Source organism: Podarcis tiliguerta (assembly GCF_965153285.1).
Source record: "Podarcis tiliguerta genome assembly, chromosome: 16".
Lineage (NCBI taxonomy): Eukaryota > Metazoa > Chordata > Lepidosauria > Squamata > Lacertidae > Podarcis > Podarcis tiliguerta.
In genome coordinates this window covers 3,464,718-3,586,613 of record NC_139549.1, presented here as the reverse complement: position 1 = coordinate 3,586,613, position 121,896 = coordinate 3,464,718, and the positions used below count along the sequence as shown (strand labels likewise).

The following is a 121,896-nucleotide window of genomic DNA, read 5'->3' as shown; positions in this document are numbered from 1 at the left end:
AAACACTGTAAATAATCTGGGCAGAATGAACTGGGGTGGAGGTTGTTTTATATATATATATATATATATAAAATTCTTGGTGGTTTTTCTTTTTTCTTTCCAAATCAAGAAATCCAAGTCTCTCAGAATCTATATATCTGTGTTTGAACTTTTGGATGAAAAGAAGAAGAAAATATGATTAATGCAGAAGGCATCAGAGGAGGACCTCGGTGATATTTCTCTGCAAGAAAAATCTGCCCACGCTGGCAATTTTCGTCCCTAAGTGCTCTTTTTATAGGAGAACTGCGGTCTCTCTCTCTCTCGCTCTCTAAATGTATGCAAAATCTATTTAATGGAAATCTTCCTCCCCGCCCCCCCCACTCCAAAAAAAGAAAATAAAGAAAAAACAGTTTACATTTTCAAGGTATAGAGAGATACAAGTTTATAAGCACCAGGTCGATTAAAAAGCAACTCCTCACTAATACGCCTCCCTTCCAAATTCAGGATCCATCAGTTTACACAAAAACAGCCGGTCAATACTGGCTTACTCGAGAGCAAGCCCCGCCACCCGGTGGCTCCACGCCCAGGATCGGGAGCCTGCTTTTTAAAAAGGCTGCTGTCCTGATTTACGCTCTTACCTTGGGAGTAAGCCTCCCTTTGGACCGCAATGGATCTTTTTACTCGTGAGTAGGCGAGCTAAAGGATTGCCCTCTTAGGGCTCAGATCCCAGGCCCCTTTGCCTCCCCTTCCACTGAATTCAGTAGGGTTACTTCTGAGTAATGAGGGTCCCGTGCAGAGGATTCTGTCGCACCTGGATGGGGGCGATATTGAATTTAAAGCCATAGCTTTGTTCTAATGGGGTTGTATCCGAGGGAGTTTATTCATGGAAGTGAATGGTCAGCCATGTCTGTTAATTACTCTGAGCACGGCCAGAAATGGGTGTCGGGATTCTTATTCTTATTACTATTCTTACATTAATAGAAGCGACCAAGACTGGGGAAAAGCCAGACACGGTTATTCAGACGGGCTTAATGGGTGTTTACAGGCTTAAAGTGTTTGTGTGCATGTATATACAACCATCCTTACACGCTGTTGTTGTATTTCAGAGTTGATCGAGGCCACGAAAGGAGAATTCGAACCCACGACTTTCCCATGCCAATAACTTGCCGAGGAACTATGCCCTATTAAAAAAATTAAATGGCAATGAAAATTCCCCCCAAAGGTCCTTGCTGGATCAGATCCTTGCTGGATCAGTCCCTAAACAGTCACAGGTGTATAAGACATTGGCGGTGGGGGGGGGGGGGGAGTCGGTGGAGTTTACTTCAGAGTAATCCTGCTTTAGGCTCGCAACTGGAGGGGCCCTGAAACGGCGTTGGAGCCGCGGTTGCCATTTTTTCTCCGCTCCCATGCCCTTTTCGCAGGGCCTCGATCCGTAGCAGTTCGTGTCGGACTTTCCCCCCTGTAGAGAGGCTTCCTTGCTACGGACCGAGCTGCCAGTTATAAAGGTACACAAGAGCCGGCCAGGGCGTTTTGCCCTGGTCAGTTGGCAACCTTGAAGGCAGTCCGGGCGTCATATTCAGGGGAGAACCCTATTTTTTAAGCGCACTCCCATCGCCTGGAAGGTAGCTCCTACTCACGAGGCAATGGGGGGAAAGATCACCATCTTAGAGGTATTATTATTATTATTATTATTATTATTATTTCATGGCAGCGGATTCCTGCGCCTTTCCCATCTGTCTAGCAGGCAGAAATCCAACAGGTTGCAGCTGCCCTCATCCCCCTTCGGGGCGGGGATGCTCACCTGTTGAATTTGCCTGTTAGGAGGCTGTGAGGCGCACAGAGCCGACACAACGCAGTCACTCTAAATCAGATTTCCGGGGTTATTTTTGACCCCAGCAGTAGAGTCCAAAATCTATTTATTTTAATTTTTAGAAGCCCCCCACCCCATTAAAGAGAGTCAATTGTTCATAAGCGTTCTGCTTTTGAACCTATCTAGTTTTTGGAATTTATTTTTTAAAAAGATATTTTAACATTATTTCGAGGTCCCGATTTTAGGGACCCACATAGAACTCTTCTGATTCATTCATTTCTATAGCTCCCCCTTCACTTTCACGGTATCTTAGTCCTACTCAGAGTAAACCCACTGTAATAAATGGATTTAAGTAACCCGGTTGATTTCAGAAGCACTACTCTGGAAGGTGGTTGACAAAAAAAACCCCAAAACATTAAAATGAGCGGACGTGACCAGCTGGAGTCCATTCATTTCCAAGGGCCTGCTCTGTCTATTAGATACAAGTAGGTCTCTGCCTCTAGCCGCTTACAATCTCAACATTCCTCCCAGGGGAGTCCGCGCGGGTCTCCTTTATTTACAAGACTCGTGGTCGAGATTTGCTTATCTCTGCATTATATACGGCAGTTTAAACACATCAGTTACTTGAACACCCTCCAATCCTGACTAGTCAATAAAAGCAGGGATCGATAACGCCTGGGTTTTATTACGGAGAGAGGCCCCCGATCCACCCGTGCATGTTCTCACTCGGAAACAAACCCAGCCAGGTGGGTTTCAAACAGCCACCTCGAGGTACATCTTTCCCTCGACAGATCCGCCAAGGGGGAAAGGCCTAATTTCTCCCCACAGGGGGCAAGCCTGTCCAATGGGGTCTACTCGGGAGTAAGCCCCCTGGGCGACGGTCCAAGGGCTTACTCCCGAGTAAGGGTGCGCTCAGGACTTCGGCTCGGGTGCTGCCAGGGCCCCCTTAAGGGAGACCCATGGGAACGGATTCGGATTTACTCCCGAGTAAACAACCGCAAGGACCTTGGGGCATATTTAAGCGCGCAAGGGTTTGAGTTGGGCAGCGGGGAACTCTGTTCAGCGCCATCCTAGGAAGGTCGATGTACTGAGATCCGTGGGGGTTACTCCCAAGAAAGGCAGCCTAAGGTGGAAGCCGCGGTCTCTGCCCCGCTGCCCTACACAGTAAGAAGGCAATTTGCTCTTGGGTTTGCAGGGCGGGAGACATATATTTCAGACACATTGTGCTATGGCGTAATCTCTTACACTAACCCATTAGGATTCCCCTTGCAAATATCAAACCAAGCACAATATATTTTTATTAATAGGTTGTGCAGGTGTCAGGATTGGACCTGGGAGAAAGCAGCGTCAGCCGTGAAGCTCCCTGCCTGCGACCTGGGCTCAGCCGCTTTTCCTCTCCTACCTCACAGGGCTGTTGTGGAGATCAGCTGAGGAGGAGCAAAAGATGGGATAGGAATGCAATAAATAGATAAATCCAGCGGCTGTCCTGCTCCTCAGAGGAGACCCGTTGCAATCAATGGACACGATCCGCTTAGGCCCAGTCATTTCAAAGGGCCCTCTCTTAGGAAGAACTCGCTTGGCTACAACTCAGTATATTGACTGACAAACGCAGCGCCGGTTTACGGAGCGACGTGGATGGTGCAGCAAAGGTCCTCGCCCCGCAACGCCTACAGTCGTTTGAAACAGCAGGGGGAGAACTCGGAGGGGAGGCGATCAGCCTAAGCCAATGCACTTACATTGTAGGACTTGGCAGAGGGAGGGGGGGTCGCTGCGTTGGTTGCGGCAGAAGCAACGAAGAGCCATGTGTTAACCCTAAGGCTGGCGCATTTTATGAGGCTATTACGTTTCCAGGACTTCCTCGGACGCATGGAGCGTCAACTTGGTTTGAGAGAGAGAGAGAGAGAGAGGGAGGTGGCTGAGGCTTTTGTGTAAACCGCGCGGTCAGAATGAAACAAAACTCAGGAAAAAAATGGCATTTATTAACATGGCCTTTCCCCGTCTCCCAAAGAGTTTTGGATATCACCAACACCTCGAGTAAGAGAGAGATTTCTGAACCGGGGTCTGGGAGAAATCCACTCCTAAACAATTCGGGTGGTGGGTAGGGGGGCTGGCTTGCTGGCTGGCTTTTATAGGCCTGCGTTGCTTAATTTGCGAACTGAATCCCACCTGAGAAAGAGCTTTGTGCGTCCCGGAAGCTTGCTTACTCTTCCCTGCCAACAATGCGCATCCGCGGAGACACGACTGTCTTTGCTTGGCGCTGATTCCAACTAGCTGGATGTTTTTAAAATACTGCATGTACTCCGAAAGAACGGGTGAGCCCGTTTTATTGTTTATCTCAAGTTCCAAGCACGCCATAGATCCGGTAAGAACCTAAGCGTTGCAAGGTAGACCCCTTTTTAACAACAACAATAATTCGTTTCCATTGCGGAGCAGAGAAAGACGATGAAACAGAGTCTGGCCTCGGGTCATTGATCTGAGCTTGTCCTTTATCCTAATATTACCTTTTTTTGTAAATATTTTTAATTTCATTTCACATTGTATAGAAATATCTTAATGCTACCGATCAAATTCCCCGACACTCCTCATAACTAGAATAATTTGCCCATCTCCTTTAAATCTATGGGGGATTTGTGGGGCGTCGTGGCAGTTTTGCCAGCCGAGGTGCTTCCCAGTACAAATATACGGGGAGAGAATTTGGTGGGAATTCTGAGTTTGCATGCATAGGATCGCCACGTAGCGCAGCACGATTCTATGTATACTTGCTTGCAGGTTGCTACTGCAGGCCTTGGAGACCTCCTCCCTTATTTAACGTGCTTAGGATCGCAGCCTGGCGCCGTGATTTACCATCTAGAATTACCAAGTCCGGAAATAGCAACGCCCATTTTCCTTTTTAAGAAGCCTTAATCAAATAAGGGAATAAATTATCTCCAAGCCCGGGAGAAAATTTTTCACAGCTCCTAAACCTTCGGAGAACGACGGATGTGGCTGGTCTGTGTCTCTATGTGTGCGTGCGTGCGCGGGCGCGCGCGTTTCTAAAGAGGGAGAAAATAATAATAATAATAATATCTAAACCTGATTAAACCTAATCAACATTATTCAACCTATTCCCAGAAGTATCTCCTCCATGAAGTTTCCCTCGCAGAGAAAAGGAAACGGAAGAAAGGGAGATTGAATTAAAATCCCTGGGTTTGCCAACGCCTTGACAGGCGGAAAGGAGAGAGAGAGAGAGAGAGAGAGAGAAGCGGCTGTGAATCATTTTGCATTTAAAAACCGCGAGCGCCTTTTGCAAAGGGGGACGGATTTTTGCAGAGAGTCGGCTTGGTCCCTCCGCAGCCGCCGTAGGCGCTCTCCGAGGTGCTGAATAAGCGGTGAAATTAACAATCTCCCTTTAGCAAAAGAGCGAAGGAGAAATGAACAAGGAAGATGAGTCCGAGGTACTCCACTGGGCTGGTGTATTTCCACACACACACACTCGCGAGATCCACGATTCTTATGGGAGTTTAAAAGTTGACTCTTTTTAAAAAAGGAGCGTCCTCATCTGTCCCCCCCCCCCTTAAGTATAAGGGGAGGGGGTTAATTCACAAGATGGGCTTCTCTGGTGAATCTCTCTCACACACAAACACATATTAAAGCACAAAACCTTCACATCTCAAGGACTTTACGCTTCTAATTTTGTCTGTGGATATATTTTTTTAATTAAAAAATAAAAGAGATGAATATGTTTGGGAAGAAGAACTAGGCTTGCAGCCTGTAACTGAAAGCAGGGAGGAAATTCTCCTGGGCTTCTAACTGAATTTGCTCAGGGTTTTCTTCCAAGTAAATCTGCAATAGGTCTTTCTGCTTTGCTATGATTTTAAATTTTGGTTGGAGGTTTTTTGTAAGAATCTCCCCTTCTCTTACCTGGGAGCAAGCGCCACAAAAATCAGTGAGCCTTACTTCTGAGTAGACTATATTCATGTCATGTTGCAACCTAAAGCGCAGGATTCTGAACCACAGCATCACACCTCGTTCTCTATCTAAAGCCCTGAATAACTGGAACAGGTGTGCTTTTAATAGGTGTCTTAAGGGGAAAAGAGGATCTGAGTAGGTTCCGTAGCTCATATCCACCTTTCTTTTTTCCACCCCAAACTGGCAGGTCAGAAACCTGTTCAGTACCTTTTTGTTTTCCTGCATTTATCTCCTTCGTTTCTTATTGATTGCAATGTGTGCATAACACACACACACACACACACACTGGGCAGAGGAGAAAAAAAGATAATTTGATTAAAAGCGTTTGAGATCTCCCCAATTAGGAGACAGGAAGGAGGTGTCTGCTAAGGCAGCATGAAGTTACATATTGGAAGAGGCTCTGGGAGATATTTCCAAAGTAGTAGCAAAGGGGCCCTGTCTCTCCTCAAGAAGTAATTTTAGAAGGGTGTGTGTATGATGTCTATAATTTCTGACTCACATACACAAAGTATTTTCCTTTCCGCAAGTTTCTGCATGCAAGAGAGAAATGAACGACACTCCCTTTTCAATATCAGGAGCAGTTTAAAGGGAGATTGTATAACTCTCATCCACAAACACACAACTTTCCCTTTCAATGTAAGTGTGTGTTTGTGTTTGAGAGAGACACAATTCTCCCTTTCTAAATCAAGAGTCACTTGAAAGGAGTGTATATATGAATCTGTGTTACGCACAGATTAAAAAACCCGCAAACCTCACCTTTCTGAAGCCCCGTTTTTAAACCAACGTTTTAAAAATGCCAGCTTTGTTTATTTACAGATCAGTCAGAAGGTATTATTCAGCCACAGCGCTGTAAAACGCTTGCTAGCCTTGTCTCCACCCATAAAACGCTGTTAGGTGAGCTTGGCTGGCTCTCTAGTCATCCATCCATTTGCACACTCATTATAAACGCCAAATCACAACTAGCACTAGTGATTCCCCACGAGCTAATTCACAGATTCTGCAGAAAGGGAGGAGGCACATTATACTAATAAAATATGGCCTTGTTTTAGAAAACCAATTTGGGTGGGTGGGCAGAAGTAACAGAATGAGCTTTGAAACAGGTAGAATTTCTTGGAAGAGATCACCTTGTTGATTAGGGATGAGCTGGGAGGAAAGTGTGTGTGTGTGTGTGTGTGTGTGTGAGTGAGAGAGAGAGAGAGAGAGAGAGAGAGAGAGATTGTATCTCCCTTTCTTTGTTCGCTTTCTCTAAAGGAGACCTACAAGATAATGAAACAAATTAAAGGGATGCTATCTTAAGAGTTGGATCCGGTGCTAACCCTACTCAAAGTAGACCCATGAACACAACTCATTTTCCATGGGTCTGCTATATGGGTAGAATTCATTTGTATACAGTTCTGGAACAATCGGCTTGGGGACCCAGCCCAGTCTGTGTTCTGTATTGTAAGACACGCTGACCAATTTTAAAGGAGTTTATTGCTGTTGCAGAAGGATGGGAGAGATGCTCGATTCTTCACCCTCAAACCAGATTAGGTCAGCCCCAATGTATCGATGGCTGAATATAAAATATGACAATTTTCCTCCAATGCTTCAGTTCTCAATAGCAGGGAGATTTTTCCTGCCTCTTGCAAGTCAATCTGTTTGTCTATCAATGATCTCCCTCTCCGAAGATTTTATTAATGCAAAAAGAAAAAAAGAAAAAAAAGAAAAGAAAACCCTGCCTGGAAATTAATTTAATTGTATTTGAATGCTCTATGACTGGCACCGTGTAATCCGAAGCCTGATTGGCTGGGGAAATTTCATCAAACACACACACAATCGTGTCGAAATGGATCATCAAGGGAAATCAATAGGACCAAAAAAACACACACACAACATTTATGAGTGCCGAATTAGATTTTTGGACACTTCCCAATCCTGAGAAAAGCCCAGGATTTTCTTCAGTGTGAGAGAGGTTTGCAAAGCCCCTGAAGAAGCACAGACACAACCAGTAGTGTGGAAGACTGAATTTCCTCCCATTCAGGTCTCTGCTTTTCGTTTGGTGAGATATATGGTCGACACCTGTCCTGTCGCGAGAAGCAGTCAGATATTGTACGCAAAGTCCCTTGAACTGTGGCTTTGCCAAAGGGGATTATTTGTTCTCTTGCTGGAAAAACGCAACCAGCCTCCAGCCATGTTGTAGAGTGATGGGTCTTCTTGACCCATTGTGAGAGAGAGACTGGGGAAGAGGAATGGAAGCAGGTTTATAATCAACCCTAGGAACCAGTCCAAATCCAGAAAGTGGATTTGCGTGTCAAGGGAGCAAATCTGAGTGGAATGACTCGAGTGATGAGTGAAAGGAGCTTTTGACATGCTCAGAGACCCTTCCACTATCAAGCTCCACGGATGCTGAATTCAGTAGGTGTTTTAACTGTGTCTCATTTGTGGTCCAATGATTTAAAGCGGGGAAAGGGGAATGTGTGCAAGCCTCCAGATAAGAGCATAAGAAAAGCCCGCTGGATCAGGTATATTGCCCATTTAGTCCAGCATCCCATTCTCACAGTGGCCAAACAGATAATAATAATAATAATAATAATAATAATAATAATAATAATAATAATAATAAATTTTATTTATACCCCGCCCTTCCCGGCCAGAGCCAGGCTCAGGGCAGCTAACACCAGTAAAATTACAGTAAAAACATAACAAACAAAAACCAACTTAAAATACAGGTTAAAATGCAATTTAAAATGCAGCCTCATTTTAAAAGTAGCCCATAGATCAAAACCATAAAGGGGAGGGAAACATAAGGGTCAGACTGAGTCCAAACCAAAGGCCTGGTGGAACAGCTCTGTCTTGCAGGCCCTGCGGAAAGATGTCAAGTCCTGCAGGGCCCTGGTCTCTTGGGACAGAGCGTTCCACCAAGTCAGGGCCAGTACTGAAAAGGCCCTGGCCCTAGTTGAGACCAATCTAACCACTTTGTGACCCTGGACCTCCAAAGCGTTGTCATTTGTGGACCTTAAGGTCCTCCGCGGGGTATACAGGGAGAGGCGGTCCTGTAGGTACGTGGGTCCTAGGCCTTGTAGGGCTTTAAAGGTCAAAACCAGCACCTTAAACCTGATCCTGTACTCCACCGGGAGCCAGTGCAGCTGGTAAAGCACCGGGTGAATGTGATCCCATGGCAGGGACCCCATAAGGAGCTTCGCTGCGGCATTCTGCACCCGCTGGAGTTTCTGGGTCAGCTTCAAGGGCAGCCCTGCATAGAGCAAGTTGCAATAATCAAGCCTGGAGGTGACCGTCGCGTGGATCACTGTGGCGAGGTCAGGGCGAGAGAGGTAAGGGCCCAACTGCTTAATATGGTGGAGATGGAAAAATGCCACCTTTGCTGTGGCTGCAACCTGCACCTCCGTGGAGAGGGAGGTGTTGAAGGTCACACCCAAGCTCTTGCCCCAAAGAGAAAACCACAACAAGACCTGATCACAAGGTCCTGCAGTTTCCAGCAACTGATATGGACTCAGAGAACAGCCATTGTGGCTGGTAGCCACCGATAACCCTCTCCTCTTCCATGAATTTGTCCAATCCTCTTTCAAAGCCATATAGGTTGCTGGGCCATCCCTTCCTCCTGTGGCAGGGAGTTCCACTGTTTAACGATGTGCTGCGCTAGCATCGTCCCTGACCATTGGCCCACGCTGCCTGCTGGGAGTCCAACAACATGCGAAGAGCCACAGGTCGCCCAATCCCTGCCTTGGGCTGGAGAGGCAGACGATGAACCTGTGTGGTTTCTGCCCAGCTCCACGGTTACTATACATCACTGGAGCGAAATGCATTTTAAAAATAATAGCAGTGCAATTAACAGGGGGGGGGGGGAAATGAACCCCAGTCTGTCCTGATAAATCCAGATCACTAGCAAACCCCACAGTCTGTGAAGCTCCCTGCTTTCTACACACACACACACACACACACACACACACTACAATGCACTTCACTTCCAATCATTTCTGGCTCATCAGCATGTTAATGAGAAGCTGTCCTAATTAATAGTTTCCATCAGGAAAGCAAGTAGATATGATGCTTGCTGTCTATCATTTCCCCTCTCCTCCCCCCACCCTCAAAGCCCCCCCCCTCCGCTCACTCCATTGCGAGCAGCTAATGAAAACAAATACTCTTGATGGGTTCATTTGACAAGGCAATTTAATTATTCCCTAAACCAGATATGAGCATTTCCAGAGTGGAAACGCCGGGAGATTCATTCCTCTCACCCTTCTCCTTCTGCTCCTCCTCCTCCTCTGCCTTGGCGAGGAGAAAGGTGAGTTTTGTTTCCTGTTAGTTTGGGGATGTGGTCATGCAGGTGTTTCCAGGCATCACAAATACAGGTAGGCAGGTAGACACAACTTGCGTACGCAGGTGATCGCCTGCATTTTGCTCAGAAGTGTGCTGGTGTCAGGCAACGTCAACATGGGGGCAAAAGCCTTAGCTTAGTGGCAAAGCATGCAGAAGGCCCCAGATTCAAATCGTGGCCTCACAGAATTGTAGAGTTGGGAGGGATCTACCCCATGCAACAAAGGACCCACAGGTAAAATCCTTAAGGCTGAGGGTAGAAGCCGCACCGAATGACAGATCTGCACCGCAGCCCCACTGGCACAAACGGGAGCTGTGCAAGATTGAACAGGTAGATCTCCAAGGAAAGGGACGTGTACCTGTTGGATTTCTGCCTGTCCAATGGCTACCAACAGCAACTCTGCCTGTGTGCTGCTTTTATTGACTCTGTGTAGATCTAGACTGCTATTGGGCTTTGCATTTCTTTTAACCTAGCGCTGGCTCCTGTTTGTACTTGATATTTTGGTTAGCCGGACATTAGCTAGCTTTCAAATTCCAAAAGCATTCTTATTTCAGGGGAAGGGGGAGTTTGCCGTAAAATGGCAAGGCAATGAAACGTGCACCACGGCATCCAACACTTAATCTGAAACTCAGATTTTGAAGTGTCTGCCAAAATGGAGAGTGCTTTGCTCCTTATTGAGAAAACCTGGCTTGCGATTCTTTGGTTAAGAACCAAGCACCCAAATGTTCATCTACCTGTCAAGAACGCACCTGAAGGCTTTTATCCAGGTGGCAGACCTAGCTGGATGGAGTGATGTTGTAAGAAGAGCTCTGCGGCTGGATCAGGTCAAAACCCCATCATAACCCAGCAACCTGTTTCCGCAGTGGCCAGCAATATTCCTCTCCACTTGTGCTGCCCACCCTCCGGTATTCAGATAGACTGCCCTGAGCATGGAAGTTCCATACAGCACAACGGCCTCCGAGGTGAATAACCGCCTAATTCCCTTTTTGAAAGCAATTTGAGCCTGCATCTTGTGTCTGGGAGTTCCACAAACGCACTACATTTCGGGAAGAAGCCTGCCCTGGGTTTTATTTTTATTTACTTCTGATCATTTATATACCGCTTTGCTGAAAACAAACAAACAAACTTCAAAGCAAACCAACCCAACCTCAAAGTGGTCTACAAAAAGAATAAAACGATGGAATTATCCATTTAAAATAAAAAAGGCCAGTTAAAAGCAACCATTTAATACATTCCAGAATGAGTTAAAATCAAAGATAAGCTGGAAAACCAGATTAAAACGCGTGACCTCACCCTGCGGATGCAGTTAGGCTTGCCTAAAGAAGGTTTTTAGCAGGGGCCGAAAAGAGTTCAGTGAAGGCACTTGCCTGGCGTCAAGAGGCGGGGAGTTCCAAAGGGAATCAACCATGAATCAGCCTCACCAGCTGAGTATTCTCAACACAGACCAGCAGCACTTCTCCAGGTCTCCAGGCGGGAGACTCTCCCGGACTGTCCTACCTGGGGATGCTGGGGTTTGAACAAGTGGCCTACAGCATGCAGAATGCTTGTTGCTGACCTAGGTTTCTAGTCCTCATGGTTCTGAATAAAGGGCTGGTTTTAAATAGGAACACGGGGAGCTGCCCTACCTGGACTGGTTACCCATCACCCCGCCACACCTGTGGCCCCAGTTCTCAGAGAGCCTCGGGTGGGGGCGGCATGCCCACAGAATCCCAGGCAATGCATGGGGGTCCTTTGGTGTGGTGGGTTGACAGATCCCTGTAGCTCTAGGGACCCCCCCCCTTCCCATCTGTTTGCTTCCGCCTCCAGGATTCCTCCAGCTCTCCTGGCCTGGGGGTCCAGAGTTCAAGAGGACGGGTCAAGCCAAGGGGCTTTAATAGCCCCCGCCAGATGCTGCCCACTGAAACCTGTGCTTCCACCACCACAGCCCCACCTGGCCTCTGCCTCTCTCCCCACACCACCCAAATCCCAGTGGCAGTGACCTCTGGGTCTCCCGCCTGCCCGCCCAATCGGCTGCCCCTCCATCCTCGATGCAGCGGTCGCCTAGGCAACCGTATCTGACCCCGGCCGGCTCCAAGGACCGCCCTATCGATTGCCAAGATAATAAATGGACAGCCAGCAACGTGCCCCTTTCCAAACAGCCAGGCTACCTCTGATCCATTTTTTACTCTTTTTCTGGTGAATCTCTTTGATGGAGTCTCCGGGAGGTGTTTTTTTTCTCCATCCTCTGTGTAGGGAGGAGAGGTAATTGGGTTAACTCTTTATGAGCTCGAGGGAGGGAGAGGTTTCGGGTAGGCCGAGGTCTCAAGGAGATGCCAGAGGTCATCCAGAGGGTCTGCAAGATGCTTGGGAACCGGAGCACGGAGGCTGCGGAAGGCGTTAAAAATGCCTTGCCGGATTTGGACCAGAGGCGTGTCCTGCTTCTCACAGTGGCCAAATGCCTCTAGGAATCTAGGTAGACTGCCTCCGGACCTGGAGGCTCCATAAGAGCATCAAAAGAGCCTTGGAGCTGGATCAGGGCCCATCTAGTCCAGCCAACCATATGCCCCAATTGGAAGGCCACAAGCAAGACCCAATCAACTCTCCCACTCGGGCTTCCCAGCACCTGAAATGATTTACTGCAACAGTGGAGGGAAAGCATAGACCAGCAGTCTGCAACCTTTAAGACAAAAAGAGCCACTTGGACCCATTTCCGAAGAAAAAAAAACTGGGAGCCGCAAAACTCGTCATTATAAAAATAACTTTTTTGTCACTTTTTAAAATTATTTCTTTGTTTGACCCCTCAGAATTACTCCTCCTCATAGAAATAAACATTAAATTAACAAGTTACCTTTTTGTGTGTGTGTTCTTCACTCCCCTTCAAAACAGTGACCAGCGTACATGCCCCCTTTCAATGCAGTGACCAGCGTACATGCCCCTTACAGTGTAGCGGGCGGGCAGGAAGGTGACGTCGGGACGGTGCATGACTAACGCACGCACCGCCCGCATGCGATGTCACAGCCAGTACAGCGCCCGCCACAGTGCCACCTGCTCCCCTCGCTAGTATCCGCCCCGGAGCCGCGGCAAAGGTGTAAAAGAGCCACATGCGGCTCCGGAGCCACGGGTTGCAGACCCCTGGTATAGAACTATTGGCCATTATTGATGGAGAACGGCCCTGGAGAATCCAGATCCACTGGGATGGCTGTGTTTTGGTATTATATATTGCTTCAGAAAGTGTGAGGTAAGATTGCCTTTAAATGCAGAATAAATCAGATTTCTCCCCATCTCAAGTGGGCTCCTATGGGCCCAGTTACAGTGGTACCTCGGGTTACAGACGCTTCAGGTTACAGACTCAGAAAGCTAACCCAGAAATAGTACCTCAGGTTAAGAACTTTGCTTCGGGATGAGAACAGAAATTGCGCAGCGGCGGCAGCAGCGGGAGGCCCCATTAGCTAAAGTGGTGCTTCAGGTTAAGAACAGTTTCAAGTTAAGAATGGACCTCCAGAACGAATTAAGTTCTTAACCTGAGGTACCACTGTACTAGAGCAGGGACAGAGAACAGGTGGCTTTTAAAGGTTTCGGTGGACGTGATTGCTGGCAGCATCAACCCTGCTGTGTGGGAATCCCTCACAGATGACCGCAGTGCCTGGAAACAGACCGGTCGTGCATCCATAGCAGTGACCAGAGGAGGAATGACCGCTGGGAGGAGGGCAGAGAGAATAAACGCCATGGGACATCTGTAGCAGCAGAACCGGACACCTTCATCTGCCCCGGCTGCAACAAAACATGTCTCTCCTGTATCGGTCTCTACAGCCACAGCAGGCGCTGTAACTCCAATGGTTTGACTTCACCTCTGAAGGCGCATTCCTCTGTTCTCTCCCAAGACAGACGGGTGCCAGCGACTACAACTCCCATTGGCAGGTGGAGCAGTTTGGCGACTTTGGACCCTGGTCTTGATAGTCTTTACAGATCACCCCTCCCTCTTTAGAAACCTAAGAGAGAGCAGCCTCCTTGGCAGGACACTAATAATAATAATAATGATGATGATGATGATGATGATGATGATGATATTTATTATTTATACTCCGCCCATCTGACTGGGCTTCCCCAGCCACTCTGGGCGGCTTCCAAAAAAATATTAAAATACTGTAATACATCAAACATTAAGAGCTTCCCCAAACAGGGCTGCCATCAGATGTCTTCTAAAAGTCTGGGAGGTGTTGTTCTCTTTGACATCTGGTGGGAGGGCGTTCCACAGGGCGGGCGCCACCACCAAGAAGGCCCTCTGCCTGGTTCCCTGTAACTTGGCACATCATTTATATGGGAGAGCGGCCCCCCAAAATCAGGATGACCGGGGATAAATCTTGGAAGAAATGTTTGACGGGGCCGTGGCACAAATGTTTGCCGCTCTGGTCTCTCCTTGAAGCCGGTTCTCTCCCCTTCTCCTGATGAGCAGGCTGCCTCCCAGAGCTGTTGAACTAGTGGCCCTGTCGCTTCTCGCCCCGAAAGTGGGGGAAATGGCTGCTACACGATCCATTAAGGAAGAAAAGGACCGTGCTAAGCACTTAATTTGCCATGTGGGGATGAGCAGCCCTCGTCCATTTGGGGGGGGGGGTGTCGGAGCCCCGGAGTGGGGTGATATGGGGAGGAAGGGGCCCCCAAGCAAATGCCCAGAGTGGCACTCTGGAGATGAAAGGGGCGGCCAGAAAGGTAAGCTAATGGACGGCTCAGGAGAAAAAAGACAGGGTGCCCCCCCTCGCCTGCAGGGAAATGGCACGAGGCCCACTTCAAGGCCCCACTTCAGCCGGCTCCGAAGGCGAAGCGAACATCAAAACTTGCCCTTGGAGAACAAAGCCCTCTCAGAGGCCTTTTTGTGGCTGTTCTGAAGAGCTTTCCAGAGAGGCCACCCAATCAGACGCTCTCTCTTCCGCCTGCTCTCTCCAGGTCTCTTTCTGTCTCCTTTGCTGCCTCCCTGCAGTTTTTTTCATCCCTTCTCAGCGCCTGCTCTTCACGGACACCCCCTGCCCCCTTGCGATAGTGGCAAGAGTGTCGGGACTGATGCTTGCTTGTTCCCTCGCCACCAAAGCATCCTGTTCACTCCAGGCGAAGGATTTTGGGTGCTTCAGCTGGCCCAGGATGCTGCAGCCTGATTGCTGGCTTAGGACCATGAAGGGCAAGGGTAGGCAAACTAAGGCCCGGGGGCCGGATCCGTCCCAATCGCCTTCTCAATCCGGCCCACAGACGGTCTGGGAATCAGTGTGTTTTTACATGAGTAGAATGAGTGCTTTTATTTCAAATGCATCTCTGGGTTATTTGTGGGGCATAGGAATTGGTTCATATTTCCCCCCAAAATATAGTCCAGCCCACCACATGGTCTGAGGGACGGTGGACCGGCCCACGGCTCAAAAAGGTTGCTGGCCCCTGGTTAAGCGGAACATGTTGCTTGCCTTGTTAAAACAGCATCGCTGGCTGTGGGGCCATTTCCAGACACTATTCAAAGTGCAGGTTATGAACTGCCAAGCCCTGTGTGGCTTGGGTCCAGGATACCTGAAAGATCGTATCCAGCAATGTCCAAAGTCCACTTCGGGGGCCTAATCCCGCCTGTCAGTTTAGGGTTTAATTTGACCCCTGTGGCAGTTTATTTCCTGGAGTGAAATCCTAAAAAAAACCCTCAACAACCCCAACCCTAAAAAATGCTCAACAAAAGGTCAACAACTTGGGTTGGCCCAATGGCCCTTCACTTCATCAAATCTGGCCCTCTTTGAAAAAAGTTTGGGGGCCTCAACAAACCTGCCCAGGTGCTAAGATCCTCAGGTGAACACCTTCTTTCAGTCCCATAAGCACCAGAAGCACAGTTTGGGGTGACAAGAGTGGGACAGCCTTTTCTGGGGCTGCTCCCGAATGAAATTCCCTCCCAAGAGAGTTTTGCCTGATTCCCTCCTTGTGCTCCTTCCACCTGCAGGCCCAGACCTTCCTATTCAAACAGGCCTTTGGAAACTGAGGTGCAGGCAACGCTGTGAGGGCAAACTGTAGTTTAATTGCTGACTTTAAATGTGTTTTAATGTACAGTGGTGCCTCGCAAGACGGAATTAATTCATTCTGCGAGTTTTTTCGTCTAGTGAATTTTTCGTCTTGCGAAGCATGGTTTCCCATAGGAACGCATTGACGATTTTAAGAAAAAAGCGCAAGACGTTTTTGTCTTGCGAAGCAAGCCCATAGGGAAATTCGTCTTGCGAAGCAACTCAAAAAACAAAAAACTCTTTCGCCTTGCGAGTTTTTCGTCTTGCGAGGCATTCGTCTTGCGAGGCACCACTGTATTTTAACTAGTTTTTTTTTGTTTTGCTTTGCATTTAAAAATGTGTTTCTCAATGTTGTAAGCCCCCTTGAATCCCAACTTGGGAGAAAGGCAGGAAATATATATATATATATATATATATATATATATATATATATATAATCGCCATTGTCTTAGGTTCTGCATCCACAGTTGGAGGCAGGATGCCGCTGAATGCTAGTTGCTAGAATCTCCTCTGCACATGCTCAGGGGCAAGTTTGCATGCTGGTATGGGAGCGGCTGAGGGCACTGCTCGTTTCCACCCTTTCTATGAAAATGTTTAATGGCACCATTACTCCCCTTTTAAAAAATAATAGTAATGAAAGTGTTTAATTGCTCAAAGCGGTTTCCAGCCCGCTGCTCAGAGTTTCCCACTTTGGCTCCCCAGTCTACTGTCTCCGTTAACAAGGGACAGCCATGGGACCAATGAAGGCGGAGCCAATGCAGAGCCTGGAAGATTCTGGTTGGCCGGGGGGAGGAGCTGGCTGTATTGGCTTGGAGAAGACCGAGACGCGATCTGGTGAGGAGGTGGTGGATACGGTGACAAAATTTGGGAGCGTTGTGGGTGGAGCCTGGAGGACTTTGTGGGCGGAGCTTTGTAGAATCTGATGAATTTCAGACACACACAACGGTGGTACTAACTGGGCACAGTTTTGCTGGTGTACAATCCCCGTTTCAAAAAAAAAGTCTCCTGATTTTGCCATTTAAAAGCAAACAAGCATATTGAAAACCTGTGACTTTAAGAAGCTGCGGCTGCCCAATCGATCAGCAGCCAAAGGGATTGTGACCTCTGAGTAGCTGTGAGGTTAAAGATCAGTGGTCCCTTCTGTTGCTGTAAGGGCCCCAAAGCCCCCACCAGATGAGCTAATTAGAGGCACGCTTTTGCTCAGAGGGAGGGGGAATAACGAGGAGGTGACACGTTTGTGTGTGTGTGAAAGAGAGAGACAATGTTCAAAAAGTTTTAAAACATCTGTGCTTTTCCTGCATAGCAAAGCTGACTTGAGACACCAGCATCCAGAGGATATCAGAGCCACAGATGTGCATTATGTAAGGACAGGGGAAGGAATTAAGTTCAGCTTGCACTGAGAGGCAAACTTCGCCCAAGTCATACTTTTCAAAGCAAGACATAGGCAGCATCCTTCAAAATCTGCACCCCTCCAGATTTTGCAATGTAGTTCTCTGGCCGAGATGTAAAAGAGCACATCTGAAGTTTGCATATAAATGCCTAAATCGGTGGAAAATGTTGCATATAAATGCTTTACATTAGAACAAATTGTTTTGCAAAGGAAAGGTATGTTTTGGGGGGAATGCATACAAAAATGAGTATGTTAGGAGAAATTCACACCGAAGTGCTGATTGTTATCATCGTCATCATCAATGATTTATTCGTTGCTTTCCAAACCACTGTCTCCAGGAGATTTGCAATAAGATAATTTTTAAAAGCAGGTAAAATCACAAAAACAAATACATTTAAAGCAAGACTAAAAGCCTAACAACTGGACCCTCGTGGTAAAAACCCAACTTTCACGAGGACGTTAAAAATATATATAAATCACAAATTGATGTAGAAATGTGGAGAGCTGAGTTTAAGAGTGGAAAAACAAGAAACTGAAATGGATTGATTCTCTCGTTCCCAACTCCAAGGTGAAAATAATCCTGACTCTTCTGACTCTCTAAAACTTGCAGACAGAAAAATCAGTTCTACGTGCGCCCGTGTACACATGGATTTTTAATAATAACAAAAAGCCTCTTTCGCTTAAGAGGGAACAAGCCAGCCTGTGTAAATATAGCTATACTCTGCATAAGAGGAAACTAAATTCAGCGCTGGGCAATGTCTATGTCAGCGCTCTGAGGTATCCGTAATTGGCATCACTGCAATAGATATCCTTGATTTCCCTGGTTTGTTCTAGGCCTGGGTTGGAAAGGGCTGTGAGCTCAGCACAGCGCCGAAATGTTGCGTGAGCTCAGCACAGCATCAAAATCGCTGACGTGGAGACTCGCCCCTTCGCTCACCTGGGGCAGTCCAGATGTTTAGAACTACAAGACCCATCAGCCAGCACGGCTGGCTCAGCACTAGGTTGGCAAAGGGCGGCTTACAGATTTGTTTTGTTTTTCCTCGCAAAAAAATAATAATTCCACCATGAGGACTGGAGACTTACATTTCACTTGCGGGGGGAAAGAAAAAAAAGACAGGAAGAGTTTCGGGGAGGGAGGTATGGCCTAGTCTACACATGTAGCAGAACAAGGTAGCAGAATCAGGGACCGTTGCTCAGTTAGTAGAAAATCTGCCTAGCATTCAAAGTTCGCGGGTTCAATCCCCAGCTAGGGCTGGGAAAGATTCTGTGCCTGAAACCCTGGAATGCTGCTGGCAGTCAGCACAGACAAGCTGAGCTACTTGGACAAATTTAGCTTGCTCTTATATTACACCCCAGGGACACGGGTGGCACTGTGGGTTAAACCACAGAGCCTAGGACTTGCCGATCAGAAGGTCGGTGGTTCGAATCCCCGCCACGGGGTGAGCTCCCGTTGCTCAGTCCCTGCTCCTGCCAACCTAGCAATTCGAAAGCACGTCAAAGTGCAAGTAGATAAATAGGTACCGCTCTGGCGGGAAGGTAAGCGGCGTTTCCGTGTGCTGCTCTGGTTCGCTAGAAGCAGCTTAGTCCTGCTGGCCACATGACCCGGAAGCTGTACGCCGGCTCCCTCGGCCAATAAAGCGAGATGAGCGCCACAACCCCAGAGTCGGCCACAACTGGACCTACCGGTCAGGGGTCCCTTTTACCTTTATATTACACCCCATTCTATCGTCTCGCGATTTGAGCCCCTACTTCCTCCTACATCTGTGTTGACCAGCAGGCCTCACTTTTGCAGCCCAAATATCCGTGCTCATAGGGACTAGAAACTTGAATGACAGGTACTCCCTGCAGACTCCTGCGCTGCAGCAGAGGAACTGCAGAAGCGTTACAGGCGCACCGTCTCTTTGCAGCCCCGCAGCGCCGCGGCTGATCCTGAAATATGCATATAGGATCACGAGAGACCCCCTTATGGCTAACCTCACCCTGTGGCGGGCGAGGTTGTCTGAACGAAAGCCTGAAGCTCTGTAGAGTTAAAGGGGGGGGGGGAGAAGGTTGTAGGGTAGAAAATACATGATGAAAAGAGGGGAATGAACCAGCGAGAGAAGGAATACTCATCCGGAATAAACAGTGTCTGATATTGATTTAGGCCTATGGTTAGGAGGAAGAATGTGAAATTGCCGCGGAGTCCTGAGTGGACAGCAGGCTTTGGCTGAGCTGATCAATAGCCCAATACATCAGTCGTAACCATGGAAACCCAGGGCTGGAGATGGGGTGTGGGTAATGGAGGTGTGGGGAGAGGAAAGGCCGCGGGGTGGGGGGGTGGGGGAGGAGGCAGAGAAGAGAAGCTTCATCCAAGCATCTCAAAGAACCCTATTCCTTAAGGACAGGTGTTTGTATGAACGGCAAGAAGCAGGCTATAGGGAGAAAGAGTGGGAGGGGGTGAATGATTTTTGGGGTGGGTTCTGCTCCCCATTCCTAAACTGAATTTTTAAAATATATTTTGGTTCTGCTTCATGTGATATAGGTCAAAGAATATATAAGCATTTCAGATTGGGGGCTCAAAGGACATCAGCTTCTGGGTTTCACAGAACTCCTCGTCACGACCTGCAACAAGCATCCTGGGAGGCCCAGAGTCTTGCCCATTTGTATCCCGAGCTAGACATAATGCTGGCTGGTGCCTGAGCTTCTAAAAAAGGGAGACACTTTTCAAGCGGGATGCAAGCTTGTCTAGGAGGTGTGCTCCCCTGGCCTTGAAAGCTGCTACCCCACCTCACGTGATTGGAGCACCTAAGTTGGGGGAGACTCTATAGGCAAGTGCAAAATCCAAACTCTGCAGCCACGTACAAAAGCGATCGGGGCGGCTGCTCCTCAACTTTGAGGCATGGATTGAAAGAGGACTGGGCAGCTAGGATTGCTCTGTCCATGACTGTCACCTCAGGAACAGGCAAATCTCTAGTGGGTGGTCAATTTCATCTCAGGGGTGGTCAGTTTCACTTGGTTTCCATTTCTCACCTTTCCAAGCTTAACTGAAGCTTGGAAAGGCGAGAAATGGAAAGCGAGTGAAACTTGCTTCTCCACATTTCTGCATCAGTTTGTTTTATTCATTTCCTTCAATTTAGGTGAAGGTGACCCGGAAACTACAACTAATCCAGAATGCGGCAGCTAGACTGGTGACTGGGGGCACCCGCTGAGAACACATAACATCGGTCCTGAGAGATCTGCATTGGCTCCCAGTACGTTTCCAAGCACAATTCAAAGTGTTGGTGCTGACCTTGAAAACCCTAAATGGCCTCAGCCCAGTATCCCCGAAGGAGCGTCTCCACCCCCATCATTCTACCAGGACACTGGGGTCCAGCGCCGAGGGCCTTCTGGCGGTTCCCTCATTGTGAGAAGTGAGGTTACAGGGAACCAGGCAGAGGGCCTTCTCGGTAGTGGCCCCTGCCCTGTGGAACGCCCTCCCATCAGATGTCAAAGAGAACAACAACTACCTGACATTCAGAAGACATCTTAAAGCAGCCCTGTTCAGGGAAGTGTGTTCGCGGCTGAGTCGGTGTGGCCATCCATCAACAGATAGAGCTGAGTGTCATCAGCATATTGGTGACAACCCAGCCCAAAGCTCCGGATAATCTGGGCAAGGGGGCGCATAAAGATGTTAAAAAGCATCGGGGAGAGGATTGCGCCCTGCGGCACTCCACACACCAAGGAGTGGCGCAACAACATTTCCCTCCCTAGTGCCACCCTCTGTCCCCGACCAGAGATAAAAGAGCACAACCAGTTAAGGGCTATGCCCTGTATCCCCACGTCTGTGAGGCGGTGGTCCAGAAGATCATGATCGACCGTGTCAAGGGCTGCTGACAAATCTAAAAGGATCAGCAGTCCTGACCCGCCTCAATCCAGTTGTCTACGGAGATCATCTGTGAGGGCAACCAGAGCCGTCTCGGTCCCAAAACCAGGACGGAAACCGGACTGAAATGGATCTAAAGCCGATGTTTCCTCCAGAAACCTACCAAGCTGTTCAGCAACCGCTCTCTCAATTACCTTACGCAGATATGGAAGATTTGAAACTGGGCGGTAATTGGATAGGTCTAAGGGATCTAATGAAGTTTTCTTTAAGAGTGGACACACTACTGCTTCCTTCAGTTCCCCTGGGAATGTCCCCGTGTCAAGGGACAAATTGATAATCTCAACCAGGGGGGTCCGCGCAACATCTGGACACTCCCGAATCAGCCAAGACGGGCACGGATCAAGGAGGCAGGTGGTGGGCCTACCAACTTGGAGGAATCTATCCACATCAGTAGGGAGTATCTGATCGAAATGGTCTAACACTGGACCTGAAGTCAGTCGAGGGGCCTCCAATTCAGTCACTGTATCTAAATTGGCAGGGAGGTCACGGCGGAGCAACAGGACTTTCTCTGCAAAAAAGCTCGCAAATGCCTCACAGCTGTGGGTCGAATTTGTGCTTAAATTTGGTTGTCCTCCTAAGGACGTTATTGACCTAATTATTCTAAAATGTTGTGCCGGGCGAGAGCTAGCGGATGCAATGGAAGCTGCAAAGTAAGATTTCTTAGCAGCTTTCATAGCCATCTCATAGGCTTCCATAAGCGTCCTATAAGATGTTCTTGAGGCTCCGTCACAAGTCCGTCGCCATACTCGCTCTAGCCGTCTGAGATCCCGCTTCATTTTCCGGAGCTCCTCAGTAAACCAAGGTGCCCGGTTTCGACGGGGTCGCAGAGGGCGCTTAGGCGCGATCTCATCAATGGCTGCCAAGAGCCGGTTATTCCAGTCCTCAACAAGGTCATCTAATGAGTCGCCAGGAGGAGCAGGGTCCCGCAAGGCTTGTCGGAATCTATCAGGATCCATCTGTTTTCGCAGACGAGCCCAAGTAGGTTCGCTACCCGAGCAGGAACTCATTTTTCTCCCCCATTCCCACCGGTCGTGCTTCCTGCATAGAACCTCCATGCTCAGGAGCAGTATAGCAGCGAAGACCAGATGCTTGGGGACAACCAAGAGGGAGGGGCTGCTTCCCTTCTGGTCCACTTCCTGAAGGCATCCGGTTGGGCACTTTTGGGGGGGTGGGCTGTAGGGGAGGCTCCAGGATGCGATAGACCTGGGCTCTTTTTAGAGTAGGAGAATGAGTCACTGCTAGGAGCAATCTGAGATGGTCAGTATTTAGGGAACTGTTTTGGTCACGGTGGTTCTTTAAAAGCTTAATGGATGTTAATGGGGAGGGATCTGCATCACCAGCAAGATTTGGGCTTTTTTTAAGTTAGCGGGAGGTGAGGGGATGACTTGCAGCGGGGCCTCCCCACCTAAGATCCTCATAACGCTCCCCTGCCCACTCTGTGATTCATCTCAGGGAGAAAGCTGTTGGTTACAATGGGAATTTTCAAAAAGGTAATTGCAAGATTTTGGGGGTGAGATTTTCATGGGGGTCACAATCTGGGGGGCGGAGTTTAAACTCCCCCCCATTGCACTTAAGGGGGCGGGACTTGCACTTATTTATGTATTTATTTTAACACTGCCAGCCTTGCACACATTCCTCATAATGTGCACTTAGGCCCTGAGCATCTCCCGTTAATAGGAATCAACAGTAATCCGTAACAACTGTACTCCTATTTAGAAATGCCACAACTTGAGATTGCACCCGCTTAAATAAGCTTCAGTCTATCAACCGCATGTGGCGCAGTCTGCAGAACTGCACAGGGGGGTGAAAGGCGAGGCTTTGAAGGAAAGAGATTGGTTTTGTTGCTCTTTTATCATGCATGCATCTGTTGCAAAAGAAAAAGGAGAATAAACCCACCATCGTTGTGGAAGAGGCATTGTCCCCTTTGTGAGAGAGAAAGCAGGGAAAGAAATACCTCTTTTTAAAAAATCAAAGGTATTCTACCTGCGTGGCAGAGTAGAGGCGTATACCCCTTCTAAAATGGTATTGGAAGAGGCATTCTCATGCCTGTGGGAAGAAGGGATCTTTCTGCCCTTTTTTTGTTTTGTTTCTGTTTACCGCTTCCTTTTTTAAAACAATATTGATTTGTTGACCACATTAAAAATTGCAAACATGGCAAAAAAGAAAGAAAACAAAGAATAAAAAATGTAAAGCATCACGGAAGGACAAAAGTACAAAGACATGGGGCGCAGCTCTGCAGGGATAATCAAGTATTAACTTGTGGAAATATTCCCTTTACAAATAATAAGGATATATATACAAAAATTAAAGTATTCTTCACCTGTGAGTTCCATCGTTATTGAGAACAAAGGTTCTATAAAGTCTTAAGAGAGCCAGACGTTTGCATATACTTCCATAAATATAAGATGGTATCAGAAGAGGCCTTCCTGCTGGTCGTGGGGGAAGGTGTGGTGCCTCTTCCAAGGTGGTGTTATAAAAGGCACACCTGGGTCGCAGGGAGTACCTGTTCCCATACATTGCTTAAAAAAATACAGTTTAAAAAGAAAAATGTGTACTTTGTTTTTTCAGACCCACCACCTACTTAATCTCAAGCAGCTTTCAATTTTGTTGAAAGAGTTTTAACTTTTTGCTATTTATTCGCAAATCACCTCTGTATCACACTTCACACCTTGAAGCAGGTGTGTTTGTGTCTGTGTACACACACATATTTATTTTCCTCCATTTTATGTTCCACCTCTTTTTCTCCAAGGAACTCAAGGTGACGGACAAAATCCCCCCCCCCCCATTTTATCCTTACAGCAACCCTGTGAGGCAGGTTTGGCTGACATACGCACATACCTAATATATCGTTTACTCTGACTGATTAAGCGTCGTAGCCTTGCATTGCGATAGGCCTTGAGCCTCTGTGATAATAATGCCATCGAAATTTCAAAATAAGACAACGTACTAGTGATCTACCCCAGTTGCTGGGTGCAGATACCCACCCAGGACTACTCAGCACCCCTGAAAGTATGTATTTGAGGTGCTGAATCACATATAGGTTTGCCAAAGTGTGTGCTGAGGAAATAAGTAGCTTTGCTCCCCAATAATATGTCCCCACAAAAATGTAGGAAAGACAGAGAGATGTATAAGTAAATATACCAGATGCCATAGAAGCCTCATGTTGCTACCATTTCCCCCCCTTACCCTGCACTTCAAATCTTAAAAATGGCCTGAAATTTCACAGCTGAAGCATTACCTTCCCCCATAGGCACGATGTCAAGGAAATAAACAACTTTCTGACTTTTAGAAGACATCTGAAGGTAAGGGAAGTTTTTAATGTTTGATGTTTTATTTTATTTTTAATATTTTGTTGGAAGCCACCAATATATAAATATTATATTATGATGATGATGATGATGATGATGATGATGATGATGATGTTCCTCTGATGGATTTTTGCAGATTGAGTGTCTCCCTCAGTCAACAACTTTCTATCCCAACCAGGCCTTGCAGGACAATTGTTTCTGGGCAACCTGGCTTGACGCAACCCCTGCAAAGTTTTAGGGGGCTCTCGCTTGCAAACAGATCAGCGGCTCTTGCAGCAGGAAGAAGGATGCCCCCTGCCGACGGCCACAGGCAAAACCTCTCTCACCACAAGGCCTACCACAGCAGCACTTGTGAATGCAATCCCAGGAGCCGTGAAGCCACACATACCAAGAGAAAATAAGAAGAGGGCGTGCATCATCTGAACTATGCAAGGATGCTGACACGGCGCAGTTTAATTCACGTGGCTCAGCCAGCCCCCCTTCCCCTCCTGTCACCCCGGCAAAACCACCCACCTACCTGGGCCTGGGATGAACCTGGAAGGAGACTCAGCAGCGTGGGACTGGCTGGCGGAAGACAATGCGCAGAGGATCCAGGTGGAGAAGAAGGCTACAAGGCCGAGGACCGACAGAATCCGGCTTATATACGGCAACGAGGCTAGGCTGCCGGTTCATCTCCACTCATAAAAAAACAAAAAAACCAACCCTAATGTTTAAACACACGCAGACAAATGAACACACACTCACTCACTTGGTCCTCCCGGCAAATTAAAACAGCTCCGGCGTGGGGCGTGCGTGCGAGCGAGTGAATCTTCGAGACCCAGAAACATATTGCAGGGTTGGTTATTGATTTTCATTCTGCCCCCCCCCTCCACCCCATCCCCTTCTAGCAGATCAATGCAGCCCCAATCAATAAGCCGAGCAGGAGATTCACCCATGTGGTACACACTGGAACACGCTCGCTCTCGTTCTTTCTCTCTCTCTCTCTCTCTCTCTCTCTCTCTCACACACACACACACACACACACACTCACTCCATATGCACGCTGAGAGAGAGAGAGAGAGAGAGAGAGAGAGAGAGAGAGAGCTGGAGCTCCGGATGACAAGGGCACACTTTGGTTTTTGGAGACGTGCCGGTCCCACGTGGAAGAAATAATAACAATCCACGCTTCCACAATTCCCAGACAAACAGGAGTCTGCTTAATTGACACAAATGTGAGCAGTGTAGGCCCTTCTATCCCAGTGAGGGCTGTATCCCCACACTGCACAGTGGATCTGGGGCACCATGAAAACAGCATATTATTTTATACCCTGGCTCTCCTCCCTAAGGAGACCATCAAGGTGGCATCGTTCTCTCTGTGCCCGTCCCATTTTATTCCTAACAACAATCCTGAAAGGTAGTTTAGACAGAGAGTAACCAAACTGAGGTCACCCAATAAACTTTATTGGGGGTTTGAACTTGGGTCTCCCCAGACTTTGCCCAATACTCAAGTGTCCAGCTGTCGTGCTCCCCAGATATTGTTTGACGCCAGTTTTTTTCCTTCTTCAAGGCATACAGTGGCTGGATACATGATCTTTGAAGGTTTTAGGGAAATGGAATGGGGGGACAGAGGCAGCGTACAACCCACAGACCACCTTGTGAGTTGTTTTTAAATGTTGGCAATGTGTGCTTCTAAACAGACTTTTAAAAAGGGGGGAGGTTCCCCTTTAAACACCCACTGGGAAAACAAGACGGACTTAGTCCCATCTCTTCTGAAAACTGAGATGGGCCAAGCTTTGGTGGCTCTATCTGTTCCTACCAGAGAATCAGCCAATGTCCTCTGACCCGTCCATTGTTAAGTCAAGGTGTCAAGGAAGGCCTGATTGAGGTTGCACCATCACGGATGGCTCCAAGGACTCCGCTTCCTCTCGTTTGCCCTGGAAAGTCAGTTGAGGCCTTCAGCACCTCTTCTGCAAGCACCACGGACAGCTCCGAGAGAGAGACACTTTCTCCCTGGAGGGTCTGCCAGCCTGCCCTTTCCCAAGCTCCACCCTCATGGCCCCAAGACTGTGGACCTTAAGGAACCAAGCCCTTCTTTATAATAATAATAATAATAATAATAATAATAATAATAATAATAATAATTTATACCCTGCCCATCTGGCTGGGCTTCCCCAGCCACTCTGGGCGGCTTCCAACAAAATATTAAAATATAATAATGCATCAAACATTAAAAGCTTCCCTATAACAGGGCTGCCTTCAGATGTCTTCTAAAACTCTGGTAGTTCTCTTTGACATCTGGTGGGAGGGCATTCCACAGGGAGGGCGCCACTACTGAGAAGGCCTTCTGCCTGGTTCCCTGTAACTTGGCTTCTTGCAGTGAGGGAACCGCCAGAAGGCCCTCGGCGCTGGATCTCAGTGTCCAGGCAGAACGATGGGGGTGGAGACGCTCCTTCAGGTATACTGGGCCGAGGCCGTTTAGGGCTTTAAAGGTCAGCAGCAGCACTTTGAATTGTGCTCGGAAACGTACTGGGAACCAATGCAGATCTCTCAGGACCGATGTTATGTGGTCTCAGCGGCTGCTCCCAGTCACTAGTCTAGCTGCCACATTCTGGATTAGCTGTAGTTTTTCAGTTTTGTCTTTCAGTTGGAGGAGAATGAGGAGCAGGGTAAGTATCACTCAGCCTGGAAGGAGTCTAAGACAGGAACCCTGAAAGATCCCACCTCCCCCAGCTTAAGCTTGCTGGATTCAAGTACTGCCTGTGTGACGGCCACGTCTGCCCAAGAGCGCAGGGAGCCTGTTCAGCAGGAGACCCTGTAGAAATCTCTGGGATCCCCAAGTGGGAGAATAATGTGATCCACTCCACATTTTCCTGCCACACTTAACCTAATTCACACTTTCGAAAACAAGAGTGTTTGTATGAACTTAACAGTGCTTAGTTTATCTTTTGGTTGCTATTTGGTTAATGCCATTAATATTGTTTTATATATTATAAATGCTGTCTTGATTTGTTAATCATATTATGTGACATTTCCTTTAATTGTGATGTTTAGCTTACGTTTTATTTGTTGCTTTGTTTATAGTATTTTATAGGTTGTAATTGTTTTACTGGTGATTTGTTCATTATTCTATATGATTTGTATTGTATTTGGGATGTTCTATGTATGTTCTACCATGTTATTCTTATTTGTTGTTTGTAAGCCGCTTTGGGATTCATTTGAGTGAAAAGCAACGTGTAATAAATCAGATCAATACAGGGGCCAAAATACAGCCGTCCTTTGAAATTCACGCTTCTCCGAATTTTGCCATGCCAGTGCTCCAGAGAAGCAACATGTACGAAAAGTCCAAATACAGGGGTGTGCATATAAATGTGTAGATTAAAAAAAATAAAATTACAGAAATGCATTGCGTTGAGGAAACAGCTTTCCAAAGGTATGTCTCGCAGGCTATATTGACAAGGAGGGAGGGAATGTACATCGTGATAAATCTTCACTGAAATGCTGGTTTTGAGAATTAAAAAAACAAATAAATTCCAAACTGATGTGGAAATGCCGAGAGCTGAACTTTAAAAGAGTGAAAAATTGAGAGAAGCTAAAATTGAGAGAAATTGACAGAAATTTGTCTCCCACAAAAAAATCAGAATGAATTATTATGCAATAGTTGGCGACGTCCGATCTCCCAGCAAACAAGCACACAATTAATAATAATAATAATAATAATAATAATAATAATAATAAATTATTTATACCCCGCCCCTCTGGCTGGGCTTCCCCAGCCACTCTGGGCGGCTTCCAAAAAAATATTTAAATGCTGTAATAACAGGTCGTTTATTGTTCTTTGTGAAATGGGGCCTTTTGCTGTCCTGACCACCACAGTGATAGATTTGGCTCACACATCTCACCTGCCTTGTGGGGTGTCGGGCGGAGGATTTCAGCAGAAAACTCCTCCGAGATGATAGATAGATTTCCCACCCACCCCAATTGTATTGATTTAAAGAGCCATTCCAAGCAAGTCTTCCAAACCATCTCACCCCCAAGGATCTTAAAATGCCTGATAGTTTTTATTTGGGCCCTCAATCTCTTTTAAAACGTGTAGTCGTCCGCAGCGCTTGCGTGTTTGCAAAGCAGAGAAACAAACGACCGGATTAGATTCCGCCGAAGGTCTCCTGGTGAGTCTGTCTCTCGGTCTCACTTCTCATCTGTTTCAAAACTCATGCTACGATTTCCTACAAGGAAGGAAGCACACTCCCGTGTCGGAAACAACACACAAACTCCCACGTATACAAGTAAGGATGGATAAATCTGTCATGTTCTGTTTACTAAGTTTTTCATTTCTCCAGTCTTAAACTCAGCTCTCCACATTTCTGCAGCAATTCTCAGAGGAAAAGAATTCTTCTGAAAATTTGCCACTGTTTTGGTGCAAATTTCTCCTAACAAACAAATTTTTGACTGAGATACACATTATTGCAATTTCCCCAATAGACTGGATCCTTGTACATTATTCCCATTAGCATATTCTTTTTCGTTCATGTTTCCCACTAATATATACATTTTGCACCTAGTGTTTTGTTGGCTAAGTGCATTACAAAATTCAGAAAAGTTTGGATTTCAAAGGATAAGTGTGTTCTGGGTTGAGAAGTGCAAATGAGGTAGTTTCTCATTACGATGCAAACAAATCAGATTTCACCTCCGTCACTATGTACAAACCTCACGCAAAACATTCTGTATGTGAGGCGGGTACGTATTGGAACAAAGAACTTGCTCTTTGCTCATAAGAATAGAATTAATGTTATGAAAGCTGGAAGCTTCACGACAGATAAAAGAAAATCTTTTGTTTTTCCAAGCTAGATTTTTATTCACATATAAAACACATACATATACATTTACACAATACATGTACACAACACACTACCTTATTTTCATAACATAAAACATACCTACATTACTCTATATAATACCTACCTATACTATACATATCAACACACCTACCCCACACGGACACCCACCAAGCGACTTGACTTCCAGCCGTTCTTGTTATGCTACTTTATTTTTCCAACTAGCTTAAACACATTTCATTATTTCCTTTATCTCTTCTTCTATCTTGACTTTACTCTCCTTTCAATCTAACAGTTTTCTGGATTCACTCAGTATCTGTCAGAAATTCTACTTTTTCCACATAAATTTTGATGTGTTCCTTAAAGATAGTCCGCTCCTTATTCACTTTTTGTACCATTTCTCCTCTTATCCTCCCAGTTAGTTCGGCAATATGGAAGTAAGGCAAAGGTAAAGGGACCCCTGACCATTAGGTCCAGTCGTGGCTGACTCTGGGGTTGCGGCGCTCACCTCGCTTTATTGGCCGAGGGAGCCGGCGTACAACTTCCGGGCCATGTGGTCAGCAGGACTAAGCCACTTCTGGAGAACCAGAGCAGCGCACGGAAACGCCGTTTACCTTCCCGCCAGAGCGGTACCTATTTATCTACTTGCACTCTGACGTGCTTTCGAACTGCTAGGTTGGCAGGAGCAGGGACCGAGCCACGGGAGCTCACCCCATCGCGGGGATTCGAACCGCTGACCTTCAGATCGGCAAGTCCTAGGCTCTGTGGTTTAACCCACAGCACCACCCGCATCCCAATATGGAAGTATTCCATCATTTTAGATAACCAGTCTGTTTTAGTTGGAACGCTGCTGCTTTTCCAATTACACACAGTACACAGTTAAACTATGGCACCCACTCCCATTGGAGACAGTGACGGCCACCAACCTAGACACCTTTAAAAGAGGGTTGGACAAATTCATGGAGGAGGCGGCTATTGACGGCTACAAGCCATGTAGGCAATGTTTTGCCTCCATGTTCAGAGGCAGCAATGGTCCTGGGCACTAGTTGCTGGGAAGAGTGTGCAGAAGGGGAGAGTGCTCTTCTGTTTGGGTCCTCCTTGCTCCTTTTGCACAGGCATCTGGTTGGCCATTGTGAGAACAAAATGCTGGACTGGAGGAGACATTGGCTTGATCCAGCAGAGCTCTGTTCTTATGGAACCTCCAGGTCCAGAGGCAGTCTATCTAGATTCCTAGGCTCTATGGGGCACATGAGCGCTAGAACAACAGGGTGCCTGATCCATTGCCCTGATCCAGCAGGCTTTTCTTGTGTTGTTGTTGTTTAGTCGTGTCTGCCTCTTCGTGACCCCCTGGACCAGAGTACGCCAGGCCCCCCTGTCTTCCACTGCCTCCTGCAGTTTAGTCAAACTCATGCTGGTCTCTTCGAGAACACTGTCCCACCATCTCGTCCTCTGCCATCCCCTTCTCCTTGAGCCCTCCATCTTTCCCAACATCAGGGTCTTTTCCAGGGGGTCTTCTCTTCTCATGAGGTGGCCAAAGTCTTGGAGCCTCAGCTTCAGGATCTGTCCTTCCAGTGAGCACTCAGGGCTGATTTCCTTTAGAATGGAGAGGTTTGATCTTCTTGCAGTCCATGGGACTCTCCAGAGTCTCCTCCAGCACCAGAATTCAAAAGCATCCATTCTTCGGCGATCAGCCTTCTTGATGGTCCAGCTCTCACTTCCATACCTCACTACTGGGAAAACCATAGCTTTAACTATACGGACCTTTGACGGCAAGGTGATGTCTCTGCTTTTTAAGATGCTGTCTAGGTTTGTCATTGCTTTTCTCCCAAGAAGCAGGCGTCTTTGAATTTCGTGATTGCTGTCACCAAAGATTTATGCCATTTCTTATGTTAGAAACGGCATAAATCTTAGCGGTGGTATGGAATGGTTCTATTAAGTCAGGGGTGGGGGAGCCTTTCTCAGACTGGGGGGGCCCACATTCCTTTCTGGGCAAGCTTTTCGGGGCCACATACCTATGGGGACAGAGCCAGAGGCAAACACCTGCGCACCGCAGTCTCTGCCCTCCACCCGGGCAAGCAAGAGGCATTCAGAGAGCTCAAGGACACATCTCTGCCCTGCAAAAACAAGGAAGGGCCGGAGCAAGGTCCATAAGGGGTGTGGCCTGAGAAGAGTCGGGGCTTGGGGACAGTTTCAAAGGCCGAACAGAGAGACTTGGAGGGTCGTATTGTGGCTCTGATCTGCGTGGGGTTGTTGCCATCGGACTCACTCTTTACTCCTATGTGGGGTGGGGAGCTGCTCATTGGTGAGGAAAAAATACTCTGGACATGCTCAGAGGACTTGTAAGTGAGTAGAACCACAGATGAGAGAGGGTGGTTCTACACATGCAATATGAATTTTCTAAAATGCGGAAGCATCAGGCGGCGGCAGCGGACACTTCTGTGGCGGACACACAACTGTGCAGAGAAATTTCGTCCCTTATGACCACCCCATCTTAACAGCGTCCTTAATTTTGGCTTAGAAGCGCTGAAACTCCCTGCAGAAAAAGGAATGGGTTCTCTTTGAGACATGGGAAGGTTAGAAAAACAAAAGGCACCCTATTTCATCTGGGGAGATCTCTCTGTCTTTTTCTGTGTCTTCTACCTTGCTGGATTTTTTTCTTCCAAAGGAAAAAAATTATATACACACACACACATATATATATATTGAGCGCTCCCCAGCAGCCAAGAACTTTGGAGCCATCTAGCAAACAGCCCTAATTCTTGTCTTTCCCGTTGCCATAGCTGCAGAGCAATTCCGGGTGTATTGATGTCCCCCCATTGATCTGTGCGATGGTGCGGTGTCTGGACAAGCAGCACAGCCATTGTGCCCGGGAAGCTGACAGACACCAATCAATACCGCCCGATCTCTCTCCTGCCACCCCTCCCCGCCATTACCATCCCGACCCCTCTCTCTCCCCCCCACCCCCAGAATCCTCTTTTGTGTTGCTATCACCTTAGGTAAGGAAGTGAGGCAGATCCCACACCTGCGATTTGGGCCTGGCGGTAGAGAGATTTGGGGGGCGGGGGTGTCGTTTTAGAAGCGTTCTGTGGAAGGGGTGTGTAGTTCGATGGTGGGACGCCTGCTGTGCCTGCAGACGGCCCTGGGTTCAACTGCGGGTAGGGCTGACAGAGATCCACATGTCAGAATCGTGTTTTCAGGGTCATGAGGACTGGAATCTTGCTTTGTTTTCTAGGGGAGGGTTGCACTGGTGGAGCACAGGCTCTGCATGAATAATAATAATAATAATAATAATAATAATAATAATAATTTATTATTTATACCCCGCCCATCTGGCCGTGCTTCCCCAGCCACTTTGGGCGGCTTCCCCAAAAATATTAAAATACTGTAATACATCAAACATTAAAAGCTTCCCTAAACAGGGCTGCCTTCAGATGTCTTCTAAAAGTCTGGTAGTTGTTGTTCTCTTTGACATCTGATGGAAGGGCGTTCCACAGGGCGGGTGCCACCACCGAGAAGGCCCTCTGCCTGGTTCCCTTAACTTGGCTTCTCACAGTGAGGGAACCACCAGAAGGCCCTCGGCGCTGGACCTCAGCATCCGGGCAGAATGATGGGGCCAGATTCGATTCTCAGCATCTTCAAGAGAAACCCTGTGGAGCCACTGCCAATCAGTGAAGACAACCTAACTCCTCTGTGGGAGGAGCGTCCTCTGTTTCTGTTTAAATCAGCCCTTTCTTCAGAACTTCATGAGGACTGGAACCTTAAGGGAAGGGCCATAGCTCGATGGTGGAGCTTAGGTAGGGGGCTTAAAAGAACCAGCACCTTAAATCAGGGGTGGTTAAGCACTCCGCCTAGGGGACGCCTCAGAGGGTCCCAAAATACGCCGAACCTTTCCCTGTCCTTTGCCCGCTGATTTCCCTGCAAAGGTTTTCTCTTTTTTGCTGCTGCCTCTGCCAAAAACCCTGCGCTTTGCCTCCACCGCCTTCCCTCCCAGCGACCACGCAGCTGCTAACGATGTTGCTAATAATAACGAGCTGCACATTAAAAGCCCATCCTCAGCTTTGGAGTGGCTGGCAGCAGCCGGAGAGAGCCTCCTCCCCCGCCACACTTTCCCAAGAGCCATCCAGAGAGGGGCCTTCAACGTCAGCCGGGAGGCGAGGCGGCGGAGAAGCTGGAGGTGTTCAAAGGATGAGATTAGGCCAATTATGCAAGGCTTTCGCCCACACACAGAGATCAGATTCTGCGCCGATTAATCCCAAATAAATGCCTCTCCCCGTTCCCGTTGCTTAGAGCACCTGCTTTGCATGCAGACGGTCCTGGGTTCAATCCCCCGAAACTCCAGGTAATCCTGGAAGGACCCGTGCCTGAAACCCTGCAGAGCCTCTGCCAGTCATGGGATCGTAGCGTTGGAAGGAGCCTCGAGCGTCATCCAGTCCAACCCCGAATCTCTTGCCCAACGTTGGGCTCGAACCCACAACCCTGTGACTTAACATGCTCTAAGTTAGATTATCCTCGACCAGGGCCAGGGCCTTCTCAGTGGTGGCTCCGAGCTGGTGGAATGCTCTGTTCCTGGAGACCAGGGCCCTGCAGGATTTGACCTCTTTCCACAGGGCCTGTAAGACAGAGCTATTCCACCTGGCTTTCAATTTGAACTCAGCATGATCTTTTATTTCCCTTCTCTTCCCCCCTTTTTATGAAGATTACCTGCTCTGAGACCCCACAGCTAATTCTCCCCTGGTCTCCTCGCTGGCCCAAATAGGACTAATTTAGCCAGCTAGCCCTGGTGATCATCTGATGTTTATTGGATGGATTTCCTCTCTAAATTGATTTTATTTAATTGTTACAGTGGTACCTCGGGTTAAGTACTTAACTCGTTCCGGAGGTCCGTTCTTAACCTGAAACTGTTCTTAACCTGAAGCACCACTTTAACTAATGGGGCCTCCCACTGCTGCTGCGCTGCCAGAGCACGATTTCTGTTCTCACCCTGAAGCAAAGTTCTTAACTCAAGGTACTATTTCTGGGTTAGCGGAGTCTGTAACCTGAAGCATATGTAACCCGAGGTACCACTGTATTAATGTTTTATACCATATTTTATGCTGTTTTTTGTAGCATCAATTAAGTGTTTTAAATTTGTTGTTAGCCGCCCTGAGCCCGGTTTTCTGAACCGGGAAGGGCGGGGTATAAATAAGAATTTATTATTATTATTATTATTATTATTATTATTATGCTTTACCCACTGAGCCATCCCGACCAGTCAGTGTAGAAGATGGACAAATAGTCTAAGGGCAGATCCACACGGTGAGTTCAAAGAGCGTCCAATGTGTGCTTAAAACACAATTCCCAGGATTCTTGGGGGGGGGGAATCATGTGCTTTTAATATGTGGCGACAATAACGGATCGGCATAACAAGCTACAAGAATTTGCTGAAATGGCGCAGTTGACAAATAGCCTGAGAGGCAATTTGAAACAAAAAATTATGGGGAAATGGGATAGGTATAAGATATATGCTCAAAAATACAGTAAAGGTTCGCTATCTACGCTAGCGTTCGATTGACGTTGGAGAGAGACTGAGCTGAGAAATAAGACCAAGGGTACGTATTGATATAGGAATGTATTAGATAAAACGTTAAAAAATATACAATAATAAGAGTACATTCATTTGTAAAAAGAAGCAATATACAACAGGGCAGACAGGAAGTCCAAAGTGTTGGTATATATATGATTTTGGAATAGTTTTTTGCCCTTGGTTTTCCCCCCCTTTCTTTTTTTCTTTTAGTATACAGGGGTACCTCGGGTGAAGAACTTAATTCGTTCTGGAGGTCTGTTCTCAACCTGAAACTGTTCTTAACCTGAAGCACCACTTTAGCTAATGGGCCTCCTGCTGCTGCTGCGCCGCCGGAGCATGATTTCTGTTCTCATCCTGAAGCAAAGTTCTTAACCCGAGGTAATATGTCTGGGTTAGCGGAGTCTGTAACCTGAAGCATATGTAACCCGAGGTACCACTGTATAAACTTTGTATACATGTTGAAAATCATAGTATAATAAGCCTTGTGATATAATATGATAATGTTTACCGATGTAACAGAAGAACTTCAATAAATAAATAAAATTATAAAATAATAATAATGTGTGGTGAGGATCTGAGAGCGATAGGCACGTCTAGTTCAGCGTTCCAGTTTCCCCAAATATTTCCCTTGGTTTGGACCCCCCCCCCCCACAGCTGCGCATGGAGGCAAGCCCCGTCCTCCTCTTAACCCCGTAGGCACGTAGTGGCCCCCTGCTTCGCAACCAGAAACTTTGCCTGGCCTGCATGCCCCCCCCAATTCAACTCCGAAGACTTGCTTCCCTGGAGGGGGGATACAGAGGGGTGTATCTAGAAACCAGGCTGTTGCTCAGAGGTAGTATTTACCGTATTTTTTGCTCTATAAGACTCACTTTTTCCCTCCTAAAAAGTAAGGGGAAATGTGTGTGTGTGTTATGGAGCGAATGCAGGCTGCGCAGCTATCCCAGAAGCCAGAACAGCAAGAGGGATTGCTGCTTTCACTGCGCAGCGATCCCTCTTGCTGTTCTGGCTTCTGAGATTCAGAATATTATTTTTTCTTGTTTTCCTCCTCCAAAAACTAGGTGCGTCTTGTGGTCTGGTGCGTCTTATAGAGCGAAAAATACGGTACATCCATTGCCCTGGGCCCCGGCCACCACTGAGATGTGGCCCCCAGCAGGTTCCTTGGGAGGTAATGCGGCCCTCCGGCTGGAAAAGATTCCCTGCCCCTGAGACAGAGGGAGGCTGACCTCAGGCTTGGGGAGTGAAGGACTCCCTTTCTATCTCTCTGTCTCTGTCTCTCTCTCTCTCTCTCTCCACTTACAGATCGAGCTAAAGCGAAAAGCCCAGGCAGAGATCCCTGCCTGCTTCGAATTATTGAAGGAGTCTAAATTTAGGAGCTCGGCAGAGCCGCTGTTTAGCCGCTTGACTCAACGTTGCCCTGAATTATTAACTCCACTTTCTATCTGCCTGGTTGGGCTTGCCTGGTAGCCCACTAATAGATGCCTTTTAATTTGTGTCTGTCTCGACTCCGGGAGGATGAAGTTTCTCATTTTGGACAACGGGAAACCCTGGCTTTCCAAAAGGATGCTAGCCCCCTCTTGTGGAGGCTCTTCCAGCTGCAGCCCTGAAGAGGAAAAGGGCTGCGCGGCAAACATTGAAAGCTGCCTCATAACACAACTCAGATGGTACTTCAGTATTGTCTACACGGACTGGCAGCAGCTCTGTAGGGTTTTAGGCAGGAGTTTCTCCCAGCCTCATGTTGGGATGCCAGGGACCGGGCTTGGGATGTTCTGCGTGCAAAGCAGATGTTGTTGTTCAGTCGTGTCCGACTCTTCGTGACCCCCTGGACCAGAGCATGCCAGGCCCTCCTGTCTTCCACTGCCTCCCGCAGTTTGGTCAAACTCATGCTGGTAGCTTTGAGAACACTGTCCCATCATCTCGTCCTCTGTCGTCCCCTTCTCCTTGGGCCCTCCATCTTTCCCAACATCAGGGTCTTTTCCAGGGAGTCTTCTCTTCTCATGAGGTGGCCAAAGTCTTGGAGCCTCAGCTTCAGGATCTGTCCTTCCAGTGAGTACTCAGGGCTGATTTCCTTCAGAATGGAGAGGTTGGATCTTCTTGCAGTCCATGGGACTCTCAAGAGTCTCCTCCAGCATTCAAAAGCATCCAGAATTCAAAAGCATCAATTCTTTGGCGATCAGCCTTCTTTATGGTCCAGCTCTCACTTCCATACATCACTACTGGGAAAACCAGAGCTTTAACTAAACGGACCTTTGTTGGCAAGGTGATGCCAAGATGCTCTGTCGGTAAGTGGTGGGCCTTCCCCCTAAAACAACGCAAGATTCCAGTCCTCATGTGTAATGGTTCTAGGGGTTGCTCGTGCGTAAGCCGGTGCAAACACCTGGCTGGATTGCCTGAGTGAACCTTTTCTGTCTGGACAGCCACTCACCCGTGGCTGTCTCAATAGCTGGCAGAATCCGTCAGTGGGTGTTTCTTAAACTTCTTCCAGCAAAGAAGCTTTTTGACGCCTAGTCTTCTCCTACTCTCTCTGCGCAAAAGCCTTCTGCGCAAGGAGGGCGTAGGCAGCGGAGGACCCTTCCTCTCCCCGCTGGTCCCCGGCAAGGAGTCATGGGACCGCCTCGCCGTTTCCCCCATCTGCCCCCCTTCTCCACTGGTGCTACGCTGATTCTCTTCCCCAGAAGATGGGCTGCCTCTCCCAATCCCGGGACGCTCTCCGGAATCCCTCTGGATTTTGCTCTCTCCCTCCGGCACTGATGGCAGTTCCCTGACATCATGGTTCCAGACAAAGGGCTGGTTTAAATAAGTTGCCTTCTACTGAGTCAGGCCATAGATCCATCGATCTCAGAATTGCCTACACTCACTAGCAGTTGTTCCCCGGGGTTTCAGGCAGCTCTACCTAGAGACGCCAGCTTTTGAACCTGGGACCAACAGCTACGGCTGTTCCTTTGATGAAATTTCATTGAACCTTTTAAATTAAAAAATAAAATAAAATTGGGAGCACACTTCCTGGTTACACAAGGCAAAATCAGTAAACATCAGGCAAATTTCGCTAGGTGGATGTTTAGCTACACACGCCTGCTGTATCGTAAAGAGGACTTGTGTTTTTATGTTTGCCGGTTGACGTTGTTATACTGGGCAAACCTCCCTCAAATAGCAAACTCGGCTGTTCAGCACTGACAGAACTGGAGGCAAAATAGGGCCAGTGGGGAACTAGAGGAAAGTACAGTGGTGCCTTGGGTTACACACGCTTCAGGTTACATATGCTTCAGGTTACAGACTCTGCTAACCCAGAAATAGTGTTTCAGGTTAAGAACTTTGCTTCAGGATGAGAAAGTGATCTGTGCAGGAGGCACGTTCGCAGTTTGGACAAAACGCAACCTGAAGCGTCTGTAACCCGAGATATGACTGTATTCTGAAAGAGGGAGGAAAACGTCTCTCTGCCCACGGTCACTATACCATGTACAGTGGTACCTCGGGTTACAGACGCTTCAGGTTACAGACTCCGCTAACCCAGAAATAGTGCTTCAGGTTAAGAACTTTGCTTCAAGATGAGAACAGAAATCGTGCTCCAGCAGCACGGCAGCAGCGGGAGGCCCCATTACCTAAAGTGGTGCTTCAGGTTAAGAACAGTTTCAGGTTAAGAACGGACCTCCGGAACGAATTAAGTACTTAACCCGAGGTACCACTGTATTGGCGGTTGGGGCACTGCCCCACCAACTTCATTCTGTCCTCAGCCCCTGCGTGCCTTCCTGCTTACACCCAGCCCAGGGGGTGTCCTTGCCTGCCAGCTTCCTCCACCTGAGTCTCATTGTTGTCCTTGTAGAACTCAGCAGGGAGGACCGGCACAGAAGTAGAATTAGTTGGCTCTGCCTGTTGTTGGCTCTGGCGCCCCCTGCAGTTGGTCTCCTGGCCATCTCCCCTACCAGTTGCAACAAACACAAACCAATACTTATGCATTGTTGTCTCATCTCCGCGGCACAGGCAGCTCACTACTTGTAACATTTCCCCAGCCTCTAGAGAATAGTGACTCGTGCTGAGAGGCAACCAGTACCCTCCTCTGAGGGCCACTAAACGCAGCATCTCTGAATCAGAACGGACATAAGCAGATGGATGTATCCAGTCTGGGAGGGAGCAAGGCTAGAATGAGAAAATCACACAGAGACACAGCAAGCAGCCTCCTATCTCTCTCAGAAGCTGCTTTGATCCTGAACTGCTTTGGGGTGGGGTTCTGTACTAATCATTTATTTCAGGGTTCTTGAATCATCCCAAATCAAGATCCGCGATGTAAAGATGCTTGAATGGTTTCTTTTGGGGCGTTCTTTGGGGGTGTATATTAATGGATTATGCCAGGGGTCAGCAACCTTTTTCAGCCGTGGGCCAGTCCACCGTCCCTCAGACCATGTGGTGGGCCAGACTATTTTTTTTTGGGGGGGGGAGGATGAACGAATTCCTATGCCCCACAAATAACCCAGAGATGCATTTTAAATAAAAGCACACATTCTGCTCATGTGAAAACAGGCTGATTCCCGGACTGTCCATGGGCCGGATTGAGAAGGCGATTGGGCCGGATCCAGCCCCCAGGCCTTAGTTTGCCTACCCCTGGATTATGCTTTATGTACATATTCTTATATTTCATTCTTCCCTGAATAACTGAAGGCTTGAGAAATCTTGAGCTTGGCTGTGGGTAGTGGCGTAATTTCTGGTCTCCCTTTTGCCCTGAACAATAATAGGTAAGTGTTGCATGGAGGATGGATCATTAAGCTTGGAGTGATGTCTCTCTTCTCATTCCCCACCTGGCTGAAATGCTTGAACAGGATGGCAAAGCGGCCCCTGTGCCGGCGAGAAAGTGTCCCTCGTTTTACTTTGTAGAGTAAAATGCAGCCGGAGTATGTTCCAAGGCCGCTTCTTCATGGGGCTGTCAGTCTGAAGATATTGACAAAAACTTATTTCTTTTCTAAGACAAATCAAAGGCAGCAGAGCCAGCGATTAAATGCAGAAATATGGGGGAGATAAAGATGGCAAAGTGGGTGTCTCTCTGAGGAGGGAGTTATGCTCAGAGGATAAGCACTCTGCATACATGCTCAGAGGCATTTTGGCCTAAGGTCAGGGGGATGGAGACTAGTCTGATGGGCACTCTGCACATGCATCAGAGGCATCTTGACGTCTAATAATAATAATAATAATAATAATAATTTATTTATACCCCGCCCATCTGGCTGTGTTTCCCCAGCCACTCTGGGCGGCTTCCAACAGAATATTAAAATACAATAACCTATTAAACATTAAAAGCTTCCCTAAGCAGGGCTGCCTTCAGATGTCTTCTAAAAGTCTGGTAGTTGTTGTTCTCTTTGACATCTGATGGGATTGCGTTCCACAGGGCAGGTGCCACTACTGAGAAGGCCCTCGGCGCTGGACCGCAGTGTCCAGGCAGAATGATGGGGGTGGAGACGCTCCTTCAGGTATACTGGGCCGAGGCCGTTTCGGGCTTTCAAGGTCAGCACCAACACTTTGAATTGTGCTCCGAAACGTCCTGGGAGCCAATGTAGGTCTTTCAAGACCGGTGTTATGTGGTCCTGGCGGCTGCTCCCAGTCACCAGTCTAGCTGCCACATTCTGGATTAGTTGCAGTTTCCGGGTCACCTTCAAAGGTAGCCCCACATAGAGTGCATTGCAGTAGTCCAAGCAGGAGATAACCAGAGCATGCACCACTCTGGCGAGACAGTCTGTGGGCAGGGAGGGTCTCATCCTGCGTACCAGATGGAGCTGGTAGCTAGCCGCCCTGGACACATTTACTTTTAGCACATTTATATACATTCAACAGCATTGGGGGGGGGGGGGGGGATCCTGCCCTATAGCAGCTGCCAAGCGGCAGAGGAACATTTGCCCAGTACTAGTCTTGTACTCAATACTCAAACCAGTATTGAGGCATGAAACCACTGCAAAACATTGTCCCCAACCCACAGGATACCACGGTCAAGCATAGCAAAAGATGCTGAGGAACAAAGGGATCCTACAAGGCTGTACTCCCCTTGTCCTTCTCCCAATAAAAGTAATCTATAAGGGAAACCAAAGGAGATAATATCCTAAAACTGGACCTTGTCAGGCTAGAACGGGCCAAGATAATCGGTCTCATTGAAGGGTGTCTGCAGCTGAACTGCCACCACCTGCTTTAAGCAAAACAAATCACAATTCCTGGTTTGGACCGAACACTAAACTAAGGATTGTGGCTTGTTTGGTCTGTGCATTTAGCTCGGAGGTCATTGTTAAATCTCCTTCTGATGGGAACATGATCTCTAGATGCTCACAGAGGCACCTGGAGTCCTGAGGTTATTCCAACAAACTCGACCTACTCAGAGGACAAGCCCTCTGCACACCCTCAGATCCACTTTGGCCTGAGCTCTTTTTATTTTTTAAACCACTAATTCTGCTGCCTGGAAAAGAACACTCTGCACGGGCTCAGAGGCACCTTGACCCGATGTAAGGCACTCTGTAAATTCTAAGTAGCGTTTGGCCAAGAAGTATTTTTTTAACTAGCACTCTGCACATGCACAGAGAGATTTTGTCAGGGGGGGAAAATCTCGTCCTTCGGTGCAGGCGAATAAACACTCTGCGCATGCTCAGGCACCTCTTTCCTCAGGCGCCCGTTGGTTTTCCAATCCACTCTTACGATTTGATTGGCTCGCTTGCCAATTGATCCCTCCCGAGGTCATAACTGGCTGCTCCCTCATTGGCCCTACGAGCCCCTTCGCTTATTTCTATTGGCTACAGAAGATGCCCGTCTAATTCGAACGTCTCGCCTCCCGCTCGTTTCCCCCCCTCCCTTTTCTTTCGGCTGTCCTGTCACTCGTCGGACAAAGCCGCACCCGATTGGTCGGCTGAGACGCCGCCCGCCACCTGGGACTCGGCTCCTGATTGGGCCGGTGGTCCGCCGCTCACGTAAGAGCGGGGGATGGGGCGGGGCCAATCTTTAGAAAGGGGGCGGTGGAGGCGGCGGCCATTTTGGCTCTGCTGTGGAAGAGACGGGAGAGAGCGGCGAAGAGGGCGCCGGAGCAGGAGCGCCGGCCTCGCCTGGCCCCAGCGCCTCACCGTCTCGCCCGCCTGCCTCTAAGCCCAAGGCCCCGTCATGTCTGACACGCTTGGCGGCGGCGGCGACGCCCGTTCTGACGAGACGGGCGAGGAGAAACAGGTGAGGTCGGGGAGGGGGAGCGAGGGAGAGCTCTGTCTCTGGTGTGTGGGTCTGAGTCCTGATTGGTCCGCTGGCTCTCGAAGCGGCTTCCGATTGGTCTTTCCCGAGCAGTGCTCGGCGCTCATTGGTTGGCGCCTTCCAGGCAGGTGCCCTTTCCGGTATTGGAGGCCGTTGGAACCATAGAGATTCATTCTGAACTTCCGGCTTTTTTCAGCAACACCCCCCACCACCTGGATTCTCTCTCGTTTTGGCATCTCGGGGGTTAAAAAGCCACTATTTTTAATTATGCATTAAAAAAGGCATAGTTGACATTGGAAAGGGAAGAGGGGATTTGTCCGTTGCTGGGAGCGCGTTCCCGTTAAGTCGACCAAAATGTCACAAAACTGTGCAAGCTTTTGGGTTTCCCAGAGCTCTTCGTGAGCGTGCAAGCTTTTGTGAATTGCAGGACTCTTCCTATGGCTCTCCCGCTGAGATTTGAGGGGCTTCGCTTGCACGCTATTTTGTAACATTTTGGCTGGCCTTGTTGTTTAGTCGTTTAGTCGTGTCCGCCTCTTTGTGACCCCCTGGACCAGAGCACGCCAGGCCCTCCTGTCTTCCACTGCCTCCAGCAGTTTGGTCAAACTCATGCTGGTAGCTTCGAGAACACTGTCCCACCATCTCGTCCTCTGTCATCCCCTTCTCCTTGCGCCCTCCATCTTTCCCAACATCAGGGTCTTTTCCAGGGAGTCTTCTCTTCTTGGCTGGCCTACTAAAAGTAAATGGAGACACGGGTGGCGCTGTGGGTTAAACCACAAAGCCTAGGACTTGCCAATCAGAAGGTCGGCGATTCAAATCCGCGCGACGGGGTGAGCTCCCTTTGCTCAGTCCCTGCTCCTGCCAACCTAGCAGTTTGAAAGCACGAAGTGCGAGTAGATAAACAGGTACCACTCCGGCGGGAAGGTAAAGGGCGTTTCCGTGCGCTGCTCTGGTTCGCCAGAAGCGGCTTAGTCATGCTGGCCACATGACCCAGAAGCTGTACACCGGCTCCCTCAGCCAGTAAAGCGAGATGAGCGCTGCAACCCCAGAGTCGGCCACGACTGTACATAATGGTCAGGGGTCCCTTTACCTTTACTAAAAGTAATGTTCACATGTGAGTAAGGAGCTCAGGAAAACTTTTGATGCTCTGTTTAGCTTGGCATTGCCCTAAATATGCATTTTGACTGATTTTACATTTGAGTGGAAATCTAGTTCCATTTGAAACCAGAAGAACATAAGGGGAACCTTGCTGCATCAGGCTGAGGACCCATCTAGTCCAGCATCCCCTTCCTACATTGGTTAACCAAATGCCTGTTACGGGATACCCACAAGCAGGGCTTGGGCACAAGAGCAGCTCTCTCTCCTCTCCCATGGTTCCCAGGAACTCGTCTTCATAAGCATTGCTGCATCTGAGTGAAGGCAGACCCTTGCCATCATGGCTAGTAGCCACTAATATAGCCTTATCTTCCATAAGTTTCACTAAGGACCAGGATGGTGAGTGACCAGAAGAAATTCTTAGCTCTACATCTTGAAAAACGGGAATTGGTCCAGCTCTTAAAGTAGAGAATCATGGGGTACAGATTCCATGCTCTTGAACTTGGATTATTGAGGGGGGACATATTTGAGCTAGGAACTGAAGAAGCGGAACAACTATAAAGTCGGTTTTCAACCTTAGATCCTAGGAAACTGTGCGATACCCATTGGCAGACATGCTTCCTGTGAATTTCTGTTACAACTGACCAATCTTACTAGGACTGTGTTGCACGGCTACTGTGCCAATGCACATGGAATGGCGAGGCTTGTGGGACCTGTCACTCATCATAGAACAGGAGTGGGAAACATCCAGGTATTCTCAGAACACAGCCCCCATCATCCCTGCCAATTGACCATGTTGGCTGCTGGGAGTTGGAGTTCAAAACATCTGCAAGATGTCAGGTTGAGAGAGGCTGCCCCATATGCTTTTAAGACTGGGGCCTGGACAATTCAAAATCCCATTCAGCCTTGAAGCTCACTGAGTGACCTTGGACCAGTCCCTTTCTTTCAGCCTAACTTAGTTCACAGGTCTGTTTAGGATGAAATGGGGAGAGGAGGACCATGTAGACACCTTGTACGCCTTGGAGGAGAAAGGGTGGCATAGAAGTACAGTCAATAAATAAATAGCTGGTGGAGCTCAGATAAAATCAGCCCTTCATATTTCCAGACAAGATTTCTCTCCTCCCCTTGCTCAAAATAATGTGGTTTCAAAATTAGCAAAGAGAACATAAAAGTTCTGGGTATATCAGGAAGTAGGGCCACTACACATCTGGATTTTCCCCGCCATTACTGGGATTTCATAGGCGGAATTTCCAATCGGGAACAATAATAAGATCAAATCCTTTGTGGTTCCAAGACAGTACATTTTCTGATATTTTACAGAGGATATTTACATGCAGGAACATGTCAGGGGAAGGGTAACAAAGTTGGCATGGGACTTGGAGATCAAAATCCTATGAGGACATGTAGAGGTGGAGTGGTTGGCCACGTTTAGCCTGGAGAATGCACCATTGAGAAACGCTACGGTAGCCATTTTCAAGCATTTAAAGGGACAAGTCCTAGAAGGTGCAGCAAATTCATGTTCTGTTGCTCCAGGAAGTTGGTATCCCAGCAGGTTGAGAAAGGGGTTTTGAATGAACAAAGTACTTCCTGGTGGAATAAGCTGTTCGATGGCAGATCAGTTTGCTTCAGACATTGGTAGGCTCTTACTCATTGGTGACTTATTTAGATGCTGGGTGACCATCTATTAGGGCTATTACTGAGGGCTGCTTCCAATACAGCTGCATCATTCAGAGTCCAAGACCATTGATCTGGGATGGCCTGCAATGTCTAATGTGCCTGGCCGTCACCCACCAAGGTCTGTGGCAGAAATTTTTAACTAACAGCCCTGTGAGCTGGAGATTCAACCTGGGCTCTAGGTCCCTCTTTCTGCTTGTCACAGTTGGAGGTAGGATGCTGGGGCTCAGACAAGCAGCTTGTCTGAGAGTATGCAAAGGAGTCTCTTGACAAAGCTGGAACAAGTCACCCATTTGAACCTGGCCCCTCTCATTTTCAGCCGAGGACCCCTTTTCATCCTTATGCAGTTAATTGGGATTTCTGCCTCCAAAGCCAGCCAGCCAGAGCTGAAGGGTGTGTGTGATCTCCCACCTGATGGGGCACATCAAGCTTGGGTTACTGGTTGCCCCAAATAAACGGCTCAGGACTGGTGTCTCTGCCAAGCTCAGATTGGCATGGGGGAAAGCCTTAGCAGAGCGACAGAATTTTAGGAAGCAAGAATCACCGGTGGGGCATCCAGTTTGGCATCACCCAGATAAGTGATGTCTGTTGATCTCTGTTGACATGACTTTGCAGGGCACTGCAAACATAATTGGGTTGGCTTGGGTGAGATCTAGGTTGTGTCACACTTGGTTTGTGTGTTGCTGCTTTTTGAAGAAGAACAATATTTATCAAGCTGAGGGTCTTGATGCTGTAAAGGTAAAGGACCCCCGACAGTTAAGTCCAGTCGTGAATGACTCTGGGGTTGCGGCACTCATCTCACTTTACTGGCCGAGGGAGCCGACGTTTGTCCACAGTTTTTCCAGGTCGTGTGGCCAGCATGACTACGCCACTTCTGGCAAAACCAGAGCAGCACATGGAAACGCCATTTGCCTTCCCCCCGGAGTGGTACCTATTTATCTACTTGCACGTTTTGGGGTGCTTTCAAACTGCTAGGTTGGCAGGAGCAGGGACAGAGCAACAGGAGCTCACCTTGTTGCAGGGATTTGAACCGCTGACCTTCCGTTCAGCAAGCCCTAGGCTCTGTGGTTTAGACCACAGCGCCACCCTTGTCCCCTTGATCCTGTACCTTCCTCTTAATTGTGATGGGATTTTTGAGTTCGTGGAGAAGCTTGAAAAAGTCCCAAGTTCTTCTCCTGAAGACATCCCACAAGGCAGTGGAGGTTTAGGATCAGAGTTTTCCTTCTAGATGGACTCCCTCCCCAGGCTGATGAGCCGCACCTGCCCCTCACTTCCCTCTACAGCGCAAGCAGAAACCGGCTTCTTGGCATTCGGACCCACTATTGGTCTTGCTGGCTAAGTCTTTCAGAGCCTGTCTTCACATGCAGGGGAAGCCCGAACTCACAGAGGGTTTGAGACCCATCGGCTCCCCTCACCTCACCTGGTTTAGCTGGGCAGTTGAAGTTGCTTCCTGGGGTGTGGCCTCTGTCACATGCCGACAGCTTTTTGGAGCCATAGGTGAGCTGAGTGCAGGGTGGGGACCGCCAAAGGTGAACAACCTACCCCAGAAGGAACATGTGTCCCCCAGCCAGAGGTACTGCCCCTCCCCTAGCACAACTGTTCTTGTACTGTCTTTTATGTTATTATTATTGTTATTACAGTGGATGCTCAGGCTGCGAACGTGATCTGTGTGGGATGCGCGTTCTCAACCTGCAGCGTTTGCAACGCGTGGGTTGCAATTCGGTACTTCTGCGCATGTGCAAAGCTCAGTTTAGCGCTTCTGCGCATGTGCGACTGCCGAAATCCGGAAGTAACCCGTTCCGGTACTTCCGGGTTTTGGCAGTCTGCAACCCGAAAAAACGCAACCTGAAGCGGACGCAACATGAGGTATGACTGTACTACTGTATTAATTTATTTTTCTATTTACACAATAACATCATTACCAACTCTCCCTGCAGCACACAGACAGCATTAAAGAAAAGTGCATTGGAAACAGGACTTGGAGTGATACTGTGTTCTTATGTTTTTTAAAAAAGAGAATCTTTTGTCAGCTTGAATCTGAGTCACAGAAGCTGCAATCCAAAGAGCAGAATTAGCTGCAGATTTATTTATAATGCATCTATACAAGCCGCTACACCCAGTTCAAAAGTGGGAAAGGCAGCAGCCCTGCCCTGGAGGCTTAATACTGAATGCTGCGCTGACGCACATCGCCCCCCCCCCCCCGAGCGGAGGATCGCGCTTGCTGCGCTGACATAACAGTACCAAAAGCCATTCTCCCTCATCCCACATAATTCCTCCACACAAGTATTATTTTCACCCCTTGTTTTGCCTTTCCTGAGTCATCCACTTATTGTGAACGCTGCCCACAGAATCTGCTCTTAGCTACCGCCTGGCAATTTAACCATTCAAGCGTTCTGTCTTTCCCAGATACGGAGTGTTTGCTTCCTCCTAATGCACAAGATAAAGAGGCTTTTTTTTAAAAAAAAAAAACCCCATAGTACAGAGCATTCATAGAATCATAAAACTGTAGAGTTGGAAGCAGCCCCCATGTGGAGAAATTATAGTTAATAATCCCTGATGGATGGTCATCTAGCCTCTGCTTAAAAACCTCCAATGAAGGTAAGTTTTTCATCTTCCCAGGCAGTCCACTCTGCTGTCAAGCAGCTCTGTCAGAAAATGATTCCTGCAGAGAGATAATTCACATATTTCATGATGGGCTTAAAAAAACAACAACAAATAGCTGTGAAGGCCCATCACTATTGGCTGAAATGCTGTGATGTCATGGAGTGCATCTGTCAGGCACAGGATATTGACATGCCATGAGGAGAGCAAAATGTCATTTTGCTGAGGCCGGGTGGGCGCAGTGGAGAAATAGGAGTTCCTTAAAAGCTAGGAGGAACAAAGTAAATAAAAGAAAGGTGTGCAGCTGTTGACTTGAGAGAGGAAGGTTAAGTAAGGCAGGTGCCTGAGGAAAAGAGTGAGAGCAAGGCATGTAAAGGTAGGGTGGAGGAAGAGCCAAGCACAGGCCCCAGACCCAGGAGGAGCTGTTGGTGGAAAGCTGTATAAACAGGGAAATGGGTGTGTTGAACTTACATATGCATTAGTCTTGAGGGATAGACCTCTTGGCTGTGAGTTTTCTTGTTCGGACATTAAAATGATGAACTAAAACCTTGCCAACAAAGGTCCGTATAGTTAAAGCTCTGGTTTTCCTAGTAGTGATGTATGGAAGTGAAAGCTGGACCATAAAGAAGGCTGATCACAGAAGAATTGCTTTTGAATTCTGGTGCTGGAGGAGACTCTGGAGAGTCCCATGGACTGCAAGAAGATCAAACCGATCCATTCTGAAGGAAATCAGCCCTGAGTGCTCACTGGAAGGACAGATCCTGAAGCTGAGGCTCCAAGACTTTGGCCACCTCCTGAGAAGAGAAGACTCCCTGGAAAAGACCCTGATGTTGGGAAAGATGGAGGGCACAAGGAGAAGGGGATGGCAGAGGACGAGATGTTGGGACAGTGTTCTCAAAGCTGCCAGCATGAGTTTGACCAAACTGCGGGAGGCAGTGGAAGACAGGAGCGCCTGGCGTGCTCTGGTCCAGGGGGTCACGAAGAGTCAGACACAACTAAACGACTAAACAACAACAAAGCACCACAAAAGCAGGACTTCTGACCCTGCCTGCTCAGTGAGGGTTTAATGGCCGGTGATGGGATCTGAACTCTGATCCAGTGCTCCTTCCAGTGATCTCTGCTAGGAAGTGTGTGTCAGGAGAGCCTGAGGTGTCCTTCCAAAGTTTTGCTGAGCTCTGACATTCAAGTGTGGTTTTCCAACTTGGCGGCAGAGGCCCTAGAGCTGAGCTCAGCAGCTTCCAGCGCCGGGTGTGGAGGCTCCCAGCAAAGAGAGAAGGGAACTCTGCCTGCAGACTTCTTCCCATGAGGATGAGCAAGAAAATGACTGGGATGAAAGCATGGGACCTCTCAGAAATGCTTCTTAAGCAGTAAATAACAAGTGAGCACCTTGAGGACTAGAAACTTGGGTTGATTTGTTTTTCAACAGGTTCTTCTTCCCTCAAAAAACCACACACCTGGCCTTGTTGTGTTGCAGTGATGTAATATCTGTTGCCAAGGTTTGTGGATCCCACCTCCCTTGCATCAGTCATTCGGGAGGTTGGTCTAGAATCATAGAATAGTAGAGTTGGAAGGGACCCCAAGGGTCATCTAGTCCAACCCCCTGCAATGCAGGAATCTCAGCGAAAGCATCCATGACAGGTGGCCATTCAACCTCTGCTTAAAAACCTCCAAGGAAGATCTAGATGTGTCTCTCCCAGTTCTGCGTTTCAGTGGTCGTGGAAGGCGCGGGGAGCCCTCATCTCACACCTTCCAGCCCAAATCTATGGGGAAATTGATATTTAGCCGCACTGCAATTGCCGGCTTGCCTCACACATCTCTAGCTTAGCAGTTATGGCTGGCTTCTTTCCAAGCGGAACGGCTTTTAGCCTGCTGGCCAAGAAACCTGGGTCTCCCCGACCCCAGTGTGGTGTAGTGGTTAAGAGTGATGGACTCGTAATCTGGTGAACCGGGTTCGCGTCTCCGCTCCTCCACCTGCAGCTGCTGGGTGACCTTGGGCCAGTCACACTTCTCTCAGCCCCACTCACCTCTCAGAGTGCTTGTTGTGGGGGAGGAAGGGAAAGGAGAATGTGAGCCGCTTTGAGACTCCTGAAGGGGAGTGAAAGGTGGGATATCAAATCCAAACTCTTCTTCTTCTTCTTCCTTGGTTTACAGACCTGGCTTGTACCGTCTCCTCCTTGGGTCAATAAGAGAGCTGGGGTGTAACTTCTCTTTTTCCCTTTTAGACCGTGCAGTTGTGATTTATTTCCATCCCAAAGCCTCCTGACAGGTAGCAGCAGATTTCCCAAAAGTGTTCCCTCCCTTCCCCCTCCCCCTCCCAATTAAAACTGAGGCTCAGTGGCGTGTCTTTTCCTAAAGGTGTTAGAACGAGCTGGGTTTACGGGACAAGGGCAGCGGCATTCGGGAGCATGGCTGCCCTCTGGCACATGCTGGTCTGAAAATAGTCGGATGTTCCAGATGGTGCCCGTGACTCAACAAAGGGCATCCTGGCCTGGAGGTTTATAATGGAACAGGGACTCAGCAGAAGTCAATAAAAGCTGAACCTGCCTCTCGCCCCATCTCTCTTTCGTGCTTGCTCATATCCCCGGCACACACAGTCTCCCTCTCTCTCTCTCTCTCTCTCTCTCTCTCTCTCTCTTCCTTTAATGGAGCAAAGCAAAAACTAGCATTGCCCCAATGTTACTCCTTTATATCCTGGCATTGTTACTGTCAATCAGATTTCTTACCTGCATGAGATCCCAGGTCGAGTCGTAACCATTTAAATATATATTAAAACAATTAAAATTAAATGTATGCCCCACTTTCCTTGAAAGGCGGTCAGGGTTACATGACAATTTTGACAATGTAGATGCCACTTGGATTAAAGCAAAACTCTTAAGGGGTCCACAGCACAGATTAATACACCTTAGCTAAACTACAAATACTGTTGTTGCTATTGTAGTAATAATAGTAAGGGTGTTCTATATATGCTGTTGTTTTGTGTTGTTTTGTTATGTCATTGTGAAATCGTTTTTGCGCTGTTTGCTTTTTGAAATGCATTCGTTTTCTTGTGGTAAGCCACTTTGAACATGACTTTTTGTTTGTGTGAGAAATAAAATGAATGAATGAAGGAGGTGGGGGTTAAGTTAACTTAACTCAAAGGAAGAAAATCTCAGCCACTTAGAAGAGCCACATTTTTCCTTGCAATGACCCTGTTAGCTAGGTTAGGCTGAAAGGGCGTGACTGGCCCCAAGGTGAACTTCAAGGCAGGGCAAGGATTTGGAACAAGCTCTATATAAGCCCCAGGGCCCTGCTCTCCTGCTGCAACTGGCCCCAGGATGATTCCTATCCTTGGCAAGCGTTGGGGGGCACCCATCTTTGGGACCAGCTGGACTCCCAAATCAAATGTAACTGCTCTGAGAAATGATTCGGCATTGAGACAAGGGGAGTTATGCATCTTTATGCAAATAATCAGCAGGAGAAACATGCATTCTCTTCCCCGTCTGCAAGAGAAGCTGGTTTGCCGATTGGAAACGTCTGCTCTTCCCAGCGCACACCTCTCCTTGCCCAAGCAAATAGTCCCCTTTCCCTTGTTCACCTTTCACAGGCACAGGTGTGAATGGTGGTTCGTCCCAACCTGGAGTCCCCACTTCAAAAGCGCACTTTTTGCTTTCTAGGGAAGCGCTGCTCACAGTCAGAATGGAGCCAAATCAGTTCTGTTTGCTCAAACGGCCGGGTTTCATTTCTTGCGGGTTTTTCTTTCTTTCAGGACTCGCAGGAGAAGGAAGCGGTCATCCCCGAGAGAGCGGAGGAGGCGAAACTCAAAGCCAAATACCCCAGTTTAGGACTCCAGAAACCCGGCGGCTCCGACTTCCTAATGAAAAGACTCCAGAAGGGGGTATGTGTGCCGAGAGGGAGAGAGTTCAATTCTGACAGCTTACAGCAGGGCTGCAAAGGGGCAGTGGGCTAATAATAATAATAATAATAATAATTTATTTATACCCCACCCTCCCCAGCCAAGATCAGGCTCATGATGGCTAACAACCAATAATAAAACCAAGTTGATTAAAATACAATTTAAAAAACAAGATTAAAATAAAACATTAGGATGCAGCCTCTTCACAGGAGTAGAAAACAAAAAGAAAGAGGGGGAGGGAATCAAACTGATTCCAAGCCAAAGGCCAGGCAGAAAACTCTGCCTGCGGAAAGAAATCAGATCCCGCAGGGCCCTGGTCTCATGAGACAGAGCATTCCACCAGGCCGGAGCCAGTGTTGAGAAGGCCCTGGCTCTGGTTGAGGCTAATCTAACTTTCTTTGGGCCCGGAACCTCTAGGGTGTTGCTATTTATGGATCTTGAGGCTCTCTGGGGCAGACCGGGAGAGGCGGTCCCTTAGGTACGAAGGTCCTTTTGTGGGAAGCCTCATGATAAAGTCCTTCACGCGGTGCATATTTAGACTGTGGAACTCTCTCCCACAGGAGATAGCGGAAGCCACCAGCTTGGGTGCCTTTAAAAGGAAATTGAACAGGTGCTTGGAGGATAAGGCTATCAATGGCCATTAGCCACAGTGGCTCTGCTTCCACTCTTTGAAGGCCTTAGGACTTTTGAACACCAGTTGCTGGAAACCGCTGGAAGGGGAGAGGGCTCTTTTGGTCGGGTCCTGCTTGGAGGCTTCCCATGGGGGTGGTGCTCTCCAGGGTTGTAAAGACTGCAGAGAGAATAATTGGGTGCACTCTTCCCACCTTGGATCAAATCTATGCTTCCAGGTGCCATAAGAAAGTGGCAGAGATAGCGCAGGATAGTGCGCACCCCGGAAATGATCTCTTTCAGCTTCTGCCTTCTGGAAGAAGGTCCAGGGTTATAAAGACCAGGACTAGCCGCCTGAGAAACATTTTCTATCCAAATGCACTTTATGTGGGTATATTGTATTCCGTAAGGGACGTGGGTGGCGCTGTGGGTAAAAGCCTCAGCGCCTAGGGCTTGCCGATCGAAAGGTCGGCGGTTCGAATCCCCGCAGCGGGGTGCGCTCCCGCTGTTCGGTCCCAGCGCCTGCCAACCTAGCAGTTCGAAAGCACCCCTGGGTGCAAGTAGATAAATAGGGACCGCTTACTAGTGGGAAGGTAAACGGCGTTTCCGTGTGCGGCTCTGGCTCGCCAGAGCAGCGATGTCACGCTGGCCACGTGACCCGGAAGTGTCTTCGGACAGCGCTGGCCCTTGGCCTCTTTGAGTGAGATGGGCGCACAACCCTAGAGTCTGTCAAGACTGGCCCGTACGGGCAGGGGTACCTTTACCTTTACCTTATTGTATTCCGTTATGGGGTATCAGAGTTTTTAGGGGCTGACCAGGCGGGGATAGCAGGCTAGTGGGTTTTTGAATGTCTGGTGTAGATTTTTTCAATTTCGTTGTTCTGTATGGGACAATGACAATAAAGATTATCGTATTGTATCTGGTTGGCCGCTTGGAGAAGAGGATGCTCAGCTAGATGGGCCATTGACCAGGTCCAGCAGAACCTCTTCTTAGGTTTGGCTCAGTCCTGAACTCTCAGCATATTGCTGACCTCTCCTCTCAGTAATAATAATGATAATAATGATAAATTATTTATACCCCGCCCATCTGTCTGGGTTTCCCCAGCCACTCTGGGTGGCTCCCAACAGAATATTAGTAATAACAATAGCGATAATAGATCAAACATTAAAAGCTTCCCTAAACAGGGCTGCCTTCAGATGCCTTCTAAAAGTCAGATAGTTGTTTATTTCCTTGACATCTGATGGGAGGGCGTTCCACAGGGCAGGCGCCACCACCGAGAAGGCCCTCTGCCTGGTTCCCTGTAACTCCGCTTCTTGCAATGAGGGAACCGCCAGAAGGCCCTCGGTGCTGGACCTCAATGTCCGGGCAGAATGATGGGGTGGAGACGCTCCTTCAGATATACAGGACCGAGGCTGTTTAGGGCTTTAAAGGTCAGCACCAGAACTTTGAATTGTGCTCGGAAACGTACTGGGAGCCAATGTAGGTCTTTCAGGACTGGTGTTATATGGTCTTGGTGGCCGCCCCCAGTCACCAGTCTAGCTGCCGCATTCTGGATTAGTTGTAGTTTCCGGGTCACCTTCAAAGGTAGCCCCAGATTCTAAACATGCACATTTGTCTCTCCCGCCTTTCAGCAAAAGTACTTTGACTCGGGGGATTACAACATGGCGAAGGCCAAGATCAAGAACAAGCAGCTGCCAACCGCAGGGACCGACAAGAACTTGGTGACGGGAGACCACATCCCAACGCCGCAAGATCTCCCGCAGAGGAAATCCTCCCTCGTGACCAGCAAGCTGGCAGGGTAACCTGCGCTCCTCCGCCTCCCGATGAGTTTTCTTCTTTTTTTTTTTCCTTTTGGGGTTTTTTTGATTTATTTTTATTATGTATATTTTTTTTTGGTCAGATGGATTGAACTTTGCTGTATCATAAGGCTGGGATAATGCAGGACTCGTTTTAGCCGTCAGAAATATTTATACAAATCCCAAACCAGGAGCCTGGCACGTGGACGCGGTTTATTCTTTGCAGTTCTGATCTGATGTCCTTTCCTCCCCGCCCTCCTTTCTCTTGATGGGCACTGAAAACAGGTTCTTAAATTTCGCTCACCCGCCAGATGAGTTGAGAACCTAACTTTCAAGTGGGGTGTGTCCTGCCGGGCCAAAGCTAGATTTTTCTATAGCTGCTGTTGTTTGTTCCTGCGACGCTGCGGAAGGCCAGTGGAATAGCAGCAGCCCCACCTGTGAGTTTCCCCCCGCTGTGAACTCTGAAAGCGAGATCCGGAACTGCCAGTGGCGTCGGAGAAAGCCTAAGAGCAGGATCATTATTAAGAATAACACTAAGCGTTTTTATATAACATGCCCGGGTGCACACAGCCATTGTGGCAACAGCCCTATGAAGGTAGTCCAGGATGCTTGCCCTTGCGGCCGAGAGAGACAAGTTTGCTTTAGGTCACTTTGGGAGCTCTTTACAGGGGTGAGATTAGAAATGGGGGCTGCTTGAGACAGGGCCCAGGTTCTTGAACCTCATCGCTATGCCAGCTCTCGTAAGAAGAGCCCTGCTGATTTTTAGATCAAGGATTCAGCTAGTTCCGCATGTTGTTTCCCTCTGGGGTCTAAAGCATCATGGCTCCAGTGTTCTGAGCCCAACACCTGGCACGTCCGAGGGTTCCATTCATCATCCCTCCTAGCAGGGGCTGATGGGAATTGTAGTCCAAGACATCTAGAGAGGGCTCTAGGTTGGGGAAGGGCTGGTTTCATTTTTTGTTTCATTTCAATATCTTCTAAGCTAAGATGGCAAAAGCTTGATGGACTTTGGTCCGTGACCTTGTGGGTGAGCTAGGCTGCTCAAAGTGTCCATGCAGAGGGTTTTGGTGGACGCTGTGTCTCTTTGGCAAACTGAGGAGGGGCAGGAAGCAGGCCTCTGCTCACAGAGCTCCATATCCCACCCCAAAGGCCGCCTGAGCCGACTTTTGGCCCAATGTGGCTTTTAAGGGGTAGACGGTCCGTTATCAACTTACAGAGGATTCGGGGTGCTGTGTTCGTTTCAAAGCAGAGTTTTGAAAAGTGTTTTTGTCAGACCAACTTTAGGCAGGTGTAAAGACTGTGGAGAGTTTTAAGTTTCACACGGCTCTTCAGCAAACAGGCAGGCTGCCACTGTCGCACCGGCCGGCATCTAGCTTTTCCTCGAGGGCCCTTTGACAGAGTGGCCGCGGGTGGCTCAAAGTCCCAGCACCCCACTCCCCAAATGGCTGTGTTTCCCTCGTGGATTTTTTAAAAACCACAACATGAAATTCTGTGCCAATGGAAGCAGAGGGTCGGTTATCTGAATCAGTTGAGGACATTGTAGGGGCCACAGAGATGTTTGCTGCTTCTCAGTCCTGATTATTGAGAAGGAGAGATCTCAGCCGATCCGGCAGCGCTCAACTTCTGACATTGGAGCAAAATATATTGCCCATGTCCTTTGGAGGCTTAAAGACTAGGACCTTGGCTTAGTTTGTAAACGGGTGCTGAAATCCTTGACCTACAGAGATTCCCTCTCCATCGCTGCCCTCTACCAAACTGCAAGGTATTCTGTTCACAGGGTGTGATGCTGCCTTGTTTGGAAGTGACCTTGATTCCAGTGTTGTTCTTGACAACTTTTAACTCTTCCCCCCCCAAAAAAAGCGTTTAGAAAATGGACACAAATCCATCCCCAATGCAGTCGGTGAGCATAAATAAAATAACTTTTATGTCTAAGGAAAGCAGGTCGGATTTCTATTTGAGAAAAGAGAATTGGTAAGAGAATCATGATCACTATAACAGAAATCTTTTAGCTTTGAATTCAAGCATCTGGGTCTGGGGTGACAAATCTGAGGGTTTTATTTGGCAGTGGCCATTTGGTTCCACAGACATCAATATACCTCGATGCTCAGCTCTGTTTGAACCTCCCAGGGTCTCGTTGTGTGAAAAACCTTTTCCTTAAAAAATATTGAGCTGAGTTCTGCCATTCAGCACCTCCAATCCCTTGACTCCCCCCCCCAAAAAATTAATTGGATTTTCAAATTAACAAAATTCAGTGCCTTAAGTGGGATGAGCTACGGCCAAGTTAGCTTGACCTTAAGAGTTGGCTCAGCTTCTGGCGGATTTCGAAATGAAATATCTCATCCGTTAGTTGATTTCCCACTGTCGCCCACTCTAAATCTCTGGTTTCCCACCCCCTCAAAAAATTAGGATTTTATTGCCTCTTCATGTTTAGGACATCCTTTGCCAAATAGGCCTTCCAGATGCGTCAGACTGCAAATCCCATCAGCCCCAGCCAGCACAGCCTCATGGGAGTTGTAGTCCAAAACTGCCAGAGGGCAGCAGGTTGAGGACAGCTGGGTCAGGGAAAGCAATCCTGTAGCAAGGAGCAAGTTTTTCCCGATGGCTGCCCTTGAGGCTTCTGGAAAAATACTGCACACAGCAACTGGCAGAGCTGATCCTCTAAAAGAAAAAAAAAGCACAAAAGATTAATTTGCTGCTGCTGGAAAGATTTAAAAACAAAATCTAGCATCTTGCCTCTGCCCCACCCATCCGTGTGGGTCCTCGCAGCCTACAACAGAGTTTGTAATAATTAATTTGGCTCCATTTGTTACAGGGCTGTGAGGGCGAATGAGAAAGTAAAAAATGGCGGCAGGGGGAATCTCTGTCCTGGCTACTGTCCTGGGCTCTTTGCCTTTTGATGACACCCGAGAAAGTTTTCTGCAGTTTGCATAGAACGAGACCCCCACCTGTTAAATGTACTGCCTTCTCGAGTTGACAGCGCTTTGGTGGGGCAAGAAAAACGCAGCAGAGTGTTTTTGTGAAGCCTCTTCCCCCTGTGACCTCTGGCAATCTCGTCCTGCCTCATTTCTGGGCTTGAGGGATTTCACCAAGCATTCCTTGCTAGCAATGCTGATCCTGTGGTCTTAGAAGGCTAGAAACTTCGGGAAAGCTGGAAGTCCCCGGAAGCCCTGCTCTGCTGCCAACGCCTGAAATCCACGCTGCTCTGCATGTTGAGCTGCCTGGTCCTCTGCTTCACCGCCGAACTGGCGACGAGATCCCAGAACCTCTGCAAGCCTGCATTTAAAAACATTTTTTTACCATGGTGCATCTCCTGGAGAAAACACATCCCACTACCCTGTCTCTGCTCCCAGGAGTTTTCTCCCTGCACTTCTGACACAGGAATGTGCCACTACTCCCATCTTTTGTCGTCCTCTGCCTCTGTCATTCTGGGCTGAGAAGAGAATTTGGGGCCGTCAGATGGGTTGGAGTAAAGACAATAGGAGGAAGGGGCAATGTAAAAATTAAAATGGATGGCTTCACGTATTATTATTTTAAAAAATTGAGCGGTGGCCATCTGAGTGTCTCTCTCTGTGTGTCTTTTCCAAGAGGAGCTGGCAGACCGAGGCGGCAGAGACTGGGCAAAATACCTGACGAATGATCTGACCGGTTGGACCTCCGACTTCCGCTCACTGTCCCGCCAGTTGATGCTTCGGGGTTACAGGCCCAGCGGGGGAAACAAAGCCCACCTTGATTTGAGTCGGCACCAGCTCAAAATTGTCACAGTTGTCAGATGAGTGCAGAAAAAGGTGTCATCGCCAAGGCTTCGCTGGCTAGAAAGCCTGTGGGGTGTGCCTACCTTGGCACAAGCTGGTCAGTGAGGACGGAGGACACTCAGGAGTGAGTTAGGCTCGTTTCCTCCGTGTTCAGGTATCTGTGAAGCCGCTGCCCCTTCCTTTCTGCTGCCCGCTATGCCCACTCCCTGGGTGGTGGGACTGAAACGGCAGGGCTTTTCAGAGCGGCTTGTGTTTGGCGGTGGGCTGTATTTGGAGGCAGACTCTGTTTCCTTCCCTTGTGCCCTTTCAAAAGACTTCTCCCCTCAAAGTTCGCTTCCGTTTCCCCCAGATGAACTACCGTACAGCAGGGGTGACTTAACACCCTCTTTTGGGGCTCGAGGGCCATTTGAGAGCCGTCGGGGGGCCGCAGGCCGGTGGCGATGGAAGGGCGTGCGGCCACTACACACCCTAGAGCATGCTTGCAAACGGGCAGCGGTGGTAAATTGAGCTGGGGGCTGACTGTCCAAATCTGGCTCTTGGGCCATATCTGGCCTACAGGCTGACAGTTCACAACATGGATATATTTCTAGCCTCCGGTTCCTATACTCCCCCCCCCCCTCCCGCCTCCCAGCCATACTGTAAATAGATGTGAATCATATATATATAAATATATATATATATACATACATATATATATATAATTTTTTTACATCATCTTCATCTCTATCTTCTGGTGTTTGCTTTTTTTCTAAAAAAATAAAAATAGTCAAAAAGACGCATTCTAAAAAACACGCAAGAAGCGCACCACCCCACATCTGTCGCACATCACTGGCCTGCCTGTCTGCCGTTCCACTGAGGCCTCGGGTGCAGCCAGGATTTTGGAGTTTTGAAGCTGCCGCTTCTTGTAGTGGTGGGTGGGGGAGGTGATGGGGAGGGGGTGTTGGCGCCCTCCTTTCGTCCGGATCCTGTTGGGCAATTGCAGATGACTGTGTTGTTGTTGATGATGATGTAGAAAGAGGAAGGAAGGGAGAGTTGGGTGCGAAAGAATTAAAGAGAAATAAAGTAACCCTTGTCTCGACCCGTAGGTTTGAAGTTTGTGCTCTCTTAAAAGTACCTAAAAAGGACTTTGAAATGCCGTCCGGCTCGTGTCGACGTGGACTTTTTGATTTCTGGTTCTTTCCTGCGATGGCTGCAGCATTCGCTTCCATGGCATCCCAAACTTCGTTCTGTTAAGTTACTTAGGTTTCCCTGCTCACAGTTCACAGTTTTAGGCAGCTAAGTTTCCGACAGGTAGTCTCTCTGGTCCCTACCTGGAGATTGAACTGGGACCTTCTGCTTTGTCCCTGAGCCACAGCTCTTCCTTTAAAGGGGGAGTATTTCTTTATTTGGGACGTGGGTGGCGCTGTGGGTTAAACCACTGAGCCTCTTGGGCTTGCCGATCAGAAGGTCGGCGGTTCGAATCCCCGAGACGGAGTGAGCTTCCGTTGCTCAGTCCCTGGTCCTGCCAACCTAGCAGTTCGAAAGCACGTCAAAGTGCGAGTAGATAAATAGGTACCACTCTGGCAGGAAGGTAAACGGCGTTTCCGTGCGCTGCTCTGGTTCGCCAGAAGCGGCTTAGTCCTGCTGGCCACATGACCCGGAAGCTGTATGCCGGTTCCCTCGGCCAATAAAGCGAGATGAGCGCCGCAACCCCAGAGTCGGTCACGACTGGACCTAATGGTCAGGGGTCCCTTTACCTTTACCTTTTTATTTCCTTTTTAAATTTCTGCACCACCCTTTCTTCGAAGATCACAGGGCAGTTAAAAATTAAAAACGCTAGTCCTCATGTTCTGAAGAAAGCTGTTGACTTAAGATAGGAACATAGGAAGCAGTTGCGGATTGCAATTGCAATGGATTAGTTATCAGCTCCCTCCTACTGAGTTGGGGGCATTGGTCCATCTAGCTGGTCTACGCTGACTGGCAGCAGTGGCCTTCCAGGGTTTTGGCTGGCGGTCTCTCCCAGCCCTATCGGGAGGACAGAAGAAGGATCTAAGAAACCTTGGTGGATCAGGCCAAAGGAGACTTGCCCTCTTCTCACCAAGGCCAAATTTCTTTAAGAACCTAGAGATTTAGATAGACTGCCTCTGGACCTGGAGGTTCCATATGTACAGCAGAAGAGACCCATAGCTGGATCAGGCAAAAGCTAAGGACACACACACCCCAGCCATTCTAAAGTATGGATTATATTCTAAACCTACCGAATCTTTTTTTTAAAAATATCCTAAACGACCACAAATGTAGTCCCTTGTGACATGCCAGTAACAATCGGGCCAACCGTCCAAAGGCCCCTTTCCCCACCAAAATACCAGTTTAAAAATAAGATCCGATAGAAGGTCAGATGGGAGGGCTGCTGCAGTTCTTCTTTGGGTCAGCAGAGGCTGAAAGAGACTTTCGGATGAAGCCGGATAAATGCGAATCGCTCCCAAATAAGGGAAGGAGAGGCCAGAGTTTTGCCTTGCATTTTCAAAGGTTTAGGTCATTCGCCTCCGGGAAGTGTGGGAAGAAATGATCAGCGACCCGGGGGGGGGGGGTTAAGCCCAGCAAGCCATGGGAACCAACTCCTTAGAATTTCCTGTTTATTTGCAATTTGAGGAGAAAGCCCCGGTTTGGAAGCATCTTCAGGCTTCTTCAAGTCTGCCTACTCCCCCTGCCGAAACAAATACACCCCGTCAGGCTCTTCACTTGGAAATAAATAAATCAGGATCTTTTTCCGTTGGCCTGTTTTGCTGGTGGTGCAACAGAGAGTCGTCGAAGACCAACTGTTGCTTCTAGAACTGAAGTGGGAAACCTCAGGCCGAGTGTGGCTCTGTAGGCGCTTCTGTTTGGCCCCTGGACACCCCCTCAATAGGCCTGCTTTGCACCCTCCTGGAGTGCTTTTGGCCTGGTCAGAATGCATCCCTGAACTCCCAACTGTGGTTGGAAAAGGGGATATGTGAGTGGCTGTAGAAACCTTGCTACTCTACACAGATTATGTTCGCAGTTGTTGCTCCGCCCACTTTTCCCTCTGGCCCTGCCCACCACTGGCACGCGGCCCCTAAAAAACTTCCCAGAGGGAAATGTGGCCCTCGAGATGAAAAAGGTCCCCAGTCCTGATCTGGAAGTTGGAGGAAACCTATGCAGTTTTTGGCTTGATATTTGTTCCTATTTCCAATGGTCTGGACTTATAGCAGTCAGCGTGACTGGGCCGGGCGAGCAACCTTCCTTCGTCTGTGTTTAAAAATAAACCTCTCCTGTTTGCTTTCAAAGATATAATCGCTGTTTTCTTTTTCCCCAGGTGCATACCTGCACCCTATGATTAACTTGGGAGTGTGTCATGCAAGGGATAACATCACTTGCCTGGTGCAAAAGGGGGAGACTGCAGCGGGGAGGGAGCGAAGGTTTGCTGGTAAAGTTCTGGATCTGAACCACAGGAGACCCCTTCAAAAAGGATCAGTCTTTAGCCAACGGGCCACTGGTCTGATTTCAGGAGGGTTGCAGCAACAGCACTATCAACGCTGCAAAAATAAAGTAGACCCAACGCTGTGTGGGTGGGGAAAAATTGTACCACCCGACATTCCGATTTATTTATTTCTTATTTCAGTACAGTGGTGCCTTGCAAGACGAAAAGAATCCGTTCCGCGAGTCTTTTCGTCTTGCGGTTTTTTCGTCTTGCGAAGCAAGCCCATTGACGGAGTAGCGTTATTAGCGCTATTGACATTTTAAGGGCTAAAAACGGCTTTTTAAGGCTTGGGGGATTAGCGGTTTTGCTGCTAAAATGCTTTTAGCAGCTTAGCGATTCAGAAAAAGGGGTTTTGGAGCGGAAAACCCCCCCGAAAATTTTCGTCTTGCGGGTTTTCCGTCTTGCGAGGCATTCGTCTTGCGGGGCACCACTGTATATATAAACTCTGCTTTCATATAAATGTATTGCCAAATGAAAAGCACAGTTAAAAAACGAAAATTGCAAGCCCCCAAAAGAGCTGGCTGGCAAAGCAATCTCTGTGATAATAATCCTTGCGCTATCTAAAAGATGCAGCACAAAAGGAAAAAGTGATGGGGAAATAGGAGGGGGAGAGCAAAGCAAAATTGGGCACCAGTTCTTCACTGCAAGGTTCTCGTGACAACTGGCTGGAGTGGAGCAAGCTTGAAGGAGAGGAAAAAGCTGGAACTTGCTGATCTCTCAGCTGAGCCGATAAGGAAGCCCCACGGTCCCTTTTCTCTCCTCCTGTCGCCTGACGGAATGGCTGCTTCTAGGCTGGTCGGCGAAAGCAGAGCCTGATGGAATCAGTTGAAAGTAAATTAGATTTTTGTTGAACCCCGGATGTGGAGACACGTTTGAATTTGGCTTGGGGTAGCAAAGCGTGTCCCCAAAATTCCCAAGCTGCCACTTGCAGTTTCCATTCAGTATCGTCATGCTGTGAAACGAAACAACAACCAAAGTCCCATGTGAGTTCCCAAGCAGAAACTGGTCCAGGGAAACGGACGAAAGCGCTCTTCTTCGATGCAACATTCTTCTTTGGTTCTGCTGGCATGATGCAGTTATGAGTAAGTAGGGGCTGCCAACCTTTCCTCCTGTTTTGCCCTTCGCCCACATCTGACCAGCTCCCATCTCCTTTACACCTCATCCATCCCTCGCCAGTCCACCCGCAGCTCACCCAAGCCCCTCCCACTATGCCCCAAGCTCCACCCCCTTTTAAAGGGGGAGGAGCTTCACAGCAGCTTGCTAAACCACTGTGTATAGTGCCTCCGCCCTGCGTTAAACAGCTTGCCTGCTCTTCCTCCCAAAGTTGACCCGGGAGGTAAAGCTGGTAAAACAATACATTTAAAAAATAAAAGTTTGAAACATTAACGCCATCAAAAAAACATTTAAAAACAGTCACCTTCGCAGCTAATAATTCCAAGGTTGCCATCAAAAGGCCTGAAGTGAGCAGGAATGTTTTTAAGTTATTCCCGAAAGTCAATAAAGAGGGAGGGTGTTCCGCAAGGAGGGAGCAGCCACCAAAAAGGTCCTGCCACGTGGCTTTCTTTGGGCTGCCTCAGGTTGCAGAGGAATTCCACTCGGGGCTTGAAAAATTCACCCTAAAAACGGCGTATGTCAATTTCCGTCTGTGAGGGTTAAATCTGTGGTGAAAGTGTTTATTTGAATGACGTTGCTCTTCCACTGCAGAACCCTCACAAAGCTGCTTACAGCAAAATTAGTTGCTGGGTGTTTTTATAGCCATCGCGTCATGAAAACAATAATTTTAAAATGGTTTGGTTAATCCTAATATAGCTCTACCAAAAACAAGCAGCACAGTAAAAAAGGAACCCAAATCGACCCGGAAAGCCCCATGGGTCAGGTTTCGTCAAATTTTGAATAATTCCAGCGCAGTCTCCAAAGGAGAAAACTCAGAAGTTGTCTACCATAGGTGAGGGGAAACGAGAATAGAGGCAGAACATGGCCAGTCAGATGGGTGGAGTATAATTATTATTATTATTATTATTATTATTATTAGCTCCTAGCCTTTGATAGCCACCTCCTCCTCCATGATTCCGTCTAATCGTTCCATGCTGAGAATCATGAGGCCCAGAGTATTTTTAAGGGACAGCACTCTCCACACAGAAGCGTCCACCTTCAATCTCTGGCCTCTACAGCTAGGGACGAGGGGGACTGCAATGTGAAACCTTGGCGAGATGCTGCCAGCCAGTGTACACAGCACTGAGTCAGTTGCACCAAGGGTCTGGCTCACTACAAGGCAGCTTACTGGGTTCCTCTTGGAACCAGCCCTTTATATCAGAGCCATGGGGATGTGGGCATTTGCTTTTGTTTTATTGGAAGCGCCCTAACTTGGTGCAGAGTACAGGCTCTGCCTGCAGAAAGTCCCTGTTTCAGTCCCCACTGGCATTTCCTGGTAGGGCTGGGAGAGACTCCCTGCTTGAAGCCCCCAGAGAGCTGCTGCTGCCAGCCAGTGCAGACAGCACTGAGTCAGATGGAGCAATGGTAAAGCCAGCTTCCTCTGTTCTGTGAATCGCGCCGTCTGTTTCTACCACAAGATCAGATCTCGGGAGCCTTCGAATTCTGAAAGATTCTGCTTTTGGCATTGGGAGGCAGCCAGCCAGGGGACAGGAAAGGCGCTGGTTGCAAGTTCCCTCTTTATTGTCCCAGGAAAAGGAAACTTCTTTCTCTGATTTGCTGACTCCTAATCCCAAAATAACTTGATTGCAATGCATTGTCCAAAGTCAGGCGCTTTTGGCTCCAGGCTCTTGTCCGTAAATCACAGCGCAAAAAGCAACACTTGAGTCAACTCTCAGATTAAGCAGAAAAATAACTTAATAGTATTAAGGTTTTTATTAGATTTTCGTAACTTCCTATAGTCATCCCTTTTATATACTGCATAAAGGTACCCCTGCCCGTACGGGCCAGTCTTGACAGACTCTAGGATTGTGCGCCCATCTCACTCAAAGAGGCCAAGGGCCAGCGCTGTCCGAAGACACTTCCGGGTCACGTGGCCAGCGTGACATCGCTGCTCTGGCAAGCCAGAGCCGCACACGGAAACGCCGTTTACCTTCCCGCTAGTAAGCGGTCCCTATTTATCTACTTGCACCCGGGAGTGCTTTCGAACTGCTAGGTTGGCAGGCGCTGGGACCGAAAGACGGGAGCGCACCCCGCCGCGGGGATTTGAACCGCCGACCTTTCGATCGGCAAGCCCTAGGCACTGAGGCTTTAACCCACAGCGCCACCCGCGTCCCAATACTGCATACTACCAAACTTATCACCGAATTCATATTCCTCGATTACGTCATGCATTTCATCTAACGTATATTCCTCTATTTCATATACTGTATTTTTTGCTCTATGGGACGCACTTTTTCCCCTCCAAAAATTAAGGGGAAATGTGTGTGCGTCCTATGGGGCGAATGCAGGCTCCCTGGCTTCAGAGATAGCAACGCGAATCCTCCGAAGCCTATGCTCCGGAGGCTTCGCGTTGCTTTCGCTGAAGCCAGGAGAGTCTGGTCTTTGAGGCTGGTGGTTGGGGAAAGCAGCGCCAGCCCCACAGGCTTGGTCAAAAAGCCCGCAGGAGCTGTGCACTCTTTTAAAGGGTGCGTGGCTCCTGTGGGCTTTTGTGGGAGATGGGGGAATTCCCCCACCTCCCGCAAAAGCCGCATGCTCTTTAAAGGCTGCACAACTTCTGCGGGCTTTTCTACGAGGTGGGGGAATTCCCCCACCTCCTAGAAAAGCCCGCAGGAGCCGTGCAGCCTTTAAAGAGTGAGCCGCTCTTGGGGGCTTTTCCCTAAGGAGGGAGAAGGGACTGACTGGCCGGGTCCGTCCCTTCTCCCTCCTGTGGGCTTTTGTGGGAGATGGGGGAATCCCCCCACCTCCCGCAAAAGCAAGGAGCAGGTCTAGGAGAAATGCACAGTATATTATTTCTTCAGCAGAAAAATACTGTATTTTTCGCACCATAGGACGCACACACATTTCCCCTTCATTTTTGAAGGGGAAAAAGTGCGTCCTATAGAGCGAAAAATACAGTAACTTGACACTCCTGGAAAACCTCAAGCCCATCTTTATAGAATAATACTGCATATAAAAAGCCAAAACAAACCAATTGGGTTCAAAAATCCTATTGGGTTAATTTTTAATAGATGGGGGGGGGGGGAGAAATTGCAAGTAAATATCTCAGAAAGGCAAATGGAGGCAAATACCTGAAGCAAATACGTGAAGCAGTTTACGCAAATGTTGCTGTCTGTCTAAAAAAGTGGGGGAGAGGCGCATTTGGAATACTGTGGAGGGTTTTGGGCACCTCGCCTCAAAAAGGATATGGAAAAGGTTCAGAAAAGAGTGGCCGAAACGATCAAGGGGAGGGAACGACTCCCCTACGAAGGAAGGTTGCAGCATTTGAGACTTAACAGTTTGGAGAAAAGGCGAGTAAGAAGAGCATGATGGAAGTTTATAAAATAATGAAGGGGGTGAAGAAAGTGGGCGTCCCTCTCTTATGGCCGTTCAATGAAGCCGAATGGTGGAAGATTCGAGACAGAGAGATCCTAACCTGTGAGGTAGGTCAGGCTGCATGGTGGTGACTGGCCCAAGGTCACTCAGGGAGCTTCATGACCAGTGGGAATTTGAACCCTGGTCTCCCAGGTACAGTCATACCTCGGGTTACAGCCGCTTCAGGTTGAGGTTTTTCGGGTTACGCACCCGCCGAAACCGGAAGTACCGGAACGGGTTACTTCCAGGTTTCGGCAGTCGCACATATGCAGAAGCGCTAAATCGCACTTTGCGCATGTGCAGAAGCGCTGAATTGCAACCCATGCGTGCACAAAAGCGCCGCTGAGGGTTGCGAACGTGCATCCCGCACGGATCATGTTCACAACCCGAGCGTCCACTGTATTAGTCAAGTGCGCTAACCACTATGCCACACTGTCATGTTTGGGAAACTTCAGGTTCTTCGAAGGCCAGATATGTCGCGAGTGTGTTTCATTTTCACTTCCTTGTTTTCCTTTCTATTTCCCATACACACACACACACACACACACACAGTACTTTCCCATCTATAAGATGCCCCCATGTATAAGACCCCCCCCCCAAAAAAATTGGGAACTCGGTTTTAAGAAAATGAGGGGAGACGGCCCAAAGTTTTTGAGCTTTCCCCCCCCCCCGCTCCACCTGCGGGCAGGAAACACTCCCTAGATCATTTCCCGCGCACAGCAGCATCGGGGGAAGTTGCGCTCCTGCCAACCGGCTGGCTGGTGGGGGCGCCGCTTCTCTCCCCCCGCCATGCCACTATCCGTGTATTGGACAACCCCAGTTTTTCGACACTATTTTTGAGTCAAAAAACCTCTAATACACGGAAAAATATGGTACATTACAGAACTGGGTAATTCCATGAAAACGTCAGCCTACAGATTCATTTTTCATTTCAGAGTTAACATGCTCTGTTATCATTTTAAAGATGATTTAGTTTCATTACCAGGTAGCAGGTTCTTTTTCTTCTTCCCAAAACGGCATGTTATGTCAGTATGGAATGACCCAAATTTTGGATGAAAATATTTTTTTTAAAAAAAACTTAACTTAAAACGTGTCCTTGACCTGTGATTGTGCCTCTTGCTTGTCCTTACAAAGGTAAGACTCACCTGATTGGCCCCGCCTACTTTTGCCTCTGGCCCCGCCTATACCAGAGGAGGTTACCCAGGGAGAGAATTTGACCCTGTGGCGAAGGAAGGGGGCATGTCAAGGACTGCGTCAAATGAGGCTGGCCCAAAGCACCAGGTCAGTGTTTTCTGCAATCAGGTGTTGCTCTGCGTTCAAGGTTAAACCCACCCTTCAAGGTAGCAAAGTACAGCCACTCCTGTTTCTGCCCACTCAGCCTGAGTCAGGAGATTCTTGGGCTGTGCTCTGGATATGATGATGACGATTATTACATTTATTACCACCCTTCACCCAAAGATCACAAGTAAAAAATGTTACATTCGCAGGAATAGGGAGGGTTCTGGAACAACACAGCTCAGGTATCAAAGGTGTGTGCCTTCAGCATGTGTCTTCAGCATGGGTAGGCAAACGAAGGCCCGGGGGGCCGGATCCAGCCCAATCACCTTCTAAATCCGGCCTGCAGACGGTCCGGGAATCAGCGTGTTTTTACATGAGCAGAATGCATCCTTTTATTTAAAATGCATCTCTGGATTATTTGTGGGGCCTGCCTGGTGTTTTTACATGAGAAAAATATGTTCTTTTATTGAAAATGCATCTCTGGGTTATTTGTGGGGCATAGGAATTCGTTCACCCCCCCCAAAAAAAATATAGTCCGGCCCACCACAAGGTTTGAGGGACAGTGGACCCTGCTGAAAAAGTTTGCTGACCCCTGGTCTTCAGCGTTCACCCAAAGCCATATAGTGAAGACACCAGCTATATGCCAGAGAGCAAGAGTTTAAAAGATTTTAGAAGTCACAGCCGTTCCCCGAAGAGATTTGCAGCGGTGCACCTCAGCTTCCACTGTTCTTGTGATTCCCCCCAAAATATTCAAAGAATGTTTGAATCGCTCCATTGTTTTCGAGTTAAGAGATAGGGAAAATTAGCTCAGCCTTCACCCGATCTCCAGTCAGCTCTGAGTCCTCTCCCTACTTTCAGTTTTACAATTGTAAGCCCCGCAGGACAAGGGGGGGAAATACCATGGGCAACAGGGAAAGTGGGCATGCCAGATGCCACAACTGGCAGGGAGTTTCTTAAAACTGGGCCCACAAAACAGATGACTTTCGGGATAGCTCAGTCGGTAGAGCATGAGACTGGGCAAAAGATTCCTACATTGCAAGGGGTTGGGCTATAGCTGTCAACTTTCAGATTTGAAAATAAGGAATCAGCAGCCTCAAAAATAAGGGATCAGCAGCCTCACCTGTCCCGGGAACAGTCTACGGGATATCTAACAATCTGAGATAGCAGCGGGAAGCAGCAGGAAATGGTGCTGGAATAAGGGAATTTCCCGCAAAAAAGGGAAGGTTGACAGCTATGGGTTGGGCTGGTTTACCCTTGCTGCCCCTTCCAATTCTACAATCTATGGGTGATCAGAACCGTGTGCCTGAGTAATAACATTAACTCCCAAAAAACCTCAGGGATGGGGCAGGGATTTAAGGGCTCAGGCAGTCTTTGGGGTATCCTGGACTCAGGCTGTTAAGGGCCTTGTAAATTACAACAAGGACTTGAACCCGGCTCGGTCACGTAGGGGCAACCAGTGGGGGCTTTAGAACACTGGAGTTATGCGCTGGAGATATTCTAGCCACAGAGCTTTGTACCAGCTGGAGACTCTGGCCCAGGGTCTAGGGTAGCCCCACATAAGAGTCGTGGTGCAAAATGTCTCATGGGCACCATGTTGGGGAAGGTTGAGCTAGGTTTATCCTGACTTCCTGCAATCTGCTCCATCGCAGTGTGGTTTCTGTGTGGAGTTTGGGTCCCTCCCCGCCCAAGGCAGGGTGCAGATTCCCGCAGGATATCTCCGCGGTCGAAGGTCTCCTCTTATCTCCTAGAAACGTTATTGCTAGAGACTTTGCCCTCTTTTTTATGTGTAGGACTTTGAGGCTGGTCTGATGATTAAGTTTATGGGGAGTCAAACATGAGAATTCTGTTATCTCAGGGCCAAAGTCTCAGGCGGATGTCATTCGTCCAGCAAGATCCGGGATGTCCCAGGGGCTTCTTCAGTGCATGACTCAGCCAAGAAAAGAGCAGGGAGACTTTTGCAGGCTGAGGGCCGCATTCTTTTCTGAGCAACCTCCCAGGGGCCAGAGGCAAAAGTTTGTGGAACAACACACTTTGTGAATTTTGTAAATGTTGCCCTCGTACCATAGCTGTCAAGCGTCCCTTATTTGGCGGCACAGTCCCTTATCCCAGCGCCATGTCCTGCTGCTGACCCTTATTGATGATGTCCCTTAAATAAGCTACTGAAGGTAATGGGGCCCTTTCTATGTCCAGCAGTCCTTTGTCAACAACAAATTGTTGCTGTTTTTTTGTGTTGAATATGTGCTATATGGTAATTTATAGACCTAATAGGTATCTAAAGCCATTTGCACGCAACAAAATATGTATTTCATCAAAGTAACTGTTGATCCCTTATTTTGGCTGCTGATCCCTTATTCTCGAGGCTGCTGGTCCCTTATTTTCAAATCTGTAAGTTGACAGCTATACCTTGTACAGAAGACTACTTTCTACAGATTCTCGTCCACGTCCCTCACTATATTCCACCCTTTGCCCATGCTTGCTGAGGCTTTTGGGAGTTGTACCTGCCCTTCACTGGCGTCAAGTGTTTTCCTGCCACAATGAGGGCTAGAAACTTGCTCCCCACCCTGTATTGATGAAGCTCAGATCCATGAGCAATTGTTGCTGTTTAATAGAGAGGTGAGTTTTTCTGGTTTTCCCAGGAGGCGGAGGAAGACTCTGTCTTTTGCTAATCTATTTGCACCTTGCTCAAAATAGAAAAGAAAAAAAGACGATTGGCAGTCCCTAAGCGCAACTCAGGACAGGTTTGGGCTTGTCATACGTCATTTTTGTGACATCTGAATACGGCATGTACTTTTTAAAAATAGCTGTGCGCTGGTGTTTATTTTATTTCCCCAGGTATGTTCCCACAAAAGGGTTGCGGTGATGCAATCTCCAGCGACCTGTTAAATCTGCTTACATAAGAGCGGGCATGTATTTCAAAGACAGTCTTCGGAGCCCGCAGAGCGAATGGTTTCGTCTCTGTGTCACCTCTGCTGGTTTCAGTCGCAACTGAAATTCAGGGTGGGTTGCCCAGGGCCGGCTCTGCCGTGGGGTAGAGTGAGGTAGACGCTGGTTCTCACCTTTGCTGAGGTTTTGTTCCAACTGGCAACAAATTTTGTCCCTTTGAGAGATGGGAAGCTGAGTGCCAGCCCTAGGTTCCAGAAAAGTCCCAGGGTCATAATATTCACACATTTCCCCCTGGCCTTTGGTCTGACAACTGCCTGATCCCTTGTATCCCTACCCGATCACTGAGATCTTGGGAGGAGTCTCTGCTGATAGTCACCCATGGCTGAGATGTAACTACTAGAAGATCTGCAGTTGGTCTCATTGGCCCAAGCCTGTGGAACTCCCTTTCACATGACAGCTCCACCCCATGCTAAACTTCAGCTGCATAACAAATACTTCCTTATTCTAGCAGGTGTCTATTGGGCTTTTATGATTATTTTTTTACTTTATTCTCTGCATGGCTCATTTTTAGGCACAGCGCTTAGAAATACCAGACGACCGAGTGGTATATAAATGCCTTAAAATAAATACTAAATGTATTTTTGTTTCTAATGGCTCATCTAAGCTCAGTATTGTTGATGCTTACTGGTAGTGGCCGTCCATGGTTTCAGTCTTTCCCTTAAAAATATTATACTCCTCGTGATTCTGAATAAAGAGCTGGTTTAAATATGAACATAGGAAACTTGTACCAAGTTAGGCCATGGTTTTGGGCCTCACATGGCAGGACAGAGTCTCAGAGATGCGCTCTCCGAAGCCTACATTCTGAGCATGATCACGCTTCTGTCTCGGCGACGTCTGTGCTGGCTTGGCCATGTGCACAGATTGGAAGATGGCAGGATCGCCAAGGACGTTGAGAGACCAGCTCTGTGTCACAAAGATGTCTGAAAATGTGACACAAAGGCTGGCAGTATCGACACCGCCATGTGGGAATCCCTTGCAGATGACCACAGTGCCTAGAGACAGACAGGTCGGACATTCATAGCAGTGACCAGGGGAGGAATGACCGCTGGGAGCAGTACAGAGAGAATAAATGCCACGGGGCATCTGCAGCAGCAGAACCGGACGCTTCATCTGCCCCAGCTGCAACAAAACATGTCTCTCCTGTATCGGTCTCTACAGCCACAGCAGGTGCTGTGAGTCTCCAACGGTTTGACTTCCCCTCCAAAGGCGCACTCCTCCGTTCTCTCCCAAGACAGACGGGTGCCAGCCATCTAGCTCAATATTGTCAACACTAACTAGCAGCTGCTCTGCTGGGGCCTTCTGCATGCAGAGCAGCCGCTCTGCCCTTTTGCAAGCCCTGACGATCAGCTGAACGGCGACAACCTTGCTGGTTCCAATGACCACTTCGGAAAACCCTATGCCCTCCACGAGACACAGACGTCATCTGGGACAAACAGGCTTGTCTGGGGTGCCTCTACCTCCTGACCTATATTTCTGCAAAATCAGCTGGTGCTTTTTTTTGCAGAAGTCGGCAGTGGGGGATTGAACATCCGGTGGAAAAAAAAGCATCACTTTCCAGCGCAGACGTGACATCCTGTTATGCTCGGTGCAGAATCAGGAAAGAGGGCAGAGCGAGCTGGACTTTGGGTGGGTGGGTGGGAACGGACTTATGCTAAAATCTGGTGGGTGGGTTTCGTCAAACCCTTTTCACTGAAGCCAGCTCACATCCACCTCAGTCATAAATGAAACATTGACAAATCCCCAGAAAACTCTTTGCACCTCTGTTGTTTATGGTGACGAGGTGCCCATGGCAATGAGCAGTGGGCAAGTTCCCTTTAGATCTGCTGCTTCTTTCTTTCCTTATACCGAGGCAGACTGCGAATAATAATAATAATAATAATAATAATAATAATAATAATAATAATAATTTATTTATACCCCGCCCATCTGGCTGGGTTTCCCCAGCCACTCTGGACGGCTTCCAACAAAATAGGTAAAAGGTAAAGGTACCCCTGCCCGTACAGGCCAGTCTTGACAGACTCTAGGGTTGTGCGCCCATCTCACTCAAGAGGCCGGGGGCCAGCGCTGTCCGGAGACACTTCCGGGTCACGTGGCCAGCGTGACAAAGCTGCATCTGGCGAGCCAGCGCAGCACACAGAAACGCCGTTTACCTTCCCGCCAGTAAGCGGTCCCTATTTATCTACTTGCACCCGGGAGTGCTTTCGAACTGCTAGGTTGGCAGGCGCTGGGACCGAACAACGGGAGCGCACCCCGCCGCGGGGATTCGAACCGCCGACCTTTCGATCGGCAAGTCCTAGGTGCTGAGGCTTTAACCCACAGCGCCACCCGCGTCCCTCAATAGTCTGTTAAAACGTTAAAAGCTTCCCTAAACAGATCCACAAAGTTCAGGGCTGTCCACACTGAATGGCAGCAACTGGGCTTTCAGATGGGGGATATTCCAAGCCCTGCCTGGAGATACTGAGGATTGAACCTGCGTGCTCCCAGCTTGCTCTAATCTGCAGTGAGCTGCAGCCCTTGGCCTAAAGATAAGGGTCTAGTCCTCATGGTTCTAGAGATAGAGAGAGCCGGTTTAAACAGGGGGAAAGGAAGGGGCCAGCCACTGCGTCAGATCATGGGTCCATCTGCCTCTGTAATGCCTGCACAGGCTGGCAGCTGCTCTCCAGGGAGATGCCGGCACACCTGTTCAAGTGGAATTAAAAGATCCCAAGCGCAATGGACAGGATGCTGGCGTATAAGGGACTGTGGGCTGTGCTCTTCTGGTGCCCTCATAGTCTTAGAGGATCTTGCATCCACCAAGACCCTATGGCACACACATTAAAGGGCGCTTTTCTTTTAAATGCATCATTTCCTTTTATCGGGTGCTGAAAATAAAGCTTTCGGGAAGCTGCTGGAAGTTTCCAATGTTTGTTCTTCTCCTCGGTCTCTAGGGGAAGTCCCCCCCCCCTTCCTCTTTTTGAGACTTGTTTCCCTTCTCCTCTCTGCCCCCCCTTGAGAAAGCGTTACATAACAAAGCATTCTGCATTCTCCACGGGTGAGTCACACACACACAGATACTTCCTATTCTCCTTCAAGATCTCTCTTCCCTTTTCCATTGATGGGAGAGGGAAAAACCCAAATCCTTCACCCATTGAGCTTTTCCCCCCAAACAGATACTCCTCCCTTTCCAGCTTGGCTCCGCCTTTCTCCATTAAGTTCCATGGAGCTGTTGATCCTTCCCATCTCTCCTGTAGCCTCTCTGCTTCAGTGTTCAACACAGATATGTTAAATTGTAGACTGAATCATTTCTTTCTTTCGGGGGGGGGGGAGGCAAAGTGAGTGCTACCCATCAAATTTTATTTATTGTTACATTTCTAACCTACCTTTCCTCCAAGGAGCCAAAGGTGATTGATAGCCGCTCTGAGCCCGGCCTTGGCTGGGGAGGGCGGGGTATATTATTATTATTGTTGTTGTTGTTGTTGTTGTAAAATAAAACTGCTCCTTTTCCCATATGGGGTACCCGAGAGCCCATATAGAGTCCTTTTGTAGGTTCTCTATCGTTAGGAGAAAATAACAGAGACCAACCAGAGAATATTGAGAAGCAAAGCAGCTCGTAAGCCTGATCTTTATTGATCTGTTGCAACAGGGTGCCCCCTTCACACGCAGGAGGAGGAGGACCCAGAACAAAGGTGTGAATGCCCTTATATAGACATTTTTAATTACCCACCCTGGAGTCCAAGACCACCCCCAGAAACATCATACATACATCACAGAAAAGGCGGTCTACAACAGAAATCTGATTGTGTTGTTTTTACCTGTCTGTCAGGTTAACTTTAAAAAAATAAAAAATTCTTTCCAGTAGCACCTTGTTGTTGTTGTTGTTGTTTAGTCGTTCAGTCGTGTCCGACTCTTTGTGACCCCATGGACCAGAGCACGCCAGGCACTTCTGTCTTCCACTGCCACCCGCAGTTTGGTCAGATTCATGTTTGTAGCTTCGAGAACACTGTCTAACCATCTCGTCCTCTGTCGTCCTCTTCTCCTTGTGCCCTCCATCTTTCCCAACATCAGGGTCTTTTCCAGTGAGTCTTCTCTTCTCATGAGGTGGCCAAAGTATTGGAGCCTCAGCTTCACGATCTGTCCTTCCAGTGAGCACTCAGGGCTGATTTCCTTAAGAATGGATGCGTTTGATCTTCTTGCAGTCCATGGGACTCTCAAGAGTCTCCTCCAGCACCATAATTCAAAAGCGTCAATTCTTCGGCGATCAGCCTTCTTTATGGTCCAGCTCTCACTTCCATACATCACTACTGGGAAAACCATAGCTTTTACTATACGGACCTTTGTTGGCAAGGTGATGTCTCTACTTTTTAAAATGCTATCTAGGTTTGCCATTGCTTTCCTCCCAAGAAGCAGGCGTCTCTTAATTTCGTGGCTGCTGTCACCATCTGCAGTGATCATGGAGCCCAAGAAAGTAAAATCTCTCACTGCCTCCATTTCCTCCCCTTCTATTTGCCAGGAGGTGATGGGACCAGTGGCCATGATCTTCGTTTTTTTGATGTTGAGCTTCAGACCATATTTTGTGCTCTCCTCTTTCACCCTCAATATAAGGTTTTTTAATTCCTCCTCACTTTCTGCCATCAAGGTTGTGTCATCTGCATATCTGAGGTTGTTGATATTTCTTCCAGCAATCTTAATTCCGGCTAGGGATTCATCCAGCCCAGCCTTTCGCATGATGAATTCTGCATATAAGTTAAATAAGCAGGGAGACAAAATACAGCCTTGTCGTACTCCTTTCCCAATTTTGAACCAATCAGTTGTTCCATATCCAGTTCTAACTGTAGCTTCTTGTCCCACATAGAGATTTCTCAGGAGACAGATGAGGTGATCAGGCACTCCCATTTCTTTAAGAACTTGCCATAGTTTGCTGTGATCGACACAGTCAAAGGCTTTTGCATAGTCAATGAAGCAGAAGTAGATGTCTTTCTGGAACTCTCTAGCTTTCTCCATAATCCAGCGCATGTTTGCAATTTGGTCTCTGGTTCCCCTGCCTCTTCTAAATCCAGCTTGCACTTCTGGGAGTTCTCGGTCCACATACTGCTTGAGCCTTCCTTGAAGAATTTTAAGCATAACCTTGCTAGCGTGTGAAATGAGTGCAATTGTGCGGTAGTTGGAGCATTCTTTAGCACTGCCCTTCTTTGGGATTGGGATGTAGACTGACCTTCTCCAATCTTCTGGCCACTGCTGAGTTTTCCAAACTTGCTGGCATATTGAGTGTAGCACCTTAACAGCATCATCTTTTAAAATTTTAAATAGTTCAGCTGGAATACCATCACTTCCACTGGCCTTGTTATTTGCAATGCTTTCTAAGGCCCATTTGACTTCACTCTCCAGGATGTCTGGCTCAAGGTCAGCAACCACACTACCTGGGGTGTACGAGACATCCATATCTTTCTGGTATAGTTCCTCTGTGTATTCTTGCCACCTCTTCTTGATGTCTTCTGCTTCTGTTAGGTCCTTACCACTTTTGTCCTTTATTATGGTAATCTTTGAATGAAATGTTCCTTTCATATCTCCAATTTTCTTGAACAGATCTCTGGTTCTTCCCATTCTGTTGTTTTCCTCTATTTCTTTGCTTTAAGTACTGAGATTATTTTAAGTACTGAGATTATTAATTTACCTAGGGTTTTAATAGGTCACAAGATTTTAACTATATTTGTAATGTATTTCTGTTGGTGTTTGTCCTTCGGTGCTATGGCCTGTTGGCTATGCAAATAAAGTTTTATTCATTCATTCTATTTCTTTGCATTGCTCATTTAAGAAGGCCTTCTTGTCTCTCCTTGCTATTTTTTGGAATTCTGCATTCAATTTCCTGTATCTTTCTCTATCTCCCTCGCATTTTGCTTGCCTTCTCTCCCCCGCTATTTGTAAGGCCTCATTGGACAGCCACTTTGCTTTCTTGCATTTCCTTTTCATTGGGATGGTTTTCGTTGCTGCCTCCTGTATAATGTTTCGAGCCTCCATCCATAGTTCTTCAGGCACTCTGTCCAGCAAATCTAAATCCTTAAACCTGTTCCTCACTTCCACTGTGTATTCATAAGGGATTTGGTTTAGATTGTATCTTACCGGCCCAGTGGTTTTTCCTACTTTCTTCAGTTTAAGCTTGAATTTTGCTATAAGAAGCTGATGATCTGAGCCACAGTCAGCTCCAGGTCTTGTTTTTGCTGACTGTATAGAGCTTCTCCATCTTTGGCTGCAGAGAATATAATCAATCTGATTTCGATGCTGCCCATCTGGTGATGTCCATGTGTAGAGTCGTCTCTTGTGTTGTTGGAAAAGAGTGTTTGTGATGACCAGCTTGTTCTCTTGACAGAACTCTATTAGCCTTTGCCCTGCTTCGTTTTGAATTCCAAGACCAAATTTGCCAGTTGTTCCTTTTATCTCTTGATTCCCTACTTTAGCATTCCAATCCCCTATAATGAGAAGAACATCCTTCTTTGGTGTCACTTCTATAAGGTGTTGTAAGTCTTCATAGAATTGGTCAATTTCAGTTTCTTCAGCACCAGTAGTTGGTGCATAAACTTGGATTACTGTGATGTTAAAAGGTCTGCCTTGGATTCGTATCGAGATCATTCTATCATTTTTGATATTGCATCCCAGTACAGCTTTCGCCACTCTTTTGTTGACTATGAGGGCCACTCCATTTCTTTTATGGGTTTCTTGCCCACAGTAGTAGATATGATAGTCATCCGAACTGAATTCGCCCATTCCCGTCCATTTTAGTTCACTGATGCCCAGGATGTCAATGTTTATTCTTGCCATCTCATTTTTGACCACATCCAACTTACCCAGGTTCATGGTTCTTACATTCCAGGTTCCTATGCAATATTTTTCTTTACAGCATTGGACTTTCCTTTCGCTTCCAGGCATATCCGCAACTGAGCGTCCTTTCGGCTTTGGCCCAGCCGCTTCATCAGCTCTGGATCTACTTGTACTTGTCCTCCGCTCTTCCCCAGTAGCATGTTGGACGCCTTCCGACCTGAGGGGCTCATCTTCCAGCGTCATATCTTTTATATGCCTGTTGTCTTTGTCCATGGAGTTTTCTTGGCAGGGATACTGGAGTGGCTTGCCGGTTCCTGCTCCAGGTGGATCACGTTTGGTCCAAACTCTCCACTATGATCTGTTCGTCTTGGGTGCCCTGCTCGGCATAGTTCATAGCTTCTCTGAGTTCTTCAAGCCCCTTCGCCACGGCAAGGCAGTGATCCATGAAGGGGAAGTAGCACCTTAGAGACCAATTAAGTTTGTTATTGGTATGAGCTTTTGTGTGCATGCACACTTCTTCAGGTTACCTGTTAATGGTCACTTGACTGGATTACCTGGGGAGCCTGGCCATTCTTTTGTAATGATAATACAGTGGTACCTCAGGTTACATATGCTTCAGGTTACAGACTCCGCTAACCCAGAAACAGTGCTTCAGGTTACGAACTTTGCTTCAGGATGAGAAAAGAAATCGTGCTCCAGTGGCGCGGCAGCAGCAGGAGGCCCCATTAGCTAAAGTGGTGCTTCAGGTTAAGAACAGTTTCAGGTTAAGTACGGACCTCCAGAACGAGGTACCACTGTACTTAATTCCTGAGCCAGGTCACAGGCTCACCCTATTCACACCTTAAATGTGCCCTTAAGGCAGGATTTGTGAGGAAAGAGACAATGGGGAGGGTTCTGCGTTTCCTTTGACCTTGCAGAGAAATATTTGACTGAAAGAGTCAAAATGGCTTTAGGACTTTTCCTATGGGTTTCAGACATGTGGTTTATATATGTGTTTGCTTGGTACATTTATGAACATTTATGATAGATATATAAGACCTAAAAATTCTTCTAACAGTGACAGTTCTCCCACTCTCTCCATTTTACCCTCACAACAATCCTGTGAGGTAGGTCAGGCTGGGAGGTGGTGACTGGCCTAAGGGCACCCACAGTGAGCTCCATGGGCAAGTCAGGATTTGAACCCAGGTTTCCCTGGTCCTAGTCTGATGCTCTTAACAACTACACCACACTGGGTAATGGGTTATAACTGCTCTGGTAGGCCAATTTTGCTTAGTGTTGGGAGGATTTTGTTAAAAAGAAGACCCAAGTCCTCCTCAGAGTAAACCCACTGAAATCACTGGTGGCCACGAGTAACTTTTGAGTCCATGGATTTATAGGAGAGTACCCAATGTTAGAGGGACGCGGGTGGCGCTGTGGGAGCCTAGGGCTTGCCAATCAGAAGGTTGGCGGTTTGAATCCCCCGTTGCTCTGTCCCTGCTCCTGCTAACCTAGCAGTTCGAAAGCACGTCAGAATGCAAGTAGATAAATAAGTACCGCTCCGGCGGGAAGGTAAACGGCGCTTCCGTGCGCTGCTCTGGTTCGCCAGAAGCGGCTTAGTCCCACTGGCCACATGACCTGGAAGCTGTACACTGGCTCCCTCAGCCAATAAAGCGAGATGAGCGCCGCAACCCCAGAGTCGGCCACAACTGGACCTAATGGTCAGGGGTCCCTTTACCTTTACCTTACCCCATGTTAGAAAGAGCTCTTCCTCTTCCTAACTTAGGTCTTAATTGTGGCATTTATCGCTCCATCCTATACCCATCTCCTCAAAATAAACAATTTCTGGACAATGGTGGTTTGATGCAGCAAAAACAACAGGATCTCGTGGAACCTTAAAAGCTAATACATTTTATGACGGCATCAGCTTTTGTGGATTGGAGAGCCCTGCAACAGGATCAGGCAAAGGGCCTTTCAAGTCTAGCATCCTGTTCTCACAGTGGCCAAATGCCGCAGAGAACCTAGGAATCTAGATACACTGCCTCTGGACCTGGGGGTTCCATAAGAAAGTCAGAAGAGTCCGGTTACTGGGGCCCATCATAGTCCAGCGTCTTCACAGTGGCCAACCAGAAGCCTATTTTGCGAAACCCTCAAGCAGGACCTCAGCACAATAGCACTCTAAGGAAGGGGGATCTGGTCCACGGAAGCTGGTGCCATAATAAAAATTGGTTAAGTCCATTAAGATGCTGTAAGCCTCTTTCCTGTTCTTACTCAGAGGTGAACACTCTTCACCTCAATAAAACTCACTCCCACACAAATGTGTATAAGGGTTACAGCCTCAATGTTGAAAACCTGTTCATATCAGCAGGTCATTGCAACCTGTCAATTTCAAAGTGAGTCAACTAAGGGTGACGTTTCTGCATGAAATCAAGCGCTGGATTTGGCCCAGGGAGGAAGACACCCCGGGGTAGTTTGAGCAGAGAAAGACTTTGCTGCAAGCTGAGGGGGTGCTTTACATGGGTGGTCTTGTCCCATAACTCCATATCCAGACCCAGATGAGCCTTACGATTTTTAAGCACTAGACTGTATTGCAGGGCTGTTGTAAGCTGCTCTCTCAGTTGCAGCAGCACAGAAAGACCCCAGTCTGCAATATGGGAGTCACAGCAATGGACAACATTGCAGGACTGTTGTAAGCTTTTCTCTCTTTCCAAGTTCTTGCAATGCTGGACTACACAGCAGGGGCGTTGTAAGCCCACCTGAAATATATGGGCAATGGGCTGCACATTTAAAAATTACACATTCCGCACAAAATAAGACAGAGGTTTTTAAAGGGTAATTGCTTGGCTATTTCCATTTGTTTTCTCTTTGCTAATGGTTTGTGGGTAAGCTCCCTGGTATCCCAAATCACAGCTGCTCTGAAATCTGGCTTTTTTCTCTCTCGGTGCCCACAGCATGGCTGGGTAGATTTCATGCTCTGGAGATTTGTTTCCACCAGATTCCCAGAATCCAGAAACCGGAGCCAAGTGTTTGCACAGTGGCTGAACGGGTCAGACGCACCCTTGGAATCGACGGAGGGTAAAGAGTACATATGGGCTCAGCCCAGGAATCTTGTTTACAGTTTCAGTTTTCTGTTTCAGAACTCAACTTTCAGCCTCAGCTTTTTTTGCTCGGACATCCGCTCCTGGTTTCTGCCCTGCCTGATCTAGAACGGCAATCCACTAATCTGGAATGGCAAACAGCCAATCTAGAACTGAAAATGCTAATCTAGAACTGCAAGCCCATAAACTAGGGCTACGAAACTCTAATCCAGAATTGCAATGCCCTAATGCAGGATTGAAATACCCTAATCTAAAATAGCAAATCTCTAATACATGTTGTTGTTGTTTAGTCGTTTAGTTGTGTCCAACTCTTCATGACCCCATGGACCAGAGCACACCAGGCACCTCTAATACAGAAACGCAAAAAAAACCAAACCACCACCTGATCTAGTATGGCAAAACCCTAATCTCAAACTGCAAAATTTTGGCCACGGGTCTCAGATGCACTCCCTGCTCTTAGGGGACCTGTCTACTGTGAGAACAGGATGCTGGACTAGATTGGCAAGGGGGCAGAAGAAAAGACCATCAGAAGGAAAGGGGCCAATCTCCTGGGAAACCACCAGGGTGCCTGCTTTGTCTTTGGTTTGGACTCAGTCTGACCCTTATGTTTCCCTCCCCTTATGGTTTTGATCTATGGGCTACTTTTAAAACGAGGCTGCATTTTAAATTGCATTTTAACCTGTATTTTAAATTGGGTCCCCCCCTCTTTCCCCCCTATTATGTTTTGTACTGTGATTTTATTGGTGTTAGCCGCCCTGAGCCTGGCTCTGGCCGGGGAATAAATAAAATTATTATTATTATTATTATTATTTATTATTATCATCACTACTACTACTACTACTACTACGGGCTACTTTTAAAATGAGGCTGCATTTTAAATTGCAGTTTAACCTGTATTTTAAATTGGGTTTCCCCCCTCTATTATGTTTTTACTGGTGTTAGCCGCCGTGAGTATAAATGAAATTTATTATTATTAATTATTATTATTATCACTACTGCTACTACTACCCGGCCCCCACCTGCCCGCCCCTGAACAATGGAGCAACCAAGAAGCGCCCTATACAAAAGGGGGCTCCTCCTTCTACCCTTTAAACGTCTATGGTGGCCTGTTTTAGCCACGCCCCCTCCCCTCCGCGTCACTGCCTCAAGCCCACGTCGTATGCCACGTCCCTTCTGACGCCAGCGCGTCAGAGCCTTTATAAGACCCTCCCCGCCGCCGCCGCTCCCCTCTCACAGCTCTGCGCGACGAGCTTCGGAGTTCGCGGAAAGCTGCGAGGAGGCCGCCATGTTTAACAAGAAGTCGGTGGTGTTGTATTGTGGGGGCGCACCGAGCATGGCGCCCGCCACGCCGGTCTCCCCGGGGGCCGGCGGAGGCGGCAGCAGCAATGGAGCCCCAGCCGCGGCGGCCGCCGTCTTCACCGCCAACGGCCGCTCTGAGGGCGCCGGCCCGTTCTCGCCTCGGATTGGGCGCGGCTGGGGGCCCAGCGTCTTCCCTGAGGGGCCCTTGGCGCGGATTGGCTCAGGGGCGCCCCTGGCGGGGCCCCTGGCGCGGATTGGGCCCTTCGAAGTAGCGCCCCGCGCGCTGATTGGCTCCCCCGCCGTGGCGGCCGTTGGCGGCGCCGCGCGGCCGTTGGCGCTGGCGCTCCCTGAGGGAGAGCTGGACGGCTGCGACGACGAGGCCGAGGCCGCGGAGGCCGGCCTGCCTTCGCCCACCCCTTCGCTGGAGTCCATCCCGTCCTCGCAGGGGGACGACGACGACGCGGCGGTGGCGGTGGCGGCGGCGGCGTCCGCCCCGGACGACCTGCGCAAAGTGACGCTGGAGTTGGTGAGCCGGTACCTACGCGAGGCCGCCTCGGGCGACGGCGACGCCAAAGGGGCGTCGGGAGGCGGCGGGAAGAAGATCCTGAAGGGCCTCCTGGGCCGCTTGGGGACCCCCGAGGAGGAGGAGGCCGCCGCCGCCTCGCCGGGCGCCACGCAGGCGCTGGAGACCCTCCGGCGGGTCGGGGACAACATCCTCGACAAGCACCAGCTGGCTTTCCAAGGTGGGTGATGGGGGCAGAGGGGGAAGGGGAACCCCGAGGTCGTCTAGCCCAACCCTCACGCGGGGCTGGAATCGCAGTTGGGCCAAGGTGGGAGGGAGGGGGCTGGGGAGATGAGGGGCAAGAGGGTTGCCTCTTCGTCGTTTAATCCTTGTGTCGAGGTTATTGCAAGCCGCCCTGTAAAGGGGCCGGGGCGGCTCACAGGAGCAGCAGGAGGTGGGCGTGGTGCCAGTTCTTTAGGCCGCGCACTGCCCTCGACAGGACCAGGTTGGCACCCTCTTTTACGGGGTTATAATTGGGGGGGGGGATGAGTAAATGGTTCCCTAAAAGAGGGCTGGGGAAGAAATGATGAATCATTTCTTATTCTAGACAGCCATAATAATGAATAGCGGGGGAAGAGTCTTTTCTGGGGGCCACGCCCCCTCCAGCCCAGATTGACACTCTACATTGGGGATGGGAAAAGGGGCAAGGGAAGAAGAAATAAGGGCTGGGGGGGGGGGATTATAACTTGCCCCCAAAGCAGCCCAAGCTAGCTTCTGTCCATAATGATGATTGGGGAGGGGGTTGTGCTTTTTCTTGAGATCACACCCCCTTTTCCCAGGCTCTGACTTTTGCACGCTTAAGTGTTCTTTGCCTGGCTGGAATGTGTCCTTGAGCTATGATGATGCCTCATTAAATAAATGAAACAGAAGTTGTTTTCAATGAAGATGATAAACATATACAAAAAAAACAGGAAGTACATGCAAGAAAGGACCTTGGGCCTAACAAACTGGTAAAGACCCATTTGTCCTGTGAGGAAAGCCTGAAGCAGAAGGCCATGGGCCACATTTGGGCAGCCTTTTTGTGGGAACTATTTACAGATACAAAATACCAGAGACAGATGCAACAACATTTATGGAAGAGATAAAAAATACAGAATAGCCATAGCAATGGATGCTTCATTTTAAGAAAATAAAAGCCTCTGCAGAATCCCATTGGCATAAAACAGTTTTTCAAGAGGATGCCTGCCTAATCTTCTGGAAGTGTACCCCACTGCCTGGGACCTATGACACCAATTGCTAGTTGAAGCCAGTCGGGCAAGCTGACAGACTGGAACACTCCCCAGCAATGTTTCCTGGGTGGCTGAAGAGAAAAGCAACATTTAAAATAAAATTATTCTAATTACATACACTGAAGTTGAGGTGTGGCTTTCTTAGAATGAGTGTGGGAAGGAAATGGGGGTGTTTGCTTGCTTGGGAGGAAACAGTGAGGAGTAATAACTGATGGGGGGCTTAAGTCGTGGGGTGTGGAGAGGAGGAAACTATCAGCATCTCACATTTACTGACATTTTAGTATCTTGCATTTCTCTTAAAGCAGCCAAGTTGGTTCACAAAAAACTAATACAATATTTATCATTATAAAAAAGCAAAAACAGGAAGCAGGAAGTGCAGCAGGGTACTGAAGTGGAAAGGGACTGGGGAAGGAGGAGGACGGGAAGCACTCACTAAGGTGTGTTTAGGAAGAGCATGAAAGGAGCTTGTGTGGGGCAAAGAAAAGTCGGGGGTGTCAGCTGTAAGGGGTGAATGGAAGTGGAGGTGAGCACCTGTAGGGCTGGTGAAGTGCTAGAGTAGGGGTTGGGAGGGGGGAGGGAGGAAAGCAGGTGGCCTGAGGGGGGGGGGGAGTGAAGGTGAGGAGCTAAACATAGTGGATCAGGGTGTCCTTGGGATGGGAATGTAGCAAAGGAAATCGATGGGTGGAAGGGGGAATGTGTTGGAGGGGCAAGTAAAGGGGAGAAATGGTGGGGCTCTTATGAAAAAGAATTGGAAGAGTGCCCAAAGTTTAAAAAGTAAACAGGGATGTTGAAGGGAAAGTTCCTGATGTGTCCGTGGGCTGAAAGGTTGCACATTTGAGTCTGGTTGGTTGACTTCAGTTCTGTGCAGTTTGGGCCAGATTCCTGATCTCCAGTAAAGTTCAGGCTTCTTGAGAGGCCACCCTGGCAGCCAGAGGTTTGTGGGTGGCCCAGCCTGCCTTCCCACCCTGTTTTTCTGCAAGGAGTCATTGTGAAAGCACCAAGCCCAGCAGAAACGAAACTGAATGACAGTGGGGGTGGGGAGAAACTCTTGCAGGCAGAAGATAATCTGGGTACAGATTAGCTCTTGCTGACATCCTGCTCCTGCCTAGCAAGTGAAATATAATTCATTGTAAACATGATGATAAAAGATTAGCTGGCTCCTGCTGTGAACAACTAACTTCCTTCGGAGTTGCTTTGGAGCAGTTTTGCTATTTACCAGCACTTTGCCATTCTCATTTGACTTTATTTTAGTATATTACATTAGCTAGGGCACTGACTATGTAGAGTTGGGAAGTAGCCTTAAAATAACCTCCAGTAATTTGAACACTCCTAGAGAGCCTCTATGGTTTGCCACCTCTAAGTCAGAGTCCTCCAGTTGTCTATCCCCTCCCAGCTACCCTTGTGGCTGAGCTGCTCAGGTTTTTGTAATGTGGATGGGCAAGAAGAGCTTTGACAGTAGCCATTTGTGAGATGTCCCGTGTAGAACATTCCTTACATCCTGCATATACAGAGGTCACAGTGGCACAGACTTCCCACAGAGGTATTGTTTGTTTTCTGGGTTAGGAGGGGTTACGACTTGGCTCACTCATCTAGTGTATAAGAACAAATTTCATTAGACTTATGTTTAATGGTTTGCTTTAAGCCTTCTGAATCATTGCCTCTCCACAGTACAATAAAGACTCTGCTTTGGGGCAACTCCTAAATGCGGATGCAAGCATCCCTGTTCCTGAGTCACTTCCTTGTTGACTTCTGGATTTCAGCTTCCTCAAGTTTCTTTTAAGTATCAGTGGCTAATAGTTGAAAGCTGCTTAACCCTTAAGGACAGAATTGTACTGCCAGGATTCAAGTCTTGAACCACTAGCTCAAAGCATGACGACTGTTGGATTCCTTGTTTTGTATTAAAAATAGTTGAGGCAGCACTTACTTAGACGCTAGAGCTGGGTTTTGGTCTAGGGCTGCAGATATCAGTGGCTGTAAGTGGGAGTTATGTTAAGTTTGTCTGAGTATTGGACTCTGAAACAGGCAGCTGCTGATCTGCAAGTCTAAAGCAGCTCTAGAACATTTTAATGTTCTTCTCAGGAAGTGCTAGAACTTATTTTTATTCAGACAATCACTTTGTATTCAAATGAATTCATAAGGTGATAGTCAAAATAAAAAAAACAGAACATCAAAATGGGAAGTGAAAACCATTTAAATGAATCTCAAAGCAATGTACAACATGGGAAGCAAATACAATGCAAAAGAATTTTAAAACAGCGCAAAATAGAAATCAAATGCAATACAGTATATTAATAATCAAATAAAAGCCTACAGTTACAAAATCCCAACCAATCACTTTGTACGACAAAGACAGCTGACCAGATAAAAACTCATATAGCTCCAGAATTAAAGTAAGTAATAATTGCTTCCCACCTAGGACAGCACATACACTCCCTGTCTCATTGGGGAAGGGGAAGCTCTTGCCAATAAGACTTCTGAGCAAGCTTATCCCATCAACATTCCATCTGTTCAGGCTCTGACCCTGAGTTTTAAACATCAGTGCCCACCCACCATCCATTGCTCATTCAACCAAGTACTACAACCTCAATCCTTCCAAAAACAAAGAGCAAAGAGTGGGGGAGGGGGAGAAAACTAAACTGCTTTGTTAATGATTTTGATTGTTAAAACTTCTTGCACACTTAAATGTGGAATTTTCAGTATTTTCACCTGTGTTCCTTGCTTCTTGCTCACCCCCTCTTCAGGAATGCTTAGGAAGCTTGAAATAAAGAAAGAGGATGACCTGAAGACTGTGTCAGAAGTTTCAAAGCACCTTTTCAGTGACGGCATAACAAACTGGGGTCGAATTGTGACTCTCATCTCTTTTGGTGCCTTTGTTGCCAAACATCTGAAGCGCATCAATCAGGAGAGTGCCATCGGTCGTTTGGCAGAGCTCATCACCGAGGTTCTGGTTACAGACAAGCGGGAATGGATCCTCAACAATAATGCCTGGGTAAGTGAGTCATGGTGGGGCTGAAGGGTAGATGTTGTTGTGCTGCCCCTTTCCCTTGTAACTCTTCACAGTCAAAATCCAAACCTGGAGACCCCAATACCTTCCTGTAGCTGATCTTTCTGGAAGTGAATGCATGCTTCATCAGATTTTAGGGCTGCCTCCCTATGTTAACTCTCCATAAATAGAGTGAATATCTGTCATGAGATGTTTAAGAGTTACGCTAAAATTGGTTTCCCACAAAGGGAACATTGTTTGTGTGTGCGTGGTTGCGGTTGTTGAAAATGGGGAGTGGATTGGACTCAGAATTGCTGGATGTTGGACTTTGCTCAGTACATGGTTTTACCTTCCATTCTTCCTGCGAATTCTCTTTGAAGCAGTCAGACATACATGGCTGCCAGTGCTTAAAAGCAATTAACAATGCAATTCTTTCTTCTAGGAGGGATTTGTTAATTTCTTCCATGTAGAGGACGTAGAAGGCAGCATCAGAAGCGTTCTGATGGCTTTTGCAGGCGTGGCTGGAATAGGAGCAGGTTTGGCTTACATGATCCGGTGAGTCAAGGAGTGCTCCCAGTGAGGAGCTAGCTTGGACTATCCTGTTCTACTGTGACTAGAAAACTGAGCCGTTCTTTGAAAGTTGACGGGAGAATTAAAACACCTCGAAATCCCACGGAAAGTTTGGTCTGAACTGTCAGTTTTAGAATGTCACCAACAAGGATGTCTTTACAAATTGGGAGTAGATCCTTCAAGCCAAGGAACACGCACTCCGCTTCCTCCAGTGGTGAAGCTAAGAGGACTGAAGCCCGCCTGAGCACAGTCTTGGGCTTGGACTATGAACCCACAGCCACATTGAGCTTATAAGAACTGTTGGATGTGCTAGGTAGTGTTCTATTTGCACAGAACTGTGACCATACGCCCACGCGGGGTATCTAAATTATCACCTTCAGAGAAGAGAGTGGCGTGTTAGGGGTGACGTGCAAGATGCTTTGTGCGGTGAGCAAAATGAAGGACCTTCAGGTGAACACTGCAAATGCCTTATCTGTTCGCTGGCACAGGTGTGTGTTGTGTCTGCTGTGGAGAGAGAAAACTCCAAAATCTGAACCCATCTCATTGCATCAAGGGCTGATCCTGTTCTATGTACTCCCTTCAGTTTTTGTTTCCTGTTCTCCTCTGCCCTCCCCTTGGAAGCGTACACTGCCATAGCTCCCAAGTTATCACAAGACATGGAGCGCAATAGTGTAAATATGTACAAACCTTCACGGGGAAGTCAGCAGAAATGTATGTACATTTGTAGCTGAAACTGTACAAAGTGTATACTCTTAAAAGAGATTTATCTTTGGGAAAGGTTGTAAAAGAGTTTTTTTTTAATGTAATTAGATTCAGGTTTTGCAGCTCTTTATTCTTTAGCCCTCTAAATGTCACATAATCTGGGCCTACCTTTCTGTGTACTTCAATAACAACTTGGTTCTGCCAGGTGACTCTACTGAACAACCATCTAAGTACAGCTGAGCGCCTTTCTTTTTGTTCTTTAAAATGTTTTACTTTCTTCATGGTTGCCAGGGGAGGCATTTTCAACAAATCTTTTTTTTACCTTCTTTATTTTGATTCTTGCTTTCTTTAAAGCCAATTATTTTAAGCTAAACTTACAAAAGAATGTCATACTTGTCTCTAAGAATAAAATTTCTCAAATGAGTTAGCAATGTAAGACATTATGGCCTATGCACGGAATAAATCTGAATCTTTGAGGGAGAATATGAGAGAGGCTTGTGGACTTGGGTTTCTTGAACCCTTTATTAGGCAGAAGGGTTCAGTATAGGAGCAAGAGGTTAAGTTGTTTTTGCAGTTTGACTAGATTGCGTTTAGTCTTCGCTGTACTGTTAGCTTTGTTTAGACCAGATTGTGGCAGATGTGAAAACCTAAAACAAAGCATAGACTCAACATGGTGCTATGGTCAGACTTTCTTGTTTACATAAACTGTCCAATAAAACAATTCACAGGTGGTTGCAGTGTGTGCCTTCTGTTAAGGCAGAAACATGGAACAATTGAAGCTATATTTGTGTGCATCCTGTCTTCTCTGTGGCCAAACTCTACTGGAAGGCCTGGCCATTTGCTGCCTCTCTTCTTTCCTTTTTGTCACTCAATCTTGCAGCTGGCTCTGGAGGGGAGCGCCCCTGGCTGGCTTGTGAAAAAGTAGCCAGTTACTGCTGGATCCTGGATTTGGCCCCTGGGGTTCCCATTTGTCCATGACTAGTATCTCTGTATCAGTGGTTGAGAAGCTTATAACCCTAGGTGCTGGTGAGAGTTGCAGTCAAACAGCATCAGGAGTGCTTCAGTTTCCCTGCTGCACTGCCTTTATCCACCGCTCTCTTAGCATATCTATGCCTATACTGCATTTTTCAACGGTAATTAAAAAAAGGTGAGAGTTATATTAGTGCAATATTGCAGTAGTCTCTTTGAAATTAAGTGCTGTATTTTACATTATTATTTTTATTATTACTACCACCACCACCACCACCCACCCTTAACTAGCAGATTTCAAGGTAGATTGCAACAATTTAAAATTCAGTCATAGGAATAGGGTGGGTCCTGAACATATATAAGAAGCCGTCTTCCCCTTCTAAGTGCTGTGACTCTTAAGACAAGAGGTATGAAACCATTTTCATGATCCTCCACACCAACTTTGTAATGCCTTTGAATGTGCTGGTGGTGCACTCTGGCCCTATGCAAAGCTTTGCCCTGGAAATATGCAAATCTGCACCTTCTGCAAAGTTCTGTTTCTAGTTAGTGGTGCAGTGTTTGTGTCAAAGGTGGATGCTTCCTGGTTAGGGTAGATCGGGCAATTTCTGAAGCAACTTATTTCACATAACAGGAAATCTCTCTGTCAAAAGTAGAGGGAGGGGTTTTTATAACCAGACCCTTCACTTAAATATTTAAACACAGTTCTAGATGTTTCATTGGACTCTGTTCTGCTAATTTGCACTTGGCAAAAGTTGACAAAAGCCAATTCCCTGTGCTCCGTTTCAAGGGAATCCTGAGGAAAATCAAGCATTTCATGCTTCTAATACCAGGGAGGGAAACCTGTGCTGGAATACAACTCATCATATCCCTGGCCATTGGCTGTGCTAGCTGGGGCTGAAGGGAGTTGTTATCATTATTATTATTATTATTTATTATTTCAGTTTATATCAAGATCCCATGGCCATGGACAACATTTTACAGAGCATAATAATAACAATACAAAGCATAATAATGCCATAATAAAATAATCTTAACAGATCCCTTTAACAGGCCATCGATTACTTAATGGCTGAAGACCTGGGTAAAGAGGCATGTAATGATGGTGCCAGGTGAGCATCTCTGGGGAGAGCATTCCACACATGGGGGGCCACTACAGAAAAGCCCTGCTCTTGTGTTGCCACCCTCTGAACTTTTAAGGAAGCAGGTACATAGAAGAGGGCCATGGATGACAAGTGCGGTCTGTTCATATAGGGAGAGGCAGTCCCAAGGTATTGAGGTCCTGAACCAGGTACGGCTTTATAGTTCAACACCAGCACTTTGAAGTGGGCTGGGAAACAAATGGCAGCTCGTGCAGTTGGGCCAGGATTGGTGTTATATGCTGAAACAGTCTTGTTCTGGTGAGCAATCTGGCCATTGAATTTTGTACTAGCTGAGGTGTCTGAGCCATCTTCAGAGGCCTACGTATATAACGCATTGCAGTAATTCAACCTAGTTCATCCCTGTCCAGATACGAGCATAGCTGGGCCACCAGCCAAAGCTGATAAAAGACCACCTGGGTTTCAAGCAACACCCATAGATCCAGGAGCACCCCAAGAGCAGGCAGTCTCCCATCCATCCGGTCTAGGGGACCACCCATCAACAGTGCCTCTATCTTATCTGGATTGAGCTTCAGTTTGTTGGCTTCCAACCAGTCCATTACCTAGGCAAGGCACCAGTCTAGTACACCTACTGCCTCCCCTGCAGATGTAAAGGTGGGTCATCAGCATACTGCTGGCAACACACTCCAAAACTGGAAGACTCCACTCGGCGGCCTCATATAGATATTAAACAACATGGGGGATAGAACTGCCCTGAGGGACCCCACATTGAAGACCCCATGGTGCCGAAAAACACCCCCCAAGCATCAGCTGATGAAGACAACCATCCAAGTAGGACTGGGACCACTGTAAAGCAGTGTTGCCCCCCACAACTCAGAAAGCCTTTCCAGGAGGATACAGTGGTTAATGGTATTGAAAGTCGCCAAGAGGTCAATTAGGATTAACGGATACATTGCCCCATCTCTCTCCCGACAGGTTATCATATATGGCGGTTTGGGCACTTTCCAGACCGAAGCCCTGATTGAAATGGATCTAGAAAATAAAGAACAGTTAGAGGGCCAGAGTTTCCCCATCCCTCAGCACAGACCCCTCTACTTGTGGTCTAGGTCAGTAATGGGGAATGTAGCCCTCCAAATGATGGAACTCCCAGCTTTCCCATCATTCCTGACCATTGACTATGCTGACATGGGGTGATAGAAGTTGGGGAGTCCAACAGCACCTGTAGGGCCACAGTATTCTTCTCAAAGCCATGCATATCCCTAACCTGATCATAAGAATGGGACAGGATCTAAAATGACCCTATTCTCTGCAGAATTCCTCTTTGGAAGGAAGCTTTGTAGTTCAGCTAACCTTGCTATGCATCCTATAGCATCACAAACATTTGCTCCGGAACCGCCCACATTTTCTTCATATGTTTCAAGCATCTCCAACCAACCAGCAGTGAATTCTTGCTCATAAGCTTACTGCTGCTGCTGCTGGGTAGTCCTGTTACCTAACAGGGTTTACCTTTGGGGTTTCTGCTAGCTTGGTATGTTCAGCCTGGAAATAATTTCCCTCTAGAAAGAGTGATTCACAATTGCTGTGTCTGCCAGAAGATCCCGCCCTACCCCACCCCCCAGAAGATCCGTTCCCTGCCATTTGGAAGGTTAATAATGTCAAGATCATTTGCTTTTAATAGGTGGGTGAACGTATTGTTTCCATGGTACTAGACTTGAAGCATAAATACACCACTGAAATGGTTACCTAATGCAGCCCGCTGGCCTATGCCCACCCACAGGAATAGTTGCCCTGCTATGAAGGTGTTAAAGTGGGAAGGGATCCATGAATCTCCTGTGAAAAAATGCAGTGAAACTACATAACAATTGGGCCTAATTGAGTTCATTTTCCTCTTAAACTATAATAACTCCTAATAATAATTTATTATTTATATCGTGCCCATCTGGCTGGGTTTCCCCAGCCACTCTGGGCCGCTTCCAACCAAATATTAAAACAATACAGCATCAGACATTAAAAACTTCTAAACAGGGTTTGTTCTTCGTAATATATGATAAAGACTAAAAAGTAGCTGTGGGTATTTTGCCAGGGAATTCCCAGTTATCAAAAAATAAACAAAGCCCAACATGTTCTGCCCTTAAGCACATAGTCATAATTTCCCAGCCTTGATTGATCCAGACTAGTTAACAGGGGAGTTCTTTTTGCACCTTTCCCCAAAAGTAGGCCTTTGTAAGTTTGAGCAAATGTTTTTTTTCCCAGTTTTGCAATACACACAGGTGGCTGTTTTGGAAATCGGGTTGGGTGTGGTGCTTAATTCAATGGCTCGTTCTTCAAAGCAAAGGAGGAGGTCATGCTTTTTAAAAAAAACAAGAACCCAAGGGAAGGACACACACACACAATGATATTCCTGTGGAGAGAAAGAAAACTGGGTCTCAACTAAACTGGGTGTCTTTCTTGCCAAAAACGAAAATCAGTTTTGCCTGTTAGAATCACTTCAACATTGGCTGAATTGTTTAGGCAAATAATGGCAAGCAGCACTGAGTATCAGCCTTCTCTGTTTACATATCAACTTCACTGTGTGGCATTGATCCAGCCCAGGGTCTGTGTTGATATGAATGGGGGTCAGGGGAGAATCTGGATTAGGAATACAGTCTTCTCTTGTAGTTCCAGTTATTCTTACTTCCAGAGTTTACCACCATAGCGATCATGTTTCAAAGTGCCCTCCTGTAACCATGGGGACTAGATGCTTACTCCAAAGGTCGGGTTCTCAGAGGTCCATGGTGACCCAACCGCAGCTGCCTTTTGCAAATGGATTTCTTAGGCTTTTTTGTGATTCATTTGCAAACAACATGAGTTGATGGCCGTCAAGGGCGTCATCTGTTTCAAAGGGTGCTGGACTCCTTCAAAACAATTGACCAAAGTCTCAAGGAAAGACTCCAAAAGGGAGCAGGCCTTCAGTTTGCTTGATTAGGGATTTCGGCAGAGTCTTGGGCTGTTCCTTCTCTTTTGCCTACCTTGTCTGGGATCTAGCTGATTCATAAAGCCATCCAGCCCTTTCCACGGAGCCTAACTTAATGCAGCTGCTTTTGGCTCTCGGTTGCGAAAGCAAAAAATAAAGCCATCCAAATGTTAACGCCATTCCTCCCCGGTGAAGTCATTGCTGTGGCTTTTCCTGTAATAAGAGGCCTTGCAAATAAATAAATGAAAGGGAAGCTTCTATCCAGGCAAGCAGACGGGCAGCAGCGTTTCCTTCACAGGCCTGGCGAGGTGGAAAGCACTCTTTGCTAGTGTGCCTTCCTCTCAGTTATTTGTACTTGTCAATGTTTGCACACAACACTTTCATTTTCTTTTTAATTGCAGTATTTGGGGAAGTGTGTTTGTCAGATACGCAGGCAGTTTCCCCCAAACTTTGGGTAGCTGAGGCACCACTGGTGAACAGATTTTCTACCAGGGGACTCCATTGCTTTTGCACCTGAAAGGGCATGCTTGGTGTATGCCAACTAAATGTTCCTCTGGTCTGGGGCTGCCTACCCTCCAGATGTTGTAATCCCTGACTGTTGGCCACACACTGGCTGGGGCAGATAGGAGTTGCAAGCTCAACAGTATCTAGAGAGCCACCACTTAGCCTCTCCTAATCTCCCGCAAACCAGATACGTACATCTGAGAAGCCCAGTATAATGAAACGAAAGCAATAGCTTTCCTCTGTAATTCCTTCCCTCATTTTGATATTAAAGGTAAAGGGACCCCTGACCATTAGATCCAGTCGTGGCTGACTCTGGGGTTGTGGCGCTCATCTCGCTTTATTGGCTGAGGGAGCCGGCGTACAGCTTCCGGGTCATGTGGCCAGCAGGACTAAGCTGCTTCTGGTGAACCAGAGCAGCGCACGGAAACGCCGTTTACCTTCCCGCCGGAGCGGTACCTATTTATCTACTTGCACTTTGAGGTGCTTTCGAACTGCTAGGTAGGCAGGAGCAGGGACCGAACAACGGGAGCTCACCCCGTGGCAGGGATTCGAACCACCGACCTGCTGATCAGCAAGCCCTAGGCTCTATGGTTTAACCCACAGCGCCACCCGATATTAAAGATATACTACCACTAAACATGGAAGTTCTGTTTCTAGCTATTGTAAGAAAGGAGCAATAGTCCTGCTGGATGAGATATGAAGAGCCTTCTGGGTCAGGGCAGTGGCCCATCGAGTCCGGCATCCTGTTCCCACAGGGGCCAAGCGGATGCCTGTGGGAAACCCACAAGCAAGATTTGAACACAAGAGCAACTCTCCCCTTCTGTGGTTTCCAGCAACTGGTTTCCAGAAACATTTACCGCCTCTGACTGTGGAGGCGGCAGAGCATAGCCATTGTGGCTATTAGCCATTGGTAGCCTTACCTTGCATGAATTTTGTCGACCCTTAAAAGCCAAACAGGTTGGTGGGAATCGCTGCCTCTTGGGAGAGCAAGTTCCATAGTGTAACTCAGCGCTGCCTAGATTTAAGCGTCCGTCTGGTCAGCCTTCCGTTTGCAAGTCGTTTCCCAGGGGCATCTTTCTGCTGTCCTCCCTTAGCAATTGGTCTTCAGAAGCATCTCTAACCACTAAACTGGTGTGGCTAACAGCACTTCCTTTTCCAGACCCCCACACTCCAAATAACGTCTTGCTTTGAGTTCCATAAGGTCACTTGCGTGTTTAAAACGTTGAATGATACACCCAGGGACCGCCGTTTCAATTCCAAACCGTTCCTGCTGTATCTGCTGCCCTGATGAGAGCTGAAAGCGAGACTGAAAGCCCTTTTGCGTACGCACCTCTCATGAAACCAAGGAGGGAGCAAGAAAAGGTTTCAAATGGTCAGGCAGCTGTCGTGGAAGACTCACTTGGCTGCCCTAGATGTATATACCTCAAAGAGGTCTGTTCTGTGTATGGTTCCCCCTTGGAGAACTCAGGGAGGAGGATGGGATTGACTGCTCCGGAAGATCATTGCTTCTATAGGGCTTTTGCAAGAAGGTTGAGGGCTATGTGAAATTAAGCCTTGTGTGACCGCAGGGCTAAAGGTTGCCTGCTTCTGTTGAGCCACTTCAGCACACTGGCATTATGTGTGTGGTACGGAAGCTGTACTACCCATTCAGTGTGGGGTTGCGCAGGGTTGTTAAGGCAGCAGAGAGCATTGTTGGCTGCCCACTCTCACCTTAGAGCAGATTTATACCACAAGGTGCCATAGGAAGGCACTGGACATAGTAAAAGATCCATCGCATCCTGGTCACTGTCTCTTCGAGCTCTTGCCGTCGGGACGGAGATACAGGACGATGAAGACAAGAACGAGCCGTCTTAAGAACAGCTTCTTCTCCAGAGCGATCTCGGCCCTGAATGGGAAGCCCGGACTTTGAAAGTCATCTAATCTCCCTTGCTGTATTTTACTATATTGTTTAATTAGTGTTTTTATGGAGCAGCCAAGTAATTTCGTCCCCGAAGGGGGCAATGACAATAAAGATATTATTATTATTATTATTATTATTATTATTATTATTATTATTATCCAAGCTGACCAGTCCAGTTTTGACTTCTGTTCCATAGGACACCAAAGCAACTACCTGCACTCAGATACATAACAGGCACCTGGCTTTCCAACCCCAGTCCTAGAAGGCAGCCTTGTGTGGACATGCATTTATTATTTCTTCCCATATACATAAAAATGTACAGCTGTGATTGCGTAGCCCCCGTTGGAGGATATGCCGCGCTTCATCGCAGTCCTGGCTTTTATGAAGAAATGGGGTTGGGAAGGTGGAAGGTGAGTTTAGTAGTTGCATGGGGCGGGTAGGGGAAGTTCTAGCGCAGGCATCCCCAAACTCTGCCCCCCAGATGTTTTGGGACTACAGTTCCCACCATCCCTGACCACTGGTCCTGTTAGCTAGGGATGGTGGGAGTTGTAGTCCCAAAACATCTGGAGCGACCTCAACTGGACCGATCCTATTTGCCAGGCATGGGTGCCACCTGAATGTCGCTGTTGTATTGGAGTCATGTCAATCAAACTGCATTGGACCGAGACCTCTTGGCTTGCTACTAGGCCCTATTGAAAATGGCGGAAGGGTAAGGAGGAGTCTTCATATCTCCAGCGATAGTAAGGCCTGAAGCAGCACTACGGGCATGTAGGAAAAGGCCACGAATGAGGCTGCCAGAGTCTCGATCGAGTTTTCTCAGCAGACAGCAGGAGACAGGCATTCCTCTGACATGAATTCACTCTTGGGTCCTGTCCAGGTCTGAAAAGAGAACAGCTCTCTCTCTCTCTCTTTTTTCCCCCAAGAAAGAAAATCTGTTTTTCTCAGTATAATTGGTGGTCTGAGTAGTTGCTGGGCTTTTCAGAAAGAACCTTAGCCGTTCTTTCATAGGGCTTGCGGTGACTCTTCCTATTACGCTCCTTGCTTTTTTAGATGACAAAGTGGCTGTTGCATTTAAAAAGTAAAATAAAATAGTTCATATGCAGGCAGGACCCTTGTTTGCATGTTAATTGCCTTCCCTCAATATGGCTATTACTTATTTATTTATTTGTTAGTTGTCTCACATTTGTATTCCGACTTCCCATCACAGAACACAAGGTGTCATAAAAGTGGCTTCCGGGCTTTCTGGATCCTGAGGTGGCATCCGTCAGCCCTTGCTCCATTGGGATCTGATTGAATTGCAGCTGACCTGTAATCTCCAGATTTGACTGGCTCCCTCCAGGTGGCATGGGGAGGGTTTGGATCTCCAGGTGGCTGAGAGGGACTTGTTTTTTTTTTTTTTGTTTTTTTTGCTGCTCTCCTCTGCTTCTCCCTCCCAATTAACCTCCGTCTCTAAATCTTTGCAAAGGCTGTGGGGCAGTTGTCCTCCCTCCTCCCTCTTTCCTGTTCCAATTAATCTCCATCTCCAGGACTCAGTAGGACAGGGGTCAGCAAACTTTTTCAGCAGGGGGCCAGTACACTGTCCCTCAGACCTTGGAGGGGGCCGGACTACAGTGGTGCCTCGCAAGACGAAATTAATTCGTTCTGCGAGTTTTTTCGTTTTGCGAGTTTTTTCGTCTTGCGAATCACCACTGTGTATTGACGGTATCCCATAGGAATGCATTGGCAGTTTTTAAAAAAAGGCGAAAGACGTTTCTTCTTGCGAAGCAGCCCATAGGGAAATCCGTCTTGCGAAGCAACTCAGAAAACGAAAAACTCTTTCGTCTTGCGAGTTTTTCGTCTTCCGAGGCATTCGTCTTGCGAGGTACCACTGTATTTTTTTTGGGGGGGGGGACGAATTAATTCCTTTGCCCCACAAATATCCCAGAGATGCATTTTAAATAAAAGCACATATTCTTCTCATGTAAAAACACCAGGCAGACCCCCAAAATAACCCAGAGATGCATTTTAAATAAAAGGACACATTCTACTCATGTAAAAACATGCTGATTCCCAGACCGTCTGCGGGCTGGATTTAGAAGGCAATTGGGCCGGATCCGGCCCCCGGGCCTTAGTTTGCCTACCCCTGCAGTAGGGAGAGAGAGTGCAGAGGAGGAATCACCAGGGCCTGCCCCCGTTACATCACCAGGGGCCACCCCTAGGACTCCGGTTTAGACCCTGAGATCTCAGGGTCTGGGATGCTCTTAACCTGGCAGCCCTATTGCCAGATCAAGAACACATTCATTCAAGCAATATAAGTTTATTGTTCCAGCCAAAGGCCATGACAAGCCCACAGCAACAGTACCAATAAAACAATACAGATCCATCATACGAGCCAACATCCATGATGTCAGAGGGAGGTTGCAGAGACACCGACAAACTCAAATTCATTTAAACCTCTGAATCACCACAACAATTTTTTTAAGCGATTTTATCTAGCTCCTCACCCTGTGTTACGAAGCTACTACTGTCATTCAAAGGAAACTGGACCATTTCTGCCAGGGTCTACCTGCTTCCTTGTGTGATCAAAGGTTTCAGAAGGGGATCTCTTGGGTCTCTATACAAGGGACAGGCTAACAGATAATGAGTGATGTCTTCCACCCGAGGTTGGCCAGAAATACAAAATCTGTCTGCGTACGGGGCCTTGTTGTAGTGGCCCATCCAAGGCTGTGTTGGACATCACTTGGAAATGCAGCTCAGTAAAGGCTTAAAACTGTGTTTTAAAAGCACCAGTCACACCACCTTTTAAACCTATTCTGACCCTGTATACTTCTTGGATCAATAGCAGAAGTCTGCACTCAATGTTGGCAATTTGAAATTTCTCCCACAAGCCTGGGCTTATCGTGAGTGTTTGTTAATGGATAATCTCTTTGATTTCTGGAAAATAGATTGCTAGCAGGGTAGGAATTTGGGGCCTCTAACCTGGGCATATTTATTCCAACACCTGCATTCGGGCCAATCTTCCCTTCTTATCTGTTGGAGCATATCCAGACATTATTAGGATCTGTGACAAAGGCATGAGCCTTACAGCTTGAGAACTTCCTACTCCTTCCAGCAGGAACTTCCAGACTGCAATTTCTTTTCTCTAGTAAGGCTCAGGACCGCGGTACCTCAAGGACTGCCTCTCCCCATATAAACTCAGCCGAAAACTGCATTCACCATCTAAGGCCCTGCTTCGTGTGCCTCCTCCAAGAGAGGTCCAGAGGGTGGCAACACGAGAACGGGGCCTTTTCTGCTGTGGCTCCCCATTTGTGGAATGCTCTCCCCTCGCTTATATATCTTCAGGGGGAAATGTTCCTCTTCGACCATGTGTTTGTGGGAGGGGGCTATTGTTTGCTAGTTTTCGTTTCAATAACTTATTTGCGTTTCTATCTTGTATTTTTATCTTGGGAACCACACTGAGATCTTTTGATGAAGGGCAAGTACGTAAATCTAATAAATAAATAGTTGGTACAGGGAATAGATATTTCTAAATTGCCATTGGGCTGGTGGGGGTTATTTGGGAAACCTTTTAATTCGAATAACAGCCCCCTGTCAGCAAATGTAAAAATTGGAAACCCAACATATATCCCATACACCCAGATCCTAAAACGTTAGTTCGATACTGCCTCTCTGGTCACAATTAGACAGGTATTTGCGATGCAGACCATTTCATAAATCCAGGGAAGCCCCTACAATGGTTTGTATTCCTGCTTTTAGTTCAGATTCTGTTATAATTTTTCTTCTGGATTTCTTCACTGGTCGGTTATGTAGAGACCTCTTTCTAGAAGAAGCATCATTGAAATTTGGACTTTCCCCCTCTGTGTTTATTACACTGGTACCTCCGGTTGCAAACGGGATCCATTCCGGAGGCCCGTTTGCAACATGAAAAGCCCGCAACTTGAAGCGCCATATCTGCACAGGTGTGCAACGCGATTTGGTGCTTGTGCGCATGCGCGAAGCGCAATTAAGCGCTGCTCTGCATGCGCGAGCAGCAAAACCCGGAAGTAACCCTTTCTGGTACTTCCGGGACGCCACGGGACACAACCTGAAAAAACATAACATGAAGCAAACATAACATGAGGTATGACTGTAATCCATTGCTCACAGCCTTTTCCTCCCATCCGCAGTGGAGCAGGGAATGTGAAGTTTTCGACTTGCAGCCTGCAGAGCACAACACACTCACAAAAAACACTAGTCTGGAGGGGCTCCGAGTTGCTGCTGGGGTTTTCTTGGGTGAGAGGGAGGAGGTTAGTGTCTCTTCCTATACTTTGATGCTCTTCTGCCCCCAGCCCAAGCAAGTCAGTAAAGATCCCAGAATTTCTTCACCTTGCTGAGAGCTGAGTGGATTCAGCACAAATCTTGAGCGCTGACATCTCTCTGCTGAACCAGCGGACTTTTGCTAAAGTCTCGTCGAAATTGGAGACTGGGAAACATACGGTTAGGTCACAGCGTCTCAAAAGAGGGTTATCTGAGTACTTTGTCCTCAACAGTTGACCAACCGTGGCAAAACCTTGCGCAGAACAGCTGAGTTGCAGTTCCCCTGTAAACATCCGAAAAGGAGGACAAGTCATTCATCCTGAAAGATGAAGTCTCAGTGATGAATTTGGAAGACTCTCAGAAACAGAGATGGAGTCATCGTCTGTTGTCACTGACTGCTTGCTGGGGCTGAAAGAATTGCATGGGCTGCCAGTTAGCTACAGGCAGGCCTAGGTCCAAGGTGCTGTTCCTGGCGTAAAGAGCTCTATACAGCTTGGGACCAGGCTACCTTACATCTTATAGACCAGTTTATCACTCAACTGAGGGCCTCCTGCAGATACCATCTTATCAGGCAGTCCATTCCACACAATGTAGGAAACGGGCCTTTAGCGGTTTGGCACCTGTCCTATGGAACTCCCTCCCACTGTATATCAGACAGACTCCATCTCTGCTGTATTTTCGGCACCCTCTAAGACCTTCTAAGCCTTTAAAGCTGAGATCTTTCCCAATCAGCATCTGTGCTGGACTCATTTCAGGATGTTTAACATGTCCGCTATTCTTTTATCTCTTGTTGGATGTCCTGTGTTTTCCTTTGGAAGGAAAAGGGCAGAATATTCATTCAGGGCTGGGAGTTCAGAAGGCAATGTCTTAAGACTGTGTGTTTGCATATGCATGTGGATGATTCCTCAGCTGAGACCTGAAGGCGTTTTAACTTACCACAATTTCTTGACACAGCTGGCTGGTCTAATAACCATCAGATCAGTCAGACATCTCCCAGATCTGCCTTGCATCAGTTGAAGAACTGATTTCCCTTAACGCTCTTGACTCACTTTTCCTTCCATCATGTCCATGGCATCATCATCATCATCATCAACGTCAGGCTGTTTCGCTGGAAAGTCTTTCTTGCCCAAGGATCGCTAGGAATTCCAGTTTGAAGTGGCGCTTAGGAGTCCAAGTTAGAAAACAGTCTTCACTCTCCCAAGACTACACATCCCAGGGTCTTTTTTGGGGAGGGAAACCAACATAGTGGGTTTTAATTTCCAGCTCAGATGTGGCTTAAGTCAAGGCAGGCAAAACAGAGAGAGGTAAGTTTTATCAGCGCTGGCTCGGCTGAAAGACTAGAATCATAGAATCATAGAGTTGGAAGAGACCACAAGGGCCCTCGAGTCCAACCCCCTGCCAAGCAGGAAACACCATCAGAGCACTCCTGACATATGGTTGCCAAGCCTCTGCTTAAAGTCCTCCAAAGAAGGAGACTCCACCACACTCCTTGGCAGCAAATTCCACTGTCAAACAGCTCTTACTGTCAGGAAGTTCTTCCTAATGTTTAGGTGGAATCTTCTTTCTTGTAGTTTGGATCCATTGCTCCGTGTCCGCTTCTCTGGAGCAGCAGAAAACAACCTTTCTCCCTCCTCTATGTGACATCCTTTTATATATTTGAACATGGCTATCATATCACCCCTTAACCTCCTCTTCTCCAGGCTAAACATGCCCAGCTCCCTTAGCCGTTCCTCATAAGGCATCGTTTCCAGGCCTTTGACCATTTTGGTTGCCCTCCTCTGGACACGTTCCAGTTTGTCAGTGTCCTTCTTGAACTGTGGTGCCCAGAACTGGACACAGTACTCCAGGTGAGGTCTGACCAGAGCAGAATACAGTGGCACTATTACTTCCCTTGATCTAGATGCTATACTCCTATTGATGCAGCCCAGATCCACAGGGCAGTCTCTACCCTCAGTTCCCAATCCAGTTGGTCATAAAAAAATTAAGATTTAGTTCCTGTGCTTGCCTCCCCCCTTTTTTCTGTCCCTTTTCCCTTTTATGTTGTGTCTTTTCAATAGCAAACCTGCAGGCTCTCCTTGTTTTAACTGATTGTTGGTCCAGAAGCCATTCTTAGAGCCTTTTTGGCTGCAAGATCAGGGTGCAAGCATCCTAAATGATAAATGTAGCATAGTCCTAACCTGTTCCCATGCTTAAAGGGCTACCAGTGGTTCTATGGTGTTAAAAATATTGGCTGGTCCTTTTCGGTTTTCAGGAATCAACCATTGCCAGGGGGCCAGGGGGCGTACAGAATGGGGGCACACTGAGGAATTGATCTGTGGCCTTGCATGTATTTGAGAGTTTCTAGGGAGGGCTGTCACATCATCTTTCAAAGCTGGCTTGTTTGTTTCTGCTATCAAATCTCTCGGGTGCAAGCGAATAGCGTTTCCTTGAATTTGCGATGAGCCAAAAGAACATTTACTGTGTTACGGAGAAATGGGGGGCGGATGCAGCACACGAAATCCAACCGAGCTCAAGGAACTGGGCTTTCATTTCGCAGAACAGCGGAGATAAAAACCACCGAGGAATCTTATCAGCCCCACGCACACCAAGAGTGGGGGGAAGTGGGGGCTGGCCTTTGGTTTGACGCCCGCGGGTAGCAGCCGAAAACGGCATGCTGACTCGAAAGAGAGAGAGACGGAAATTCAAAAAGCAACAGCCCAAAGTGTTGACAGCCCATAAGTCGAATTCTAAACACCATATCAGGGCTTTAAAACAAAGCAAAGCAAAGCAAAAATTAGGCCAACCGGAACATTGCAAAGCTGTGTGCAAGTTTGCAGCAGCCTCCAGCATTCTTCACCAGAGTCTCCTGGTTAGATTGAATGCAGACTCATGTTGCTAATAACCAACTACATTTTATCTCTCTCCATCGACGTAGCGGGGGGGGGGGGGCGGGTCAGGGAAGGCCAGCTGCCCCCCTCCCTAAATCAATAAAAATGAACAAAAATACATAGCAAACGGAGTTTATAATAATAATTTAATAATAATTTGTTATTTATACCCCGCCCATCTGGCTGAGTTTCCCCAGCCACTCTGAGCGGCTCCCATTCAAGTGTTAAAAACAGTACAGCATTAAATATGAAAAACTTCCCTGTACAGGGCTGCCTTCAGATGTCTTTTAAAGATAGGATAGCTGCTTTTCCCCTTCACATCTGAAGGGAGGGTGTTCCACAGGGCGGGTGCCACCACCAAGAAGGCCCTCTGTCTGGTTCCCTGTAACCTCACTTCTCGCAATGAGGGAACTGCCAGAAGGCCCTTGGCGCTGGATCTCAGTGGGGGTGGAGACGCTCCTTCAGGTATACAGGTATATAGAGGTCCTTCCTCTCCCCAACAAAAGACCTGCCCTCCCAAAAAATATCTTGGCTACACCCATGTCTCTCTGCCCCCCTTTTGTTTGCTAACCAAGGTATAGGACCAGGAGTGGAATCCCACCTTCCAGACTTTCTTGCCCTTGGATCTCCCCTTGCCAGCCCTGCTTGGATCTCCTTGGATCTCCTTGGATCTCCTTGGATCCTCCTTGAGGGGTTTTGCCTGGCTGGAGTGTGTCCTGGAACTCTGCTTATCCCTTTTGCTTCTTTGATTGGAGGATAGAGAGGGGTTGCATGGGTAGGCAAACTAAGGCCCGGGGGCCGGATCCAGCCCAATCGCCTTCTCAGTCTGGCCCACGGGTGGTCCGGTGTGTTTTTACATCAGTGTGTTTTTACATGAGTAGAATGTGTGCTTTTATTTAAAACGCATCTCTGATGTGTGAACTGATGGACAAAGGGTCTGATTCGGTATAAGGCGAGTTTCCTATCCTCCTCCGACATAACTGCTTTCCTTTCCACTTCTGCTCCTTATTTAATTCTGCTGGACACATCCGGCCGCAGGCAAGCTAGCAAACCCGGATACCCTTCCTCATTCCATCCCTGCATTCCAAGCAGTTTAGCAATTAACAGGATTTGCAACTGAAAAGACAATTTGGAAAGGTATTGCCCATTTCCTTCCTTCTACTGCAGATAAAAGGTTTTGGGTAATTTGGGAGAGCCAAAACAGCTTCAGGATTGCTCACTTAGACCATTTCAGAATGTGGCTCATGTGCACTCACCCTGTGCATTTATGAACATTTATTTTATTGATTAGACACCTTAGAGGCAAGAGGGGAAGGTACATGCAATGGCCAGTTCTCGGGTAACAATAACAGTGGTTAGCTACCCAGACCTCATTGCTGGTTGTGAAAGCCACCCCCCCCCCCCCGTTATAAGAATTTTATTCTTATAACGTTATAAGTCCTGAAACCATTTTCTCTCTCCCAAAATGACCTCAAATATTTATCCGCAAGGTCGAAGGAAATGGGAAATCTCCACATTGTCTCTTTCACAAATCCTGTCATAAAGGTAAAGGGACCCCTGACCGTTAGGTCCAGTCGCGGATGACTCTGGGGTTGCGGCGTACAGGTCATGTGGCCAGCAGGACTAAGCCGCTTCTGGCGAACCAGAGCACCGCACGGAAACGCCGTTTACCTTCCCGCCAGAGCGGTACCTATTTATCTACTTGCACTTTGACGTGCTTTCGAACTGCTAGGTTGGCAGGAGCTGGGGCCGAGCAATGGGAGCTCACCCCGTCGCGAGGATTCGAACCGCCAACCTTCTGATCGGCAAGCCCTAGGCTCTGTGGTTTAACCCACAGCGCCACCCACATCTTTCACAAATCCTGTCATAAGGGCACATTTAAGATATGAATAGGGTGTGAGCCTGTGACCTGTGGCCTGGATTCAGGAATTGAGTAACAAATGAATGGCCAGGATGCCCAGGTAATCCAATCAGGCAACCTAGCAGACAAGAGAGGAAAAACAACGCACTCAGATTTCTGTTGTAGTCTGCCCCTCCTGTGATGTATGTGTGATGTTTCTGGGGATGGTCCGGAGTTTGAGGGTAGGCAATTTTAAAAGTATATATAAGGGCGGGCACACCTTTGTTCTGGGTCCCCCCCCCCCCGTGTGTGTGGGGAGCACCTTGTTGCAACAGCTTTAATAAAGATCAGGCTTACGAGCTGCTTTGCTTTTCAATATTCTCTGGCTGGCCTCTGCTCTTTTCTCCGACCGATAGAGAACCTACAAAGGGACTCTATATGGGCTCTTGGGTACCCAAGGAGCAGTTTTTTCTCATACCACCCCCTAACATTCCAAGTTTCAGCCCCCCCACCCAAATGTAGGTCTGCCACAAGCCAGCAAAATCCCAAAGGCAAAAAGCTGGCAACTGGAAAGCTCCTTGTTTGCTTAGAGTTTAAAAAACGCACCGGTTGAGAGCAGAGCAAATTGCAGCGAAACAAATGCTTAAAAAGAGCACATACATTATTGCCCCGAATTGCCCCAAGTTGTGGTGCAGTGCTGTGCTGAGACATTCTGCCTGATGTGTGCAGAAGCAACTCTGCTGATTTCCCTGTGCTTCGTACATGGGGTGTAGTGGGGAGTTGGGTAGAGTTTATTGCCCCCCACGGACAGGAAAGGAGAGAGGTGTGACTCTGCGTCACTTCCCTCCCGGCTAGACACCAGAGTCGGGATCCACACCCTTGCAACACGGCCTCATGAGTCACGCTGGGGAACTGCCTTGACCTCTTCCCATTTCACAGAGGGAGAAACCGAGGCTTTCTCATGAGGCCTGTTTTTGGACCGCGTGCGGCGGGTGGTTGCAACATTTGGGCCTTTTCAGTTCAGAGAAAAAGTGAGTGAGGAGTGGCATGTTAGAAGCGCATAAAAATATGCGCGGCATGGAGACAGCGGATAGAGGGAAGTTTTTTCTCCCTCTCTCCCAACCCCAGAGTGAGAGCGCAACATCCCATGTGGTTTAATGCTGGGAAGATTCAAGACAGATAAAGCCCTGTGGAACTCCCTGCCACAAGAGGGAGTGATGGCCACCAACTAGATGGCTTTAAAAGAGGTCTGGATAAATTGGTGGAGGGATAAGGCTGTCAATGGCTACTTGCCGCCATGGCTGGGCTCTGCCTCCACAGATGGAGGCAGGTGGGCTTCTGAATACCAGTTGCCGGAAACAGCAGAAGGCAAGAGAGTTGGTCTTGCGTTCGAATCCTACTTGAGGGTTTCTCTTTGGGGCATTTGGTTGACTGGACTAGATGGGCTGTTGGCCTCATTCCAGCATCCTCTTCTTATGTCGCTATCCAACCGAATCCTACTCCAGAGTAGACCCACCGAAATCAATGTCCACGGCTTACTTAAATCGGCTGGTTTCAGTGGGTTTCTGCTCTGGGCAGAAGGGAGTTGGAGACAACCTGAGAGATCAGTCCTGCCACTGTCTTGGTTCTGTGTTTCCCACCACCAGAGGGGTGAAAAAAAAATCCTTTTTCAGTCTTGTTCCGGATTTCCTTCGCTGCTGCATCCTTCCCCGCTTTGGCCACCCACCTGCAAAGAAGGCGGTTAATTGGGAGCTTTGAGAAAAAGAGAGCGAGATCTGGCGAAACCCAGGAGGGGAGCGGATAGAAAGCAGAACAAAAGGAGCTTATTTTGGGGAGAGCTGGCCAAAGCCAGATTGCAGTTGGCAAGAGGAAGCTGAGAGCGGCTGGGGGGGGGGGGAGAAACATATGACGAAGCCCCCGCTCTGCCATCTGGTCCTTTGCATCTGCTCCTCCGAAGGCCCTTTTGCCCCAAAGCTCTTTCCGCGGCAGCTGCTCCTTTTGTCTGCCCCTCTGCTTTCAAGGATCTTGGCACCCGGACAGAGCCGATTAGATCTCCCCTCCCTGGGTGGAAAACGAACCCTGCCGAAGAGCACAGCTGGCCCAGGCCTGTTCAGGGCGAGAGGGGTGGGCTGAGAGCACACAACAACCTTGCGTAGGATTTAGGAAGTGGCCTTAGGCAGAACTCAGTACTGTCGACACTGACCGGCAGCAGTTGCCTGGGGTTTCAGGCAAGGGGCGATCAGCCATCAAGGATCGAACCAAGGACCTTTTGCAGGCAAATCGGATGCTCTGTCCCTGAGCTGCAGCCGTTAAAAACAATAGTAAGGTTCCGGTCCTCATGGTTCTGAAGAAAATAGGAGGGGAGGAAGATGCCTTTTCCAGACCCTTGGTCCATCTGGTATTGCCAACACTGGTTGGCAGAAGCTCCCCAGGATATCAGGCAGGCAGGGGTCATACCCAGCCCTACCTTTGGGGGTCAGACTTGGGTCCTTCTGTATTCAGAGCAGTTGTTCTGTCGCTGAGCTTTGGGCCCTTCCCTGACAATAGAGTTCTTGCCTCAAGAAGCGTTTCCATGTCCTCTCATACGATATACGATATCTTTATTGTCATTGTCCCATGCAGAACAATGAAATTGAAAAGCTACATAAAACATTCAAAAACCCCTAAAAACTATAAGAAATGAGATAAACAAGAAAGATAGGAAATTATTTTTGTACGCAGTAACAGCAGCGAGAATATTGTTAGCCCAGAAATGGAAACAAGAAGAACTACCACCAACATTGGAAGAATGGAGAATGAAAATGATGGACTTTGTAGAACTGGATAGAATGACAGGAAGAATAAGGAATCGACGAGATCAGAGATTCACTGAAGAATGGGAAATTTTTTTAGAATATATGCATAACTTAAGTGAAAAACAAATAACGCTTGTAACGTTTAGCGAAGCTTTGTAAAAATGAAAATTAAAACTTTGGAATGAAATTAGATTTAACTTAAGAAATAGATAAGAACCAAGAAATGTGTGTAAAATTGAGAAGGGAAGGAGTACCAGCCAAGTTGAGGGAAGTCAAAAAATGAGAGAATGGTGTTAAAAATTGTTTGAATTGTATTAATTTGTCTTATTTGTAAATTGAATAAAAATTATATTAAAAAAAAAACAACCCCTAAAAACTCTGAAACCCCATTTTAAAATACACTATACTATAGAGACCCCTTATGCTGTGTTTAGAACCAGAATTGCATTTGGGTAGAAACTGTTTCTCAGGCGGCTAGTCCTAGTCTTTATAACCCTGTACCTTCTTCCAGAAGGCAGAAGCTGAAAGAGATCATTTCCAGGGTGCGTACTATCCTGCGCTATCTCTGCCGCTTTCTTATGGCACCTGGAAGCGTAGATTTGGTCCAAGGTGGGAAGAGTGCACCCAATTATTCTCTCTGCAGTCTTTACAACCCTGGACGGCATTGTTTTTTTCCTGGCCGTGCAGCTCCCAAACCACACACGCATTGCTGGTATTTCAAACAACCAGAATGTGAAAAGACCAGTTGAGTGCCTCTGAGCACGTGCAAAGTGGCTCGCCCACACCGTTCCTGTCGTGTGGCTAGACCCCACCTGTTGGTGCTTTTAGGGGGCAAGCTTTTCGATTCTGGGAGTGCGGTTGTGAGGCTCCACTTAGGACCACGTCATTCGTGTGGACATCAAGTGGTCTGGCTGCAAGAAGGCAAGGATATAGAACTTCTTGCTGGACTCCCAACTCTCGTGGTCATCACTCACTGACCAGTGGCCAGTCTGGGCTGACGAGGCAGATGGATGGTGAAATATACTCGGAGTCGAGTGTGGATTTCATGCTCTTTATTCAGCTCATAGTAGTGAGGTTGTTTTCTGCTGCTCCAGAGAAGCGGACGCAGAGCAATGGATCCAAACTACAAGAAAGAAGATTCCACCTCAACATTAGGAGGAACTTCCTGACCGTAAGAGCTGTTTGACAGTGGAATTTGCTGCCAAGGAGTGTGGTGGAGTCTCCTTCTTTGGAGGTCTTTAAGCAGAGGCTTGACAACCATATGTCAGGAGTGCTCTGATGGCGTTTCCTGCTTGGCAGGGGGTTGGACTCGATGGCCCTTGTGGTCTCTTCCAACTCTATGATCCTATGATCCTAGGAATGAAAGTTCCCCCCAAATTTCTGCTTTATATACATTATTTACACAATGGGCCGCACGTGATTGGTTAATTCTGGGATTCTCCCGTAGGCCAATCAGGTTGCGGATTCACTTCCACCTGGAGCTGGATTGGGTGGCTTCTGCGGACCAGTCATACTGCTGCATTGTTCTAGGACCAATCCGACTACTGCATTTTGGATCCTGTTGTTCTAGGACCAATCAGACTTCTGCATCTTTAGATCCTATTCAACTCAGTATATAACAGATGGCATAATCCAGGGGTCAGCAACCTAAGGCCCATGGGCCGGAAGTGGCCCTCGGAGGTCATTTGACCGCCCCACGAGCCGCCCCCAAACCGAGATGCCTGCTCACGTGCTGCACTAAACTGGCGCAGTGCGGCGTGGGGACTTGCTTACAAGGCGCCAGAAATAACATCTGCGCAGATGCCCAAATTCCGGCCCATGCAGGGATCTCCGCGGGACTGATCTGGCCCAGGCAAGATAAACCTTGCTGATAATCCAAAGACCTAGGGAAGGATGCTGCAAACTGGAAGTAGCCCTCAGTGCCGGGGCTCAGTCCCTAGATACATGGAAGCATGGACCCCCGGATCAGATGCCTCTGAGCATGTGCAAAGAGAGTTTCTCCCGCAGCCACTGAAGAAGCACACCCCAGCTTCCCGTAACCTCAAAGGCAGCATGGCTCAATGGTCGGGGACGACGGTTCCCTGGTTACAGGGAACCAGGCAGAGGGCCTTCTCGGTGGTGGCGCCCACCCTGTGGAACGCCCTCCCATCAGATGTCAAAGCTATAAACAACTACCTGACATTCAGAAGACATCTGAAGGCAGCCCTGTTCAGGGAAGTTTTTAATATGTGACATTTTAGTGTATTTTTCATCTTTGTTGGAAGCCGCCCAGAGTGGCTGGGGAAACCCAGACAGATGGGCTGGGTACAAATAATAAATTATTATTATTATTATTATTATTATTATTATTATTATTACTCCTTAGGAAGGCAGAGGTCTCTCCTTCCTTGGAGGTTTCTAAGCAGAGGCTGGATGGCCATCTGTCACGGACGCTTTAGCTGCGATTTCCACTTTGTGATGGGTTGAACTTGCAACTGTACAGCTCTACGATTCTGTGACGGGCGAGACATTTGGACAACACGGCACTGGCTGCCCCAGCTCCAAATCATGCACAGAGTAAAAATATCCCGGCGTGCTTGAGAAACTACAGCCAGGCAAGGCACATCCATGGTTTCAAACTCTTTATTTTATGGGTAGGGCTTGACCCTCTATAGTCTTGTTTTTTGGTGTGTTTTTTAGGGGATTAAGCGCCTAACACACCTTTAGCACAGCGCCCTGCCCTGTCTGGGTTTGGAGTTTCCCTCCGCACGCAGAGCACGGACACACAGCCCCCCACCCCACCCCAAATCATGCGCCACCACACGTCCGCAGCCCTCGGGACAAAGGGGAGGCTGCATTCCTTTCTCTCCCCCCCACCCCCCAGCTTGTGTATGTGTTTAAAGGGAAGAATTCAGAGCTGGTGAGAAAGCAAAACAAGGTTAGTTAAGCCATGTGCCCTTCACCCATCAAGGGTCTGGCTTTAGGATGATGTTGATGTATGCTTTCAGAGGCAGAAGCGACCTTCCATTATTATTTATTATTATTAATATTATTATTATGACCAGATCTTACAGGAAAGTGTGTCTCATTGTGTCCGGGATGGGGAGTGGGGGCTCTTGACATTTTCCAGATTTCAGAAAACAAAAAGTGGCTGAGATAAATGTTTTCCCTTTGGTTATCTCCACTTGTGTGATTTGACCAAAGGCTATCCGGACCAGCCTGCTTCTGGAAAATAAAACTGGCGACAATCCCAATTTGGTTGGAACCAAAAGCAATCTTGTTCCACGTCTCATATTGGACGGGAGGAGACCCCCGCCTCATAGAAATGGCACCCCCCATCTTTTCACATCTTGGGGTGCTGATTGGGCTGGATTTTTCTCTCTCTTCCAAAGTGGACCCGTAAACTTTATATTTGGAAGGAGTTTGGGGGGGTGGAGGTGAAGATTGGGTAAGTAGAAGGCCTCTTGGCCTCTTAGATCATGGGTAGGCAAACTAAGGCCTGGGGGCCGGATCCGGCCCAATCGCCTTCTAAATCCGGCCCGCGGACAGTCCGGGAATCAGCGTGTTTTTACATAAGTAGAATGTGTCCTTTTATTTAAAATGCATCTCTGGGTTATTTGTGGGGCATAGGAATTCGTACATTATTTTTCCTCCAAAATATAGTCCGGCCCCCCACAAGGCCTGAGGGACAGTGGACCGGCCCCCTGCTGAAAAAGTTTGCTGACCCCTGTCTTAGATACTGGTCAGAACTGCTCCAAAGCTTATTCCTCACTTCCTGTGGCCTTGAGCAAGTACCGTATTTTTAGCTCTATAGGACGTACCTTGTTTTAGAGGGGGAGAACAAGAAAAAAAAACTCCCCCTCTCTGCTCAGCGCCCCTTCAGCGAAGCAGCAGGAGAAACGGAGCCCCTTCCACTTCTCCTCCCGCTTCGCTGAAGGGGCGCTGCGCAGCTCTCCCTCTCTGCTGCAGCTGGGAGAGTCTTGCTCTCCCGGCTTCAGCAAAAGGAACCCGAAGCCTCCGGAGCGCAGTGGGACCTCCCGCTGCGCTCCGGAGGGTTCAGGCGGCTATCCCTGAAGCCTGGTGAGCGAAATGGGTTGGTACGCACCAACCCCTCTCGCTCTCCAGGCTTCAGTGAAAGCAACGCGTAGCCTCCGGAGCGCGGAGGGAGCCCTCCCTCTGTGTTTCGGAGGCTTCGCGTTGCTTTCGCTGAAGCCAAGGAGCCTGCATTCGCTCCATAGGACGCACACACATTTCCCCTTAATTTTTGGAGGGGAAAAAGTTCGTCCTATACAGCGAAAAATACGGTATTTAATCACCCTACTTCGCAAGTGGTGAATCTCAGACCTGTGCCCCACCCCAGGCTTCTCTGTCTGCCCCATTGAGGTGCTGAAGGACAGAGCTGTGTGTGCCCTCTGGGCCCCATAAGCAATTCTGCTGCCCACAATTGCACTGCCCTCTTGAGGTTTTGTATGTGGACTATGGGAATCATCATCATCACATTTGCCTCAGGCATTGCCTCTTCGTCACCATGAGGTCTAGAAATTTGCGTCTTTTTTACAGCTGAAATGTTCCAGATGCGAGGTTGTATCTAAGCACAAATATACGAGGTTGTGAACTCAACTGCATTACAGTCCACACATGTGATAACTATCATTTTCTTTTATGTTTCTATAGCTGTCATTTTAGTTTTTATAGCTCAGCTTTTACTGTTATTTCCCACCCAAATTTAGGTGCTGTGTTATAGCAAAGGAGGGAACCCTACTCTGTCATTATAATATGGGCTTTTCTGTTTTAACAGAATGTTTCTTTTCTTAATAAATTGTATTTTATGAATAATGTTATAAAATTTTAGGGCACACACACATAGCAGACACATATTCCACAGAAAACCAGTCCTTCACCCTTCAAAATTTAGGAAATATTTGCTGAGAAAACTACACATTATTTTAGCACACAGAACAATCCAAAAAAAGCCACATTGGCTCTCCTAATTACTCTAATTATTTCCTCTCCAGAAGGCAATATCTTGGAGACACCTTTCCCATCATTTCTTTTTCACTTACAGATCCTTAAAGGCATATTTTGTGTAGGAATAGGGTGGGCCTGCGACCTGGATTCAAGAATTTTAGTATTTACCATCTCAAAAGTATGGCCAGACTGCTCACGTAATGCTATTGGTAAAACATTTTCAGCTATGTTGGCAGACGGGAGAAAAGCCACAGGCTCCAATTTCTGAGCGAGACCACCTCTTTCTGTGATGTAAGTGTGATGCTCTTAGGGTGGTCTTTGGCGATGTCTAAAGTCTTCAAAGTTCCCTGCACACTTTGTTCTTGGTCTCTCGCCTCCTTGCAAGGAGAGGGTGTAGGTGGGTGAACTCTGTTGCAACAGAAAAATGAAGATCTGCCTTGCTTTGACCGGTTCATGCCTCCATCCATTCTTCTCTGACCGATCCTGGACTTAGGAGGACTCAGAATCCCTCAGGGAGTTGGACAGCAAAAGTTTCCACAACAATAAGCAAAATAAACCAAAGATAAGGAGTAAAAGAACTACTGTTTCAGCAGGTTGAAAGCTGCATAGGTGTGCATATTACCACTGAACTGGTTGTTCCAAAACATTACGAAAAATACCCATTTTCCCGTAAACCTGTTAGGCCGCGTTATATGTGTTCTTTTGCAACGCTAGCTTAATTATAGTAACCGTGATTAACAACAGGTTTCTGTCGATGCTGTTTGCCCGGTCGTCCCAGGCTTTCCTTCAAATTCTGTATTCTAATTTAATGTAAAATTTTGCTGGGGTTTGAAAGAGGTGGGGGGACAGTGCCCATATTCTGCCTCTTCTCTGGAGGCTGCGGAAATTGGGAATCCATAAACATCATGAGTCAGTGAATGTGCTTGTAAAGTCTTGACACGGCACCAGTGAGTCAGAAGAACAGCTGACATTAGAGGAGGCCGGCAGCCCCATCTTTGCAAAAAAAAAAACACACACACCCATTTATTTCCAAATTGTCCTCCCTGGCTGCATGCACACACCATACACTTAAAGCACATGGAAAGCACCTGGGAACTGTAGTTTAAGGGTGCTGGGAACTGTAGCGCTGGGGGGATACTACCATCCTCAGGATTAAGTGTGTGCTGTGGGTGTGTGCCCCCACCAACCCAAATCCCTAGGGACAAAAACGAAATAAAGACAAGAAATAGCAATGTGCGACCAGCGTTTGTTGATCCTCAGTCGTCGTTACGAGGAATCGTAACAGATAAGAAATGCCTACTTTCTTATTCCCCTCCCGGTACTTTCTATTTACGATCGCTATGTAAAGCTTTATAGCGTGTTTTTGTGATGTCCTGGTTCCGTCCTCCCTGTTTCCTGATTTCTTATGTTTTCTTATTGCCCCTTTATTGTGAAAAGTCTCCGAGCAACTTGCGCTTCGCCTCTCCTAACAACAGGACAATAAATATTTCTTTCTTTTGTTAAAAAAAGAAAGAAATAAGAAATGTGGTTTCCTTGGGAACCCCCTCATTAATACAGAGGTTCATCACTGGCAAGGAAAATGCGCTCTGCACATGCTCACGTCTGTTAGATTTTGGGTTTGGGTTTCATCAAGACTTTATTATGAAGTCAAAAGAACAATCCAATGCTCTTTAGTTCTGATTATTATTATTATTTTGCACTTTGCCTCTAAACTTCTTTTTCACCACATGGTGTTTATTTGCCCCCCTGCACAGCCCTCTCACCCCCTAACCAAGGGTAAAGGTAAAGGGAGCCCTGACCGTTAGGGTCCCGTCGAGACCGACTCTGGGGCTGCGGCGCTCATCTCGCTTTACTGGCCGAGGGAGCCGGTGTACAGCTTCCGCGTCATGTGGCCAGCATGACTAAGCCGCTTCTGGCGAACCAGAGCAGCGCACGGAAACGCCGTTTACCTTCCCGCTGGAGTGGTACCTATTTATCTACTTGCACTGGTGTGCTTTCGAACTGCTAGGTTGGCAGGATCAGGGACCGAGCAACGGGAGCTCACCCCGTGGCGAGGATTCGAACCGCCGACCTTCTGATCGGCAAGTCCTAGGCTCTGTGGTTTAACCCACAGCACCACCCGCGTCCCTTAACCCGGGGGGGGGGGGGTAAATATCAGCTGCATGGGGAACCCCTGATAGCCAGGAGAGGTCAGCACTATACATTTAAAGCACACAACCCCCCCCCCCAAATAATCCCCAGGGCTAGCTGGCTGAATTGGTCCTACTTGGGCCAGCGAGGAGGCCAGGGGAGAATTAGCTGTGGGGTCTCAGAGCGGGTGATCTTCATAAAAGGGGAGGGAGAGGGAAAGGAAGGGAAATAAAAGAACAGGCTGAATTGAAATTAATGGCCAGGCAGAATAGACCTCCAGGACAAATTAAGTTCTTAACCCGAGGTACCACTGTAGTCCCAAAACATCTGGAGGGCCAAGTTTGCCTATGCGTGGACTAGAAGACCCTCGTGGGTCTCTTCCAACTATACAATTCTGTGGTGCTGTGTTGCATAATAAAAGTAAAGGTAAAGGTACCCCTGCCCGTACGGGCCAGTCTTGACAGACTCTAGGGTTGTGCGCCCATCTCACTCAAAGAGGCCGGGGGCCAGCGCTGTCCGAAGACACTTCCGGGTCACGTGGCCAGTGTGACATCGCTGCTCTGGCGAGCCAGAACCGCACACGGAAATGCCGTTTACCTTCCCGCTAGTAAGCGGTCCCTATTTATCTACTTGCACCCAAGAGTGCTTTCGAACTGCTAGGTTGGCAGGCGCTGGGACTGAGCAACGGGAGCGCACCCCGCTGCGGGGATTCGAACCTCCGACCTTTCGATCGGCAAGCCCTAGGCGCTGAGGCTTTAACCCACAGCGCCACCCGCGTAGGGTTGTGTTGCATAATAGAATATGTATATCCTTTCTGGGATTCGAAGAACCTTTGCTCTGATCAAGGAAGGCTCTTCTGACCTTTTCTCTATTCCCTCTTCGCAGCCACATCTGCTCCAGAGTTTCCTCACAGAGTCTCTGGCTATGAGGGTGTCCTTCTGAGTCATCTGCGGCTGACTCGCTAACCCACAGCCATGCGCCCATCACCTGCCTTGGGGCTGATGTGAGGGTGACTCAGATCTAGAACTGAGAATTTCCATCAGGTACTAATATTTTGGCCTGTTCCTGGCAATGGCATGTTCCATTTTCAAAAGTACGCATTTGTGCCATCTCTGTTGGGGAAAAAAATTTAAATAATTTTTCCGTTTAACAGACAAGCGAAGCAAAACAATACAGATCAGACAGAAAACCTTTCCTCCCACACAATTGTTCTGTTTTACCATTTCAGATCCGGAAAGAGTGAGCCATTTTTTTATTTCAAAAAAATGAAGAATAGGTCAACTGAAGTAGTTAGAACTGAGGTTATATTACTTTGAAAACAAATGCTGGAACCAAAGGCCTTGAGCAATTAAACACACACCTGGACTTAAACCTGGGGTTACAATATCCAACATCAATCATAGAGTAAAGGTAAAGGTAAAGGGACCACTGACAATTAAGTCCAGTTGCAGACGACTCTGGGGTTATGGCGCTCATCTTGCTTTACTGGCCGAGGGAGCCGGCATTTGTCCGCAGACAGTTTTGTCGTTAACCTTTTCTACTGCATACTTTAAGTCACTCTAATTGTTCAATTGTCCATTATATCCAAAGTCTCTGTTACATTACAAGTGTTATTTAAGTCCTGCCAAAGAGTTCAGTTGTTTACAATGGTCTGCCAAATGTAATATAAATTTACTGCTTTCTTTATTAAAGTTTTGATCTTCCTGGTTTCTGATTTTCCTGGTCATTCTTGCCATCTCTGCATAGCCCATTCCACTCTGGCAGGGACCTTATCTTCTTTCCAGCTCTGGGCTACTAGCAACCTGGCAGCTGTCGTTGCGTACAAAAACAGTCTTTTCTGCTCCTTTGGTATTTCTGTACCTACAATTCCTAACGAAAAAGCTTCTGGTTTTTTTTAACAAACATTATTTTAAACATTTTTTTCAACCCATTATATATCATTTCCCAGAATTCTTTTTACTTTACAGTTCCACCACATATGATAAAGAAGAAGGTGCCTTCTTTCTGTTTACATTTCCAGCAAATACGTTGTCCTATACATTTTTGCTCATTTGCTCAGTTAAATACCAACTTTCACACTGTAGGCCTCAGCCCACCAGGATATCAGGCTCCAAATTTTCCCCTAAGTCAGACTTATTGCCCACCAAACTTAGTGCTGTCTGCACTGACTGGCAGAAGCTGCCTGGGGTTTCAGACAGGGAGTCCCCCCCCCCCCCCGAGCCTGCTGGAGCTCTAACACTTCCCAAGAGCTCTACCACTTAGCAACGGCCTGTCCCCAATAGGAAATGGCTTTATAATGAGCACGAACCATGTCCATCCTTCCTCGCTTTATTCATTTTTGTTGTTGAGTCATTTAGTCGTGTCCGCCTCTTCGTGACCCCATGGACCAGAGCACGCCAGGCACTCCTGTCTTCCACTGGCTCCCGCAGCTTGGTTAAACTCATGTTTGTAGCTTCGAGAACACTGTCTAACCATCTCGTCCTCCGTCGTCCCCTTCTCCTTGTGCCCTCCATCTTTCCCAACATCAGGGTCTTTTCCAGGGAGTCTTCTCTTCTCCTGAGGTGGCCAAAGTCTTGGAGCCTCAGCTTCAGGATCTGTCCTTCCAGGGAGCACTCAGGGCTGATTTCCTTCAGAATGGAGAGGTCTGATCTTCTTGCAGTCCATGGGACTCTCCAGAGTCTCCTCCAGCACCATAATTCAAAAGCATCCATTCTTTGGCGATCAGCCTTCTTTATGGTCCAGCTCTGACTTCCATACATCACTACTGGGAAAACCAGAGCTTTAATCATTATTAGATGATTTCCTCCCCACTTTTCCTCCCCCTTGTATCCTCACAACAACCCTGTGTGATAGGCTAGGCTAAGAGACATAGACTTTTGGTCCTGGGCCAGCTGTGTTAGCATCCAGCCTCACCTAACCGGCCCGAGGGGTATCCCCCTGGCTGTCCGCTTCCTGCTGGCTAGCCTCAGCGTTGCCCTTGTGAAACACAGCAGAGACAAGGAAGGAGAGAACCGGAAACAAAACACAAATGAGCGGCGTTTTCTGAAACTTGCTTCTTCCTGCTTTGAGCAGCCAGGTTTTGCACGGGCTTCTTAGCATGCTGCAAGCACTGGGTATGGGACTCCCTAAAGGTAAAGGTAAAGGGACCCTTACTCCAGTCACGGACGACTCTGGGGTTGCGGCGCTCATCTTGCTTTATTGGCCGAGGGAGCTGGCATACAGCTTCCGGGTCATGTGGCCAGCAGGACTAAGTCGCTTCTGGCGAACCAGAACAGCGCACATAAATGTCGTTTACCTTCCCGCTGGAGTGGTACCTATTTATCTACTTGCACTTTGATGCACTTTTGAACTGCTAGGTTGGCAGGAGCAGGGACTGAGCAACGGGAGCTCACCCCGTCACGGGGATTCGAACCGCGACCTTCTGGTTGGCAAGCCCTAGGCTTGGTGGTTTAACCCACAGCGCCACCCGCGTCCCTGTGGGACTCCCTCCCACCCCCTCCCTCCTTGAGTCCCATGGACTGCAAGAAGATCCAACCTCTCCATTCTGAAGGAAATCAGCCCTGAGTGCTGACTGGAAGGACAGATCCTGAAGCTGAGGCTCCAAGACTTTGGCCACCTCATGAGAAGAGAAGACTCCCTGGAAAAGACCCTGATGTTGGGAAAGATGGAGGGCGCAAGGAGAAGGGGACAACGGAGGACGAGATGGTGGGACAGTGTTCTCGAAGCTAGTAAAATGAGTCTGACCAAACTGCGGGAGGCAGTGGAAGACAGGAGGGCCTGGCGTGCTCTGGTCCAGGGGGTCACGAAGAGTCGGACACGACTAAACAACTAAACAACAACAGAATGCCCTGGCTTTACCTCCAGGAACAAGCTGGGGTTGTCCCTTGCCTGAAAGCCTGGAGAGGTTATTTTCTTTTTTAAAAAATAAATTGCACTTTGAAATGGATCGGTTTAACACTTGTTTGTGGCCTTCTCCTTATCCCAAGGTACCCTCTCCTTGATGGAGAATCTGACTGCTCGTTTTAAGGTGCCAGGAAAGTCCACGTGGCTTTGTCTTGGGGTAGCAGGGTTGGGGCATGGAGGGGACATGGGGCGGCAGGCCAGAGAGAGCCGTGCTGAAATTCAGGATGTCTTGCAAAACTTCTTCTGCTTTGCAAGGAAACTGTGAAACTAGGTGCGGCTTCTTGCAGAGGAACCGACACGCAGGGTTTCTCCGAAATGCGTGCTATAACGGTCTCTGTTGCCAGGCAGAACAAGCCCTGCATTTGTGGGTGTAGGTGTTTGTGGGTGGGTGTTTCTGGGTGTGGGTGTGTGCGTACACACACACACACACACACACACACACACACACATTTAAATCAGGCCACTCTGGGGAAACCCAGACCCATTTTTTGGGTGGGTGGCAAAGGTTATAATTCATTTTGTGTGTCGTTTTGCCACATTGCGAAGGTCGCAGCATCTGCGGACTTTTTAGTTTAGAGAAAAGGCCAGCGTGAGAGGTAGCAGGATAGAATTTTATAAAACGGCGCATGGCGGGTTGAAAGTGGATAGAGGACGTTTTCCTCCCTGTTACGACACTGGAATTCCTGGGCGTCCAATGAAGCTGAATGTTGGGAGACTGATCATAGAAATCCCTCCTTCACATAGGGCCCTGTTAAACTGCGGAACTCCCTGCCACAGGAGGCAACGATGGCCATTAACTTGGATGGCTTTAAAAGAGGATTGGACAAATTTATGGAGGAGGGGAGGGCTAATCGGTGGCTACTGGCCGCAATGGCTCTGCTCTGCCCTCCACAATTTGGGGCAGTGATGGTCCTCTGAATACCAGTTGCTGGAAACTGCAGGAGGCAAGAGAGAGCTCACTCTTGTGTTCAGATCCTGCCTGACTGTTTGTGTGTGTCAGAAATGCAGCACAGCCAGCTTCTCCCTTAAGAACCCGGGTCTGCAGAAATTAGCAGATGGGACTTTTCATAGTGGGACACAGGTGGCGCTGTGGGTTAAACCACAGAGCCCAGGCCTTGCCAATCAGAAGGTCGGCGGTTCGAATCCCCACGATGGAGTGAGCTCCCGTTGCTTGGTCCCTGCTCCTGCCAACCTAGCAGTTCAAAAGCACTCAAAGTGCAAGTAGATAAATAGATACCTCTCCGGCGGGAAGGTAAACAGCATTTCCATGCGCTGCTCTGGTTCGCCAGAAGCGACTTAGTCCTGCTGGCCACATGACCCGGAAGCTGTACGCCGGCTCCCTTGGCCAGTAAAGCGAGATGAGCGCTGCAACCCCGGAGTTGGTCACGACTGGACCTAATGGTCAGGGGTCCCTTTACCTTTACTTTTCATAGCAAGGAGTGATATGGCATTCCTGCCTTCTTGCTGCTGTTTTTGAGCTGCTCAAGAGCTCCAAAACGATATCTGCACACCAGAGAGAAGCGAAACAAACCTCTTCATTCCTTTTCCTCCCCGCGCTGGTATTGATTCATCGTCTAGTTTCGATTCTCCATTAGCCCCAAACAAAAGCAGAACTAAAACACTTGTTGCAAGAGCGCTTATAGCTTGCGAGAAGAGCTATAAGCCGCTTTGAGCTATAAGCCTGCTCCCCGGAACTGGAATCCCTTCTCCTAAATTCCAGGCACATGGGAAGTGTTTGCAGTTGCAGGGAGATGCCAGGAAAGCACTCTTTGCATGCTCAGAAGCACAAATATGTGGGGGGGGGGGAGAAGGGTCTGATCCGGTGCTTTTCCGCTCTGCCTTGGGGTCCACTTTGGAATGCTTTCCTATTCATTTTCTGTTTTGTTTGTTTGTTTTGTGCTATTTTTAACTGTTCTTATTTATTCATGCAAATATTTATCTACCGCTGTTTCATAAAGCACCTCAAAGCAGTTTACAGCAAAAGGACGTAAAAGCATGCAGTAAAAACCATAAAGTGAAGATTAAAACCAGACATCAATTTTATTCTTTGCATTGCTTTGGGACATATGGGGAAATAATAATAATAATAATAATAATAATAATAATAATAATAGGTGCATTGTGACCAACTGAGTCTTTCATGATGCACAGCGCAGATTATTTCACTCCAAGTAGTCTTACAACAGCTTGAGAATCTGAGTTGCTACTAAAGGTGGTTCCAAACAACGGGCTTATTCATCCTCATTTGTTTGCAAGATTAGACAACATTTGTCTATATAATGAGCATTCATTCTGATTCGTTTGGGTGCCGTTGTGTGAAAGCAAGTGTTGTCCTGATGACAAATTGGCTGTGTTTGGATATAATATACAGCTAAAAGAATGGGAGAGGTTGTGGAAAGAAAGAATAAAATTTACAGCATGTAATGCTTTGAAAGAGAATATGATGAAAATGATGTATAGATGGTATATCACACCTGTGAAACTAGCTAAAATGTATAAGACAAGTAATAAATGTTGGAAATGTAAAGAAAAAGAAGGATCATTTTATCATATGTGGTGGGAATGTAAGAAAGTAAAAAGACTTCTGGGAAATGATATATAATGAGATGAAAAAGATGTCGAAATATACATTTTTAAAAAGACCAAAAGCATTTTTACTTGGTATTGCAAGTGAGGACATTAATAGACAGGATATTAAAACTGTTTTAATACGCAACAACAGCAGCAAGAGTATTGTTGGCCCAGAAATGGAAGCAAGAAGAAATTCCGACAAAAGAAGAATGGCGGACGAAATTAATGGACTACGCAGAATTGGACAAAATGACAGGAAGGATTCGAAACCTGCGGGACCAGAGATTCACAGAAGATTGGAAGAAATATACGAACTATTTGAAGAGCAACTGTAATCAACAAATTATGCTAGTAGGACTACAAGAAGTTTTGTAAGGAGGAATATATGAAACATTGCAAAGAAAAGAAAGAAGAGAGATATTATGATATTTAAATGTAACAGTGAAAGTAAGAAATATAAATTAAGTGGAAAACATTGGAAAATTTTCAGATGTGATTGATGGAAGTAAAAAAAAAAACTGTATAAGATATAAAAGTATGTTTAATAATTGTTGAAAATGATATGTTAAAAAACCAATAATAAAAAAGAGAAATTAGCTGTGATTCTTGCATTGTAGAGCGTTGGAGTAGATGAATCACAGCTCTGTGATTCTGTCCAGCGCATTTCGCCGTCACATTCCTCACCCCAAAAAGTCTGATCTCTCGGGGACGCAGGCGTCTTGCGCAAGGGCTCCTAACTATAAGCCCACAACCCGCATTGGGAGGCGTGGGGTGGAATCCCACCCATCTGGAGGCCCCCCCCCCAAGGGAGGCAGGCTTATCCAAAGCACCCCTGGCTTTATTTGTAACTTTGCAACTTTGCCCATCGCCTTGGACCACTAAGGTGGAAGGTTTTGCTGCCAGGGTGGGGGCAAAGTTGGCTCCTTACCTCTCTCGCCCTGACCTCGCCACTGTGATCCACGCGACGGTCACCTCCAGACATGATTATTGTAACTCGCTCTACGTGGGGCTGCCCTTGAGACTGACCCAGAAACTCCAGCGGGTGCAGAATGCTGCGGCGAGACTCCTTACGGGGTCCTCGCCGTGAGATCACATTCATCCGGTGCTTTACCAGCTGCACTGGCTCCCGGTGGAGTACAGGATCAGGTTTAAGGTGCTGGTTTTAACCTTCAAAGCCCTATACGGCCTAGGACCCTCGTACCTACGGGACCGCCTCTCCTGGTATGTCCCATGGAGGACCTTATGGTCTTCAAACAAAAACATCTTGGATGTCCCGGGCCACAGGGAAACTAGACTGGCCTTGACCAGAGCCAGGGCCTTTTCAGCTGTGGCCCCAATCTGGTGGAACACTCTGTCCCAAGAGACCAGAGCCCTGTGGGACTTGACATCTTTCTGCAGGGCCTGCAAGACAGAGCTGTTCCACCAGGCCTTTGGCCAAGGCACAGCCTGACCCCCTCTCTCCTTCTGTAATCCTCATAGAACTCTAGCCCTATGATTGCCATTAATTTGATTTTGAATTGATTTTAGAAAGAATTGATTTTAGAATGCTGTGTTACTTTTATTGTTGTTAGCTGCTCTGAGCGCAGTTTCAGCTGGGGAGGGCGGGATATAAATAAAATTTTGTTATTATTATTATTGTTGTTGCTTAGATCAGGGGTCAGCAAACTTTTTCAGCAGGGGGCCGGTCCACCATCCCTCGGACCTTGTGGTGAGCCAGACTATATTTTGAAGGGGGAAAAATGAACGAATTCCTATGCCCCACAAAGAACCCAGAGATGCATTTTAAATAAAAGGACGCTGATTTAAATAAAAACACACTGATTCCCGGGCCGTCCGTGGGCCGGATCTAGAAGGCAATTGGGCCAGATCTGGCCCCTGAGCCTCAGTTTGCCTACCCATGGCTTAAAGGCTATAATTCTGGATGACTTGGGTAGGCTGGGGAAGGCCCTAGAAAAAGAGGCAGGAAATTATTTTTCTGTCTCTTCCTATAACGCTACACAAGGGATGCAAGAAGGAAGCACTGATTTCCTTCGTCGCCCGCACCACCGTTTCCTTTCTGCTGCAGTTCAGCTTCTTCGGGGGGGACGGACCCTATGAT

At 47.8% G+C, this 121,896-nt stretch overlaps 2 protein-coding genes and 1 long non-coding RNA gene across 3 annotated transcripts; all 3 read left to right on the top strand.

Annotated features, from left to right (window-relative positions):
* Nucleotides 1–15,246: 15,246 nt before the first annotated feature.
* On the top strand, nt 15,247–70,414 carry LOC310666296. Its single transcript, XR_014505863.1, has 2 exons — nt 15,247–15,438; nt 67,475–70,414. It is a non-coding gene; the product is annotated as an uncharacterized lncRNA (long non-coding RNA).
* ENSA (endosulfine alpha) lies at nt 41,885–58,397 on the top strand. Its single transcript, XM_083416888.1, has 3 exons — nt 41,885–42,200; nt 51,331–51,459; nt 53,718–58,397. Exons 1-3 carry the CDS (start codon nt 42,138–42,140, stop codon nt 53,886–53,888), a joined length of 363 nt encoding a protein of 120 aa, XP_083273014.1. The 5' UTR covers nt 41,885–42,137; the 3' UTR covers nt 53,889–58,397.
* Nucleotides 70,415–80,659: 10,245 nt separating the features above from the next.
* Nucleotides 80,660–87,778, top strand: MCL1 (MCL1 apoptosis regulator, BCL2 family member). The gene is made up of 3 exons (XM_083416742.1): nt 80,660–81,744; nt 85,534–85,781; nt 86,218–87,778. Exons 1-3 carry the CDS (start codon nt 80,988–80,990, stop codon nt 86,332–86,334), a joined length of 1,122 nt encoding a protein of 373 aa, XP_083272868.1. The 5' UTR covers nt 80,660–80,987; the 3' UTR covers nt 86,335–87,778.
* The last annotated feature ends 34,118 nt before the right edge of the window (nt 87,779–121,896 follow it).

Bases quoted from the DNA above. Each gene is read 5' to 3' on its own strand.
- ENSA (XM_083416888.1), top strand. From the start codon at position 42,138: ATGTCTGACACGCTTGGCGGCGGCGGCGACGCCCGTTCTGACGAGACG. The intron at 42,201-51,330 runs GTGAGGTCGGGG...TCTTTCTTTCAG, and splicing joins AGACGGGCGAGGAGAAACAG to GACTCGCAGGAGAAGGAAGC. The intron at 51,460-53,717 runs GTATGTGTGCCG...CCCGCCTTTCAG, and splicing joins TGAAAAGACTCCAGAAGGGG to CAAAAGTACTTTGACTCGGG.
- MCL1 (XM_083416742.1), top strand. From the start codon at position 80,988: ATGTTTAACAAGAAGTCGGTGGTGTTGTATTGTGGGGGCGCACCGAGC. The intron at 81,745-85,533 runs GTGGGTGATGGG...CCCCCTCTTCAG, and splicing joins GCACCAGCTGGCTTTCCAAG to GAATGCTTAGGAAGCTTGAA. The intron at 85,782-86,217 runs GTAAGTGAGTCA...TCTTTCTTCTAG, and splicing joins TCCTCAACAATAATGCCTGG to GAGGGATTTGTTAATTTCTT.